This window comes from Conger conger, chromosome 8 (genome assembly GCF_963514075.1).
Source record: "Conger conger chromosome 8, fConCon1.1, whole genome shotgun sequence".
Lineage (NCBI taxonomy): Eukaryota > Metazoa > Chordata > Actinopteri > Anguilliformes > Congridae > Conger > Conger conger.
Window position 1 is genome coordinate 21,897,933 of NC_083767.1, and position 112,180 is coordinate 22,010,112.

A 112,180-nucleotide genomic window follows, 5' to 3' on the forward strand; every position below is an offset into this window, starting at 1 on the left:
GTGTCCATGTCTATGTATACACCCACATTTTGACATACATAATTATATGAGGGGCTATTCTCTGTAAGAAATTAAACTTTTAAAAATGTTCTCACTTAATATCCATTGCAAAAGCAGTCAAAAAGGGTGCTTCTTCAACCTCATGGAAAACCATCAAATCAAAACACCTTCTCTCGTCAGAGACTGCAAATAAATTAAGAATATAAGAGGTAGCTTTCATGGAAATTGAAGGTCTTTACTTTTAAGTCTGTATGTGCAAAGAACATCAAGTTAATATGAATGAAAAGATCATAACAGTCATTCATGACTAACACAACAAAAAACATTTTTTTTGTATCCACACACACAAATACATAAGCAGTCATTTTCACATATACAATTCCATGCATACATTCTAGAACACATTTTATAGTATGCCATTTTACAATATATTCTACAATGTATACATAAAATTACACATATTTAAATAATCTGTTTACAATATATGGAGTACAGCTTTCACATAAATCTGAAATATTTCTTATGTTTTGAATTCTGCATGATAGCAGGTATACTTTATCTTCTAGGAACACAATAGGCAAATTGATTTAGTGTGTTTATAATGAATATCACAGACAGCAGTGCATGTGCAGAGCAGAATGACATCAGCTATGCAACTAAGTCCTTCAGGTTTGGATGACGGCGTACAATTTCTTCATCCGTTAACAATTATCATAAGGCTACCGATAGCATGACAAGCACTTCCATGTAACAGCATGGCAATGTTTAGAGTGGGTATGAGATGGTGAGGAGGTGGGAAAATGAAGCCGCAAACACCAATGGCCATCAATTGCAAAAGAACGGTCAACTGAAAAAGTCAGTGGAAAAATTATATTTACAATGTGAAGATGCTTTCTGCTTTTGGGTGGGTTTATCCCACTGTTCTAATTCAATTATGCAAATGGGAATATGAATCAATTCTTTGGGATTATGACTATGGTACAACTGCACTTTTAAAATATGCACTTCAGCTATGGAATAGGCTTACACTTGGAATTTTGAAAACCTAATTTCTAAGAAAAATTAAAACAAAGTATTGTTTTTTTGTTTTGTTTACTACATTTCAAAATATTACAATTATGCCTAATATTCTTCAAGAGCAACACAGATTCAGTCAATTCACTTGTTCACTTGGTTTGCTATATCTATATTATAAATTCTTGAATTGACCCGACTCTGAGATACAATTTCCTTCCTTTGCTGAAATACACGACACACATTGTTCGGCTTTCAATATAAACAATGTTATTACAACGTTCATATATATATATATATATATATATATATATATATATATATATATATATATATATATGCATTTTGGTGGACTGCAATGGTTTTTTTTTTCCGTCCATGTCAATGTGGGCTAAATGCGTAACTGCTACCCATTTCAAAATCCACCAGACTAATGCTTTCAAAAAGCAACAACGGCAATCTTTACAAGTTGCCCAAACACTTCATTACTGATTGTGCTATGTGTACTTTCATTGCATGGAGCAGGGAAAGCCAGAGGATAGCCACCAGGTGTGAACGGTGAAAGGAACCCATTTTTACTGCTCCAACCACAAAGGGGCTGGCTGGGGTCGCCAGCTCTCACAATCACCAGCCTTGTGACGAAGATGTTGAAACTCAGTCCATGTAATTAACCAAGAAACTTTGTGAACATGATTCATAACCGCACTGAAAAAGAAGCGCTCTTGCTGCATTTATGGGATGCTTTCTGGTCGAAACGTGAACAGCTGTGGTCAAGGTGCGGTCAGGTCACCAGAAATGCGTCCTGGGGCGATGTGCACAGATGACGGCGTGGATTGGAGAGAAGTGAAGGGTTGACGTATTGGACTTTGGCGACATAAGACTTATGATGAGCTGATTGGATGGGGTGGTGAAGATCCAGGAGTATTCTGCCCTTGGCTCCGCCTCTTTCTGGGGGTTCCGGACAGGGTCCCACTGCCGCTACAGGATCTCCAGGTCAACGTGGCGCACCTCAGGATTGCGTTGCTATGGAGAGGGGAGAACAGGAATGACCACAGGAATTACCGGAATGGTCCAACGGCAGGCACCGTGCCACATGGCAGACGTCATAACCGTCAATTAATGCGGGCTGCTACATTCCCAAATTTCACAGCTTTGATAGCCGTGGAATTTCAGGACATTTTACTTATCGATTCACAATACCCATCAGAGTGACTACTGGTGCGGCGGCCATCTTGGGTGGCTTCTTCTAACAAGAGTTTTCACAAGATCTCAACGATTCAAGACAAGTATAGAAGCATCTGAAACCGTTTAGTAATGCACCTACTGTGATAGCTGCTACACAGGAAAGAGTCCATATTATGTCTGATAGGAGTGTCTGAACCAACTTTACAAAAAGCCAAAGTTAACAGGGGTAATGCATTCCAAATAAAAAATGATTCATTCAGGAACCTGAGGCTAAAACTCATTTGAGAAAAAATCTAATGATTACTTGAAAACGAATCAGAGGGTAAGTGTTCAGTAGAATTTCACATCATAAATGGTGGAATTACAGCATGTACAATGTGCTCATCCCAGCAAGCGCTTTCCTTGGGGTTTGTATTCTCACAGTGAGCCATTGGTGCCTGAGAAGCAGAACTGGGACAAATACAAATTTTTTGGGCTTAAAATACTTCTCTTACTTTTACTTGCATCATCGAGGCTCAGTGTGAGGAAGGAGGGGTGTGGTCAGGGTATGAGGTATAATGGAGAGTGAGGCTCAAGGTATTAGGATGTAAAGTAGGTGTGGTTCATGGAAGGAAGAAGTGTAACCAGGTCCGTAGCCCCTTGCTAATATTCTCTCTTTCGGGTTTGGTGAAGAAGGTGCCCCCCCCCCACCCCCACACCTTGAGTTCCTTCTCTAGCCGATCAACCTCTGCTCCGAGCATGTCGATGATGTTTTCCCCGTGCTTGAGCATGAAGTTCTCCAGCTCCTCTGCAGTCTTCACCTGCTGGATCTCCTGGAAAAGTGGAAGGTCATGCAAAACATTACACCTGCAAATCTGAAATGTAACAAAGGCCAGAAGTCCACGTTTTGAGTCACTCATAGATTAGATTTCATATAGGGACAACAAGAATCTTTGGCTGTCATTCATGGACTTCAAGAAATGTCATATGTCAATATCAGAATGTTAGTGCAAATTAATTAAGGCAATAAGTTTGCATGAAAACCCAAACTGTTCCTGTATGTACAGGTGTAGGCGCAGATATATTGCAACAGTGACCTCTAGTTCTTTCAATTACAGTTAATCTGAATTAAACGCAACCATTCCTCAACCTTTTTACACCAAAAATAAATGAAGAAAAATGACATTCCCATACGCCAGCAAAAAAAAGCACAACCATCTGCTGCAGCTGCAAGCCGCAACCAGTCCTCCCTGTACTCACGCTGAGTATTTGATCGATGTCCTGCTTCTCCAAGTAGGACCGTGTCACCACCCTCCCATCAAAGTCTACCTCCGCCTTGAAGCGCACTTTGCTCAAGCCCATGTCCGTAGCTTTGACATCGTGAATCGCCCTGGAAACGGGGGAACGAAACGGAGCGACCTCATTACGTACTCGTATATCATATATACAAAATGCCAGAACAAGAACTTATCCCACAGCACAGTGGGAAATGAGGAAAGCTGCACACTAGAGGCTGAAAGTATGGAAAAACAGGGCAGGTAGAACATGTTGGAGGCTTTTGAACCAATTCTTCCTGACACAACTCAATTTAAAATGTAGAGCAATGCGACTGCTTCCTCTGGAAAAGATACACCTGGGGTATATCCCTGAAATACAACACAGCTCTCTTACGCTTGTGAGAGATATATAAGCAGGAGCTTCTGTGGAACTTTCTGGAAAAGCACTGCAAAACACAAGGAAAAATATATGGGTTGGAAACAAATAACCTGACAGGGCACATTTATTGTTTTGGATTAATTTTTTTTTTTTTTTTTCCAGGTTTCAAATGTGAAACAGTAAAAAAAATAATACATAATTAGAATAATAAAATCAAATACTTTTCTGTGCTTGGCTAATATTGCCTGGTGCAAATAAGCTGACCAAGAGGACCAGAAGGAGGGGCTTGCACTTTCTGAGAGTATTTCAGGGGTCCCAATAAACCAATAAAGCTCAGTAAAGTGTCAAAAAGTATTTGACCCAGGTCAGCAGGGGACGGACGCAAGTTCGCGGGTACTGACCTGACGGCGGGGTCGTTCTCCAGGAACTCTGTGAGCTTCTGCACGTGCTCGGCCTGGATGGAGCGGCCCAGCAGGGCCTCGGTGTTGGTGTAGATGAGGAAGGCGGAGACCGTGCCCAGCAGGGTGCCAACCCCCAGGGAGCCCAGGCAGTCGTAGTGCGGGTTGCCTGAGAACGAGAGCGATGGGCTAACACTGATAAACACACGGCGCACTGTACATATCCTATACAGTCCCCTCCAAAAGTATTGGAACAGCAAGGCCAATTCCTTTGTTCAGAATTCCAGCTTTTATTTCCTGGTATTTACACCTAGATATGTTAAACTACTTAGAACACAGCACCTTTGGTACCAGACCACCCAGGTGAGCAAATGTATTTCAGTAAATTATAGTAAATAACACTTAATATTTGGTTATACCAACGTACAATATGTAAATTCGGACTCCTAAAGGTTAAGAGAGGAATTGCAGCAATAAACGCCCTAAAAGCACAACACTGTTTACCCCACCCCTTCTCTGTGAACGCGCTGACATTGAAAAGGCACTGGCTGCGGCAATTAGAACCAAAGAGATTGAATTATTGTAAGACTATATGATGTTTTGGTACAGAGTGCCGGCCCATCAACTGCATATTTTGAATCCCAAATTTAAAGACACAGGCAGAGGGTGATTCAACATGTCAGTGAGCCCTTTTCAATGATAGGAAGGGATTTGCAATGGTCTTGTAGCAATGTTTTAACACAAAAATCTTACCTACTGAACCTTTAATCTAATTGTTCTACCTCAGTGTGATGGATGAGTCAATAGCTGGGGCATTACAGAAGGGTTTTTCACATGAATAATTATTCCAAAAAAACCCTATGTATATGCTGAAAATGTTCCTATTTCTCCACATAAAATATGCCATAAAATAGAAATGACAACATTTTTAAAACCCTCTAATTCCCCAGCTATGTTAGTTAAGAAGCACCAAGTAAAAATTGGTTGCTGTATCCATAAGTTAAAATGTTTGTCATACAGGAAATATTGTATGTAATTAAGGGAATGGCAATTAAAGGATTTTTTGGTGCTTGGCATACTTGACATCTAAATGAACTGCATTCTGATAATCATTTCATATATTTTTATTAACTACAGGAGTTGTAGGAGTTAATCATAATATCTCAAAATTTACATAAATCCAAAATTGCCCTTTTTTTAAATTTAAATTTAAAAACAAAACAAAAAAAAGCTCCGTAATCCTTCATCTTAGTCAACGGGTGAATGAGCAGTAGTAGTGAAAGCTGTCTTAAAAAAAAAAAGGTCACACACAAGGCTGGGATGGGCCATGTGGGTCACAGCTAGTGATTGGAACAATGGAAAGAAGCCTGTGGGTTGTTACCTGTGAGGGAGGTGAGGCCCATGCAGCTGGCAGCAAGGATGACTCCCAGCACAGCTGCTGCGTCTTCCAGCAGGACCACATTGGTGCTGGGGTCTCGAGACTGCATCACTGGGGGAAAAAAAGAGCAGGACCATGTTAGTTCTGGGGTATCAAGGCTGTTCCCCTGAAACACAATGGAGTTTGTGCAGCTGACCGCATCTTTTGACTTTTCAGAGGTTTCTCGATTCTGAAGTGAAGTGGTCGCTGATATTAAGGCGAAAACAAAAGCTAGCACACCCGGTGGCTCTCCAGGACTAGGAAGAACCAATCAGAAAGCTTTCAAGACATGCTTTCAGATTTGATTGTTCTAGATTAGTGATGCCCGCAATGTGTAGGTTCATTGCAACCCCAATTCTACGCACCCGATTCTACTACAGCTGAAGACGATCTCTAGCTGTTGAATAAGGTGTACTTTGTTAGGGTTGGAGTGAAAACCAACAGGATAGTAGATCCAGGAAAAGTGTTGGACATCCCTGTTGGACATCCCTGTTCTAGATGTAAAAACTGTTATAATAAAATGAATTGTAAATCCCAAATAATTCAAGTTTCCCCTAAACAGATGCACCGTACAGGGCATACGTACCGTACTCATAGAAAGACAACCCTTGGAGACGAGCGCTTTTCTTAATCTCATTGACTGCCACCAGCAGTGTAGCTGAAACGAGAGACCCAAGCAGTGTTTCACCCATGCATGTATGAAACATGACTGGATAGTTTACGTACCATGCTTCAGACTTGGGAGAACTGGAGGTAATGGACAATAACTGAGCAATATGGCTACTCAGTCAAGCTTTCCAAACATCTCCCTCCTTGCAAGTGCTTTTCCCTCCTTGCTGGTCTCCCTCCACCATACCTCTGCAGCTAATCTTAAAGGTCCTATATTGTACACACTTACAGCGTTTTATTTTAGGTCCCGATATCCGAAAGACAACGTTTGTGTGGTTTTAAGTACCAAAAACAATCTCTATCCAGTTTTACATGTCCATTCTCCAGCACCTCACATGAGCTTTTCCAAGAACAGGCTGTTTTAGTGACTGTGTCTTTAAGGCTCATTGATATAAAAGAACCTCTGTTCTGATTGGCTGGCTAACTCCAGTGAACTGAGAACTCAACACCGTCTGTGCCGGGTGCTTGGATTTGTTCTGGCTACAAGGTGGGCCAGGCTGAAGCAAACAAGCATATCGTTATGATGTCATACCTTCACGGTCCAAACGACTTGTTTAAATACACATTTTCTTCATTTGGATTATATGGATTTATTTGGGGACTGTGTGTCTTGATACTTTCACAGCGTTTTTAGAAAACCTTCAACTCCTTTATAATCTACAAATGTAATTTCCCACAATATGGAACCTTAACTTTGCTATTGCAAACAATAACTATATTTCGGTATATCAGCCAAGCCTGCAAAGCCTGTCTATATCGACTTGTGTAAAATTCAAAGCCTCAGGCCTGCTTGTCGGCAGAAGTAACTGCCACAATACAGCTTTAAAAGACCAGATCTGTCATAGCAGCCAGACCCCATTGTTCTGCTGTGTCTGGGGAACTCCTCCAGAACCATTCCAATCTCCCAGCCTCATTAGCCTCTATCTTTTTGGCATATGATTTACGTTTACCATATTAATGACATATGTATAGCCATTAATAATAGATTAGCTAGTCATTTACTTTTTTCGTTTCCAACACTAATTGTGGGGCTTGTTTTCAGCCAACTTCACCCTTACAGAGGGCCTTCTGCACTTGCAAGTTGATTGTCACGACTTCATTCATACTTTTGCGTTTACATTCATGTATTGATGCTCGCATCTTTGATTTGTCCAGTTTGCCCCAGACATTTCAGTCTCTGGTTCATCCGTTTCTAAAAGCCACCATTTCCAGTCACCAGTGCAGATTAGCTCTTGGAACCGTTGCGTGTGGATAGTGGATTAGTGATTACTATGATGGCTTCACCTGATTGACCGTATTTTGTTTGACTTTCGATTCTCACCTAGCCCCTTTTAATTTGTTTGTATTTCGCGCTTGACCATTGCCTCATCCTATTTGATTCTTGCTTTAACCTTTGATTTGCTTGCACCTGTGTATTTCTTGAGATCGACAGCACTTGCTCACCTCAACTTTCGTTTTGCCCTTCTGCTTGGTGTATAGTGACTCTAGCCATATAGGTTAGTTAAGAGCATTTCAAGCAGGATTACACATCCTTCCATTGGGACACTATGATTCTTTTTTGAAGGCGACTCCGTTGGGGGCACGCCGTTCAGACTCTCGGTCATAGGCTGTGTTCCGAAGCACAGTATTCAAAGTTGCCCCCTACCCGCTAATCCTGTGAAGTCTAGCCAGGTTTAGTTAGTTCTGGTTAGGCAGAGACGGCCAGAGTTACTCATCGGTCTGCAGTTTTCACTTCCACTCCCCAATTTCACACTCCATTTCTCCATCCTTTATCCTGTTACAGTCTAACCCTGGACCTGGTCGTAACAGCAATATGTCACTTTTGTTATTCCTGTGGTGTTCTCCACCATTGTAAGTCACAAAGCGTACAAGTGTATGCTAAGAGAGTATAATGTAGTAGCGGTAGTATTGCTGCCAGTTTTTTTTACCTCAAAATAGCGAATTATTCTCATACAGTCTGAGGCCCAGATGGTGTAATATGGGGACAAAAATATTCTATCGGGTGGTGTGTCGCAGCTGTCAATGGGTCTTACCTCCCTCTGAGACCAGAGATCCAGCCAGAATGCAGTAGGCCTGAAGGATCACAAAACACAGAAATAACACTGTTACACAGCGTTTACCATTCATCCTCAGAATGACCAGACTATGGGCTCAATTGACCAAGATTAACTGCTTTGGTCTTATCCAATTAAACTGGCTTCACATACAGTGGGAGCAATAATTATTTGATCCCTTGCTGATTTTGTAGGTTTGCCCACTTACTACAAAGAATGGAACTGTGTAGAATTTTAATCATAGGAACATTTTAACATTGAGAGACAGAATATCACAAAATAATCCACAATAACAACATCATATAGATTTTATAAATTTATTATCGAATTTTTGATCCCCTACCAATCAGCAATAATTCTGGTTCCCACAGACCAGTTAGTTTTCCATTAGGAAGCACTCTCAACTCATTACCCATAACACCTGTGTCAACCCGTTACATCGTTATGTAGCTGTATAAAAGACACCTGTCCACACAATCAATCAGATTCCAATGTTTCCACCATGGGCAAGACAAAGGAGCTGTCTAAGGACATCAGGGACAAAATTGTAGACCTGCACAAGGCTGGGATGGGGTACAAGAAAATAAGCAAGCAGCTTGGTGAGAAGTTAACAACTGTTGGAGCAATTATTAGAAAATGGATCAATCTCCCTCAGTCTGGGGCTCCACGCAAGATCTCGCCTAGTGGAATATCAATGATCATGAGAAAGGTCAGGGATCAGCCCAGTGCTACACAGGAGGAGCTTGTTAATGACCTGAAGGCAATTGGGACCACAGTCACGAAGAGAACCATCAGTAACACACTACACCGTGAAGGATTAAAATCCTGCTGCACGGGCAAGGTTCCTCTGCAGAAGAAGACGCATGTACAGGCCCATTCTCAGCTAAGGGGACAGGATAACTTCACCATATCGAGGGGAGGATGAATGGGGCCATGTACCAGGAAATTTTGGGCGACAACGTCCTTCCCTCAGTGAGAGCACTGAAAATTGGTCGTAGATGGGTCTTCCAACATGACAATGAAACAAAACATACGGCCAAGGCAACAAAGGAGTGGCTCAAAAAGAAGCATATTAAGGTCCTGGAGTGGCCTAGCCAGTCTCCAGACCTAAATCCCATCTCAAATCTGTGGAGGGAGCTGAAGCTTCGAGTTGCCAAGCGACAGCCTCGGAACCTTAAGGATTTGGAGAGGATCTGCAAAGAGGAGTGGACCAAAATCCAACAAAGGTTTCTCCACCAAGTATTAAGTCCTATTGTTCTATGGATCAAATACTTATTTCATGTGAAAATATGATATTAAATTTGTAAAACTTGTATGATGTTATTATGGATTATTTTGTGATATTCGGTCTCTCAATGTTAAAATGTACCTATGATTAAAATTCTACACAGTTCCATTGTTTGTAAGTGGGCACACCTACAAAATCAGGAAGGGATGAAATAATTATTGCTCCCACTGTAATTGTACAGCGTGTTCACTGTCACTGAAATTAACACAATCTTACAGTTGTATGCAACACATTGGCCAGGTACTTGTCACTCAAAGCCAGTAGAGAAAAACAAGGAATAGATTTAAGGACACGATCAAATAAAGGCACAAACTAAAATAAACAGACATATAAACAAGAAAAAACCCCCACAAAAACTGCAAACTATTATTAAATAATTAACAACTAAAAATCACTTGAAATAATTAACTATTTTCAGACAGAATAATATTATCAACGCTTCTTAATTAGCAAGGTAAATTGACAGGCTTATGTTAATAGCAAGGTCTTGCCGACTTTCAGACATTAAATCCCTATCCAAAGCAAGCTTTCTGGCAGTCCATCTACCAAGGGGCTGATTCCAATCGCTTATTTTTACATTTATATTTTCCTTTTTCCTGCACCTAGCTCTACCCATCGGAAGAGGCTAGAGAAAGGCTCAAAAAAGAAGTGAAGATGGGGAAACTGAGAAAACATGAATCAGGCAAATAGAACGTCCTTGCTCCTCAATGGAGCGTCAGCTCAAAGCCACGTCAGTTACAGATGTGGGGGCAAAGGATGCGCTTGCATTTCCTGGCCCGAAGGCAAGATTGGGAGGTTCCTGGCTTCTACTACTAGCTCCTAGATGTAACAATTAACGGGTTGGAATGTCTTTATAGACAGCGGACCTTGATCAATTTCTGCATCAGGAGCAAGGAAGAAGGAAAAAAAAGCTATTAAATAAGCTGGTAAATAAGCTATTTCAATGAGCACTCAAACTGACAGGAAAGCAACCCAGAGCGGCACCCTGGGTAATATCCACTGGGGGTGCACCATCTTAGGCACTGTTCGGCACACTGCTCGACGGCCGCTCTATTTGTTGGCAGGAGTTTCTTATGCCGGAATCATAACCGCCACCGGCGAGCGGCTCACCCAGAGCAGGGACTCCATTGGCTGCGGGTTCATGAGTCCCACGATGCCGTGATACCAGGATAGCCCTGCCCCCATCATGAAGATGCCCACCCCACTAATGAGGGAGGCGATGTAGCGCATGTTGGTGAAGCCATACCTGCAGGGATATTTTGGTATTTTTTACTATAAGGGTTTATTTTCAATGTTATTGACACAAAAACATTGACAATGATACAAAACATATGAACAATGCCTACATGCACAAATAATCAATCTAATCATTAGCTGATGATGTCTTGAGAAGGATCGCTTCTCAATATGCACTCAGTGATCACTTTTAGGTAGACCTGTACCCCAGCTTGTTCAGCTTTTCAGACCAAATGACAGAATGGGGAAAACATGTGATCTAAGTGACTTTGATGGTGGAATGATTGTTGGTGCCAGACAGGGAGGTTTGAGTATCTCAGAAACTGCTGATCTCCTGAGATTTTCACACACAACAGTCTCTACAGTTTGCAGAAAAAAAAGAACATCCAGTGAGCAGTAGTTCTGCAGGCAAAAACACCTTGTTAATGAGAGAGGTTAGAGGAGAAGGGCCAGACTGGTCAAAGCTAACAGAAAGGTGACAGTAATGCAAATAACCACGCATTACAACAGTGGTAGTGTACAACAGAAGAGCATTTCCGAACACAAGTCAAACATCTACAGTGCATCCGAAAAGTATTCACAGCGCTTCACTTTTTCCACATTTTGTTATGTTACAGCCTTATTCTAAAATTGATTAAATTCATTTTTTTCCTCCAAATTCTACACACAATACCCCATAATGACAATGTGAAAAAAGTTTATTTGAGATTTTTGCAAATTTATAAAAAACAAAAAACTAAGAGATCACATGTACATAGGTATTCACAGCCTTTGCCAAGAAGCTCAAAATTGAGCTCAGGTGCATCCTGTTTCCACTGATCAACCATGAGATGTTTCTACAGCTTAATTCAGCTGATTGGACATGATTTGGAAAGGCACACACCTGTCTGTATAAGGTCCCACAGTTGACAGTGCATGTCGGAGCACAAACCAAGCATGAAGTCAAAGGAATTGTCTGTAGACCTCCGAGACAGGATTGTCTCGAGGCACAAATCTGGGGAAGGGTACAGAAAAATGTCTGCTGCTTTGAAGGTCCAAATGAGCACAGTGGCCTCCATCATCCATAAATGGAAGAAATTTGGAACCACCAGGACTCTTCCTAGAGCTGGCCGCCCGTCTAAACTGAGTCAGGGAGGTGACCAAGAACCCAATGGTCACTCTGTCAGAGCTCCAGCGTTCCTCTGCAGCAATCCACCAATCAGGCCTGTATGGTAGAGTGGCCAGACAGAAGCCACTCTACCACTCTAGCTCTACCACTCTAGGCACATGGCAGCCCGCCTGGAGTTTGCCAAAAGGCACCTGAAGGACTCTCAGACCATGAGAAACAAAATTGTCTGGTCTGATGAGACAAAGATTGAACTCTTTGGCGTGAATGCCAGGCGTCATGTTTGGAGGAAACCAGGCACCGCTCATCCATCCATCCATTATCTGAACCTGCTTATCCTGATCAGGGTCACAGGGGGGCTGGAGCCTATCCCAGCATACATTGGGCGAAAGGCAGGAATACACCCAGGACAGGTCGCCAGTCTATCGCAGGGCACACACACCATTCACTCACACACTCATACCTACGGGCAATTTAGACTCTCCAATCAGCCTAACATGCATGTCTTTGGACTGTGGGAGGAAACCGGAGTACCCGGAGGAAACCCACGCAGACACGGGGAGAACATGCAAACTCTGCACAGAGAGGCCCCGGCCGACGGGGATTCGAACCCAGGACCTCCTTGCTGTGAGGCGGCAGTGCTACCCACTGCACCATCCGTGCCGCCCGGCACCGCTCATCACCTGGCCAATACCATCCCTACAGTGAAGCATGGTGGTGGCAGCATCATGCTGTGGGGATGTTTTTCAGCGGCAGGAACTGGGAGACTAGTCAGGATTGTGGGAAAGATGAATGCAGCAATGTACAGAGACATCCTGGATGAAAACCTGCTCCAGAGAGCTCTTGACCTCAGACTGGGGCAACAGTTCATCTTTCAGCAGGACAACGACCCTAAGCACACAGCCAAAATATCAAAGGAGAGGCTTCAGGACAACTCTGGAGAGATCTGAAAATGGCTGTGCACCGACGCTCCCCATCCAACCTGATGGAGCTTGAGAGGTGCTGCAAATAGGAATGGGCGAAACTAGATAGGTGTGCCAAGCTTTTGGCATCATATTCAAAAAGACTTGAGGCTGTAATTGCTGCCAAAGGTGCATCAACAAAGTATTGAGCAAAGGCTGTGAATACTTATGTACATGTGATTTCTTAGTTTTTTATTTTTAATAAATTTGTTAAAATTTCCAAAAAACTTAATTCATGTTGTCATTATGGGGTGTTGTGTGTAGTATTTTGAGGGAAAAAAAAGAATTTATTCCATTTTGGAATAAGGCTGTAACATAACAAAATGTGGGAAAAGTGAAGCGCTGTGAATACTTTCCGGGTGCACTGTAAGTGCATAGACTACAGCAGCAGAAGACTTAAGTCTAAACAAAATAATAAATACCAAATAAAGTGCTCACTGAGTGGCGATCAAGGTGTTCAATTAGGATAATGCATTCATTTGGGCAATAACTGCATTAGTGGAACTGTTAACATGAAACGCAATGTCTGAAATTAATTTTAAGAGCCCTAAATTAAATATAAGACAATAAATGTGAATAAATGTTTCTTACGGGTGCACAGCATCAGGGTTCCTTACTGACTGACTAATGCCCAAAGCCAACAGGGCCTGAGAGAGAGAGAAGAGAGGAGAGAGAGAGAAGAGTGAGAAGAGAGAGATTATTACATCCTCTCAATTGGGGTAAATTACAATGGCATCAATATGAATTAAGGTTATGTTCCACCTAAAACACATCTTTCGTCTTCCAGATCACTTCAGAGATACATACTTAAATTATCATGAGGTATGAACTTGAAAAGCTAAATTCCGACATCTAAATTTACTTTATTCAAGATGGCAAACATTACAAATTCAAACATTTTTGTAGCAGTCTATAATCTGAACCAAGTAAGATGTTGTTATAATTCTTTCAGATTCTAAATAAAACATGCTTGAAGATAAAAAATGAAAATACATTTTTTATCACAAGTACCCAAATAGTCATTTTTCTCAAAATTTCATATTTTTCATGAAGACAAATTATGAAATTTTGGGAACTAATGCTGAACCCTCCCCTAAAGCTTATAAAATAATCGGCTCAAAACACATATGGAGTAAAGGCTTGCAAAGTTTCATGATGATAGGACGACTATGCACCGAGACAAATGGTAATACATGGAGACAAATTGAGTCCTGTAATATCGTCCAAAATCAGGTTGAGAAAATTGACTCCAAAGATAGAAATGGAAATTATACTAATTTCACCATACACATGGTCGTACACATTCAAATGGTGGTATTATCCTGAAAGTTGTATAGTTGAGGGATGATTTGCAGCAGTGAACAGAAAAAGGTCTATTTGACTGAAAATGTGATTTCATCAGTGAAACAGAATCTTAAGCATAATATGCAATATGCACAAAACACACGGGGGCGGGGCTCACTTGGTTGCAGGTGTCGGCTAGTGAGTGGATGGCCTCAGAGAACATGCTGGCTGATCCAGTGTAGACCCAAGCCAAGAGCTTGAAGATGAAATTCAGCCCATTTCTAAAAACGGAGAAGGAAGCACAGCCATTAGCAATCAAAATTTAAACAAAATGGTGAAGAAACGTCCTTAAAGGTTACCCTTTGACCGCACTACTTCCTGGCCTGCTCTCTAAGCATGGGCGTGGCCACGACTCCCAGGCATGCGACCGTAGATGACCATACGTGTCCTCTCATTCAATCACTCTAATTCAATTGACTAACTGAATCAGGCGTGCACCTCATGACCCCGGTCTCATGTATGGCCTGAGTGCTCCCTTTAACTCATTCTGCGCTTGCACATTTTTTACATCGGCCACAGATAGCTTAAGACATAGCCCATGATACCATTCCTTTCATAAAGAAAATTCACAGACTATAAAAATTAATAAAACATCTAAAAAGGCTTCAGAAAATTTTGAGTCAGGCTGAAAAAATGAGAATGAAAATCTAACAAATACTGTAAACAAGACTACTAATGATAAGGCTAATTTTTGTGAATTACATTTCTGCTTCCTTTACACATGAACACAGCATTGTGGTATCCGCCCATACCTGCCATCATCATAGAGTCAATCGAATACTGAGAAGTTTGGCCATTATTATCGAGCATTAATAAATTATGCTCACAGCTTCATAAACTTACATGCACATGGCGACCATCACCACCTTCCCTGGGCCTTGTAAAAACGTGGTCCGCTTACCCGATCGAGGCTGTGTGTAACACAGGAGAGAGTGGGGGAAGGGGGGGCGCATATTACAGGTACAGTTAAAATCCCCAAAAAACACAAAAGTCCAACAATTTACAGTATGCACTCCCCTCACTTTTCTAGTCAATCTAGTGTTATTAAGAAACAATATATAGAGGCTGCCAGCAATGCACATTGTGACTATGGGGTCAAAAAGTCATGAGATGGAAAAAAAGGGGGTCTGCGGGGTTTAGTTGGGAAGAATGGTCAAACAGCAACAAAAACAAAAACCCTGAATCTATCCGACGGTCACACGTTAAGCTCGCACAAAAGACTGGTAAAACCGTTGTGCAATATGCAACATACCATCACCAGCTTAAACCACTCAAGCCTTGTAAAAATCACTGCGGTTCCTGCTAAAAACTAAGCTTAAAGACTGACATGGCTATTAGAACACCGGACAGGCAAACTCACCTTTGTGTTGCCCCAGAAATCTTTGTATTCTTTCAAAAGCTGCTGATTGCGAAATAAATCTGGAAATGCAGGGGAACAGTTTTATGTTTTTTAGAAATCCAAAAAAAACTAAGCATACCAAGTGTATCATGACAAGCCCACAGGTCTCTCTGATAACTTCACAGATGCCTATAGCCAGACCATGTGTATTTGTCTTCAAAAGTTAATATCTACGGTAAATGCATAGACGATGCCAATTGTCAAGTATTTATTAGTCAATTCAGATATAAGTTCAATAAATGCATAGAACTATGAACCTCAGTTACGGACTGACCAGAAAGGTAAGCATTAACCAAAGTATGATGAAATAGATTCACCCAACCAATAGATTACAAATAATACTATATTCAGGTATGTACGGTAAATACATCTATGGTATGGTAAGTAACTCTGTAAGTTAGATTAGCGATTTTGGAGCGTGTTTTGATTTCGAAAATAATCACGCTATATGAATTTCTTTCTTAATATTTCTTAATTGAAGATCGGACATCGTACTTACTTAAAAACTACCAGTTTGTTAGAAGTGTTGTTATGGAATATACATTTCGATCCGTAAGCATTTGCACAGCGGTACAATATCTGGCTCTGTACATCAGCACATTGGATTTTAAATGAAACAATGAATGAGGTTAAAGTGCAGACTGTCACATTTAATGTGAGGGTATTTAGATTCATATTGGGTGACCCATGTAGGAATTACATTCCTTTTTACGCAGAGTCCCCCCCATTTTAGGGGACCAAAAGCAATTGGACAGTTGGCTTCTCAGCCGTTTCTGATTTGTCAGGAGACCTTATTGCAGGAATAAGAAATCTTTCAGCTTTTTAACACTGAAAATAACACCAAAATGTTGGTTAATCGCTCAGCACTAAAAACCAGGCATATCTGCTACTGATTCAGATAGCCACAGGAAGTACATCGGCACTTGCAGGCAAATATAAGTATGAATGGTAAATACACATTTATATGTGGTAAAGGCCTACTTTCTTTATACTCCATCTCCACCTCACTCCTCAGGTTCCTCTCCCTGGCAAGTGCTTCCTGGCTACCCCACACTTCCAGAGCCCTGCAAACCAGAGAGAAGCTTCACGCTCAACCCTCTCAACAGAGCAGCGTGAGAGTTGCGAAATTCACAGGGCAGGTAGAACAGACCCACACGGGTTATATTTAGGACCCGGCTCCTCCTAAATACAGGAAACCACATTATCATTATCTTTATCTTTTTTTTAAATGCCCTCTTCTCTGGCCTGAGAAGAGTGAGCTCTGTGAGCTTTTGTGAGGAGAGACCAGCAGTGCGAAGGGAGCACTTCAAACAATTCATTTATTTGTTTCAGCTGGCTGTTAAATCGGCATTTGAATCCTGCAGATCAAAAGAATCCTCCTCTCCATTCAGAATTCCAGCATGCCAAATGCTGAAGGTAGGCCAAAACCTTACTGGCTCACAAAATATGAACTTTGAACTGGGATTTTTATATACTGGGTCTATGTGAAGCAGAATGTGGGTTGAGGGGTACGAACTTTGACTCCACGTCAGAGCGCAGGAAGACTGTAAACGCTTCGGTGTCATCATGGGGACTGCGTCGACGGATCTTCCGCAGCTGCTCCAGGTCACTATGGGAGTGGATTGTCGGAAGAAAAGGAAAAAAAAAAAAAGGAAAAGGAAAAATGTCACATTGAGAAGAACAGGATCCAGTCACAGACACACCAGTTCAGCCTGCCAGGGGGGAATCCAAACCCATCACCGTTAATGACATAATCAGTGCGGTGCGCTGGCTTGTTAACCCATTTGGAACACTGAATGCTGGGAGCCTTCATCCTAAGTCATGTCAGAGAGCAACAGTTTAGCAAGCAGGCAAAACATTGCAACGCTTTTGGTCAGCGCTACTCAACTCCAGTGTCGGCAGGCATTTGTTTCAACCGTGCACTACACCACCTGATTTCACCAATTAACTTATTATTTGAACCAAGCAGGTAAAATAATTAGTGAAATCAGGAGGTGTAGCACACGGTCGGAGCGAATACTTGCAGACACTGCTGTCTGCAGGATGAGGAGTTGAGTAGCACTGCTTTAGGTGCTGATGGGAAATGTAGTTCAGGAGGTCCCATTAACACAGCTGCATGCCCAGGACTACTTCACTGCCATGGAATAAATCAGGTTTTAAATATATGGTTATGTATGGTTTGAATCACAGAGCCTTTAATAAACTTCAGACCTGACAGGCCAAAGATCCATCAGGAACTTTTACTGGTAAACACAACTCTTACTTGTGGATATGTTGACCCTGCATGTCACCAAACATTACGGAGGAATGAAGATGCTTCAGTTCAATGGCCATATTTCAAATACCCCTCACGAGCATCATTTGAAGTACAAATTAAATTGGAGACCTGAGGTTTAAATCCTTGTCCTGCTGGACACTTATTACACTCTTGGAGAATGGCTTTAACCTACAGTCCCCTCCAAGAGTATTAGAACAGCAAGATTGCTATACACTGAAGACAACTTTGAGATTGAGGTCAAAAGATGAACATGAAATGACAGATCTGAATTTCAACTATTATTTCCCAGTATTTTTACCTAGATTTGTTAAACAGCCAAGTACATATCACCTTTTAGATCAGACCACCCACTTTTTAGGTGAGCAAATTGCCCAGATGTATCCTGGTTAAACAATAAATAGGTCTGAATGTCTACTCTTGGTTTTCGCCTTGGGTTTTCGCCTGTGAAGACTGCTTTTTTGTCCGAAAAGATAAACCAACATGAAGACCATGAGAGCTGTCTTTGGGAGAAAAGCAAGCCATTTTGAAGTGGGGAAATGATTAGAGAAACATTGTGAGAGCTGTGAGGAAAAAGGATCAGGCAGTGACATCTCCTCAGGGCAGGGGTCACGGTATCTCAATCAACCATTCAAGGAAGACATAAAAAGCAGCAATATAGAGGCTATACCACAAGATGCAAAGCACTTGTCAGTAGTAAGAATCGGAAGATGAAATTACAATTTGCAAAAAAGTACAGAAATGAGCCACAAAAGTTCTGGAACAAGGTTTTATGGACTGATGAGACCAAGATGAACCTCAACCAAAGTGATGGAAAGGCCAATGTCAATGTGTGGAGAAAAAAGGGATTTGCTCATGATCCAAAACTTACAAGCTCATCTGTGAAGTACGGTGGAGGCTTGGACTTCAATCGCTGCTTCTGGAGTGGGCTTACTAATCTTTATTGATGATGCAACTCATGATGGTAGCAGCAGGATGAATTCAGAAGTATACAAATACATTCTGTCTGCCACCTTACAGAGAAATGTGTCCAAACTAATTGGGAGGACCTTCATCATGCAGCAAGACAATGACCAAGAACTGGCCAAGTCAATCACCAGACCTTAACCCAATTGAGCATGCATTAGACCTCAGGAAGAGGAGATCAAAAAAAATTACTGAAAGAGGCTGTAGTAAAAGCCTGAAACACATCACAAAAGAAGAATGTAACAGTTTGTTAATCAAAAAATTGGTGGTCTGATACCAAAGGTGCTATGTTAAGTAGTTTAACACATCTAGGTGTAAATACCAGAAAATAAAACCTGAAATTCTTAACTATTGTCTCGTGTTCAAGGAATTGGCCTTGCTGTTCCAATACTTTTGGAGGGGAGTTATGCTAACCACATAAAGAACCATACAGTTATGTTAACGACACAAAATAAAGAAATGAACAGTGCGTCCTACTAGGCCAGTAATTGGACCAGAAATTTCCTCATGGACTGAATGAAGGCATGTTGTAGCATTTAGAGTGCTGGGCTTCTTACCTGGGTTTCAGACAGAACTCGTTCATGGCTCTAACAGCTGTGATGAAGTTATTTTGGGTGTACTTCGCACCATACTCCCTCTTCTTCAGTACAGCCCGCACTGAGGAAAGAACCCCCATTGTGGTAATTACGTAAAGGAAAGTACCCAAAGAGATACCCCAAAGTGACTGTTAAGCAGAGCTGATGAAACAAGCCTTTGGGTTGCACCAGGAGTTAACTTGCAGTGGTTTCGTGGTTCATTTGGCACTTCTGCCTCAGGAGATCTGCCAGACAGCAGGAGATTTTTTTTCCACAGTAAGTACTTGTTGCTTGCATAACCACCACCAGGTGGCATATGTTAGCACACTAATCCACAGTGGTCTTTTTCATTAGGAAAAGCACTCATTATCATGAAAGATCTGAAAAGTCTGTTTGCGGAAGTAACCACAAATTAGTACCATGAAAGTAATGTTTTTTCACCAAAGTACTAGCCCATGACAGTATACAGGTAATTGGTGACGAATTACAATTTTATTCATAAGTATACCTTAATTACCTCTAGGGTCTTTCAGCGAACTTATCCCTGGTTATGGGTATGCACTTTGTTGTACGTCGCTCTGGATAAGAGCGTCTGCCAAATGCCAATAATGTAATGTAATGTAATGTAATTTACTTGTTTTTTCAGCCATCACCCTGAAATGTTTAATTATTTGAAATCTACAGTCATTCAGATCAATAGCGAGCCATAGCTACACGCATTAGCACTTGCGGGGGAGGGGTGGGTGAACACCCCATCACTTTATCCCTCACAAGTTCACAGGCAGAAATGAACAATATCATTGTTTTATGGTCGCTTGTTACATTATATCCCTGTCCGGCTTTGCAAACAAATATCAAGCCCTGCTGCAAAAAAACAGCTTAAGCTAGGTTTTGAAACAGCTGGTAGCTGGTTGACCAGTTAGACCAGCTCCATACTTAATATGGTTTGATCAGCTCAAGCTATGTCTTGAAACAGATAGGTAGCTGGCATCTCAAGCTGGTCATCGCTGGTAAAGAGAGAGGACAGCAAGTCAGCCTATTCTTTTTTTATTTTTATTTTTTTTAACTTGGGCACGGACGTGTTTGGGCTTCTGTCTTCGTCACCTTGCATAAACAAGAACAGGTCTGGGGCTTGTACAGTCCCCTCCAAAAGTATTGGAAGAGAAAAGACAATTCCCTTGTTTTTGCAATACACTGAATACATTTTGGGTTGAGATAAAAGATGAACACGAGACAGAATTCAGAATTCTGAGTTCAGAATTTCAGCCTTTATTTCCTGGTATTTATACCTAGATGTGTTATACTACTTAGAAGATAGCACCTTTGGTATCAGACCACGCAATTTTTATGCGAGAAAAAGTATTGGAACAGAATATTTCAGGAAATGAAAGTAAATAACACTTAATATTTGGTAGCAGATCCCTTGTTTGCAATAACTGCATCAAGCCTGCAACCTATTGACATCACCAAACTGTTGCATTCTTCTTTTGTGATGTTTTTTCAGCATTTTACTGCAGCCTCTTTCAGTTGTTTGGTTTGGGGGGGTTTTTCCTTTCAATCCTCTTCAGGAGGTCTAATGCATGCTCAATTGGGTTAAGGTCTGGTGATTGACTTGGGCAGTCTGAAACCTTCCACTTTTGTTGTGTCCTTTGTTGTGTTGGCAGTGTGGTCAGTCATTGTCTTGCTGCATGATGACTCCCAATTAGTTTGGACACATGCCACCGTAAATTGGCTTACAGAATGTTTTTGTAGACTTCTGAATTCATCCTGCTGCTACCATCAAGAGTTACATCATCAATAAAGATTAGTGAGCAGCCATGCAAGCCCAAGCCATGACAATTCTTCCACCATGCTTCAAAGATGAGCTTGTATGTTTAGGATCATGAAGAGGTCCCTTCTTTCTCCACACATTGGCCTTTCTATTACTTTGGGAGAGTTAATCTTGGTCTCATCAGTCCGTAAAACCTCCAAAACTTTTGTGGCTTATCTCTGTCCTCCTTTGCAAAGTGTAATCTTGCCTTCCGATTCTTACTACTGATGAGTGGTTTGCATCTTGTGGCACACACTCTATATTGCTGTTCTCTATGTCTTCTTCAAATGTTTGATTGCGATACCTGCACCCCTGCCCTGTGGAGATTGTGATATTACTGACTGATGTTTTGGGGTTCACAGCTCTTACAATGTTTCTGTCATCAACTGATGTTGTTTTCCTTGGTCGACCTGTTCAATTTCTGTTGCTCAGTAAGCCAGCAGTTTCTTTCTCTTTCAGGACATTTCAAGTTGTTGTACAAGCTATCCCCAATGATTTTCCCTCTTTTCTAAGCTTAAAAATGGCTTGCTATTCTCCCAGACAGCTGTCTGGCGTTCATGTTGGTTCATCTTTTCTAACACAAATGCAGTCTTTATAGGCAAAAGCCAAGGATAGAACCAAGACTAGACATTCAGCACAATTTATTGTTTAACCAATCAATCTAACAGGACACATCTTTTGCTCAGATTGAGTGGTCTGATAGGTGATATGTTCTAAGTTTTAACAAATCTAGATAAAAATACCAGGAAATAAAAGCTGAAATTTGGATCGGTCATCTCATGTACATCTTTTGACCTCATACTCAATTGTCTTCAGTGTATAGAAAAAGTGTATATAAAAAAAAAGAGGGGGACTGTATAACATGACATGAGTCAATCAACTCAAACATCCAGTCAATGAATCAATGAATCAATGAAACAGTACATAGATATAAAGATAGAGTATAGAATAGTATAGACATTGTATAGGATATCATATCTACATGTCAGTAAATATATATATATATATATATATATATATATATATATATATATAAATAAATAAATATATCATTACAATTTGAAGAAATTAAACATTTTGTTTCATTTTGTGTCTATTATAATTTAGATATTTGACTGATCCACTTTTGAGAAACACATAGGATAGTAAACACACTTGTAGCCGGAATCGCACAATGTATGGACGTGGTGATAACACTTACAAGAAATAAGTGCTAGTGCGACCTTTACTGGTCCCCATATGAGGTTAGTATGGTGCAGCAAGCATAAGCCAATAGCACTAACCCATGCAATTAGCTTTTTAACAGTCGGCTACTTGGTCAGTAGAACAATAAAAACTAAAGCATTCGATTACGGTCAACGGAACTAAAAATGTCTGTTGCACCATCGATAAACAGCAAAAGTACCACTATAGGATCAATTCAAAGGTACAATAGGTAAGATTTTTGTGTTAAAACATTGTTACAAGACTATTGTAAATCCCTTCAAATCACTGAAATGTTGAAATCACTGACATGTTGACTCACCCACTGCCTGTGTTTATATTCCTTAAATTCGGGTTTCAAAATATAAAGCTGATGGCCCGACACTGTGTACCAAAACATTGTATAAATGTACAATAATTCAAGCTCATTGGTTGCAAGCAAATTAGTTCTAATTGCCACAGCCAATGGCGTTTCAACATTAGTGCGTTTACAGAGAAGGGGGAGGGATAAACAGTGTTGTGGTTTGAAGGTGTTTGTTGCTGCTATTCCTCTCTTGACCGTTGGAAGTCCGAAATTACCTATTGTACCATTAAATCTTTAAAGGTTACATGTGAGATGCCAGTGCTAATGAGGTTAAGTGCTGCAGTGGAAGATATACCCTATACCAGGGGTGCACAAGGAGGGCTGATCCGTTTCAGGATTTTTCACCAACTCCCGCTCTTAATTAGTTAATCGGCTCAATTTCACCTCAATCAGATATTTGCATAAGCACCAGCTGACTGCAAGTATCCTAAGGATCTTGCAGTGCTCCAGCCAGCTGTTGTAAAACTAAGTTAATCGGTTGGAACAAAAACCAGCACACAGAATTGCCCTCCAGAACTGGAGTTGTGCACCCCTGCCCTCTACCCGCACATTTGCCACCTGGTGGTTGTTGTGTGAAAAGCAAACCCTAAACCACTATGGATTATGGGCAATCTTGCTACAAATGTCTTTCCTGCATGGGTTTGCTAAAATCGACATTACAAACAGCCCTGCAGTGCCCCAAGTTATAAAACAGAGTATATACTAACCAGATGGTCAACTCTACAAATCCCACCTCAGGTTTTTATCATGGGTCACCATTCCTAGTACAGGTATGCCTCGATTTACGAACGTTCCATTTACAAATTCACATTAAGGAACACAAACATTTTAGGGACTTTTTTTTTAATTTAACGAATGGAATTAGGGCAGCCGCTCTGGATAAGATGCCATTAATGTAATGTAATGAAAGTTCACTTTAGCGAAATTTTACAGAAAAGCAGACACTGACATTGCCCTTTAGTGCTTGAAACGAAGATCCGAGATTTACTACATTTAACAGTTACTCCAGCCAAAAAGTGAGTCAACTTCCATATGAAAATGGAGATTACATTTAAGCATGGAAGAAATTTACAAACCGAACATTAAATCTGCCCGTGTATTGATCAATTAGTTTGCTAGGCAGACTTTCTACTTTTCAGTCGTTACGGTTGCACCGGTCATTTCATTTCTATACAGTGACTGGTGGCTGAGAAGAACATCACATTAGCCTCCATCCATGCACATTGCTGGCCATAGGCACAACGTTGGCAGCCATGTTCTGGTTACGAAATTAAAATGTGTTATTTAAATGGAGTTGCCATTGCAGTTTCTGTCATTACTTTAATTTAATAATGACACTGATGTTCCAATGGTTTGCCAAAGAATGAAAATAGGCCTAAAGATTATTATAATTTTTTTCTTTATCATTATCAACTACGCGGAAAGAATCTCTATTAAATCAATGATAAATACTGTTTGTTTACAAAATTTTGGTTAACAAACAGTTTCTCAGGAACATAACCCCTTCGTAGTATACCTGTACACTAGAAGAGCATCATATGCTATTTCTCAGGACTTAACTAATCAAGTAAAGCAAAAATGTTATCTTAAGAATATTTGCTGAATTTCCTAATGTTATAATGGAGACTCATTATGAATAGTTTTGAAGGGGTGTAGTTGAAGATCATGGAGGGCAACCGTAGCAACACAGAACTGATCAGAACCTGTTACCAACAGGAACTTTTTACAATGACACGATGGAAAAACATTCAAGTTGACAGTCTGGTTAGTTTATAAACTAAGTACTGAAGCACTATTGGCCCCACAGACGGAGACAGAGGATACAAACCACATCTTGCATTACTGTACCTTTCACTTGGATAGACTTGACTGGGCTGTGGATTGTGAGATCTTGTGCTACAAAGGGAAACAGATTGAATCAATAAAAAAACAAACCGGCTGCTGAACTACTTCTCTAGAGCAGCATAAATCTAAGTGCCAAAAAACAAACCGGTAGCCACATCTCATGCTGGTTTGATCGAACACTTACCTGTTTTACTTCCAACTGTGACGCCATGAAAAACATGTGGGGAGGGGAATACATTCAGCCAATTAATAAACTGATAATAAATAATAAATATAACAATCATTTTAACACTACTGCCCTTACGTTACTTTTGTGACTTAAGTCATTGTATACAGAAACCGATGCATATTCAGGAGACGTTTAAAATAAATAAATAAATAAATAAATAAAATATAGAGACGTTGGAAAGTGAAGTAGCCGTTACCGGGCACAGTGGGCTCTGGAGGAGATTCCGCAGTCTTTTCGGCTGTGTCAGTTTTGTCTGGCCCAGACGAGGACCCATCCTTACTGCCGCTAGACGTGGAGTAGTAATGGTTCTGAGCCACCGCTAAAGCTGCCACAGGGCTGTCTGGGAGACTGAACCAGATGCTGTGCACCCCGCCTGCACCCTGCCACCCTGTGGACAACAACGGAAGGGCAACTTGACTCACGGATGCCTGCGCCCTGTTTCTTTAAAAGAAAGTGTCCCAGAAGCCCACGTTCATTACTGTCTATATGTGGGGAGCATACAGTAGCTAACAGCATAGTTAGTTATATCAGCTTATAGAAACAATATATAGGCTACTGTAGACTGGCCGTTTTAACGCATCAGATCCAATCGGAACGGTTACATTGGAAGGCGTAACATTAATCTACTTAGTTCAGGATATAGACAAGATAATAAAATGTTTTTTTTCATGCCTTTTGAGCATTTTTTTTTTTTTGCAAAAAATTGCAAGTACATGTATCATCTTTACAGGTGGAAAAAAATGGCTAATTTCTATTTGGTTAATTACAAGACTGATCAAGTGGCAATCAACAGGGCAGGGAAGTATACTTCTTACACTTTGCTAAATTACAAAAGCACCAAACCGGAGAAAACACCATTATGTATACAGTCCCCCCCAAAAGTATTGGAACAGCAAGGTCAATTCCTTTGTTTTTGCTGTACACTGAATACATCTGGGGTTGAGCTAAAAAGAGGAATATGAAACAAGAGCTTTTATGTCCTGTTACTTACACCTAGATGTGTTAAAACTACTTAGAGCTTAGCACCTTTGGTATTAGACCACCAAATTTTAGGTGAGCAAAAGTATTGGAACAGAGAGAATGAATAGATGCGTTCTCCAGACCTGGCACGATTGCATAAATCGCACAATTGCATATATTGCTCCTATATTTCAGGCTGCTCTGGACTGTCTGCTAAATGAACACAGGGGTATAATGAGTCAAATTCACAACCAAAACACAAATCAACAGGAGGGAATATCATTGTCTATCAACAAAAAACATAGTTAAATCATATCTACAGAATCCTTAATGTTAAATGACACTACAAATATTATAGTATAGGATACAAATATGGGATTAATAAACATAAAACAGCCTTCTCACTACATCAACAATAGATGACTAAATAGTACATTTGAAAATATTGTTAAACTGATGCTTACTATTGCTTAACAATAATTGATCGTTGGGAAGTTCTTGGTGTCACACCAAAATTAGCTACAACCACAAAACATGCCCCCTTGTCGCTGTACTTGCACAAGCACAGCCATTTTGTCACTATCCCAAATCCATGGTGTGAACGGGGTACTTCCACACTGTCCTCCTAAGAGCAAGTACAGCCATTGTTTTTCAGTAGAGGCACATGCAATAAAACACTCAGGCCACAAACTCCAATGGAGTACAGACAGAGGGAATTTATGCAAAAAATAATTGTCTTCATCCTTACCATGTACCTATATTGTCAGCTGCAGAAAACCAACTGGGTTATGGAAGACTGGTTCCAAAGACTATTCTACAAGGCCAAAACAACCACATCGAGCAAGCAAACTCACAAACAAGTTCAATAACTGGCTAACTTTAAGATTGGCTATCCTACTTAGTTGTTCATCATTAGGTGGAACTTTTGGTACTCAGAAATAAAACCGATAATGTAACTTTCTATATGCTTGAAATTGCAAAGGCAGGCTCACAGTCTGACAATTCAGCAATTAACCCCTTAAAATATCACAGCACAAACTGTATTGGGTATATTGAGTAAGATGTACATATGCTGATGAAATTAAGATGTGGTTGTCAGAAAACTGTATCTGTACTAAAATACAGCATGTTTGAAATATGGTGGGGTATTCAACATTTTATGTTTCAGCAGCCTTTTTATGATTTACCCTTATTTGCTTCTGTAAATAACAAGCTGTACTCATGAATCATATGTTACAATGTCAAATATGCAAACTGGCAATTTGATAATATACAACTGCAAATTTTCAACGCTTTAATGCACAGCCTGGTTTGCCTGATTACACATATGACCCAAATAAATCTTCTGTTGTGTTTCCCCTTGCTGCTTACAATGGGATAATACAGTAAATTACATTATATTACAGGCATTTTGCAGACTCCTTTATCCAGAGCGACCTACAATGAAGTGCAAATCAAACCCAGGGACAAGTGTGTTGAGGAGCCTAGAGCCTAGACCCTACATTAACATTAGATGTGAAGACAAGGTTATAACAGTTTCAATGAAACATGTATCCCAAGTTCATAAACAGATGAATTATAGTCACATTACAGTTAGGCATTCGTCAGACAGTTTCTTATCCAGAACAGTTTACACTCGTTATAGATAGAACTATGTACTGAATTCATTAATGTTATGTAGCCAGATGAAGGGTAAAGGTGGCATCGCCATACTTGTAAACCGACCCTACAACCTCCTGAGTTGCAAGACCAATTCCATCACCATTACGCTAACGTTACACACCTACACTGAAACATGCACCTCGCCCAAACAGTTGTACAGAAAGACGCACCTCACCCAACAATGACTTGACAGACTGGGTTTGACGGCAGGAGTTGGACACGGTACTCACACTGACATGGCCGTCCCAGTCTTGGTGCTCTTTGTGACAAGGGGGCTCTCTGTTGCAGGTAAACTCGACAGAAGACATGCCACGGTCTTTGGGCCAGGCCTGGGAACATCCTGGCAGAATTTGGATGGGGGGGGGAGGGGGACAACACTGGAACCTACTGTTCGAACATGAAACGCTGCGGTAAATCCAAGTACCACCAGACTATGGCGAATAAACAGGTTGTTTTCTAAAACAAATCTTCAGTTCGCACCCAAAATAAAATGGTAAAATTACAATCTTTCGAGACAGATCTATGTACCAAGAGTTACTATTGTCTATTGATGGCAGAAGAATGCTTATTCTCGATAACTTCCAATAAACGTTTAATTTAGCTAACGTTAGCTACATAGTTAGCTACATAGCTAGCTTCAACAACCGCCATGAAACGTAATATTAGGCAAGTTAGCTAATGACAGGCAGTTACATACGGTTTAATACTATGCTAGCAAGGCTAGCTATGTACAGTTTAAGACTAGACAATACCTTGTTCGTGTCCAATGTTTTGTTTTTCTTTCTTTTTCAGAATAGTATCAGTATAGCCATACATTAACTTGCTCAGCTAAAGATTGCGGGCTAACTTAATTGCCTGTTCAGATAGTTAGCAATCTTGTTTACTAACCTAGCTATCCCCAATTTCACCAGTCTGATGACGCAGTTCGTCATATTCGCGTTTGATAACATAATGTGGCAGCTAGTTAATGCTAATAATCTAATTTGATTACTAACCCGTTTTTAATAACCAATTCATCAATTCGTTAACTTTAGCTATACCCAACCCGTTTACAACCCACTTTGAATACGAACGAAAGGAAATTAACAGTATCAACCTAACCGGCATTTTGGGGGAAAACAAAACCGCCGAACCCTCACAACCCTAGCAAATCAGAATTACTGATTATGGTTTGACAACTAGCCAAATCGCTCATTACATTATCTCCATTCTTTATCTGACAAGCTAACTTAGCTATCTGGTAAACGAACTAATGTTAACAGTCGATTGGTGAATTGCCATTAGCTGATTCATGACTACCTTAGTCGTTAACTAACTCAGCTAGTTGCGTGCCCAATATCGACAGTTAACTTAGCTGACGTCGTGTGACGCCGACTGAAAAATACACTAAAGCTAGTAATTGAATTTAGCTACCCCGATAGCGTTCTCAATATGATACAAAGGTAGCTAGCTAGCAAGAAGTGCGGTTAAAATGTGACATAGCGGTAATTCTCGTTGGCTCACACGCGAGTTACATTGATAACCAGCTATGTCAAGCGCAAATAACATACGTTTGTGATTGTGTTCATAAAAATGTAGAATAAAAGCTTTGCAGGCAGCAGTCATTTATCCTTACCTGGCTGCAGTAAGTATTGCTCCACATACCTCAATCCATCTCAAATTATAGCCAACTAGCTAACCCCGCTGCCATCATTACCCGACCACTTTGCTCAGACAGAAACTACGGAAATCTCGCGATACAGAACGAACTCCCGTTGATAGTACTTACTCTCGCGAGTGGAATGTAAGCAAGGTCATATCATTCAATTTCGTTTGTATGCTGCATGTTGCTATAGCCTGTGGTACGTATATTAGCATTGAGCAATATATTATAATTGTTACAATGAAAGCGGTCTGTTACTAAATGTTTATCCGACTTCAACAGTCAATATCATTAAAAGTAGCTGGCCCGTACGGGGATCGAACCCGCGACCTTGGCGTTATTAGCACCACGCTCTAACCAACTGAGCTAACCGGCCACATTCACTTTTCTGAGATGTGCTTCTTTCAAACTACACTGTCCATACATTTACAGCTGTATATTATATTATATAGGGAAACCATGTATGTAGCATTGGCACAGCCTTGTTTTCCAACCGAAAGTATGAGCAACGATAAACTAAGGAACTCGCAAGCCCTGAACGGATACCTTTCCAAAGTCAAGTCAGGGGACATATATTCCATTTTTTTGTAATAAGGAGTTATACAATTACTTTTTTGGAAAATTCCACTCAGTTAGGACAGTTATATACAACCTTACAGTGAATATAACTGCGCTCCTTTATTTAGCCTGTGGATAGACGAAACCATTTTGATGACAATAAATGCATTATTACTTCCAGAGAAACATTTATGTGGAGAAAGTCGGAGAACACAAATATATTAAGTAAACTCTTAACCGATGGCCGAGAATAGTAGGTAGAAGTTGATGCCCATTGTTCAGTGGAGAGATTTCCCAGCCAAGTCATTTTCATGACCAATGCTGCCCTCTCGTGGTTACCTGAGGGATTGTCTACTAGAGGCATATTATTGGATTACCGAATGCGCAATCGAGTCCTTGGTAGCACGTTGGCGCGGTTTCACACAACCAGAGGTTTTATTATAGACTTGAGAATGTAACACATTCTGAGGAGTTAGATGTTTCTGGGAGAGGGACTATGGGAATTGGGAAATATGACCAACACGTCAATGAACTGCATGAAGTGATGGCACAATTTTCAATTTTAATGCAATTGACCCAAACCCAGTTGCATCATTGTTTATAGTTTAATAAGCTTTTCTATGTATAAAAAAGCTATTTTCAATGTTTTCTAATTCAATGCTCAATCATTTTTGCATCAGTGATAACGGACCTTGATACCGATGACATACAATTACTTGTGCTACATCCAGTTGAGCTGTCAGTCTGTAACTGAGGGTCATAACACTGAGGTCCTAGTGTATCCAATATATCCATCCCCACCAAAGTGGAATGGAGGTTCACAGCTGTATCAAACACTGAAGAGGTCAAGAAAGATCATGATAGAGGAAAGACAAGTTATTATCTGAGATCACCTCCTACACTTAGAGAAGATCTGCAGGGGAGCTACAGTGCAGTCTGTAAGCATTTGGGTAGTGGTACAATTTCAAATTTGACATGGAAAGGGGCAAAATGGGAATCACAACGTGGAAAGGGGCAAAGTGGCGGAACGGAGGGGTCTTGCTGGTGTATATGCCTTGATAAGCAATTGAAATATATACAGGGCTGATCCCTTAACTGCCTGTTACGCGAGCACCAATGTTTTAAATTCGATGTGTGCCATAACAGGTAGCCAGTGGAGGCTGCTGAGCAGGGGGGTGACATGTGAATGTCTGGGAACATTGAGTACCAGACTGGCTGCGGCATTCTGGATCAGTTGTAGGGGTCTGATGGTAGATGCTGGAAGGCCAGCCTGCAGAGAATTGCAATAGTCTTGCTTGGACAAGGAGCTGAGTGGAGTAGGTGGTGAGGAAGGGTCGGATTCTCTGGATGTTGTACAGGAAAAATCTGCACGCCCGGGCCACCGTAGCGATGTACTCGGAAAAGGACAGTCTGTTGTCCATCACCACTCCAAGGTTTCTTGCACTAGGGGATGAGGTCACTGTGGTAACCCCTAGTGAGATGGAAAAATCTCAGAAGGGAGATGTTAGAGCAGGGATGAAGATTACCTCTGTTTTACCTGGGTTGAGCTTTAGGTGGTGGTTTCCCATCCAGCTCTGGATGTCTCTCAGGCAGGCGGAGATACGGGTAGAGACCTGTGTGTCTGATGGGGGGAAGGAGAAAAAGAGTTGGGTGTCATTGGCATAACAATGATATGAGATGCCATGAGCAGAGATAACAGGGCCAAGGGATCTGGTGTAAATGGAGAAGAGGAGGGGGCCAAGGACTTAGCCCTGGGGGACTCCTGTAACAAGGGGGTGAGGGGTTGACACTCTTCCAGCCCAGGACACCTGGGAAGACTGGTCAGAGAGATAAGATTTAATCCAGTCTAAGGCTGTGCCACATATCATTGTATATGCCGGGGAGGATAGGAGGATGAAGTGGTTGACTGTGTCAAAGGTGGGGTCCAGACTGGTGGAGGTCCAGCAGGTTATTATGCAAGAAGGAGGAAGAGAGTTGGTTGGAGGCAGCAGACACAGAGGAATCAGACAAAAAACCCAGGATAGAGAGTTTCAGTTAACTCTGCGTCAAATGTGTGCAAGCTCACCTGCTGATACCTTTAAAAGGCACTCCAATATCAGCCCCTATACCACTCCACTCAACCGCCCACACAGACCTTCTCTGCAAACCTCTCTGGGTGATCAGAATATGGCTGCTCCTCACAACCTGTTGTCAGTGCCACCTTCCTGTCACCCTCAGAGATTATTTCTGCTTGCTGTGTTGGGATCCAGTGTGAGCTGACAAGCATCTGCAGACAAGAGGAAGGCAATTATTATTATTATTACTATTATTATTAAAGGAGCACACTTGTTTCAGTTGAGCTTATTTGAATTAAATGCTTAAATTATGTTTGTAGGCCTTTTTTAAATCACCGTCAGTGTAGCCATTTCCTCAATATGGGGCAAAACTTCACTGGACGTGTTTGGCTTGAATCTCCAGCCTGCGTTTCCCAGAAAGTAACAGGTGCTCAAACTCCACCCTTGAATGCAGAGACTGATTTATGCATGGCCACCACATGACACTCCCACGAAAATAGCATAATAGCATACAATATCACAGAACCTAACTTGACTAGCCTGAGTGATATGACGGACCGCTCTGACTTTGCCGAGTTAGAGGACGAGCTTTTCGATTTTGACGAAGAAATAGTTAGCTAAATGAGTGTTAGTGTTAACCATAAATTATTTTATCATTCCAATATGAATTGGCATTAACTAGCTAATGTAGCTAGTTGTTAACATTAATTAATGATCTAGCCTAAAAAAACATAAAGTTGTACAGCAACTAACAGTTAGATAACGACTAGCCTACATTAGTTCATGCCAATTCATGTAACCTTATTGTAAAGTGTTACCTAATTATTTTTTTTAAGGTATTTGTAATTGATTGAACAGACTGCACATTCGCACTGAAGCATTAAATTATGGTGAAATGAAGAACCACAGCACCATCGACATTTGTGCATTATAAATCCTTTTTTTTGATTGGTCTTATGTAATATTCTAATATTTTGAGATACTGGATTTTAGATTTTCATGAGCTGTAATCATCCATCCATCCATCCATTATCTTAACCTGCTTATCCTGAACAGGGTCGCAGGGGGGCTGGAGCCTATCCCAGCATACATTGGGGCGAAAGGCAGGAATCCACCCTGGACAGGTCGCCAGTCCATCGCAGGGCACACACACCATTCACTCACACACTCATACCTACGGGCAATTTAGACTCTCCAATCAGCCTAACCTGCATGTCTTTGGACTGTGGGAGGAAACTCACACAAACACAGGGAGAACATGCAAACTCCACACAGAGAGGCCCCGGCTGATCGGGATTTGAACCCAGGACCACCTTGCTGTGAGGCAGCAGTGCTACCCCCCCACTGCACCATCCATGCCTCCCCTTGAAGGCATTTAATTTTACTCAAAAAATCTATTTTGGAGACCATGTTTAGCCTATATTGCTGTGTAGGTATTATCTCAGAAACTATCGTTTTTCATGTCATTTCATAGCCCCTTTTCCATGAGCCTACATTTCGTTGTGAATTAGTGCCTGTATCGCTATGAGTTTATCGCGATTTAAGATTCATCTGAACAGTTTTCCGTTGGTCGCGCGTTAGCTTGATGTAATAATGCTCTGCTGATAGCCATCAATCATACTGAAATCATTACGCTCGTTAACGAGTAACGTCAGAACCCGCTGCTATTCACTTGTATAAATCTAACTTATTCGACCTGATGATACGTTAAACTAGCGAGCTGGTTTATTGCTAAACCACTAACGGTGTATTAACTGTGTCTAATGACTCTGAGTTTGAGACATCCTTTTCTAGGCTCTAAAGTCGTCAAGCTACCTGCCTCACACAAACAGCGGAATTCCGATGAAGAGCGGCTTGTTTCACAGAGAGGCCCCAGCCGATCGGGATTTGAACCCAGGACCACCTTGCTGTGATGCAGCAGTGCTACCCCCCCACTGCACTATCCATGTGTTACAGGTCCCAGGTAAGGGGCGGGGCCTGTTACATGTAGGTTTGTCTGTTTGTTTGGGGAGGTTCCAAGGCCTGATAACATCGGTGATCGGACCGGACCAGACCTGCAGTGTGCAGGGGAGGTCCATAAATGACAACCTGCTCCTCGTGAGGGATCTAATCATCCATTCCGGGGAGCGGAGGTCCCCCTTGTGCCTTCTCAGCCTCGATCAAGAGAAGGCATTTGACCGGGTGAGTCATGTGTGCTTAGAGAGAGTGCTAGAGAAAATGAACATTCCTGGCCCCCTCCTGTGCTGGACAAAAATCTGTCTGACAGACATAACGGGCAGAGTGGTTGTCAATCGGCAGCCCTCTGCCCTGTTCGATGTCAGGTCTGGCGTTAGGCAGGGGTGCCCTCTAGCATCTCTCCTGTATGTCATCTACCTGGAACATTCCTCCAGGCCCTCAGGGCCAATCCAGGGGTGGTGGGCTACCCACTACCTGGAGCCGGGGGGGAACCTGCTAAAGGTGATGGCGTACATGGACGACATTGCCATCGTCGCCACAGATAGTCGTTCTATCGCTTGTGCCACCAAGGTGTTGGACGACTTCTGTGTGGCCACTGGCGCCCTGGTCAACAGGGACAAGAGTGAAATGTTTCTGTCTCCACATTGGAGTGAGGAGCTGACCATTTCCTTCCCTGTGCGTAGGAATACTATCAAGCTCCTGGGGGTGACCTTCCAGGCTGACGGAGGAGGGAGAACCAGCTGGGAGGGAGCCCTCCGCCACGTCCAAAATAAAATCAGGAGCTGGAGTGTACAGCCCTTTACCATGGCGGGTAAGATCCTTGTCCTGAAGGCAATTGTCCTACCCATTCTGCTCTATGTGGGGAGGGTGTTTCCCCCAGACAAAGCCACCGGGAAGTTAATCACCCGGATGGCTTTCCGCTTTGTCTCGGGGAGCACTATGGAAAAATTGAAACGTGTCACCCTCCTCAAGGAGGAGCGGAATGGGGGGCGGGGGGTCCAAGACATTGTCACCATCATTATGGTGCAGGGTCTGGCCACCCTTGTCCAGAACGTAGGGAAGGTGGGTAAGGCCTCTGGTACCTTTGCCAGGTACTATGCCACCCCCTTCCTCAGAGCAATGGGCTTGGGTGTGCTGGACCTCACCATACCCTATAGCTGGGACCCCCTATATGTCTACCGAGCCCTGAAGGACTTTGCCTACAGGACAGGTCTGCCCAGGGCTGGCCTAACCTCGTGGAGCTACAAAATGATCATGGCTCATTTAAGATCTGGCCAAATTGTAACGCTCCCGAGGGGGGGGCCAGACCTGGACCCGCAAGTCATCTGGGCAAATGTAACACATAAGTTTCTAACTAACAAACAAAAAGACATTGCCTGGATGACAGCCTATAGGTGTCTCCCCACAAGAACTTTTATGTACCGCCGGCACTTAGCCCTGACTGAACGCTGCCCCCACGGATGCACTGACTCAGAATACATTCATCATCTTTTCTGGGAGTGCTCCGTGGCCAGGCGGGTCTGGGGCCTTGTTTGTTCCTCTGTCTCCCTAAGCAGGTTCCTGCCAAGGTCCTCCCTGATGGCTGAGGGCATCCTCTACGGTCCGCCGGGGGGATGCAAGACCATCAAGCTCCAGCGTCAGTGGAGGATCATCAACATTGTGAAGCAGGTCCTGTGGGAGGCGAGGAACATCAAGGTCTACCAAAAAACAACTGTAGACCTGATCACTCTCCGGAGGAGGATTCAAAACCTCCTCCAGGACGGCATCATTGTGGACATGCACCGAAACAAAAACCTGGCTAGAGAGAAGTGGGGTGTGGATCATTGGAAGGAATTTATCATATAGTCCACCCCCCAAGGGACACAGAAGCCTCTTGGGACAGTAAACCTGAGCAACATTGACTTCTTCTTTACATTTATGCCCGTTTTGGGATTTCTTAAGTCACCTTTTTTTTTCTTTGTGTGTTGATTTTTCTAAGTTTTGTGAAGTTCTTATTTGTAATCATTTGTTTCAACACTTTTTCTCAAAGTTTGGTTTCATTTAAATTATGTCTTTGTTCTTTAGTTTAAGTGTAGTAAATAATTATTTTGAGTTATCTTTTGAGTGTCTTCTAAAACAAAGAAAAATGCCTTTAAACTGTAAAGAATCTGAAAAGAACCAATAAAACCACATTTTCAAGCCAACCTGAAGAAGTTTGTTTTAACATTACACTCGTGGTTCTCTAGCTTGCATAGCTTTTCAAGATCAACTGTAATCTTAGCGAGCTGTTCCTTAAGAAATACAGCGTGGGGTGTTGCTGTGGTTGAAAAAGCTAAAAAAGCAAAAAGCAATATATTTATTTTTTGTAATTTTACACATTTTTTAAGTTAATTCAATGAACTTTTCATTAGTAATGTACGCCTGTTTGCTAATCACTCAGTAGGCTAATGTATTTGTTACCTAAATGAATATTATACATTTGGAAACCATAGATTAAACTTATTGTTAACCATACATTATTTTTTTCTCATTCCAATATGAATTGGCGATTAACTAGCTAATGTAGGCTATTAGCAACTATTAGCTAGTTGTTAAGATTAATTACTGATGTAGCTTAAAAATACATGAAGAAATTTGAACTGCTTAGATTTTCACTGGTCAGTTAACAACTACCCGACATTACTTCATGCCAGTTCATGTAACCGCATTTTAAAGTGTTACCTATTAACATTAAAAAGTATTGGTAATTTGATTAAACGAACCGCACATTAGCATCTGCACATCGGGCAGCTTTGCATAGCAGTAGGCTACTTCACCGGGCGCCTTGGAAGGAGAAGAGACCGCAGGGGACTGATGCTAAATAACGTGATAACATCTGTCCGTTAACTACGTTTTCCACGAAGACGGGCAAAAGGGGAAATGAAACACGTACAGTATTATTGTAATCAGCTATCAACCGGTTAGTGTAGTGGCGAAGTTTGTGCTGGCGAAAGTCAGGGCTGTGGTTAACGTACTTCCTTAGAGAGTGACGTCGGCGAATGCTTTGGGCTGTGTAGCCATTCAGTGGATTTTTGGAGTGCCTCTGCAGAGAAGGGGTGTCCAAGCGGAGGGTAGCAGCAGTGCCAAGCAAGAACAACAAGCTTTCAGACGCAGTAGGGCGGGGGCGAGAGGACACAGCTGAAAACTTCGGGAGGTGGATCGTATAGTGCGCAACTGTAAACTGGAAGGTTTTTGACAGCCCAGCTGCTCCATCAGGGGACGCGGCGGGTACCACACTTGCTATTATTGTGAAATTCCCGCGCCCCCTGAAATTTCTGACTTGATAACTAGAGATGTCTTTGATAAATATTGAAGATGATCAGAGATGGGTGCCTACGCACGTCCAGGTAACCGTCCTGCGGGGCAGGGGACTGCGGGCAAAGGGTAAGCATGGAACCAGCGACGTTTACACCGTTATTCAAGTGGGGAAAGAGAAATTTACCACGGCTGTGTTTGAAAAGACTACTGCTCCGGAGTGGTCGGAAGAATGCGCCTTCGAGCTGTTACCCGGAGTACTTGAAGCTGGGGGACGGGGCGCCTATCCTCCCGGGAGTAGCGACCTGGCCTTTACAGTGATGCATCGAGCCTTGATCGGACCTGATGTATTTCTAGGACATGTCGTCTTGCCCTTGGATAAAGTCTTCCAAGACAGGATATGTCTGAGGAACGAGTGGGTTGTTTTTCTTTGTTCTGCTGAATGATGTACGCATTGGTATTTTTATTTTTTTGTCATGGACCATCTCCATAATTTGCTGGTCTGTAAGCCAGAGCTAAGGTTCCTTCCCTAGCACATGGTGACTGAATTGCTACCGTTACTCGGCCAGTGATAATACATATCTAGATTGAAGAGCGTAACGTTACTATAACGTTAAACAGACTAAGTTTGTATTTAAACGTGCACATTTTATTTAGCTAGCAACCTAACGCTACCTAATATAACATTTTGAGCTGTCTTCCTACAAACCATTACAGTTAAACCAACAACAATAAGACAGTCACGAATCCTCGCCATTGTCCTGCTTCACAGAAAAAAATATTGCTGTTCGTGGCACAATCAATTTACTAGCTCCAGACAGCATTTTGTCTACGTAATAATTGATACCGTTTTGAAGGGGCTGGAAACGAATAGGCCCCCTGTTACATGAACTAACGTGGTTCATTTGCTATTGGTAACGCGGTGTCGGATGGGGCGGACTGCTCGATTTGAGTTTAAGATAACGACATTACTACTGTTAACGTGTTAATTTGAAGGGATATTTGATGATCTTTGTCGTCTTTAAGCAAAAAATTATGAATTACGTCGAGATTAAAATGTATTTTACATGTTGTGGAAAGAGGCGACTAAAGCGACATCTCAGGGTTTTATGGTAATTAGTACCATGAATCATTTATAGCATGGATTACCTAGCTGTTTAACCTATTTGTTATGAGGGCTGTGAACGAGGACTGAAACAACTTGGGCGACTTAGTTTGCCATCTCCTACCATATTAGGCCTACTAAAACATTACTTGTATATTCACTTGCACAGATGCATATCAAGCAGGGCACCCAGCTTAACTGTCAAGACTCTATACATAAAATATTATAGCCAATAAGCTTCCCAAACCTCAGATTTCAAATCTTCGTCATTTCAAGTAAATGACCCCACCCCATTTTAGGAAAGGTAGGTGATTAGCGTGTGTGTAAAACCAGCACATTCTGTAGGTTATCTGTATGGGTAGAGAGAGACACATTACACCTTTGTTAACCCATTGAGGCCAGTCATATCTGGGCTGTGTCATGTACTGAGGAATTCAGCCACTGTACTTAGTTATACTCTGACTGAGTATAGTTTGGGTTTGTTTGTTAAGTAACAGCTTCAAGTTTAACTATTATTAATTAGATTGGTATGTGTTTTTACAGGTGGCCCACACCTCTATAGGTTGACTATCTATTTAGGAAGATTTTGCCCCTTTGTGACAATGGATCACTTGCTGCCAGTTGTTTTTTTGATGAGAGGTCAGTCAGTAAGGTGATCTAGGGCGGGTTGTTGCTGGGTACGTATAACCCAGAGCTGCTTGAGTGGATGGCAGGTGCATCAGAGGGTGATTGGCTGTGGCAGTTCTAAGATTTTTTCAATGCGGGTCAAACCAGTTAGGGGTGGCCCCTGGGAAATCATACAAGTCTATCAGAAATAAATACAGTGTTGCAAAGTGCCTTACTGTTGTAAGGCATGGAGAGGACAACACAATAATTAGGTGTGCTATGCAAAAGTCTATGGTACTGCTAATACAATCAATAATGTAATGTATTGTGCTTTTTGCAACCCTGCATGCTATAGCCCCCCTCCAGTGCTTTGAACCAAAGGTGTTGGGCATTGTCAGATTGACAACATTGTGGACCAAGAGCATTGGGCCGGGGGCACCAAGGGTGGCCAATCATATTGCGGGGGGAGGTGTTGCCACCCCTTTAGCTCCTGATGATGGGATCACACATCTCTGCTTGCAGCCTCGTGTGAATTGAACGTACTTGTCAAAAAATTGCTGTGTGGCATTTCGTCATTACTTCAGCCTCAGGGAAAGACTGGTAAAAACAGCCCCCTCGTGATGCATCATATGTTTACCCCAGATAATTTCCTTCATCTTGGCTTACCTTACTGGTGCAAACTCTCTATGGGGACCACAGGCATTTCATTGTGCCAGCTACTGTGATTTTTATGCTGTGTGTCCATGATTTTCTGGGACAATTATGGTCATGATTTGCAAGACCTGTTTGTGTCTGTGTTTGTATGTGAAAGTGGAGGTTGTTCTCTGTGCATGTGTGCGCTTTGGTAAGTGGAGTGATGGCATATACAGTCTGTCCCTTATGAAAAAATCATGTTGAAAAACCACATGTGAAAACCTGACGATGTGAAGAGTGCACATGTGAAGTAATTACATTTATAATATGAGAGCAGGAAAAGGTATCCTGTGCTATTTCAAGTTGCCATTTTGTTTTCACGTGTGAAAATTGTGCATGTGAAAATGTCTAGTTCACATGTGACATTTTCTTTTTTCATGTGAATATTTGAATTCATACATGAGCATGTTAAATTCACATCTGAAATTGTGAGGCAAATTTTAGATTTTTTGTAAGGGGTGATTGGATCCACATATGTTATGGCAGTAAATTATGGTCTAATTAAGCCATATTTACAACTTCATCATTTTTTCAAGTTCCACTTCTCAATCTAAACACATTTCTTAAAAATATAATTGTTAAAAGGACAGTTCTTAAAGGAAAAGGTTAAATATGTTTCATAACATTCAAAATTGTCTTGCTGACCATTGCATGTCCTTTTTGTGTTAGCTATTGCACATTCAGACTAGCAGCAGTGGACTATACTCAGATTTTTTAATGTCCAATTGTCATGAAGGGCTGTTTCCATGACAGGGCAGGGATACTGAAATTCGGCCCTCTAGAAACAAATTGTTGTTTTTCTTTTCTACCTGATGGTTAATTGATCAATTAACTTCACTGATTGTCTATAGATTTAGATTTGGGGCGACAGGAGATAAGAGCAGTCGTCTGGCAGTTGGAGGGTTGCCGATTCGATCCTGCCCTGGGTGTGTGGAAAGTGTCCCTGAGCAAGACACCTGACCCCCAATTGCCCCAACAGTGTTTTGGATAAAGGCGCTATATAAATGCAGACATTTACCATTTACTATTTAAATCACCCAGTGTCCCAGGTTGTGAATCTGTCTGCTCCAGCCCATAATGCCCCTGGGAAGTACTCGTCAGGAAACGGCCATAACAGTTTTGGAATAGGCTATTTCTGTGAATTGTCTGTGTTCATGATCCGCAATGTACAGTACATTGTGGTCCTATGATTGTTTGTTAAGAAAAACGCAGATGATGACTAGTGCTTCCCAGGGCCATTATGGGCTGGAGCAGACAGCCCTGTTCCTTGGATTCACTGCCCTCCTTGTTTGCAGTCTGTGAAAATGTGTGATGATTGAGTCTGATTCTTCTTAATGTGGGAGCCGCACAGTAGCCGTTCATGTGACCCAGATTTGATGCAACATGACTGATTTAGAATAACAAGCCACTATCCTTCCTTTCGGCCAGTAAATACTGTGGAGCTTTGCTGGTTGGGGCGGGGGGTATATCAAGATAATTGCTGGCAATTGCAAACTGAGGTTTAATAGTAGGCCCGGGTGATGGGATAAATTGGGTGTACCATGTATCTTGTTAAAAGGGCATCAACAGCGCTAGTTTTGCTTGGCTGAGTGTATCTTCAAAATTATAAGGACCTTGTGATTTCTGAATGTGTTTTTATAATGCTCAATTTCATTGCCTTTTGCTCTACATTTCTTGGTGTGATGACATGACAATGTGCTCTAGCTAACTAGTTAAGGGTTAAGGTTAGGCAGTTTTATGTTTCAAGGGTCTGTGCAACCTTTTTCTTTTCTTTACAATATCTCCTTGCTTCATCTTCATGTTTACAATTTACAATTTAGTCATTTGGTCTTTAGCCAAAGCGAAAATGTGTGTGCCAGCATAAATGAACTGGATGTTTTCAGCCCATCTGTGAATATATTAACAATCAGCTGCCTTTCCACTAACTGCTACTAAAGAGAAGTGCTCTTGTATCCAAACTGTTTAATATTCATGTTTTTCATTTATAATCTGGTTTGTTCTCCTAAAGTGGGCCTGCAGGGTAGTCATTTGAGTATTCTTTATTAAGCTATACAAATGCAAATTAGTATTTCTTAAAAATATGTGTGGCTCTGTCATATTCTGTCCTTTGAACTGATATACTGTGGGACTAAATTAGCAGAGCCTGAATGAATGTAATTTCATAGGATCACATTTGGGGGTGCATTGGCAAAGTCATCAATTTGTAATGAAGCTTTGTTGTTTAAAGGGCTAACTACAGTGTCCACTGTTAAGTGCTCTCTTATACAATGTTGTCAAACTTGAAAAAAGCAAGCCGCACACAATCGACTGCTCACAAAGTGTCTTTTATCTACATGTGTGAGTTATTCCATCCCCATTTTTTACTGAACATCAAGTGCATTGTGGCAATGAGGTAACATATAAAATGTATAGGCTAACTATACAGGGAGGAACACATTTTTGCTCTGGTGGAATGACTAACTGACTTACAGGTAGCTGAGCAACAGCAGGGTGACCAGGGTTTGATGACAAACTCATGCTAACATAGATAGCTAGCTATCTAGAAAGCTAATGCTAGTCACCATTTTGATTTGTCTGACTGATACCATCTGATCTCCGGAGATGGTGTCAGTAATGTTTCCATCACTGCACTTTACTACTTAACTGAATTGGTCCTATCCTACTGATGATTTTGTAGGTTTTGGTGTCACTGATATCGTAGCGGTGTCATTTTCATATAGTTTTTCATCTTCTGCTGGCCAGTTAAGTAAACTAGTGTTGGGAGTCCCTTTAGTCAATCAAAAATCTATTTCTCTATCTCTAAAATAGAATAGAAAAAGAGAATCATGGGGCTTTTATTAGTGAACAGCATGACAACACTTTGTTCATTGTCATTGTGATTAATATCCATTGTAACAATGATGCTTAATATTATACGGATATATATATATAGGGAGTAATGAATTATTAATTCCTGTAGAAATTGATGGATGGGGGTTGTCTCGGTGGCGCAGCCTGTAGAGCACTGACCGCATGCTCATTGCGAGCCGCGACGTCGGCGGTTCGAATCCGACCGTCTGACACTTGTCGCATGTCTTCCCCTCTCTCTCGCTCCCATTCTTCCTGTCTCTCTATACTATACTGTCCAATAAAGCTTAAAAAAGGCCTAAAAAATATCTTTAAGAAATTGATGGATGAAGCGGTCAGCAGCTTTTTTGACAATTTTACTGGGCGCCTTTTTCTTTTTAGACAGTTGTGGTGTCATTATTATGGTGTCATGAACACCATTATGGTGATGCAATCAGATGCTTATGCTTCCTGCACTGAACCTTTTTAACTGAACTCTACAAGAAATAAGCTCAATGCTTGATGTTTCCAACTTAAATTTTATACACTACGGTGATGTAGCCTATGTATTTCATTGGCTCTCATAATTAAGATTCTTTATTTAGTCATGTAGTTTGTTTAATAATGGTTGAATAGGTTCTTGCAAATGTGAGCTGTGGGGTTAAATTTACACTGACAGGACAATATTTAGCTAGACCAAAAATGTTTGTATGACAAGCATTGTGATTTAACAGGGGGGTTGAGTCAAACATGACCGGATGTGAAACTAATAATGCAATCTGCCACACCCTGGACTGGTACTCCAGCTTGTAGTTTGCTGCCATAGTGAGGGGCTTTCTTTTGTGAGGCATCTGGCTTAATATGACTGGCCTGCCATGATCTTCATGGACTCGGAATATAGCCCAAATGCCAATCCTAGTTTGTTGGAATTTGTAGAGGTTGGTTTAGTGGATGACACATCTGTGGACAGGGTGACTGATATGTGTTGACTTGGTTGTTGATGTTTTGTGTTTTAAGGCAAATCTTTAATGTAGTGTACTTGCCCTGAGACTATCAATGAAAGTTATTCTGTGGTTTACTTACTGTAAGCACAATACATGACACGCCATGAATGTATTTTTTCCACTCAGTCATTAACTTACTCATTCACGCACTCACAGACAGCCACACGTATAGACCTATTTCGGGCTTCTACATCCAGAACCTGTTGTTTTCCAGAAGTAAATGATGATATTAAATACAATATGAGAGAGTAGTCATTGAAGAGAACTGTGCAAGGACTATGACACCAATGGCTGCTCCATTTTGGTTGTTTTCACAGTTGTGGACCATTTCCTGTGTCTCCAACCAGTTTAAAATAAAATTGGGATTACCCAGGAAGTAAACCTGCACCACCCTGTCACTGAAAATCCCTGAGGGATATTACATAAAAACAAATAGTTCATGGCTTACCTGTGTTAAATAAGTGGTATACTGGGAAACTTGGCGATTTGTAGAAAAACCCACCGCATCTGCTGAATAGAGCTTGCTCATTTCAATCATATGTGTCAGCACAGAACTAATATTAATAACAAAGGATAATCTGTACAGTGGTTCAACTGTGTAATTGCACATTGTATTCAATTCCTCCAAAGGGAGAAATTAAATAGGGATTTAAAGTGATTGTAAAGGTAAATCCATGAATGGATTCAGACTAAATTGTATGGGGTTATTAAGTTATATATTAAGCATCAGCAAAATTAAAGAAAGTAAATGCATTGCAATATCAATTTGTATCAGTGTAAACATATGTTTGAATTAAATGGAGTTCAATTGTTACCAGACTCTATTGGGTCAGGCTCCTTCATGACATAGAGAATTCCCTGACCATGTTTAGTCTCATTGCATATCTCATCCAGTAATTTCATGAGATTTGTATGCAGTGTTTTTTTACAGAGAGATTTGTAGCATGAGCTGCAATAGCAGCACCACATCGCCTCACAATAGCCAGGTCCTGAATTTTAATCCTGACCAGGGCCTTTCTGTGTTGCGTTTCCAACTTAATTCCTCTCCCATTTTCCCTTCTTCTTCTATACAATTAAGACTCATTCTTTATTTAAAAATTTGGTAATTTTTCAGGTTTTATTTTTCATTTTTAAAGGAATACACCAACATTTCGGTAAATATACCTTTTTGCCCGACTTACCCAGACTTAGATGAGATGTTTGATTTCATTTTTGTGCATTCACTGGTTTGGTTCCCATGTTAGCATAACATGTTAGCTTAGCATGAAGCTAACTTGAAGCCTAAAGGAGTCAGTTGCCTACCAAATCTTCCCCCAAGTGTATTTCAAATACACTTGACACTTCGGAGTTGCTGTAAGGTGTATTTCTTCACTTTGAAGGAGGTAGGCTACTGACTGCTATAGGCTTAAACACTTTATGCTAAGTTAAAATACAGAAATTTAAATGGATTATAATAATGCTAATTTCCTGGATAATTGTAAAAATTGTCTTTTCTTTGAACTGTAGGCGTTGTTAATGGAAGAATGATAGTGTGCATTCCAGGAGATTGGATACTTGCGCCTGCTATTTCAACTGCATATTTAATAACATTGCCATGTGCAAGATATAGGCGTAACATTGCTGTAATAATGAAAAAAAGTAATTCTAATACAAAATACTAAGGAAACTTTAATCCGTTAAGCCGCATGGCCAGAGTGTGTTTATTTCCATTTAATCCTTTTTAACAGTGAAAACAATAAACTAACGGTTCTATTTGTATAAATATTTATTTCTGATATTATTGTTTTAGCAACAGCGGTTCCTTATTTTATAACATGTACGGTGAGAAAACAAGCATGGGGGGACCTATGCATTTTGAACTTCACAGATGACATGAATCAGGCTAAAATTGGATTGTTTTCACAGTGTTGCTTTTTCCTGCTTCTGTCTCTGACCATATTTGGGAGACACAGAGGAACCAAACCATTATTCATTTTCACACCTTTTACTTGTCAGCACCCTCAACTTAGGTGGTTTCTGCTGCAAAAACAAGTAGTCCTGAGGCAATTGCTTCCTTTATAGCATTGAAGAAAATTACATTGACTCCCTTGTACTACCAGCTTTTCTCTGTGACCATGCTACTTTCAAAATTCACACATAACATCCAAAAACTCCACTCATTCACGCCCCATTCCCAACAGTCTCACATACACACACGGACCAATCGGACTACTCAAAGCAGAAACAATGCAACAACCCCCATGATTCCCACTCTTAAAGCAGCATACCCTCATTTACCAACAATGGCAATGGTCTGGAGGACCAAATCCATAATAGAATTTAATTCCAAAAATATTTCAAAGGTGGAGAAACATCAATAATAAAATAAAAAATCTGGGCAAAAATCATTGCATTATCTCAGACCACGCAGGTGTCTCCAACTGTTGCCAATTTTCTTCCCATCAATCACGGCTGAGACAGAGACAGACAGAGAATGAATAGACTGGGGCCCTCTTACACAAATCCTGCCTTTTTTTTTAAACATAGGCTTCTTTTTTTATCGTAGTTGTAAGGGTGGGTGGAGACCAAAAAAAAATGGTGAAAGGAGGGTGGGGGCACTTTGTAATATTCTGTGAAAGAGGAACTGCTAGTAACTGTACTTGTAAATCCAAGCTCAGAACCTGATTTAATGATTGAATCATGGCACTATTATGATAATTGTAAATGTAATTGTTTGAGTGGTTTTAACGTGGTTGTTATAAATCTGACAGATTTATTTATATATTACAATATTACTCTTACATTCTGTCGAAACAAACATAGATGTAGGAGAGAGCCATGTCATGTAAATACCTGCATTAATATTAGCATTACAGATTAGGTTAAAAAACCCTGTCCATGAAAACCATTCAGAAGTAATAGTATTCAAGGGGAAATGGGTTGACCAGCTCAAGCTATGTTTTGAAGCAGCTTGACCAGCTACCAGCTCAGACAACCTACCAGCACTAGCTGGTTGACCAGCTCAATTTTCAAGCTGGATTTTACAGCAGGGTTTTGTGTTGTTTTAGATATAAAAATCACTGATTTCAATATCACAGATGCATGCACCACAACAGTGCATGACATATACAATCTAAGTAATGCTAAACTGATTCATGTCCACAGACACAAGGTATTTTAAAATAGGTGACACTGAAACGGACTGCCTGTCACAGTACGGTACTACCACATGCCCAGAGTGAACGAAGCCCCTTCAGCTGTCAAAATAGAAAAATAAATCACACACAGCTTAGTGGATAAATTATATCGGGGAGGTTGGGGGATTAGTTGGAAAATACCCAGAATCCACTTAATATCCCTTTTTGCCAATTCCTGTTTAAATCCAACTGCATTCCACTACATTCTGGCCTAATCTGTCTGCATTCTTAGATTTTTTTATTTCAGGACATAATTTAGCCTGTATCTCTCATTTCATCATAAGACTGACAAGAACTATTTGGACCTTAGCACCATAGGTATATGGTGGGGTATTTGTGAGAGGAAAAAGAAACTGCATTTGATTAACAGAATTGATTAAAATTGTTTGTATGGATGAATTGCTTTGGATGTTTTGAGGCGAGTGCTTCCAAACAACAGCCATTAGGCTATTAGCCTATAATACGATTTCTCAGTCATCCATGCAAAGAGAAAATGGAAATAGGAAATCTGATGTTACATGAGTCAAAATAAAGATAGCCTGTGTGTGATGCTTGCTTAACCGTGACACGGAAGGAATTATTTTTCTGCAGCAACGGTGTTTGCATTTGTTTTATTTGTGTAGATGATTATTCATCTACAGTATGTAGATGTTTTACGCTGCATCTTCCTGTCCAGTTTATTGAAACTACAATCTCCCATAATGCTGCTCTTTCTCTGATGGCTGCAAAGATGAAAATGGACCAAAGTCCTTTTCCTTGAACAGTATTAAGCCGCTGAGTGCTCAATGCCATTAGTTATAGCCAGGTATATATAGCTATTAGGTAAGACAAGAAATAAAACTATTTTTGCGCACAAAATTGTGTGCTTTTTAATCAACATTAGAAAAATTCTGGATACATATAGCTACTCTTTGTTTTCCACACTCAGACTAATGGTTTTGTGACATCTGTGTTGGTAAGTGGTAGTCACTACGGAATTGAACACTACAAATACCATGTACCCTTTCAAATATCAACTGTGTTACCTGTGTTGTGACGTAATTCAATAGCCACAAAAAACGATAAGACCCACAGACCTGTTCTGATGCAGTTCTGTGGTAATACCAAAGCCTCTCATATCAGGAATAGCCGAACTTATAATGATGTGATGGTAGCTAGCGAATGATGTTTAAAGTTTTGACTGGCTAGCAGGTACTGGGCTGCCAACCTTTGAATACTATGAAGCGTGATATTCAGATATTGCTAGACAATTGAGCGACGGACAGGCGACATTATCAGAAACAAGACCAAACAAGACCAGACGTATCGATGGTTCTGCACTGTGCGGGTGAAAAGATGAACAGAAAATACTCTTAGAACCTGTCGTTTTGGTAGACCACCTGGGTCTAGGGCAAAAAAGCTAAATAGGATGACATCACTGTCCTGATAAAGAAGAGACTTCTGGCATTCCAAAAGCTTGAAACCTGGGTAGCTTCAGGGCCCCCTAAGATTACTTGCATGCTGTATCTGGGCCGAGACCCCCCACCCCCCTGCAGAGGCCACTGTAGCTGATGTAGATCCCTTCTGGCCCTTTCACAATTGTGTCTTTGTGATGAGCTCCCTTGGGAAGTCGCACGTCCCGTTGTGTGGAGCTGGCTTCACAGGGCCTGGTGCCCCAGCTCCTGTCAAACATTATTCATATCAATTTTCATGGTAGCCAGTCATCTAAATCTAATTTGTTTACAGAACTTACAGAATAGGCATGTTTGCACATTATCTATTCATACAGTTCACAATTTCACAGAAGCAATTCAGGTTAAAGTAACTTGCTCAGGGGTACAATAGCAGTCGCCTACCTGGAAGTCAAGCCTGCAGCCTGCCAGATTACAAGCTTAGTTCTTTCACCACAACCCCACTCTGCAAGCCAGCATCTCTTTAAGTTTTGTATTCAGTTAGGACCAGCTCTGCTTAGAATCTTGGAGAGAAAGTGGCTTCATGATCTTCTTTGCTCTCTCTATGTGCAGTGGGTTTTAAATGTATTGATCTGCGACGGCTAGTTTGAAAGTTTGATCCAAGGGCGAGTGTTGACAGGTCAGGACCACTCCTATATTTTATTCCTACCTACAGAAAAAAATCTAAATGTGGAAATCGGTTAATGCAGCAAGTTCTCTTAAATCGTTCGTACGAGCCATTTAAGAACAAATCTGTTCATACAAGTGGTTCTTGCATGATGGTGAAACATGGTGAAACCATGTGTTGTACAGTGGCAAATCAAGACAAAATATATATTTGTCTCAAGGCCTATGGAACACATAAAAACATGCCAAAAACATTAAAAAGTGAATCAGTTTGCAGGCGTGTCCGTACTGCAGTTGGTTAGACTAAGCAGGGGGCTATCCACCCCCCCAGGAGCAATGCAGTGTTAAGGGCCTTGCTCAAGGGTCCAACAGCTGTGCAGATGTTGTCATGGCTTGAACCACCAACCTCACGGCTCCCAGTCATGTACCTTAGCCACTAGGCTACAGACTGCATGACAGAGGGAAGCATTTGGCATGTTGTAGGTGCGGCAAATGCAGAATAACCAGAGAAATCCTTTCCATGATTAGACAAAGACACTTATGCCCCATCACTGCGGGCCCCAACACACCATCAGGCTACAGCGCCCCAACCGAAACCTGAGATTTCTAGGCTGCAGTGCTATGGTGAATGCAATTATAATAATGCTATGAAGACAACAATACATTATAGTAATGTAATGCTATTGTTTTACACTTGCATGCCCCCCAAAGAGTTAAGTGTCCTCTTCAAACCAATGCGGAACCCTGTACCAGGAAGCCTCCCACGTTCCTCCAAAGGGGAGGCAGAGGGCCCTTTTCTAGTTGCAGAATGATGTGCAGTAAGCCATTCCAAATGAGCCAAGCTTCCTGTATGGGAGATTACTTTTCTGACAGCATGGTTTTGCGGCAGTTCTGGAATGTTCAGTGTTTACATATCCCATAAACTCTGCCTGGGTACCCGTGACATTGGCCACACAGTGTAGAGTTCCTGTCCCTCCATAGCCTGCTGTAGTCTCTGTGTAATGTGACACAGGGGAAGTATATTGAGGTTTACAGGGGGCACCACTCAACTTTGCCACGCTGGACAATATGGTCTGCGTAAACATGAGGGTAGCGACCATGTCTGTATTCATAAACATAAATTAGATTTTTAGTAACCCTTATCAGAGGAATCATGGTAAAAATTGATTGCAGATGTTAATGTAGTTATGAATCGTAAGTCTTTTGCGTATGAATATTTGGGCTGTTGAATCTTTTTTGACTTTCTTGTGTTCCTTCTCCCAAGTGTGACTTTGATAGTGTTCCACGGTGAATCTTAGCTCCCCACAAATCAGGAATAGAAAGAGAAATGATTGCGGCACCTATCAGTTCTGTGGTCTGTGGAAATTGAGTTCACATTAGCGGGTCTGCTGACAGAAATCCCCAAAGTGACGCCTCCTTGCTCCAGAAATACCGTTGTGTCTCTCTGTGTTTGACTGACCGTTGGAGGCACGTGACAGGAAATGTCTTGGTATGCAAATGACACTCCCAGATCAAGCCGAACCGGAGAAATCCCTCCACCTCCATGGGGCCCAGTGAGTGAGGCCACGCCCCACATCTGGCTTTAATTCCACCCCCTCCTCACGTTCCCACTGGCCTGAAGCAGTGAAAAGGATGTTGAAGAGCAGTGGTTTGTCTTGGCTCTGGAACACGTGTTCTCCATTGTTCCGTTCTGGTCTGTAGGGGAGTGGGTGGAGGTGGGTGCGTGTTAGTGGGGGGAGGGGGGTTCCGGGCTGTGCCTGCAAAACAAAACAATATCAAGGCTACCCCCAGGTATGGGCCTGTCCCCAAGGAGTCAACATAGCTGTGGCTGTGGAAACAGCACAATATAAAGGGGGGTTTTAGAGCGGAAAACCCACTCCATTCAAAATTAGCTGTTTCCAAGTTCATTTGTTTTCTTCCTTATTGCACACAAGGTGCTGCTGTCAGATTTGCTCAGTCAGCGTAATTCCCAGGTTGCTATCGTGTCGGGGCCCCAGGTTGCTATGGCGTCCAGTGCAGCTGCACATTGAGTGGCTGCCCTGTCACCACCTCCACCTGCTGGACAACATTGTTTTACAATGTCTTCTACAAGGAATATTTTACAAAGAACAGAGTGCAGCTTCCCCATGTTTACCCACAAGTTGGAAAGCCACCAGAAAATGATCTGGCTATCTGTGCTTAGCCTAGTACTTAAACAGGTGCAATGGTTACAATGTGCTTTGAAAGCCAGATTTCAGATATTGCTGAGAATATTTCTTGAATTAATAATAATACTGCACATACTGACATTTTCGCCTGTGGGTACCATGGCTGATTTCTTAGCGATGACACATGTCATACATATTTTGGCTTTTCTTTCTTAATTTGATTTGCAGTTATGAAGATTTGCAACAGGAAATTCATTATGGAAATTGTGTTTAAAGGCTTGAGTACATTTGGTTAAAAAAATCAGACATTAGATTGCCTTCCACCTGTACCAAAAAGGTATCCCAAAATTCATTAAATTTATATTGCTCTCTTTATAATATAATGCCCTTTAAAAAAGAAAAAGGAAAACAAGGATCCATGCAGTAGCTTTAAGAAGCAAATTTGAGGACAGACCCTGTGTACACAAGTGGGACAGAGACATAGCATTGTGGGTTTTAGTTTTAGTTTTAGTTTAGTGCTAAGTTCTGAGTTGAAAAGAAGAAAAAATGTGAACTATGCGGCGAGTCTGACAAAAGAGGCACATTTCCAAACATTTCCCCTCATCACGCATAGCTTTCTAAATTCTGTCTTAAATGACCACTTTAGCTCATATGTTCCCCTCTTCTTTCCACTCCAGAACTCAAATGATGATTAAAGTCTTGGAATTATGGTGCAGTGGTTATGTAATTATATAGAAGCATGAATAACAAGTGTCTACTTAGGCCTATTTATTGTTTAGCTTGTGCTGTGTGCTGTGGCAGCAAGCATAAACGTATTCCAGAAAGCATACCTGCCAACAGGAAAGATTTATCGATATGTTTGTAAATGTAGTAAATTCTGTGGATTTTCAGACCAAAATGGATGTATCATTATAGATCTGTAAGTAGTCATTTTGCAATTTTTCAAAAGAGAATGTACTTGAGTAGACTGGAGTAACCCTTTGAAATAGTATTATAATTATATTATTATTATTATAATTATATTAATTATTATAATAAAACTTTATATAGCAGTGCCAGTATATACATGAAAACTGTAATCCGGTATCAATTTCTCAAGATAGATATAATATAATTATGCCATTCATGTTTTCATTTGGAATCTGCCTATTTTGCCTTACAAGCAGATTGTTAATTTGAAGCATCATCTTTGTCAACCCTGGGCTTTCAGGGTTGCCATACAGGAGCTATCTGTGCCTCTTTAGCTAGAGCTATGGCACAGGTCATTAGCTATAAACTGGATACAGGTTTGTTTTTGACAATTTTGTAATAATATTTGCAATTATGATGGGTTGTGTAGTGGGTTTATTGTTTCTAAACTGTAGTTAAAATGTAAGTTGAAATACTGTAACCTCGTTGTAGCCAATTCATTCAGGGTGCTCATTAATCTGTTACCAGTGTGTTTGTGTTGGTTGGTTGTTCTAGCCCACATATTGAGCCTATAGTATTTGCAAACATATCTGTTAAATCAATTGTAACTACGTACATGTGGCGCATCGGACCACCGCGGCCCTATGGTTAAGGCATCAGACCTTGCTGCAGGCATCAGTTTGATGCAGTTGCGCACGAGGACCAGGGTGTGAGTATGGCTGGGCATGAGTAGACGGAGCAGCATGGGGAGAGGGACTCGGCAGGGAGGATCGCCGCATACAAAAGCGCTCTGATCGCCTCGGAATCACTGTCCGGGGCTCGAGACGATGCAGTTTGAAGAAGGAGTGCAGATCTTCCGGCTGCCAGGGTTGTAGCGGTGTTTTCCTCAATTATCATGGGCGATTGAGATAAACAGCATACAATTGGCAACCAAATTGGGAGCTAAAAGGGGAAAAATCTGAAACAAAAAAAAAACAGTTGTAACTGCCACAATGTAAAATTTTTACATTTAAAAACATTCAATTATTTTCAAATAAATTAAAATATGTACTAAATTAATTTAAAAATACATTCAAATATTGAAATACCGCTGCTGGCAAATGGTCTTCATTTCACTTCACATTATTAAGGCCAGAAAGTTTTGAGATCCTTTTCTTGGCCTTGTTTTTGTTCTCTTTGGTTTGGCTGCCTTTCACAACTAGAATGGAATCCTGCTGCTGTCCCAAGGCATGCTGAGTGAGATTGTAGCAATGGTTCAGTCTAGGAGATTGGCTTTGCAAACTCCTCCATTTTTGGATCTGCTGATTGTTAAACGTGCCCCTTTGTCCTGAAATGGCTCTAGGGCGCGGATGCAATGAATACACTCCCAGAACCTTGATCCCATAAGAACTTTGGGCTTTCTTTTGAGCTACAAAACAATGTCGTATAGATCTGGAATAAATATCAGCCTTGGATGCTCCCTCCAGGAGTAGTCCTGTAAGTGATGTAGCTCTCCAGGATCAGGTTTTGCCTTACCCTGTGGCACTCTTTGCTTTTTGTGAAGTTAGCCCTGGTTTAGTCAGTTAGAGTAATAGAGGAAGAAGCATTAATAATTTAAATACTGAATTAAAATACTCAGAAGACAATGGGTAACCTTGAGCAGCCACCGATGAGCAGGAGAAAATAGTGATGGTGAACTGACAGAAGGACACAGAAAGATGCCAAGAGAGGCCAAATAATCCAAATAAATATAGAAAGTAAACAGGAGCCAAGACGATTGGACCCACGGCTGTTACTTTTATCATTAGACACTTGGACATCTGCTCGCTACACTTTATTTTACACGCACAGTGTTGCGCTTCTTCTAGCAGAACACATCAAGGTCTTAGCCTTCTCTGGACACCACAAACTGCATGCTCAATGAAACTTACATGATGTGGTTACATTATGTTTGAAGGGGAGAATCTGGACAGTCATTTTGGGTTCTTGTAAAGGTCTGTGCAGCAGACTCAGAACTTTTTGTGCTTTCTGATGTGAGAGGAGGATTTCGGCCTTGGTTCGGATCTTTTTGTGTTGATATGACTGATGGAATGGAGGGTTACCTCGATTGCGTACATTCAAATTCAAGTTTGATCAATTTGTTGTACGACAATATTTTATGAAAAACCTTCAACTATGGATCATGCATATTGATGTCTCTGAATCCTAATCTCTATTGTGTATATTCATTCAATAATTCAGCTATGCTGTGTTTTGGTATTTTTTATGCTGTGTAATAGACTGCATCTATGAAACACATTTGTGATACTACTGTTCAAATATAGTACTTTCTAATTGCTTGAAAATTAATTATACATTATTTATTTCCACAAATAATCCAATAGCCAACCATTGCTGGTCAGTGGTCTTCTCTGCATGTGAAAGGCATTTCCCAGGATTCAACATTTCATAGCTGAATCTTAGAAGCTGTTGTCTGAAAATATATGGTTATTGAAGTAAAGAGACCTGGGATTGGTTACTTAAATCCAAGTTTAGCATGTAAAGGCTTTGTGTGAAGACCTTTTTGGAGTGCATACCTTTGTTTTCTTTCAAAAAGTAATTTAGCTGCAAGGGAGATTTTAGAAGAAATTCCGGGTGAGAATGCCAACGTTCACTGAAGCGAAGCCAAGTGCCTTGTGCGGAATGGTCACACAAAGTTCAGACAGCACCACAAGCTCCTTCTTTGCGTCAGTCGGCGGTTTCAACCTACGGTTGCAGAGAAATAACCCAAGCTGTTTTTCGCCTGCTTTGGCCAGCAGGCAAACAGCAGGCGGTTTGGTTTGTTGCCAAGACCATGAAAACGGCTTTGTTTATTTTTTGCTGAAAGCCACGCTAGACAAAGAACAACAGTCAAATTAATAACATGAGTTACTTATGGAGGTGTTTGGTATTGTTTGGTCTATTGTTGATTACATGTTCATCACCAAAAAAATGAGGCAAAGACCAAGAGCTCAAAATAAATGCAAATCAAGATTTTTTGTAGAGCACAGAAATGTAAAGATATAGCAATCTACAATATGCCACAATTGTATCTTATTCCCCACTTCAGCTCTCAGACCTCAAATAAGTTACACATGAAGAGAATTGGTCTTATTGTTCCCAGTAGCCTAACTGTTAGTTTTAGCACTTTTATGGCCATACGAAGATAAGTACTTAAATTTTGCATTCTAGGAAATATTTTTTTTCTTTTGTCAAGGGAATAGTATATGTAAGCAGGAAACTAGCCAACAAATGTATCTGTCCCTACATTACTATCATCATTTTATTATACCTTTCATTTTGGCTAACTTGGCTAACAGGAAGAAACAGAACCTGACTCAGTGGAGGAAGCCATCTGCAGTAATCTAATCTTGAGGAAGCAAAAGCATGGATAGCTTTTCTGCATCATGCAAGGACAGTATTTTCTGATCTGGATGAAAAGTAACACCAAGATCTTTGATAACAGCACTTGAAATGATGGAGGCTTTCAATGTTAGGCTTATAGTCAGATAATTTAGATCTCAGGGACTTGGGCGCCACTACCATTATGGCTGTCTTATCAGAGTTTATCAGAAAAAAGTTGTGGGTCATCCATTCCTTTATTTCTATAAGACAAGCCTCCATCTTCAACAGCTGAACAACTTCCTCAGGTTTGACTGATAGATACAACTGGGCGTCGTCTGCATAGAAGTGGAAGTTAATGCCATGTTTGCAAATAACTTGTCCCAGGGGAAGCATATATGAAGAGAAGAGAAAGGGCCCAAGCACAGATCCTTGTGGTACTCCATATCTAACCTTAGATTGATGAGAGGGGTCATAGTTAAAATGCACAAATTAATAATAGATTTTTATAGGGTCTCATTCCGTGAATGAGGGCATTTCTTTTCCTTGATTGCATAATTATGATCGGTCTTAGCTAATCATTAATGTGTCGGTATCTGTGACTGCAGCAGATTCAGGACATAAGAGCGATTATCTGACAGTTGGAGGCTTGCCAGTTCGATCCCCTGCCCTGGGTGTGTCATAGTGTCCCTGAGCAAAACTCAATGAAAGGCATCAATTGTACAAAAGAGCTATATAAATAATTTACTATGTTTACCACCTCCGTTTCCAGATGGTATAAGCTGCGGTCCAAGTCAGGGAGAAAGGAGAAGGAGCGGGGGGAGCTCCAGGTAACGGTCCAGTTCACCCGGAACAACCTGACTGCCAGTATGTTTGACCTCTCCGTCAAAGACAAGCCGCGGTCTGCCTTCGGCAAGCTCAAGGACCGCATGGCGGGCAAGAAGCGGGGGGACGCCGAGTCAGCCTCCGCCATCGTGCCGGGAGGCTACGCCATCCTGTCGGGCGGGGGGAGGCGCATCTCGGGGGAGGAGGTCACGGACGATGACGACGAGGGTCGGAGGAGTAAGGTGAAGAGCTTCTTCCTGAAGGGCAGGCTGCGGCGGTCGTCGGACGTGCAGTCCAGCACTTCGCTGGCCTCGGAGTGCAGTGGGGCCTCGTCTCCAGGAGGGAGCCTCAGCCCCACTGCTGGGGTCAACATGCTGGTGTCGGACCTCTCCAACTCCCCCAGCGAGGACAGCAACCACCCAGCCGACAGCAGCCACGGTGAGACCAAGCGGCCAAACCTGGGATTCTTTTTGAAGCTCATTTCCTGGTCATGCTGAGAGACGGTGCTCACTAGCGCCACTGTGGGTAGCTCAAGTATACGTAGGTCATTCACACCCGTTTTCAATGTTACTATGCGGTCAATATATACAGTAAAGCATTTTTTCCCACAGGAAAATGTAGTCGCAATCAGTTTTTTAAATTAATCTAATGCCTCCCCATCTGCCAAGGTACAATAGATAATTTCGGACTTCTAATGGCCAAGAGAGGAATTGCAGCAACAAACACACTCAAACCATTACACTGTTTATCCCACCCCTTCTCTGTAAACGCGCTTATGTTGAAACGCCATTGACTGTGGCAGTTAGAACCAATTCAACTCAACCAATGAGTGTGTGTTTTGGTACAGAGTGCCGGCTGTCAACTGCATATTTTGAAAACCAAATTTAAGGATTATAAACACAGGCAGAGAGTGAGTCAACATGTAAGTGAGCCTTTTTCAATGATAGGAAGGGATTAATGGTCTTGTAACAATGTTTGAATGCAATTGTTACGATTACCGATTGACCAATTACATCACTCTCAGACACACTTTGTGGAGGAGCTGCATCGGAGTGGCAGTCTCTGGCTCCAAGTTGTACAACATGGTGCCGCCTGTCAACTTGACTTCCCGGGCTTCAAAACATTTTTCACAAGCCCATGGGCAACGTAACAGGCACTTGGTCCATATTTCTCTACAGTCTATGGGTCAGACACCAGTGGCGGGCCCCCCTCCCTTTCAATAACATTGTCCACACGCATACTTGCAGTGCGCATGCACCAGCAAGCGCACTCAATTTTAAGTATGGATAACTCGCTTAGTCTCTCTTGTCCCATTCTGCGCCTTAAGCATTTCTTGATATTTTTTTAGTTTTGGGAACAAGTGTTTGGCTATGGCTGTGAAATTGAATCAACGCACATTGCACACATTGCCGAAGGCAGTTGTTAGTAAAAAACAACAAACATCCTCACTTTAATGGGATGATGAATGTAGTGAGGACAAATTTGGCTCTGTACTGAAAACCAGTGCTCTGTTCACAACATGCTCCGTAAATCTTAGGACAAATACTTTAAAACTTTTTTTTGATTCTGTACTCAAGAAGTTTAGATTTGTAGACATTTCAGATGTGGCTGAAGTGCAAATGTTCAGCTTTTGTTTCAGGGTATTTTAATATGCTTTGGTTACCGGGTGGCCTGTAGCGTAGTGGTTAAGGTACATGCCTTAGCCCCGCAGTGCTCCAGGGTAGGATTGTCTCCTGCTTAGTCTAATCAACTGTATGTCGCTCTGGATGAGAGCGTCTGCCAAATGCCATTAATGTAATCCCAAACATTATGGAGTTGACTGAATCTGTGCTTCCACTTGCACATTTGTACCTTCCTCTGTCGGAATGGTCCATGCCCTTCTTTATTAATTTTTCCGACCCAAATCTGTCTCTCCTGCTTCCCCCCCCCCCCCCCACAGTGCAATCTGTCCAGGTTCCCCCAAAGCCGATGACCCACAAGAGGGCGTTCAGCGACGAGGTGAGCAGGATCACCGTGGCCCTGCCCAGGCCCCGCGCCGTGGAGACGCTCCGGGCGCAGAACGCGCCCCTCTCCCGCTCCTCTCTCTGCATCAACGGCATCCATGTGTACGGGGCCGAACCGCTGGGGCCCGGCCCCAGCACCCTGCCCGCCACTCTGGGGCTGCTCCAAAAGTGTGCCCCGCTCTCACGCTCCCTCCAGAACCTCGCCCGCCGGGCCGAAGACCCCCGCAGGAGCCCTGGTACCGCACGCCGCTGGTCTTTCGACCGGGACGGGAAGGAGGAGAAGGTGCCCCCCGCCACGGCTCAAGCCGAGTCCTCTGGCCAGCCGTCGGAGGCCACCATGGGGACTGTCGCCACCGTGACAGTGAAGCCGGATTCAGCCAGTGAGGGCAAGAAGCAGAAGAAGAATCTTTTCTCCCATGGGAGGAGTGAGACAGCAGGGAAGGGCTCTGACACGCCCAAGGCAGAGCAGGGGCAGGCTCCGCACCTTCCTGAGGAGAGATATAAGGGATGGTTCAGTGCCAAGGATTCACAGAACAAGCCGAGGTGAGCACGACTGACTCCCGTCTGGAGTCTGGGCTCCAGATTTTCCCCTTTAAGTTCTCCTACAGGACAGGCAGGGCATCGGTGCAGCACTAATCTATTGCTGCACCATCATGATGATTTAATGATTTCATGATTTAAACCAAGGCTGCCCAATCCTGTTTCTGGAGATCTACTGTTTTCATTTCAACCCAATTTGGCATATCTGTTTCTACTAATTAGGAGCTTGAGATCTCTAGTTGTTTAATAAGATGTGCTTTGTTACGGTTGGAGTGAACACCTACAGGATAGTAGATCTCCGGGGATGGGTAGCCCTCATGTAAAATTAGTGTTATTATTATAGTTATCAAAATAAGTGTCATGTTTTATACTGAATAGTAATATTTTATTCATGCAGTGCTCTACATACAGTACAGTCCTCTATAATGGACAAAGACACATTTTTCTTCTTTTTTTTCTACTCATATATATATATATTTTATTCACATTATTTTAGATGACAGCACTTTTTTATACATCGCCCCCCAATTTCAGGCACCATAATGGTTGGGAAAGATTTCTGTCTGATTAGTCAGGTGTGTTCAATAATAAATTCCTTCCTTAGTGCTGGTATCAGAGAGCCTTCATCTAGTCTTGATTATTGGCTTTTGATTGCCTTTGGAGTCTGTTATTGGCATTTGTCAACAACCAGAGCTGAGAAATAAGAAAAAAGTCTGAGACATTTGTTCTTAGTTGAATGCTAAACCTTAGTTGATGACGAAGGACAGCAGATGATTCCAAATAATGAAAATAAACCCCCGAACACCTGTCTGACAGACAAGAAATATTCTTCAGGAGGCAGGCATGGATGTGTCAGTAACTACTCTCAGAAGACATTACAAAGCTGCAAACCACTAGTTAGCTGCAAACTAGCTGCAAACTAGCTGTAAGCTGCAAACCACTAGTTAGCCACAAAAACAGGATGGCCTGGCTTACAGTTTGCTAAGAACTACCTAAAAGAGCCTGTAGAGTTCTGGGAAAAGGTCTTGTGGACAGATGAGACCAAGATTCACTTGTGATGGCAAGAGCAAAGTGTGGAGGCCAAAAAAATAATTGCCCAAGATCCAAAGCACACCCCTTCATCTGGGAAACATGGTGGTGGGGATGTTATGGTTTGGGCATGTTTGGCTGTCACAGGTGCTGGCTCACTTTTTTGATTATGTAATACTGGTAGCAACAGCAGAATGTATAAAAGTGTATAAGAAGTGTATAGAAAACATCTTATTTGCTCAGGTTTAAGCAAATGCTTCATCCTACAGCAAAACAATGATCTGAAACATACTGTTAGAGCTAAAGCTTTTTCAAAGCCAAAAACTGGAAATTCATGACTGGCCAACTATAGACTTTAGTTAACCGTTCTAAATCCAATTGAAAATGCATTTTATATGTTGAAGAGAAAACTTAAGGCAACTAGCCACCGACAAGCAGGAGCTGAAGATGGCTGCAGTACAGGCCTGGCAGAATATCACCAGAGAAAATTCTCAGCACCTGGTGATGTCTATGGGTCACAGACTTCAAGCAGTCATTGCCTGTAAAGCATATGCGGCAAAGTACTAAACATGACATCATTTACATGACATTAATATGTCTGAAACATTAGGGTGCCCTGAAATGGGGGGCTATCTAAAAAGTGCTGTCATTTCTACACAGTGAAACCAAAATGTTTAAAAATACCCTTAAATAAAAGCTGCCATTGTGTTAATTGTTTGATTACAAATCTAAAATCATGCACTGTACAGAACTAAATGAAGTGTAAAAATGTGTCTTTGTCCCAAACATAATGGGACATTATCAGTGTAATATCGTCAGTAGAACTGAATTGATGATCATAAAACAGGACTAAACATGTTCCAGATTAGTACACATCTCTAGATAGTACATCATATTTACTAATGCTGAGGAATTCTGGCCAAAATTGGTTTGCCCTGATAATGCCCAATAAGGGATGATCAGACAGTATAATTTTCCTCTATGACATCCGGTATGAGATTCATCCATTCGTTGTCACAACTGGGAAGGATATGTGAAGCTATTCGCGTTAACTTGCCACCTGACCCAAGACTCATCTCTGAATATGCAACTTAAAAGTGGTCCCAATATTCAGGGGATGCCTGTGGTCATAACCTTGGTTTGTTTAATTGACCCTTTAACTGGCATCAAAAAAAATCTATACAAAAATAAGTAAAAAGTGAATGCATTTATTTGAAAAGCAGAAACCAGTTTTTTCTTCGAAGGACCCCTTCCTTAGGACCCCATAATTAAACTGTGCATCTCACCAGGCACGTTTTAAATATATTGCCATGTTACCATGTTTTTCCATTTTTTTATTTGCACTCAACTGAGTACAATACATACAATATATAAATGGCACTCATCACAATGTATAGTGGATTGGATATTTCCTAAATGAGAAACAACCACATTGAAGTAGCTAAGTACACAACTGATCAGCAGCTTCTGATTCATATATTTGTGTGTATTGCAGAATTATTACCTTTCTGTGCTTAAATCAGATTACAACATTTTAGCTACCATTAAATATGATTGCCTATGGCCTATTTACTACCAGTTAAAATGATCAAGTTCCAGAGGTAGTCATTTTTAGAAAATCTGCTCACTATATAAGAAGGTGAAGTGTACATTTCAGTAAAAGTGGAAATAGCCTGATTTCCTATTATACTAAAGGTTAATGACAGCAAATATGTATTTTTAATGCTCTATATATTCTAAGTAGCCTTAACATAGATTAGTCTGTCATATGCAATATCTGTATGTGTTTGAGTAACATGGGAAGATGATTCTAAAATTCTTCTGGGAGAAAAGGATGAAGTTATATCATATTATATGTTGAGGTTTTATCATCCTATTGTGATTCCAGTATAAATGATAGTTGGAATTCTGATGGATGCATTCCCCTTGAATTTAATTTTCCTATTATTGATACTGCAGTATCTGGTTGGCAAATGTAAATTGCTGCTGTAAGCACTGTTGTAAATTTGCCGTATTTCGTGAACACCTCTTCTTCAAGACAAATAATAAAGAAAAAGAAAACTTCTAAACACAAGGCAAGGAATTTCAAGCAAAGACACCAGCATATTTGTAACATGAACAATGCTTGCAAATATCAAATTGATTTTCAGATAAACTGACTTGAAGTACATTTGATACAATGCAGGTTTTTAGATTTTCTTTACTGTTAATTTCAACTCCCATTGCTTCACTTTTGCTTTCAAATTATTTTCTTAATTTAAATTTTGAATTTTTATTTTGAATGCCTATACTTCTGGCACTAAATTGACACCAAATTGGAGAATACTTTTTCAGCCTTAGGTTTTGGCTGCTTAACAGCACATAAGTTATTGTTATTGATCTTGATAAATTATAATTTCCTTTGAAAGTCCTGTAAAATTATTTTTGTCACAGAACTAACTGTGAGGACCATGTTTGCCTTCCCTCCACAGCCAGGAAGTGTCTCCTATGGTAGAAACCAGCACAGATGCACCCTGTCACCCTTCACTTTGCTCCCCTATTCACTTGCTGCCTTGCCCCTCCCCTGCTTCTGCTTCACCAGGCAGCGGGCATAATGCTAATCCCTTCACCCCCTCCCCTGCAACCCCACCCATATCCCCCTCCAACCCCTTCCTCACCCGTCTGCAGTGCAACCCCTTCTATGAGGAGCTCCTAGCTGACCAGGCAGTAAAATGTTCCCTACCTACTCCACCCCGCCCCTCCAGCTCTCCCCTCTGGCTCTCCACAGCCGCCCCTTCCAGGCCCAATGCCCCTGCTACAACCCTCAACGCAGTGCCTCAGAAACCATTTGTTCCACAAAGGGAGCGGCCCAGGGGTGTATCCCGACAGAGATCTCTTCCTGCCTTACTCTCCAGAACATCTAACTCCTCCCCCAACCCCTTCACCACACGCTCCCTGTCTGAGAGCGGCTGCGAGTGGGACGAGTCGTTCGAAGCCTTTGCGACAAGCAGGCTGAAGTCACCGCGAGGCCTCAGTCACAGAAGAAATGGCGGGACCAAGGAGTGGCCTGTGGATGGGATTGCAGAGGAGACTGTGGTCAATGAGTCATCGGTCCCATCTGGGAAAGTCCCGCCCCTTCCCCCACGCTGGCCTGTGAGGACTCCGGTGAAAGAGTGCCGCAGTGACAGCTGGTTGGACAGGGCCCAGGAGCTAGCAGTGAAGAAGGAGGCATGTCTGCTGTCTCAGACAGACGCGGCCTCCATGCTACACCGCAAGGAGGGGGAACGCAAGAGAAACACCCCTTGCTCATTCCAGGACCTTTCAGAGGAGAAAGGCAAAATGACGGAACCACTCATGAAACCCTCCAACTCTGATCCATCGTCAGGGCATGTGCGTGAATGTCCAGTGAAGAGTTTCTCTCGCAAGTCCTCAGCTTTGCAACAAGCTGGTCTAACAGTATCAGGCTGTGACCTTGAGGGCCTGTCAAGGAACCACAGGTTTCAACAAGGACACACTTCTGTGGAACAAGGGCCCAACAATGAAACAAACCTAAGCAGCACACCTGAGTTCTTTGCCTTAGAAGTGCCTGAAGTATTAGATGAAGTAGGTTTCACAAGCAATACTTTCATAGAAGTGGAAGACAAGCTTCCTTCACTTTTGTCAGAAATATACCGTAATAAATCAGAGACTGATGAGACTGATTCCACTGCCACTGTTCCAACACACAGAGTGTGTACAGCTAATCAGAAGTCCCATGTCACTTCTGCTAATATACTTGAGCCTGTTCCTAATATTACCACTGTCCACCCAAGCACTACTAGCACCAAAATGATGGATTCAGAAGTGAACATGCATATCCCCAATAAAAATGTTTGTGATTCACAGCTTGCTAGTACTAACTCTGCTCTTTCTTGCGATGCCAGGATTGATAATGTCTTTGAGATAAACAACAACACAGACAAAGATTTTGGCCTGTCTCTATCTGTTCCCAGACTCCTCCCTGACAAAGTGCACCTGAATAAATGCCACAGTTTGACATCAAACACCTTCCGAAATCCTGCTACCATGGTGTCAGTGGATTATGGTGATGCAATTAGCTGCATGCCCATTTCTCCTGGTCCAAATGTGGGATCGACATTTGGGATTACCAGAAATGCTGCTGAAGTTTTGGACATGGAATCAGATTTCAATATTTCTACAGAACCAGTGGAAGCTTCTTCATCTGAGGTCAGGCATCCCCTTGGGACTTCTGTGGAAGCAAGTATTTATGGACATTTCTCATCTCTGACTGGAGCACAAACAAACAACACTCACTTTGGAAACACAGACACAGGGAATGCTAACATAAGGGTCATTGGCAAAGAATGCTCGCAGACAGAATTGCCACCTGGAGACCAAAAGACGGTTTCAGTGATGCCCGGAAAGGCCTCGGCTGCAGAAGTGGGCCTAGGTAATACCTTTGAACAGTCTCCAATTGTTTTAGATGCTCAGTCTGGTGACTCACATCTTGGCAACATGTTTCAAGGAAATCTTATGGAAGAACATGATAACTCAAACTTGAAGACATCACACAAAGCTTCTGCAAATCACCTTTACTGCAACAGCCCGTTGATAAGCCATTGTCTAGAAACAAATGAGCTGAGAACTGTTCGTGAACAAGGAGCACTTATCTCCTGTTCTCCTGCTGAAGATAAAACCATTGGGGAAACCACTGAGAATGAACATGTTCTTCATCCTGTGAAAAACACCAGTGAAGTTTCGATGTTTTCGAACACAGAGGCAAAGGATGGGCCTTTGTTCAAGGCTACATGCTCCCAGAATGTTCCTTCTCTCATTGGACTATTACAGCAGGATGAATGTGACAAGCAGGAAGGTAGTGAGCCACCGGCCAAACCCCCCAGACTTTACGAGTCCACAGCAGTAGGTCAACATGTGAATGAGGAATCTAAAGAAAGCCAGGAGCCTGTACATTGCAGGAAGTATGGGTATGTAGAGCCTGTTGTGTTGGAATACCCTCTCTCTAAAAACACGCAGAAGATCAGCTTTGAGGATCTTCATGCCAAAGTGGCTCCAAGCTCCAGAAGTCAGACGCAACCCAGGCTCCCACTGCATGGCTCTGCACCTTGGGCTTCTTCCGCCCCATACCCAGCAGCTAAATCTAATGCTCAGTCTGCCCTCTTACCCCTGCCCGTCCTAATCCCCCCCACTGTGAGGCCAACAGCAGGGACCGCCCAGGCCACTGCTACCCCCTCCTCCACTGCTCCACGTGTGATTGGCTCAGCGCACACAGTTCTGCCCAAGGAGACATGCCGGGCTACAAGCTCCCTGTCCCACCAAGAGAGCAGGTGAGACCACATGCAAATGCCCCACTAAGGGGAGAGCCACCAGCCCCCCTCCCCTCTCCCATTTTAATTTTGCCCAATCCATCTATTTCAGCTATTGCATTCATTATGCATGACAATGAGCCCACCATGCATTGCATTGTCATCTCAAAGTTCATAGTTGTGCTGCACAGGTTATTAACAATTATTGTCTCTTCATATAAAAAAAATACCCAGTTTGGGTATACTGAACTTATTTTATTCTTAGAGTACACATCCCATTACAAGAATTCCAGTATCTTCTGTTTATTTAATATAGGGCCCGATTAAAGATTTGGCTAAAAAGTAGAGCACAAACCAGGTCAAATTAGTGTAACATTTGCAGTTGTTAAAATCTATGACATTTCTTAAAATCAAAATGACTGTTTTATCAGATGTTGAAATTCAATGAAAAACATGCTGTTACTGGGTTTTAACTCCAGCCCAGTTATGCTACCACCAGAATGAATGTTAACTAGGACAATACTACTGTATGTCAATCATATTAACTTCTTGTTTAACCTTCTACCATGGTGGTTATAGCAGATACAACTTAAAGCTCATTTATGCTTCGACAACAAAGTGTCTTGCAACAAAGTCTCTGTTGAGAGAACTTTGTCCGTTGATGTTTGACAGTAAACTTTGTTACCATAGGAACCAGCTTCTCCTCACAACCGTCCATTTTGCTAGCTAGTCATGTAAATAAAGCATCTGCTTTGGTGGCCTTGCCATAGCCAGCAATTTTGAACTTACCAGACACCACTTGTGCTGCTACCTCAGTGTCAACCATCAGGGAAAAAAGCATTGAGCAAGGGAAATCTTGAAAAACACGTTTGAAAAAAAAGAAAGAAATTTAAAATGATTTATAATGAATTGCATGCATTAATCTGATCAAAAACTAAATGCATTATCCTTTTCAAATTCTGTACTTCACCTTGGATGAAAGCATCTGCTAAATAAAATGTAATGTAATGTAAAAAATAATAACATACATTAACAGTAATTTTGACAGCCTTAATTATTTTTTTATATTCTGATATTTCTATATATAATTACACCAATTTGACAATTAATATTTGTCAAATACATTGAATATTGTTTTGGATACATGACAGTTCAGCACAGGTCAGTTTTGGTGGGAAAAGAAACAGGTATTCTAATTAAATGTAAGTCTAAACCAGGGACAGAGGACACAATTTTATTGCAATATCACAATCACATAAAATGTAATGTAGTGCATTCTGTCCTTTTCTCATGTGAATCATGTTCACTTTTCTCATGAATTATATTCACATACTTCCAGGACCATATTCCATATATTTATTCCATTGTTGCATTTTCAATGGGATGTGCATTTGGGTACATTATCTCACATCCTCGTGTGACATTGATGTTTATGTAAATTGGGTGTGTGCAGCATGTCTAAATTTCTAAGTCACTTCCTGTCCTTCCACTTCCTGTTTATGCTGTTGAATTGTAGAGGTGTTTGTTGAACTCTGCTGGTGAGGTGAGAGTCGGTGAATGATTGCCCACCACTGGCTTCCCATTGCAGTGTGTTTCCCGTGTCTTTGTTCTAGCCAATGCCAACTCACTGATGTGTCCATAGAGATAAGGGGTCATTCTAGAATCGAAAATGGAAGGATTGGAAGGATCAGTCTTTGGCTTTCTAACTGGCAATCTTGATACTTGGGCGAACAGTCTGACATAAATTAATTGCATCAAGAGAACATTGTGCGCTATTTAACACATGTAGAAAATGGCCCTCCTTGTTTCATGGTTTTAGCTACTGGTTGAATCTCATCAGGGTCCCCCTAAACACCTGTTGGGGTTGGGCTACAAGAACACAGATCAGCATGAAGGGCTTAAGGTTTTTAGTTCTTTAGTTTATCACATCTAAAATAAACTTCCCCTGAAAGGTTTTTCATGACTCATGACTCCTGATTCTGATCCTGAATTTTCAAAGTGGTGTATTGATCCCTGGTTTCTTGCCACATGGAGCATGAGATGGAAAATGTGCATGACTGTCATTCAAAAGTGGGCCTCTCACTTTCCTCAGGATCTTTCCACCTGATATCCACTGGCTGCTTTTCTAACAACCTGCTTTTCTTATCACCTAGTTTACTCTGCCCTACTCTCTGATTCGTCAGCATATGTTAGTAGAACTATGCACTTCTGCAAGGATGAACCTGTTGTCAGACAAATGACAGGGGGGGGCTATTTGCCCAGGAGGTTTTTAACTGATGTCTGGGGCACTCCTAAAATCATTGATTGAGCATTACCAGTCTGTAAGCCCATTTTAACCACACCCCAAAACTGATTTGTATATGCCATAGTGGAACACAATATTCCATGCCAAGGGAGTTGCTGTCTATCAAGTGGCTTAAAACAATTGCTCATATTGAACTTTTCTGCTAGCAGTATTCACTGTTCAATCCAATACATCAAACCTGTGTTCTTCAGAATGAAGTTTTGACCTTCACTCTGAGCTGAGCTTGGATGAGGTCATGGTAAGGTATTTCCCAAACTTAACTTCAGTGATTCCCTCTCCACCCCTTTACCTGTTTTATCTTCAGCCCCCACCCAGTGAAGCCACTGACCACTTCAGCCCTCCAGGGAGAAAAGAAGCCAGAGGGCCGCTCAGTACTGGTCAGTGGTTTGGAGAAGTTCAAGTCCACCATGAAACCAGGGCGAGTATCCCAGACAGTCGAGCCTGAGGATGACAGTACTAAGGTAGGCATTGGAGTTTCTTCTGACATTTTGGCTGAAGTGTTTTCAATCATTTCATCATGCAGAAGGACAATGATCCAAAACATACAGCCAAAGCAACCAATGAGTTTTTTTCAGGCCAAAAAGTGGAATGTTCTTGACTGACCAGGACTGGCAGAGCATCACCAGGACAGATACCCAGCATCTGGTGATGTCTTTTGGTTATAGACTTCAATCAGTCATTTATTGCAAGGATTTTGCAACAAAATATTGTCCCCTAAAACTGGGGGGGACTACTGGGGGGTTGAAATTCCTACATGGCTCACCCAATATGGATGTAAAAAACTTAAAACCTGACAATGGGGGCGACATGGCTCAGGCAGTTAGCGCAGTCGTCTGGCAGTCGGAGGGTTAGTCTAATTTCAACTGTTTTTTGAATGGCAGGGAGGAAAACTGTTATTTCCATTACATTATATTACATTAATGGCATTTGGCAGACGCTCTTATCCAGAGCAACTTACAGTTGATTTTAGACTAAGCAGGAGACAATCCTCCCCTGGAGCAATGCAGGTTTAAGGGCCCAACGGCTGTGCGGATCTTATTGTGGCTACACTGGGGATTGAACCAGTGACCTTGCGGGTCCCAGGCATGTACCTTAACCACTACGCTACAGGCCACCGTATGTAATGTAAGGTAATGTAATGTAGCGTAATTATGTAATGTCAAAAACTGTTATTTTCATAGTATTCAGCCTTCTTGGAGAAAGAAGGAGACATCCTCCTGGGAGACATCAATACACATGTTGACTTGGAGGGGTGTGATTGTAAGGAATGGCCTCTCTGATTTGAACCCAACAGTGTTATGTTATTGGTGCTCATCATGGCTTGTCTGTAGCAAGTGTACCAGAACAACTTAGACCTAAAGTCAATGATAGACTTTGTAGTTGTTTCAGCAGATGTGTGGTTATATTCTTTGGACACTCAGAGGACCTGAGCTGTCAACTGATCACCATCTGCTGGTGAATTGGATCAGATGGTGGGGGAAGCTGCGAGACAGACGAGATAGGCCCAAATGTGTAGTGAGGCCTTGCTGGGAATGCCTGGCAGAAGGATTTCAAGTCTCACCTCTGAGAGAGCTCCTTTATATCCCAGAGGAGGTTGGTGACATGGAGCCTGAATAGACTCAATTCAAATGTAAATGGAATTTTTTTTAAGTCAGTTCATCCCTTGCTAAGGCCACCCTTAAACAAGGGATGAGCCTGTTGAAGAGATCATGAAATTATCACATATATTTTTGAATTACCCACAGAATGAGTGGTGGGAACCGTTGGATTTAAATTGAGTTATTTTTGTGCAAGAAAGTATGTTGTGCTATTTTTAGGGTATCCGTAAAGCAGAAATGGTGCAATGTAGCAATGCCAATATCAGTATTTGGCGAGATCGTTGCCATTGTAGTAGACCTGCAAAATCACATTGAGATTGGTTTTGAAACAGGTGAGATGTTGAGGTTAAAGGTTTTGAATAGAAGTGTCAACCAACGCAAAAATATAGTGAGCAGTTTTCACATCACTGTGGAGGAATTTTAGCCCACTCTTCTTTGCCGAACTGCGGTTTTCAAGCATGCACTGCTTGTTTCAGGCCCTCCCACAGCATCTCTGTTGGGTTCTGCGTTGGCTTTTGTGTTTTGGATCATTTTCTTGCTGCGCATAACCCAATTATGCTTCAGCTAAATCTCACGGAAAGATGTTTGGAACAAAGATCCATCATTTATTTATTTGCCTTTGTATGCCAGAATTTCAGATTTATAATATAAAAACACATGTGCTTAAAGTGCACATTGTCAGATTTTAATAAAGGGTCTTTGGTTTCACCATGTAGAAATTTATACATGGTCCTCCAATTTCAGGGCACCGTAAAGTTTGGAACACTGCAATGGTATGTAGGTGACAGTAGTCATTTTTGGTATTTTGTGCCATATCCTTTACATGCCATTCCTGTTTGTGATCTATTAGCATCAGTGTCTGGATGTCTTATTTTCAGGTTGTCCTACAAGGGATACTAAAGCTTGGGGGGGGATTCAGCTGTAAATTATGCTGATAGAGTGTAGAACACTTGTATTGGCTAAATGGCTTTATGTCATTTCCAGGAAGTCATGGCATGCAAAGAATATGCAACAAAATGCAAAATATGACTACTTTCTTTCACACAACATTGCTGTGTCCCAATGGTGCCTTGAAATTAGGGGACTACGTACACACACTGCTGTCATTTCTACAAGGTGAAACAAAAATGTATTAAAATAACCTTTATTAAAATGTGCACTTTAACCACACATGATTTTTTTTCATTACAAACCTCAAATTTTAGAGTACAGAAGCAAATAAATAAATGATGGGTTTTTGTCCCAAACATTATGTGCTTTGTGTGCACTGTATGTTTCCACTTACCCAAAGTTCTATGTATCCATCCAGATACAGTTTTGCTGGGATGTTTCTAGATTTTACTACTTTTTTTATAATGGACCTCAATTGACCTTTTTAGTTCTAGTATTAAAATGTATTAAAATTATCCATCTAGATAGTTTCACTGATGTGACGAAACTCTACTTTTTTAGATGCAGCATCATGGTTGAATGTACCTCTACGTCTCTTTCCAAATGTAATGCTACTGTTACTCACGAACATCAACAGAGCTCAAAAATGCAAATTTTAATCCAGAACTATTTCTTCTATTGCCGGACTCACTAACTGTGTCAAGCAGAAGCTTACGGCAAAGCACACTAGTATTCTGGAGATAAATGCCCCAGAATACTGGTCTGCTTTGGCAGAAACTTCTGACTCTAGAAAATTCATCACATCTTTCCAAAAGTATTTGGAAGGATCGATAGTATGGGTAAGTGGGAACACCTTCATTTCTTTCTGGGTGAACAGACCCTTTAATAACTTGTTCACAGGTCTGAATTTTGATTACAAAAATGTAATGCTTCTTTCAGAGAAGTAAATGTGAAGGAGAACATCTTTACACATCTCTCAATTTCTCCTGAACAGTCTCTTTCAGAGAGAGCAGCCCAGTATGACCACCTAACCAATAACGAAATCATTGCCCTGTTACTGCAACGAGAGGCAGAGCTGGAGAAGAAGGGGGCAGAGATGGCGAAGCAGGGGGCGTTGCTGGAGAAGAGGGAAGTAGAGATAAAGAAGATGAAGGTACAGGTGCGGGATCTGGAGGACTACATCGACCGGCTGTTGGTGCGCATCATGGAGCAGACACCCACAATTCTGCAGGTGCGCTCCAGATATAAGTGAAGGTCCAGCCCCATCAGCTTGGGGGGAGTTCAAACTCCACCCAAAACCACACCCACTACCCTAGTGACCCCATTTTACTATACTGCCCTTTCAATATGGACTCAGGATAGGAAAGCTGGGGTTGCATGTTTACCTCCTTGGTTTTCATTATTTATTAAGGATAAAGATATATAGGAGGTAGTGTTAGGAATGAGGTGGGGTGATTTGAATGGTTCATATGAACATGATTAGCGTGGATTAAAAAGAGCCAGCCTCAGTCGTGGTAACCATACCCACATAGTGCAATATGATAAAGCAGGTGACTTCTCTCTTAACAAATAAGACTCATTACTTTCCTGGCCCCCTGAAGTGTTTGGCCACTATGTGCTCTTGAAAGTTATATCTGTAATAAGCCAAAATATGGGACGAGAACTAGAGAATCCAAAGTCTCAAAGTTCAGACAACATTCTTTGATTTCAACTCATGGGAAGTGCACATGATATGAAGCCTGTCACTCAAGGCTGTTTCTCTATCATTACGCCTTATTATTGCTTTATTTTTGCTTAAAAAAAATGTGGAGTATGATGCAAACTCTGGCATCCACTCACATTGGGATGCAGAGATGTCCACTGCAGCTTCTCTAAAACTAGAGTGTAGAACTGAGTCCTGTGGTACTTTCTCTGTGCTTTTGGCACAGCTTTCGTATAATTGCAGCAAAACGCCTCAGACCTGGCTTTGACTGGCTCCCTCCCTCTTCAACACACCTCCTTCCTGCACGTTTGCCGCTTACCTTGCTTTCAAGTGTGCTAAAAGGAAGGGAGAATTTTAGTACCACGTATGCCATACGAACCTGCCAAATGCTGCCTTATTTTATATATGTTGTTGGTGTTGATTTGTGTTCATTTATATTTTAGCATTTGATGCAATAGTTTGTGATTGAAAGAATATGTGACTGAGCCTGTAAATTAAGCTGTACTTTGAATATCCAATGTGCTTCCAAAACATCATTTAAGTTCTGTGAATGGTAATGAGTGTTTTTTTGTTTGTTTGGGGTTTTTTTACTTAACAGTTTTTCTTTATGCATTTTATTTTATATGCATTCAACGTAAAAATGTCTAGAAATGAATAATAAAAATTTTTTGTTGTTTGTTTTTTGCTGACTACCTCCCTTCCTAGCTTCCACTGAGAGAACAACACAATTAAACATGCATTGTAAACTATCCTTCTCTGTAAAATGTGTAGCTTCAACTCTGGAGTATATATAGTATATATAATCCTGGAAATTGACACAGTAATAATGCTTGTTCAAACAAAACCCATGCCAAGATGCTAATGTTATTTATCAATATCACCCCTGATTGCGCTTTGCAATAAATGCAGCACAGGCCAAATTCAATCGCAGTAGGTTTGTCAGAATATCATTGTGTTGATATTTTGTACAATTTTAACACAGTAAGGTGCTTAAAAGAGTTTTAACGCCCGGCTACTAACCAGTTTTAACCAACTGATTGCATTGGCGTTTCCTCTTTATGATGTAGACAAAACAAACTTAAGTCTACAGTTATACCATGCAATTTCTTTTGTCAATCTTTCATGGGGTCCAAGGAGTTCTTTTAGGATGTGGAACAAGGGGATGAACAAGGGTATATAAATGTTAATGTGATATATGCTTTGCATTTCATTCTCTTCACATCAGTTCATTATACATTTTCTTGAAATTCTCAAAAGCACTTTAACACTAATAATTAGATGTTAATTTTTTTTATCAGATTTTTTATTTGACTTGGTTTGGGGTGCAGTTACGTTGTACTGCTCTACATTACCCATTGCACCAACACAGCACTAGTTATTTTAGTATAGGTCTCTCTTACTTGATTTATTATTGTATGCCGGCAGATTGAAGAGCTTTTCTGATGCACATTTTGATGTTGGTTGCTTGTCCTGTTGGATTCCATCTGTGTGTATCATTTGGTTTCCTGATACTCTGGGGCTTGTGACTAATGCTGCAAATGTAAGGTAACATCAACACGCATTGCTGTTAGTCCATGCATGGCTTCTTTGTGACATACTCAACAATTCAGTATTGTTGACAACTGTGAAACCATGCCTAGCTTTTGTTTTAGTTTTGTTATTGTGTCATTATTTCCTGGTTTGGATACTTGATTGGACAATTTGTAGAGGTGTTCTGTTGGAGTTGATATGACAAGTTTAACACATGTTCAAGTCGGCCATATGTCATTTTTTAAGTATCAGTCATCTTCAATGTCCTGGAGCATACCTTACATAAATGAAGGACGGAAATTAATTCAGCTAAAGAGTATTTGTCTCCTTATAATCGTTGTTTGACTGTTTTTTCTGCATTTTGTGTACCAAGAATACCATGTGTTCAGTGTTCATTTTTCCCCAAGTTGGTTGTATATGACATTTCAAGCATAAGGTTCTCGTATACAAAAATATGCGATTTTGGCACTGTGGTGTGAAATAAAGACCTGCTTTTCACCATTAAGTGTGTGGTACTTCCTTGGATGTTATCAATATCTCTGAAGTGAATGTGCAGATGGATTGAACATACTGTGTGTGATGACGGAAACCAAACTACAAAAAATATATATCTGTGGAAAATTGCTGCAATGTCGCAAATGCCCAAAATTGCTAAAGGTACCAAAGTATACAGTATAACGATCAAGTTTCAATCAAAATCTCTGATCTTTATCAAAAGACTTTTGTCAATTATACGTGTTTTATTAGTTGTATTTAACGCTTGTCTTCATGTCATGCAAAGGTTGCCTTAAGCAACTGAGCAAGGCCCAACTGAGCAAGGCCCAAATTATTTTAGTTCAGTTTTGCATTCTCATTCAAACCACAAGAGGGCTCTGATGACTTCAAAATGATATTGTATTGCTTGAGACACCATACTACAAATGATTGATTCAGTTTTTAAGTAATAATTTCCACCAGAATGAAGCAGATGTCATTCATTCTCTGTATTAAATGTGTGTTACTTTAACACGACAAGTAACTGTTGCTATTGTTCCAACTTCAATAAATCAGTAAACACCACTTCTATAAGTACCCATGCACATTATACATACGTAATCACAAATAGGGTATATTAGACAATACTGTGAACTATTCTATAAAGTTCTTCTGGCAGTTCTACTGGGTTTCTTTGTTCATGAAAATATTTGATCTGTCCTAGAATACATGAGCAGGAAATAAGGTGCCTCTGTCTTGATCTAGGTTATGTAATGCCATTTAACAGGACAGGTTAAAAAAAAAATGTTTAACTGATAACTGGTTTTATGTACATTCCTCAGCAATCAGTATAAATAATTGTTTTAAAACCCTGTCACAGGCAAATGCCTTCGTATTTCCACTGGTATCAGTTGATTGACTTGCAAATGATGTGCAAGGGTTAGAAGAGGTTGTCTCAGACAAACAAGATGGAGACACTTTGAATGTTTAATATGTGGATTGCACTTCAATTTATGTTTCTAGCCTCGTTCACTGTGGGGAAAAAGTGTTCTGTTTCCCAGTATTCCTATATTAATCTTACCTCATTACTGGCTGCAACCTGTCCAAACTCGTTTCTATACCCACGTAAATTATTAACATTGAACAAACAATGACCGACATTCTTGGTGTCTTGTCAGAGGTAGCTATAATGGTAGGACTGCAAAATTAACGTAATTTGCCAATTTACCTGCAAGGCAAATGGTATTTTATTTGGTTTCACTGTTAGTCTCATATATTCCTGAATATGTAGTCTATTTCTAAATATCTATCTCTGGATTTTCCAGCTTCTCGTCCTGTATGGATTGTCACTTTCAAGTTCTGTCAGCTTTACTGCTGGGACAAATATTTTATAATTCAGAAGGAACATACTCCCAATTCAATGCAAACTTTGGAGACAAATCTAGCACCCACCAGGCTGACACTGAATTCTGCAGCGACTTCCCCTTTCAAACGTGCTCAACGTGTGTCTCTGACAGTAACACGGCAATAAACTTCATTTCCCATAACTCACTGCAATTCAACGCTCCACTAGTTTCGCAACGGAGCAGTGAGAGTACTTCGCTCTTCTTTAACATTCTGTTTTGTAATTCACTTCATTAATAAATAATACTTAGCCTACTCGCTGTCATGGCGGAATCTACAGCTTGCCCCGCATTCCAATTGGGGATACCTCGTTATGATCAGGTGAAACACATTTTCGGATATTTTGTTTGTTTCCCTACGAAGTGGATGATTTCTGAGTTTAGAGATGGTGCTGCAAACATTACATGATTGATATTGAAAGCTGTTGGGGTTAGTCGTGGTGTCCACTGATCCGAGCGCATCAGCGAAAGTTGCTTCTGAATGTAGTATTATTGGCAGCAAATTTGGTTATTTTTTCAATTATTATTATTATGAATAATAATACGCATTTCATTAGACTTTCTCCTCTGTATTACAACAGTTTTCGGACAGTCTAGTGCGAGGCTACATCCCGGTTGTTCTGCATTAAGGCTGCATTCTGTAGTAGGCTATAACTTTGAACGAGGACGCTCTTGTACATATAGGGCGCAAACATGAAGAATTTTTTTTTGTTTTTACTTTAGGAGTGAAACTTGAAATTCGGTTTCTTTCGGTTACGGGCCACCAATCGCCTATAAATCGTTATTCATTTTGTGGTTGTCAATTTTGTCTATTGTCAACGCGTTATTGCAATCTTTCGTGATTTTTGATCATTTAAATGTGTGTAGTCAAAAGTGAAAAAATGAATTTGTAAGTTTAAGAAATACTAAGTGTCAGTTTGCGGTTGAATGCCTACATGACAGAAGAGCTGTTTATTATAAATACCAAACAGCTTTAACATCGGTCTTGTGATGTAATTTATCCAGGAGCAAAAGCGCTTCTCACCTTAAAGCGTGACCTAATTCTTCGCAAGTTAAAAAATATACAGTCCCCTCAGTATATTGTTTTCGCAATATACTGAATACATGTGGGGTTGAGATATAAAGACGAACACGAGACAAGAGTTCAGAATTTCAGCTTTTATTTCCTGGTATTTACATTTAGATGAGTTAAACTACTTAGAACATAGCACCTTTGGTATAACATAACATAACATAACATAACATAACATAACATAACATAACATAACACGGCATTTAGCAGATGCTCTTATCATGGTATATGGTATCAGACCACCCAGAGAGACATCACCATACTGTTGCATTATTCTTTTGTGATGCTTTTCCAGGCTTTTACTTTTACTTTCAGTTGTAGTTTGTTTCAAGGATTTTTTCCCTTTAATCTTAATTCAGGAGGTGAATCGCATGCTCAATTGGGTTAAGGTCTGGTGATTGACTTGGCAAGTCAAAAACATTCGCCTTTTTTCACTAATGAAGTCCTTTGTTGCGTTGGCAGTGTGTTTTGGGTTGCTGCACGATGTTTGTGATGTCACGGACTGATGTTTTTCAAATTGTCTTCACAGCTTTCACAACGTTTTTGTCATCAACTGCTGTTGTTTTCCTTGGTCGACCTGTTCGATGTCTGTTGCTCAGTATGCCAGCGGTTTCTTTCTTTTTCAGGACATTCCAAGTTGGTGTACAAGTTGTGCAATGGCTATGATGGATTTCCCCTCTTTTATAAGCTTCAGATTGTTTGCTTTTCCTCAAAAGACAGCTCCCTGGTCTTCATGTTGGTTTATCTTTTCTAACACAAATGCAGTCATCACAGGCAAAACCCAAGGCTAAAACCAACAGTTGACATTGAGAACTATTTATTGTTTAACCAATCAATTTAACAGGACACATCTGGGCAACAAGAAACACCTGTCAGTCAAAATGTTCCAATACTTTTGGAGTAAAAAAGGTGGTATTTTCTCAGATGTAAAAAAAAAAAAGTAGATACAAATACCAGGAAATAAAAGATGAAATTCAGATCTATCACCTCGTGTCCTGATAATGCAGAGTTTTTTTGGAATCATATCACAGCAACTCTGTCGGAGACTGTGCTCATGTTTTTCTTTCATTAGCTGACGTCTATGCTCATCCACTTCTTCCACTGTGGAAACTTGATTGCAGTTCATTTTTGAGCTGTAATGTAACACACAGAGGTGTCGGTATTGACCAGTATTCCTCAAAAATGTTTTTGGCCCCATAATGTCTGTATCTTACATCGATAAAGGGCTTTAGCTGGTATTTTACATTACATTACATTACATGTCATTTGGCTGACGCTTTTATCCAAAGCGACTTACAATTGATTAGTCTAAGCAGGAGACAATCCTCCCCTGGAGCAATGTAGGGTTAAGGGCCTTGCTCAAGGGCCCAACGGCTGTGCGGATCTTATTGTGGCTACACAGGGGATCTACGCAAAAGGCCGCCCTATTTTAGATGGTGCATCAGGGAAATCCACTGAGACATTTTTAGGTGCATTTGCTGGTTCAGTATCAACAGATGCACATGGAACTTGTTGAGGGGTTTGACTGCTACATACATTTTGTGCATTGTTACTGAGTGCAGTGAAGTGGTATTAACAGGCTGTTCTCTCTTCTAGAGCCGCTTTTATGGCAGGTTGAGACACTTTCTGGATGTGATCGACCCCCGCACCCTTTTTGTGTCAGAGGTACACGTCTGCACTCTCCAGGGCACCTGAATTCCCTGCACTTTTGGACTTAACTACCTTTAACTGTGTGACTGGGATACTCTGTTCTGGTCCTCAGGGCCAGTAGTAGCCTACTGCTGGTTTTCATATCTCCCCTTTAATCAGAGATTGATTTAAACTTGGCTCACCAGGTGAGTGCAATCTCTGGCCAATCAATGACATGATTGGACTATGGACTATAAGGCAGAATAGAAAACCAGCAGTACACTGAGGGCGAGATTTCAGTATACCTGCTGTATGAACGTCTTTAACCCAACTGTCATTGTTTTACCTTCTGGTTTACAACTGGGAAATATTTTATCTGTTTATCTGTCATACAGTAAACCCAGAATCGAGGAAAGTTACAAGTTAATTTCTTGGAAAATCAACTAGAGAACCCCAATCAGCCAAATTATTTTCACAATTTGTTGTGTTAGTTCAAATTACTGTTGACTTTCAGTAGCAATGGCAGAGAAATGGCAATTATCATGTGTCATCTGTGACAGCCTGATTTTAACAAATCATGGTGTTTGCTCTGGAGAATGGAGTATTTTCATTATTTTGTCCCAGCCTGTGACCGCATACAGTAAAGTCACATGAAGCCCATATTCTTCCATCACCCATTATTTGGCTGAAGCCTTTTTTTACATAAAGAATTTGAAATATAGATACAAATTTACTGTGTTTTTTCCCTTCTAAAAACAATAGTGAATTGTTCCATCATTTAAATGCTGTCTACCATATTTTTTTACTTTAAGTGTACAGGTTTCTTGTTTTGTTAGCCATTTTCTAAATATCTGGTAGCTCTTCTGGAGCAATGTAACTCTGGAAAAGTCTAAAATATATTTACTGATATAATGCCTGTTCTTAAGGATGTTACAGTGGTGTGAAAAAGTGTTTGCCCCCTTCCTGATTTCTTATTTGTTTGCATGTTTGTCATACTTAAATGTTTCAGATCAAACAAATTTAAATATTATTCAAAGACAGCAAAAGTAAACACAAAATGCAGTTTTTAAATGAAGGTTTTTATTATTAAGGGAGAAAAAAAATACAAACCTACATGGCCCTGTGTGAAAAAGTGATTGCCCCTTAAACCTAATAACTGGTTGGGTCACCCTTAGCAGCAACAACTGCAATCAAGCGTTTGCGATAACTTGCAATGAGTCTCTTACAGCGCTGTGGAGGAATTTTGGCCCACTCATCTTCGCAGAATTGTTGTAATTCAGCCACATTGGAGGGTTTTCGAGCATGAACCGCCTTTTTAAGGTCATGCTACAGCATCTCAATAGGACTCAGGTCAGGACTTTGACTAGGCCACTCCAAAGCCTTCATTTTGTTTTTCTTCAGTCATTCAGAGGTGGACTTGCTGGTGTGTTTTGGATCATTGTCCTGCTGCAGAACCCAAGTTTGTTTCAGCTTGAGGTCACGTACAGATGGCCGGACATTCTCCTTCAGGTTTTTTTGGTAGACAGCAGAATTCATGGTTCCATTTATCACAGCAAGTCTTCCAGGTCCTGAAGCAGCAAAACAGCCCCAGACCATCACACTACCACCGCCATATTTCTGAAATGCGGTGTTACTTTTACGCCAGATGTAATGGGACACACACCTTCCAAAAAGTTCAACTTTTGTCTCGTCAGACCACAGAGTATTTTCCCAAAAGTCTTGGGGATCATCAAGATGTTTTCTGGCAAAATTGAGACGAGCCTTAATGTTCTTTTTGCTCAGCAGTGGTTTTCGTCTTGGAACTCTGCCATGCAGGCCATTTTTGCCCAGTCTCCTTCTTATGGTGGAGTCATGAACACTGACCTTAACTGAGGCAAGTGAGGCCTGCAGTTCTTTGGATGTTGTTGTGGGGTCTTTTGTGACCTCTTGGATGAGTCGTCGCTGCACTTTTGGGGTAATTTTGGTCGGCCGGCCACTCCTGGGAAGGTTCACCACTGTTCCATGTTTTCGCCATTTGTGGATAATGGCTCTCACTGTGGTTCGCTGGAGTCCCAAAGCTTTAGAAATGGCTTTATAACCTTTTCCAGACTGATAGATCTCAATTACTTTCTTTCTCATTTGTTCCTGAATTTCTTTAGATCTTGGCATGATGTCTAGCTTTTGAGGATCATTTGGTCTACTTCACTTTGTCAGGCAGGTCCTATTTAAGTGATTTCTTGATTGAGAACAGGTGTGGCAGTAATCAGGCCTGGATGTGGCTAGAGAAATTGAACTCAGCTTTGATAAACCACAGTTAAGTTATGTTTTAACAGGGGGGGAAATCACTTTTTCACACAGGGCCATTTTTTCTCCCTTAATAATAAAAACCTTCATTTAAAAACTGCATTTTGTGTTTACTTGTGTTGTCTTTGACTAATATTTAAATTTGTTTGATGATCTGAAACATTTAAGTGTGACAAACATGCAAAAATCAGGAACACTTTTTCACACCACTGTATATAATTTTGTTATTATCACTACTAACAGGTGTTAAACTAGTATCAGTGATGACATTCAGTAATCAGCCTTCTTACTTTGTGTGCAGTTTCTTAAATATATTTTTCAGTCTTTTGGCATCTGTCATTCTCTTTAACATAAATTGTTCAATGCAAATTTAGTTGTTAAACTCATATGAGCAAAATATATTTATTTTAGTAGATTTTTAGATGTATTCTTCTTTCTTTAGTCGATTCCTTAATCAGTTCAGAGATCCAGAAACCATTTAAATAAACTATCACTTGCTGCTTTGTGTGTTGTAATTGGAATTAATGAGGCATACTATTTTTAGCATGTCTCTGTTTTATGCGTATTAGTCATGTTTTAAATATAATGAAATACCATATAATAGAATATTCAGATCTTCACTCTCCCATTTCCTACCAGAATTGTTACCCAATAACTGGTACATTCTCACAGTGTTTTTGCAATCAGGTGAAGAAAATGAGAAACATGTTGCTTTTCAAATAAAAAAAATATAAAAACCATGTAGGACCAAATAACCCTCCCTCCCGGCTCAACCTAAAATTTGTTAGATCAGAATAAAACTGTGAAATAAAGTGAAACACTTGTCTGTCAGATTTTACAGCAGTGTTGTAGCAAGGCTGGGTGTTCAGATAGTGTGTGTCTACATTTCCTTCCCTCTGTTAGAGTCGTCTTAATGAGTGTATGAAACTTCTGGATGATTTTAAACATGGGACACTTCCACCTGGAGTGACAAATGGGCAGGTAAGGGTAGAAATGGTAGAAATCTACATAATGATGCACAAGTCATACACTCACACACTCACAGATTCACACACACAACATAGACACCTATCAAGTCTTGATATCTTTGGATCCTTTGTATGTGTTGTTCTATCCAGATAAGTGGTTAAAGAAGAATGCCAGTCCTAGGTGTTGCATTTCCATGGGAAATAAAATAATAATAATACACATTATCATTAAATATATGTAAATGATATCAAAGCATTACATCTTTGCTGATAGTGATTCAAAATCTAAGCTTTTATTTAGAAATTTTTACTGTTTTTAGAACGTTTCCACATATTAGTTATCTGTGATAGTGTCTTATCCAGTGAACTTGTGTGAAAAATTATTGAACATGCTAATAGATTTTCTTACTTTTTCACCATTAAACTGGTGGTCATGGTCATGCTTTAACCAGTAAGGAGAAAGACCCAAACCTTTGCTTCTTGTGGAATAATCTACTTAACTCAAATGGCACCATTCTGTTGCAGCTTTGGGATGCTCAGAAAATCAAGCAGGTAAGATCTTTGGCCTTTTCTTTGCCAAAAGTTGGCTGATTATATTGCTATCAAGAATACTTTCAGCCAGTGCTGCCAGAATTGTGGAATCATCTCTTGACTAAGTTGACACTACAATAGGTTAGACCACATGCCCCCAATCTGCACTGATTTCCTCTGGGTAACTGATTCTTCTGACTGACTGCACTGTTTAAGCCGCCCATCCACATACCGTACTGTACCGTGGACCTACACAGATGCACGGTAGAATCTGAGTGACAATTGCAGCAATTGAACCAAATGTATGCCATTCTCTATTGACTGAAACAAAGCATTTTATGGTTGGGACCTGCCTTCAAAAGTTCTGAATGTCATGCAGTAACCATATGAGAACTGTGTCAAATATGTAATTGTTTTGGACTCAAATACTTTTCTGTGCTTGATTGATCTTGCCTGGTGCTATTGAGCCAACCAAGAGGGTTGCAGTTCGCAGTTTTTGAGAGTAGTTCATAGGTTCCAATACACCAGATGCCCAGTAAATCATAGAAAAGGATTTGAATCCAAAACAATTACATAATTCACCCAGGTCTGGGCCATATGCAGTTATTGCAGATCACAATATTTTCCTACACTGCATTAGGACAGAGACCTTTTTGGAAGTGGACAATACCTGTGGCCTTTTTTTTGTACTTATTGTCCATGCAACTGTGACAATAAATAGATAATGTATTCAATAAACCACAGTTGTAATTTCAGGCCATCATTCACCCTGATACAGGGGAGAAGATCTTCATGCCATTTCGGATGTCAGGTACAACCAGCTTGTGACTCACCATGTCCTCACAGCTCCTGGAGCAGTGAACATTGCGACCCAGCAGGACACCCACGGCCCAGAACCTTTTCACAGCACTAGGCTGTGACTTCAGCTGGGCTTCTAGGAGGAAGGCTCTGCATGATTTATGAGCAAGATGTCATGGCTCGCTGACAAATCACTTGATAAAATGTGAATTGCAGGGTTTCACAGACATTGGAATTGATCTGAATTTTAAAATTAACCCTTATGGACAGGAAAGGAACATTCAGTGTCTATTCAAATACAGTATAGTGTAGAATACCATGGACATACGTTTATATTTTGATGTGTTTTCTTCGTTCAAATATGTAGAAGGAATGCATGAAATGCAGCGGGTGTTTTGCAACACAAGGACTTATACTTTGATGTGATTATGCCTGTCAATCAGGGTTAGCCTAGTACTGGTAGGAATATCTCACTGCTGACCTCAACAAGCATTGGTTTTGTTATCTAACATTATTGTCCATTTATGTATTCCAGCAAAATAAATTGTTTGCTAATTATTTGGTTTTGGACTTCACAGGTTATGTCCCGTTTGGAACACCAATAGTAAGCATTTAATATCATTTAAGATCAAATTAGAAAATAGGCCATTAGATTTCCTAGTAGTAGGGGAGGAAGGAAAATTTTTGTTCTTTGGGAGAAATATAACTATGGATATGTATTATCCTGTCTTGCTAGAGCCATTTACTGTATTGTGGCTTAAAATGTCCTGTAATCAATTTCCTTGATTTTAAAGTGTGTGGAGACAATGCTATCTCTCGCAAACCCCGCTAAGGCACCACTGTAGTAACCAGTCCATACATGTCTCCTCTTGCTCTCCTCCTCCTTCTATTGGACACATGCTTTTCAGAAACCGAGAAACGTCCCAAGCGGTTTTTAGAATAATAAATACAGGTAGACAAGCGAGGTATTGGGCAGAAGTGAACACAGACACAGGTTTGTAGTGTATTGCAGTAATGACTGAACATGTTTGTTGTTGGAATAGGTGAAAATCCTGCACAGTATGCCTTTAAATAGTACAAATATTTTGTCTTGCTGGCTCAATCATGTAGTTAGTTTTGTTTGTTATCATTAATTATATAACAATCAGACATAGCAGCCTCAAGTTAGAGTATAGATATTCTATTACAATGACCAGATATTCAGATATTTAGTGCTACCTATACCCATGTGCATTATGGAGTACGCTAAATGGAGCTGGCTATCTCGTCAGTATATAGACTGACCTGTGACAATTGTACATTGATCTAACCCAACCTGGCTGTCATTTCCTTTTATTATATTTTTTCCTGTTTGATCCCTTCCAGGTAGTGGGCCTCCTCCTTCCTAATCAAACTCTCGGATCAACAGTGTTCTGGCAGGTAGGATACCCTTTATCCCACAGTCCTTTAAATCATGTCGTGATCCCTATGCCCTGTTTCACTGCATGCATGATTTCCCTGAATGCTCAACACATTTGCTGCCCTTGATTTTAACCTGTGATTAGGCAATAAACCATATGGCCATGTACCATATGGCTGCCATGTAGCATGTTTCTTCATCCTGGTTCAAATTCTGTATAATTTGTGCTTCAGAAGACAGCAGAAGACTGCCACACAGATTGTTTTTGATGGTGTCACATTTACCATACACATTTTTTACTGGGTGACTGGATGTACTATTCTGGGTGACATGTTTCTCTCCCCCTCCAGTGGCTGAACCAGAGTCACAACGCTTGCGTTAACTTCTCCAACCGCAATGCCACGAAGGTATGTGCTGAGGCCCAGTCATATGGAAGAATGATACCCTTAAGCATCTACCATCTGCTGATGGTCAAAGACCTATTTTTAATTCAAACCCTTAGTCGGTCACTCGTTTTTGTGATGGGTTGTCTTTGCAAGCCTCCATCGTGTTTCATTAAAGCTGGTTTGTTTTGGGGGACCCTACTTGGTGTGTCCATCAGAGGGATTTGCTCCCACTGCTGTGATGCACTCAGCTTACACTCTGGGAAAAAAAGGGCTCTTTGGCTTTTTTCTATAGAGGAACCCTCTTTAGTTCTTTATGGAACCGTCTACCACAGGTGTGCGGGTGACATTGGTTCAGGAGGTAAGAGCAATCATTTGGCAGTCAGAGGGTTGCCAGTTCAATCCCTCTCTGGGTGTGTTGAAGTGTCCCCTGAGCAAGACACCTAACCCAGAATTGCTCCTGACAGCTGATTGGTGCCTTGCATGGCAGGCAATTGGCATTAGTGTGTGTGAATGGGTGAATGAGAAACATTAATTGTACAACACTTTGGATAAAGGCACTATATAAATGCCCGGAGTGAAGTGTGAAGTGTGAAAGCTCCTAGACAAATAACCATTTTGCAAGACAAAAACCCTTAAAAATTACCACCATTTTGTAAACTGCACACTGAAAAAGGGAAAAATAAAAATAAAGTTCAGCTATAGCATCGTCAGCATCGCTCATTATAGTGTATATCATTGTTTTTTGGGAATGCAAGATCAGTCCGTTTTTACTAGCTGTTATCTACTATACGCAGGCTGTTGTGAAACCAATGTAGATACATTTTTTTTTTAAAGAGATCCACCTTACAGCTCTTTTGGTTATTTATTTCAAAATGATAGCTAAAAATAGAGTCCCTGAGCCATTCCATGCCAAATCCAGGAGGTTCATACTCATCCACAGCATCTTGACTTTTTATCATTTTCTGTATGATTTTAGACAGTAGATATAAAATATTTGAAAGCGTGAGCTTCATACTCCATTTCGTTTTCCTGGTAGAGCTGGGTGTCACAATGAAAAATGTGTTGTGGCACAAAATGTGAGGTCCATTACTTTGTAAGGAAAAACTAAATTATATGTAAAGATATTTTTCATGTAGTATTCCTATCTCACCTCAGAAAACCTTGAGATCTTTGGCCCTAAACATGCACTTTTTTTTTACCAGGGACCAATGTTTTTTGGGGGTGGTCATATCTCCAAAACTAAATATACTTTTATTATCACATGTAAATGAGAGTCATCTGAGAACACTTTTCCATTGTGTAAAGATAAACACAATTAGCTGAGATATGACCCCTTAGAATATTCAATTTGGCCATTTTTGGCACATTTATACCCACCCGGAAACCAGTGTCAGAAATTTCACCAAACCTTCTTCTTCGAATATGTTGAAGATATATTGGTAATCAACTTTGCTGGAAATAATTAGCTTTGGTAATCCGTTTCTACATACAAAGTTATCTCTAGATACAAATTTAAAAATATATTTTTCATTGCAACACTTAGCAGACTTTAAATGGCTCTACCAGGAAAACAAAATGGAATATGAAGCTCAAGAGAAAAAAACGAGGTGCTGTGGTGCAACCTCCTTGAGTTGGCATGGAAAAGCTCCCCTTTAAAAATGATGGCAATAGAGAAGTAACTGTAGTAATGTGACCGTTTCAATAAATGATTAGAATGAATATTGGTGTATTTTAACTGACTTTCAAAGTTAAAAACATTTCAAAGTTAAAAACTTGTTCAGAACATTTTGGGAGTTATATATCTCTGTGATCATACTGATATACAGCATCTCTCTGTGTCTGTTCTTCTTGCCTGCTCTGTTTCTCTCCCTCTCATACCACCCCTCCCCCACCATTATAATATCCATGATATTGCATCTGGTGATAGCAGTGAGAGGAGAAGTTTACTCTTTGTCACATCACCCTCAGCCAACGCCGGCCTCCAGGTTCGTCCAGGGCTACCTGGGTGCAGTGACGAGTGCGGTCTCCATCGCAGTGAGTATGCCCCAAACCAGAGGTCTTCAGTCCTGGTCCTGGAGAGCCGCAGGGTGTGCTGGTTTTTGTTTTAGCCTTAATATAACCAATTCACACTCAAGAAACCAGGCGAGGTGAGTTATCTGTGTAATTAACTGCTTTAATTCAATTAATTGCAGGGTCACAACAAAAGCCGGCACACCCTGTATTTACAATCTAATTATTATTTATGTATATGTTTTGACTTACATGACATTTTACATAACTGTCATTTAGCAGACGCTCTTATTCGGAGCGACTTACAGTACTCAACTTTTAAGCACTTTAAAAAAATGTTATTCAAAAAATGTTATTATACAACGCTGCCACCCCATGTTTTTTCTGTCTCTGGGCAAATGTGGGATGTGTGTGCAAGACTAAGGGATACGGGATAAAACCTTTTAAAAGGGAAATAACAAAATCACTTAAAGTATGTCTTGCCGCAGATTAACTTTTCTGAATATATTGTATCAAACCGGGATTAGGGTAGGTATATAATATGCCGTAAACAAGTCACAAGTTTAATTGCTTCTTTGTGTTTTTTATGGGAAGCGGTGTTGTTCACAGTGACGATTAAAGCAAGGCTGTGTTTCATGTGTGCCGTGTAAAAGAATGTAGCAAATGTAGCAAATAAGGCACTCCAACCATGACAAGCCTGTTTGTGCGGTTTACAGCCACTCAAATGGCAAATGCTGGCAAAAACTAGACTTGTTTCCAGGGCCAGGTTTTCCTTTTTTTGTGATTGGTGTAACGTAGGCCTTGCTTTCCTGCTGCCTTCCGTTGCCATTACAACGCGCTGTCGGCTTGCCAAGGCAGGCTGGAACCATCCTGGGGGCTGAATGTGAGGGGCCTCGGACTGAAGCCCTGTCTTCCTGTCTGTCGATTGCACGAACTGCAGAAACTACACCCGGAACATTCCAAGGTCTCGGGTTACAGAGCTCTTGTCTCAGCAAAAGCTTATGTTTCCTGAGCTCTTCTTCTGACATAATCGCTTATTCAGCAATAGCTTCCATTTGTTTTATGAAAGACAAGAATACAGGCTATTCTACATATGGTAAAATATGCTTCATAAATTAAAAATACATCAATTATTGACATAAAAAATAATCAAAAAGTATTTTTATAATTTGCAATAATATTTGCATATAATTTGCTTTATTTTGGTTGGTGGGTATGCTCTGTGTTTGCTGTCAACTGCAGTCAGTGCAGTTTGTATATGATATGATATGTGTACTGTATTATGTGGTAGATGTTCAAATATTACTTTGTACCATAAAAAATACAAATTAAATCTTGGCCTGTTCTTGTAAAAATCTGTAAAATTAGAAAGCACATAGTAACTTACATAAAATGTAGGTCATCTGGCCATTACATCATCTGGGCAGGTTCTAAATCCAGTGTTAATGCCTAAAGGCAGACTATGCCGAATTTCTCGCTAATGATACGAAGCCTGCGGAGCTAGTTTTGGCAGACAATTCGAGAAACGTTGCCCCCGTACATCCTTACATCTTATGGGATGGGCTATATAAACCACCAACCTTACCTGTTCAGGCGCATGCTCATTTTGCACTGCTCTGGGAATCATGCAAAAGCTGCCCTGCTGCCTGGCTCATTCTGCATTCTAAAGCCATAGCGCTGCCTGGCTCTTTCTGCTGCATTGCTTGTACAATGCCCTCTCTCATAAATGCCATTGTTCATATTGCTCGCTATTGCTGCATTTTCTTGCTGTATTTGCTCTAAATATCATGCCTATTCCTTAATTGTGCAGTTTTTTGTGCTCCCACCACCATCCCAGCATCCACCTGTGAGTTAGCCACCAGTGGATTTCAGTCTGCTGTACCTGCACTATTCTGTAACATAAGCACGCATACTCACAAAGGCATCAATTCATTCATTTTTATCCGACATCTGAAGTCTTTTGAAAGTCTGGGAGTCTTTTGGATTTAGGCATGAGCTCCCTGCCCAGGAGAGGAAATACGCTGGTAGAATCTCCCGAAAATAAGCAGTTACGTCAGTACTGTGTAGTGGGACTCCGCTATCATGGCGAGCCAGCTGACACCGCTTTGTTTTTTAATAAGTTAGCTTATAACACGGCAGCTAATTAATGTTACTGAAAGCTGGCCAGCCTCTTGATTAATGGTTAGTCACCACCACTGTAGTAGCCAATTGTTTCCTCTTGGGCACTTTTACATTCATTTTCATCCAAAGTAGACAAGTTAAGTAAATAGGGTTTCTTAAAATGTTAAATCCTCAGAATATAGAAGCCATTCTGTGCCTTTTAATGTAATTCACATTTGTATATTCAGGTCTCTTGGCAGAAAGGGGTATATCATTTTTGTCAATTTTACAAAGCAATCCTCCCCAATATTGTCTATGAGGTAATTTAAGATAATGGACTGCTTGACAAAAATATGAGTGGCTCAGTTCTCAGGCATGTGCATGGTGCTATAAAAAATATCTGATTTAGAGTTACAAGACGCATTGACAATGTGTGCTTGATACATTCAACAGAAAATGTGTTTTATAAGCTACCTATAGATAAATTGAATGATAACTATGAGATAAACTGCTTCTACTTAGTCAGGGAACAGTCACAGTACCCCCACTTGGATGAAAAATCTATTCAGTTCTGCATCTGTGGAAGAACATCAAACTTATAAAAAAAGGATACATATACATAAAAAATATAACACTGGCTTAAAGGTACAATAGATTTTTGTGTTACAACATTGTTACATTGTAAATCCCTTCCTGTCATTGAAAAAGGCTCACTGACATATTGACTCACCCACTGTCTGTGTTTATAGTCCTCAAATTCGGGTTTCAAAATATGCAGTTGACAGGCCAGCACCAAAACATCATATAGCTGTACAATATTTCAAGCCCATTGGTTGAAAATTGGTTCTAATTGCAACAGCCAATGACATTTCAATGTCACCGTGTTCACAGAGAAGAGGTGGGATAAACAGTGTTATGGTTTGAAGGTGTTTGTTTCTGCAATTCCACTCTTGGCCGTTAACAGTCAAAAATTACCTATTGTACCTTTAACTAATGTAATTTGCCACTGTACAATTCTGTGGCTTCTTGTGTCAATGTACAGTGGGCTCTAGAATGATTAGCACCCTTGATAAATATGCACACAAATGCTGTGACCTCAAAAATAATACAGGTATTGGCCTAAGCTTTATTTTCCAACATGTGTAAAGTTGTGCGCTTTATTAATGATTCAGTGGAATCAACCAATGTTTCAAATTTTAAAAAATTCCACAAAAAACAGGTTCCTCAATTATTGGCACCCCTGGTTTAATACATGCAAATACCCCTGGCAAAGATGACAAAGAGTCCTTTCCTATAATTTGCTTAGAGATATAAAATTAGAGAACACATTTGGGATTCTTGGCCATTCCTCCATGCAGAACTATTCAGACTGATTGATATCCTTGGGATATCCCCCTCTTCAGTTCAGATCACTGGCTTTTCATGAAATTTGGCCTTTGCCGAACATGATTGTTATTTTTAATGAACTATTTCTGAGTGGATTTTGATGTATGCCTCATTGCCTGCTGGACAATCTGTTGATTGTTGTGGCAGCCTGTAGCGTAGTGGTTAAGGTACATTGGTTAGTGGTTCGATCCCCGGTGTAGCCACAATAAGATCTGCACAGCCTTTGGGCCCTTGAGCAAGGCCCTTAACCCTGCATTGCTTCAGGGGGATTGTCTCCTGCTTAGTCTAATCAACTGTATGTCACTCTGGATAAGAGCATCTGCCAAATGCCATTATTGTAATGGATTGTTAAATTGATTGTGCCATTGATCTTAAATAGTGCCCTTGCAGCAAAACATCTCCAAAACATCAATGAACCACTGCAGTATTTGACAGTAGGTATGAGGTGCTTCTCCTTGTATGCATTCCATTTCCATGTTGATGGTGTCTTTGATCAAAATGTTCAATTTTGGTCTCATCTGCTAGTTTTTTTTAAAATACTGTGCTCAGGAGGGCTGTCTTTCTGCCACCCTTCTAAAGAGTTTGCTGGTATGGAGGTGCCATTTTATGTTGTTTTTTTACATGGTGACCCCAAGACCCAGCCAATTTCTGCTATTCTTAAACTGCGATCCTTGGGTTACTTATGGCCTCCCTCACATCTTCCTTACCATCCGTGGGGATAATGCACTTGCTTCTGCTTCCTGGCAAGTTTGCAACCATTCCGTTTGTTTTAAGCCTTTTATTATTGCCCTTACAGTACTAAGTGGCATGTTTAACCATTTGTGTATTTTTGTACCCATTACTCTTCTTGTGATGGTCAATTACCATCTGTGTCTTCTGAATTGATCTTTTTTTGGCTTTTCCCATGCTGATGGTTGACAAAGGGATTTTGTATGCTTGCTACCTAATTTTTTATATTCTAGTGAAACAGGAAGTGATAGAATGATACAATATAGTTAATTGAGACTGAATAACTAAACTGAAGTAAAATTGTATTGTTAATTTCACTTTGTTTGACTTTATCTAAAATAATTATTTGGGGTGCCAATCATTTTGGCACCTGTGGTTTTCAGAATAAATAAGATCACAAAATAAAAACATTGAAACATGTGAGTAAATGTATTGAAATAAAAGTATACATATTCCCGTATGTTTGAAAATAAAACATAGAACATTATCCAAGTTGTTCATTATATGCAGCTTTTTTTTTGGTCCATTTTTATTAAGGGTGCCAATAATTCTGGAGCCCACTGTATATGTACTGTAAATTTGTTTATATTTTTTTTAGGTGGGGCTGAATGTTATGATCCAGAAAGCCCAGAGGTTCAGTCCGGCGACTCGTCTACTGGTACAGAGGTTCATTCCCTTTCCAGCTGTCGGTATGTACTATATCTGAGTCTCCAGCAGCCCAGCACCAAGGCATGCCAAACACAGTCCATCATTACATTACATCACATCCAAAGCGACGTACCAATGGCCATTGTAACAACTACAGAACATAGGCAGGTAAGCTACAATTTGCATGAAGGATCAGTTGTGTAGAACCATTAAATATCATATTTAGTTCACATGGTAAATATAGGCTTAGTCATTAGGTATAGAATGTCAGACTAGAAGCAACACATGATACAATAGATGTGGTAAACAAGAAGCACCAAGATGGATACAAATTAAATGTAACCAGGATAGATGAAGACAGAAAGTACAACAAGATAGGGAAAAAGCATACATTGCAGTCTGTTTATATTTGGACAGTACAATTTCTGTTCTTTCGGCTCTGCAGTCCAGCACATTCGATTTGAAATGAAACAATATGTGGTTAAAGTAGGGTATTTACATCCATATCTGATGATGTGTGTAGGAATAACATCCTTTTTTATGCATTGTCCAACCCCTATTTTAGGAGACCAAAAGTAATTGGACGGTTGGTTTCTCAGCTGCATCTAAATAATCAGGTGTATTCAATTGCTTCCTTTGTGCAGGTATAAAAATGCTTTCAGTATCTAGTCTTGATTCTAGGCTTTTGATTGCCCAGAGTTGCGCTAATGACAGTCAAGGAAGGCATTATGAGGCTGTGAAATAAGAAAACAGAGAGATAGGCTAAGCAATAGGGTTTTCAAAATAAACTCTTTGGAACATCATTAATGGTAAGCTCAGTATTTGCAAAGAGCCTGGTAAGCTAAGGAAGACCTCTGCAGTTGATGACCGAAGAATAACGACAGATCAGAATCACTCTTCAAGAGAGATGCGTGGATGTGTCAGTGACTACTCTGCAGAAGGCTTCACAAACAGATTTACAGAGGCTATACTGCAAGATGCAAATCACTAGTAAGTTGTATAAACAGGATGGCCATGTGACAGCTTGCTAAAAAGTACCTCAAAGAGTCTGCAGAGTTCTGGAAAAAGGTCTTGTGACAGATGAGACCCAGATTGACTTGTGTCAGAGTGATGGCAAGAGAAAAGTTTGGAGGTTAAAATTAACTGCCCAAGAACCAAAGCACCCCCCTCATCTGTTAAACATGGTGGTGGGGGTGTTACAGTGTGGGCATGTATGTCTGCCACAGGTGCTGATTCACTTGCCTTCATTTATTGCCTGCTAATAGCAGCAGCGGAATGAATTCTGAAGTCAAATGTTCAAGTTCAATAAAATGCCCCCAAACTCATTGGACGGTGCTTCATCCTACAGCAAGGCAACGCTCCCAAACATCCACCAGTGCTCTCTTTCTTCTCTTTTTAATGATGTTCCAAACAGTTTGTTTTGGTAAGCCTATTGCTCGACCTATGTTTCTGACTGTTTTCAATGTCTCTGACTTTCTTATTTCTCAGCTTTATAATGGCTTCCTTGACTGTCATTGGCACACCTCCGGTCCTCATGTTCACAAACACAAGTAACAGACTCCAAAGGGAACAAACCTCACATTTATTGTTTAATTTCAAATCCAATGTGCTGGATGACAGAGCCAAGAATTTGTAACAAGAACATGAATTGTACCAACTGTCCAAATACATACAGACAGCACTGTAAAGAAGTAGTAGATTACTCATACTTGATTTGGGTACTTCTGCAGAGCAGTAGTGTTACAGCTGGTCATGGTATTGTCTGAAGAGATGTGTCTGAGGAAATGAGGCTTCAGTCTGTGATGGAAAATCGGCAGTGACGGTGAAGTTCTAAGAGGAATGGGGAGCTCACTCTGAGACATCCCCAGTATTACCATTTCCCCTGTCTGTCTTTTTCAGGGTGGCAGAGGCTGGTTTGAATAGACCCAACAATTTATATTGCTCTTTCAGTGTCTGCGACATTGAACTGCCTTGATCTGTGAGAATCCCTTTCGGGATTCCCACTTGGGAGAAAAAATCAAACCACACCTTCGCAATAGTTTTAGCAGATATATTGTGGAGGGGGTCTGCCTCCGGATATCATGTTGCATAATCTACTTTTTTTGAGTTGAGCACTCTCTTCTGGTGGCCCTCTGGCTTCCCACCCATTTCAAGATGTGGGAATGGGTGAGGGTGACATAATCAGCCAACATGTACTGGCCGGTATATTTTGTGCAGCTAACTTTGCCTCCCCCGAGAGCAAGGGTAGGAGGTGTAGCGCCCACTCTTCCCACAGGCTACTTGGACAAATGCCTCCAGGTTGACCTCTGGCTCCATCTTCTGTAATTTGACGTGGGCTAGGAGAGGGGTCGGGGTGGGACCAGATGTTTGCTCCTTCAGCAGCTCCGTCAGGACAGCTTGATCTGCAGCCTGACAGAGCCAGCTTTGCCTGGTGTTGGTTTTCCTGCAAGCGGAGAGCTTAATGTTGAGCTTCCCGCATTTTCGCCAGCTGCTTCACCATCTGCAGCAGTGGAGAGGTTTCCTCTTCTGAGAACTGTCTGTCCTGAGCTTCGGCACCAAAACTCCACACGTCGTGACACACCCCTGGGAGGACAGAAGAGCAGGACACAGGGAGATATGAAAATTCCGGATTCCACCAGCGTTTTATTACATTGGTGGAGCAGGGAGGACAGAAAAATAAACAAAATGTCTTCGCCTGCCCTCATGGGTTCTGGGCAAACATAATAAACTAAAATAAGAAAGGCAACATGAATAAAAACCCGAACGGTAGCTTTTCATCTTCACTTTTCATCTTGGATTTAATCTGGCTCCACGCACACAGCTCTGTCTCGTGATGTGACGGTACCCCGGTTTCAGCCACCTACTGTAGAAAAAAGCACACTTTAACCAGGAGGCGTGGTCCTTGGATTGCCCTGCTTCCTTCCCGCAAACCAACCCCAGCTGTCATGTTTTAGTTTCTTTAATTTAACTCATATCATATTTCTGTTGGACTATACATTGTGTCCATTAATTCCTCTGAAAGCTAAGGCCAATGCATGTGGAGAGCTGAGTTGACAAGGCAGATTTTTAAAATATTGCACATTGTGAACACCCTGTGTAATACATTTGTCTAGTTTTTAAACACTAAGATAAAAGGGCACTGCTACCCATGATTGGGTTGCAACATTGCGATGTCACTCCAAGGTTGTGCTTTTTTAATTGTGTAGCTTTGCTACCATATTATGTCATAGTGAATCTCTGAACCCAGATCTTGTCTTTACTCAGCTGGTGCCAACATCTGCAATGTGGGCCTTATGAGGCACAATGAGCTGGCAGAGGGCATTGATGTGCTGGATGGCAATGGCAACGTGGTGGGCTCCTCCAAGATCGCTGCCAAGCACGTGAGTGGCACTGGGGAGGGCCCAGCAGGCCAAGAGAGGGTCACCCCAGAATCTTCAGATGAGATTCTCTGCTTCTTAACTACAGGATGTTCTGGTTGGTAACAGGAGTTTGATGGTGTATTACAGTCCAGAGCAGTATTGTATTTGGCCATAGCCATATTTCAGAAACAGAAATTTGAACATTTCAGGTTCAACAGTTGGGATAGAGAACTTTCAATGTGAAAAATGTATTGCTGAGAAAAATGTAATACTAAGTATTATTGGCCACTGTTGGCTTGAACTCTTCAGGTTCCAGAGGTCTTGTGAGTGGATTATGTGCGGATTCTCATTGGCCAATCTGTAGGTGGTTCCGTGTATGATGTTTTTCTGATCTGGTGGGGACCGCGTAGTCTGTGTCATCATCAGATCGGTTGTCACAATCTGACCCCGTAAAGTGTAAAAGGGCATCCAGCTCCCAACATCATAACCCGTGAGAAAAAAAACGTACACCTGCCCTAAGGGGTGCAACTTCTAGATCAGGACAGGTTTCTAAAGCGCTACTGCCACAGCACCTTTAATGATTCAAATGTTTGGGCCAAAGCCATGCACATAACAAACCATGCTTACTACAATGGCACAGTTATTGACTTTTACCATTTATATTCAACAGGTTAACCTGACTTGTCTATGTTTGTTTCTCTTTTTAGGCACTTATAGAGACAGCTCTGACTCGAGTGGTGCTACCCATGCCAATTATGGTGTTCCCTCCCATGATAATGGCTTTCCTGGAAAAGTATGTTACATCCTCCGCATGTTTTTGTGTTGTTGACATGGATTAGTCCTGGTGCATCATTGTGACCCACACTGGGATTGAATCCTAACCCTGCCAGTGTCAACTGTAGTGGACACCAACCTGTGTCAGATACGTAACTGCTTAGGATTCCAATATTTTTCTCCACTTTACTTCATTCGGACCTATGAAATACTCTCAATAATTGCAAACCCCGCCGTCTTGTTTCTTCATGCTCCTAATTAGTCTGATTTGAGAGAGTGATATTTCAGATGTTCGGTGCCATCCAGGTATTTCACTTTGCTTCTGAAATGGTCAATGTAGAGGTTGTAGACATGGTAAAAATATTTGACTCATCTGGTCAGTTAGGCCTAAACACCAACAAAGTGAGTTCACAAGGCTAGCCAGCTAGCTCCTAACTACACAATAAAATGGCAGTGACAGTGTTAATGCCAGCTAGTTAACTAGCTAGCTAGCCTATAGTTAGGATTTTAAAAGTAGTTATACTTTGCTAGGTAGCTATGGGATATTTCTCATTAACATTACACATGAGAGCATACAATCTCGCTAGGAAAGGTAACTTAAAATGCAAATACCGTGTTGATGGCAGACAGATGACATTTGACTGAAAAAATTACATTACATTACAAGCATTTAGCGGACGCTCTTATCCAGAGCAATGTACAACGAAGTGCAGATCGAACACAGGGACAAGTGTGAAGAGGACCCTAGAGGACAGTACAGTTCCGACTCCTAACCCTTGAAGAATACATGAACTTATGAACTAGCATACCATGGTTAGCAGCTAGAATACCCTGAGTATATTTATGTATATTTATTTTATACTTTATTGCAGGATCTGTCAATTAATCAGACTAGTTTAAAAATTGTATGCTGTGTACCAACAGTTTGTGTGCAAGCTGTGTTGAAAGACTGATACAAGATACGTGGTCCCAAAGAGGACACATTCAACATGTGTTCGACAATAAATCATGCCAATACACTATACGGTGCACTACTCTAAGATTATGAATTCTTTGAGAGGTTTGAATCTCTGTCCAGCAAGGAGCACATGTTGTTTGATGTAGAGTAGACATTGTACATGTCTGTAGCATGTTGTCAGAGATCTGTGCTGATACCTTGATGGAGAGCAGGCTGATGCTAGCTTTAGGGCTGATCAATCTTTTGAGGCTTTCTGCAAATGCAAACATTTCAAGTTTTTTGTGATTAATTTATAGGTAGTGTAACACCCCCCTGCATTGAAGTATTTGTATGCCTGTGGCTCCTCCTGCAGGTGCAGCCAATCAGCCAATTGACAAAAATGTATAAAGCTGGTCGCCTCTTCAGTGCTGAGAGGAGACTTTGTGAAGATTCACATTTTAAAGGCTTTTTAAGACCTGTGTGTTTGAGACCTCTGTGTTTTATAGTTTTAAGTGTTTGGGGGCATGTTTAGTTTTTTTGTTTCGGTTGCAGTCTATTGTGTTGCCCAAATAATGTGGGAGAGGATAGGCCATAACAAATGGGGGCTCATCCGGGATTTTAACTCCCTGCGATGTGCGCAGACTCCCTGCGACTGCCTGATTCTGTATCCACGGTTTTGCGGTTTATTTTACCATATGCCACCAGAGTCATTTTTGTTTTGTTATGGTAGCCATTTTTAATCTTGCCTGTTTAATGAAAAAGAAAGAATGTACCTGATGGTTTTGTCTTTTTTTTGGGGTCTTTGAAGTGGGGGTGTTACATCTCCCTGTATTGGCGTGTGCCTGTGGCTGCCTCCTGCAGGTGCAGCTAATTAGCCAATTTACTGATTGCCAATTATGTGTAGCTGATTTCACCTGGCCGCAAATGAATAAAGCTGGTCTGCAGTGCTGAGAGGAGTCTTTGTGAAGACGTGTGTTTTTCAGACCTCAGTATTTTATAGTTTTAGTTTTTTTTTTTTTGGTGGCATTTTTTTTTGTTACAGTCCATTTTGTGGCAAAATAATTTGGCAGAGGTTGGTCTCATGGCAATACATACCTCTGAGCACTTTTTTGCGGAGCAAAGATTATGTTCTCACAGGTACACCTTTGCTGCAGTTTTGAGATCAGATGTTCACTGAGGATGCTAAAGGGGAGTTTCGACTTTAACGGAGGGCACGTTGCTCAGGGGAAGAGGTTGACAATTCCGCTGATTTGGCATCGTGGTTGAATTTATAATATAATGTGTGTGTGAGTGAGAGGGAGGGCATTCAAAAGTGGTTGAAGTGAACCGTCCTTTCCGATTACATCTGTACAGACGTGAGTTGTGTTCATGTTTGACAATTCAATTGCTCGGTGATTCGATTTCATGAGCACAATCAAGAATAATGTTTAAATATTTCTTAAAACAACAGGAAACTATATTCCTGGAAAATGCTTGTGAGGTTGTGACTGGGGCCTCTGTTTCCATATGTGAAAGCACAGTTTCATCCTCATTTGTAAACAGCTGCGGCCGTCTTTGTCTTTACCATCAGCACACTTCTCCCTGCACCCCAAGTATCTGTGCAGAAACAAGTGGCTATGCACTTTGTTGTACGTCGCTCTGGATAAGAGCGTCTGCCAAATGCCAATAATGTAATGTAATGTAATATTGCATTTCCATTTCATTGCGGTCATTGATTATATTTGAATATTTGAATTTTCCAAATGTTCTCTATGACTGGAAAACTAGTCTTTAAATTACCAGCACTGCCCCCAAACACCACACCCCCTGGAATCTAACCCTCTCCCCAGGAAATGAATGAAAGAGAGGTACAAAAAGAGGGAAGATGGGGTCAGGCCAGCCCTCTTTGGATTTGCCAGAAACTCTCCACAAGTAAGATGTTGTCTATAGCAACTGTTGCCATGTCAGTGGCGGAAACATTCCAAAGTCTTTTAAGGCTTGGGGTAGCTCGGTGGTAGATTTGGCAGAGTCTCAGTGACTGCACTGTGTGATTTTAATGAAGGTACCTTCTTTTCAGTGAGCTGTGGTTCCGGTCCTAGGGACATTGTATATCTCTATGCTTTCTGTTGATATGCTGACATTTATGGCTCAGGGAAATTGTTGCAGGGCAGCTTTGCCCTATAACAGTACCAGTTAAAAGGCCACGTACCAGTTACCTTATACACCGTATCTACAGATAATATATTTGGCACCTGACCATGTGACTCAGCAACTTCCTCTCTATTTGTGCTGGCAGCAACCAGGCCTTTGCACTTGCACATGCTCACCCATAAATACTGTACCCTGCTGTAAAATCCAGCTATGACCAATTTGAAATTACCAGCTACCAGCTGGTCAAACCATGTTGAGCAGGGAGCTGGTCTGAACTGGTAAACCAGCTAACCTAAACCTAGCTTGGGCTTTTTCAGCAGGATACAGCCTGACCCACCACACATATTCTTATTTACATACACATGCAACACATGATGATGGTGAGACCTGCTTTCACTCTTCTTTATTTCACTCACTTTTGTGGGCATTTCACTTTTCACATTATGCACATTGTACAAAAAGAGAAGGCATCCCAATTAAAGAACAGTGGCAGCACACATTAATTATCTTGCTCGTTATGTTAGCTCCTCATTATGTTCTGGCAGTGGTGTTGGTGACTTACATTGGAGCAAGCATTAGCTCAATCTGGGCCCAGGTGCGGGGAGGCATTCTAAAATTGTACATAGATGCTATGCTGTGCACAGAAGCAGCAGTACTGGAGTGTGGTTGTGGGTTGAATTGAGCTCAAAGGAAATCAATGGATTTGTAAGGTTTGTTCTCCACCCACATTCTGAATCCCAGACTCATTGCATTGCAGGAATTTGTTGTTTGAGGAAATCCAACGTAGGTACTTTACTGGTAGTTGGTATTTGGTTGAGACTGGAAAGACAAAGTGTTAGTGTCACTCTCTTGCTCATTTCAATGCTGTGGAGGGTCCAACGCGTCTCACGTGCACACATTTCCTGTCCATGGGTCAATGGACAGCTTTCTCCTAGTTTGGACTGTGAAAGCTGCACTGGTTTCAGTTTATTTTATGTTTCATACACACATTTATTGTTTCGGTAGCCACACCTAAACTGTACACATCTTGGGGTCTGAAGAGGTGGTTATAATCATACCATGAAATAAGCAACAATAGGGGGATCTCCAGAAGTATTCGTAACTAAATTGTGCTATTTTTGTTTGTTACAAATGTTACTCTCATGTGAATTCCCCTTTATTTTAAGGACTTTTTATACATAATGCTTCCTTGTTCAGATAAAATTGTTACTATCCCCTGCAGTTGTCCTTTGCAGAAAGTCTTAACTTTTGCCAAATCATAGTTGCAATGTGTTTATTTATGGTTATTCAACACTAATAAATGTTACTAAAGAAGCCAAGGAGGCCAGGTTGGCCATACCCCACACTAGATTACAATACTGTATCATGTCAATGGGAGTACTTATAGTGTAGTAAGATTGCTGCTTGTCCCTGGAAAAATGATTCTGGAAACCATTGCTATTATCATGGTTAACATATTTACCAATCTTGACTCATCACCAACAATGTATTTTGTAATGATTTATAATGCAGTTATTGCAGTGCAGCGTTCTCTTCCTGGTTTTAATATCTGAAACGTCCACAAAACATTCACAAAGGAAAGGGAGAGTAAAGTACTAACTTCTGTAATTTAGAAGATCAACAGGGTTCTCAAAAAGTGTCGAAAGCCTTTTCGCTTGGTCTCAAAGAGGCAGATTACGTGGGCTCAGAGTTTTATATTTAGCAACGTCATCCAATAATAATGCAAAAAGATACTCATGGAGCACTTTATTAGGAACACCTGTACATCTACTTATTCATGTGATTATCTAATCAGCCAATCATGTGGCAGCAGTGCAATGCATAAAATCATGCAGATATGGGTCAGGAGCTTCAGGTAATGTTCACATCAAAATGGGGAAAAGATGTGATCTAAGTGACTTTAGATCACATGGGATGATTGTTGGTGCCAGACAGGGTGGTTTGAGTATCTCAGAAACTGCTGATCTCCTGGGATTTTCACACACAACAGTCTCTAGAGTTTGCTGAGAATGGTGTGAACTTAAAACATCTAGTGAGCAGCAGTTCTGCAAGCAGAAATGCCTTGTTAATGTGAGAGGTGAGAGGAGAATGGCTGGAATGGTTAAAGCTGATGGGAAGGTGACATTAACGTGAATAACCACACATTACAACAGTGATATGCAGAAGAGCATCTCTGAACACACAATGCATCAAACCTTTAAGTGCTTACAGCAGCATAAAACTTGATAAGTCTAAGTCTAACTTTTAAAAAAACCTCATAAATAAGTTGAATAAATACACTCAGTGAGCACTTTATTAAGTATGTCATGTCATGTGGGAAATCGATTTACAAACAGCTCGGAAAATATAGTTTGATTCTAAAATATGCATACTTCAACCAAAGTTGCAATTTTTTTTACTTGAATCCGTATGGAACACAAACCGAAAGCTCAAGGCTGATATGAAAAGCTCAAAAACACGAAAAATATTTGTGTGGGCCTTTAACCATGTATAATAAAGCACTAATAATTGCAATAAACATCATAACAAAAAATATTGTTGGTGATTATGTATAATGCTGTTATTAGTGCCTATTAGTGCCGTTATTAGTAACATTGCTGTAGTAACTATTTTCTCTGTATGTTCCAGACTCCCTCTCCTGCAGACCCACAGGAGGCTGGTTCTGCCCGTACACAGTCTTGTGTGTCTGGTAGCGTTTGGCCTGTCTTTGCCTGTGGCCATCAGCCTCTTCCCGCAGATGTCCCAGGTAATAGGAGTTCTCCTCTTCCCTTACATACAACCTTACTGTGCTTTGGGTTTTATTTCTGTAAAAGGCCCACATTAATGAAGGAAGAACCATGATGGTCATTTGCTGGACCTGTTGGATTTAGACATATGCTAAAACAAATTAGGAAATTATTACGAACCATGTGATATGACTTGATTCGTTTTGAGCAGAATGCTGTTGATTCCTATTGAAAGCACTTCCCGTGTGTAATGTTGTGGTCCCTATGGAATTGAAATCCAGCAGACTTGCCTGTGTTGTCTATTCCTCTCTGCTTGTGAGTGAGATTGATGGTGACTTTGGTCCTGTCACCCTCCTGGCAGGCTGAAGTGCCTGAGGGACTGATTGGAGACTGCACTTCTTGGTACAGGAGCAGCCATCTTAGCTCCATATGTCTTTCCTGGTATCACAGTAACATTTTAAGACATGGTTGTTCAAATCACTTTTTCTCATGAATACTGCTGGTTGAGTATGTAAAGATTGTATCATCCACTTGCGCTGTATTAGCACAAAATGGAAAACTGATGAAGCTCTCATCCAGACCAACTTAAATAAATTATGTTTTTAATATAAATAAACCCCTCCAAGGAATCGCCACCTTAACGTGGTGGAGGGGTTTGTGTGTCCCGGTGATCCTGGGAGCTAGGTTGTCGGGGGCACTGTTAGCCCCCAGTAGGGTCTCCCAAGGCAAATTGGTCCCGGGGGAGGGGCCGGACTAAGAGCGATTCAAAGACTCCCATGATGCCACACAACGACCCAGTTACCTCACCCGGAAAAGGGAAACCGGGGCCCCCTGCTAGAGCCAGACCCGGGAGGGGAGCTCATTGGCGAGCGTCTGGTGGCTGGGCCTTATCCCATGGGGCCCGGCCGGGCACAGCCCGAACAGGTCACGTGGGGTCGCCACCCTGTGGGCTCACCACCTGCAGGGGTCGGCATCGGAGTCGGGTGCTTTGCCCAACGGGCAGTAGGCAAAGGCGGGGATCCGGGCGTGCTGATCCTCGGTGTCGCAGACTGGTTCTGGGGACGTGGAACGTCACCTCTCTGGTGGGGAAGGAACCGGAGCTAGTGCGGGAGGCGGAGCGGTACCAACTAGATATAGTTGGGCTCACCTCCACGCACAGTACTGGTTCCGGAACCAAACTCCTGGAGAGGGGCTGGACTCTGTTCTTTTCTGGAGTTGCTCAAGGTGAGAGGCGCCGGGCGGGTGTGGGGATACTCACTTATGCACCAAACGGCAGTTCAGAGTATCCGGCCTTCTTGGAGTCACTGGGCGGCATCCTGGAAAGGGTGCCACCCGGAGACTCCATAGTTCTGCTGGACGACTTCAACACTTACGTGGGCAATGACGGAGAAACCTGGAGGGGGGTGATTGGGAGGAATGGTCTGCCTGATCTGAACCCAAGCGGTGTTTTGTTATTGGACTTCTGTGCTGGTCATGGATTGTCGATAACAAACACCATGTTCGAGCATAGGGTAGCTCATAAGTGTATTTGGTACCAGAGCACCTTAGGCCAAAGATCGATGATCGACTTTGTGGTCGTATCATCAGACCTGCAGCCGTATGTCTTGGACACTCGGGTGAAGAGAGGAGCAGAGCTGTCAACTGATCACCACCTGGTGGTGAGTTGGATCAAGTGGTCGGGGAGGCTGCCGGACAAACCCGGTAAACCCAAAAGTGTAGTGAGGGTGAACTGGGAACGTCTGGCGGAGGCCCCTATTCGCGAGGTCTTCAACTCCCACCTCCGGAGGAACTTCTCACGCATCCCGGGGGAAGCTGGGGACATGGAGTCTGAGTGGGCCATGTTCAAAGCCTCCATTGCAGAGGCGGCAAGCAGGAGCTGTGGCCAGAAGGTCATCGGTGCCTGTCGGGGTGGCAACCCAAGAACCCGCTGGTGGACACCAGCGGTGAGGGAGGCCGTCAAGCTGAAGAAGGAGGCCTTTCGGGCTTGGCTGGCCCGGGGGTCCCCTGAAGCAGCAGACAGGTACCGGGTGGCCAGAAGGGCTGCGGCTTCGGCAGTCACTGAAGCAAAAACCCGGGTATGGGAGGAGTTCGGGGAGGCTATGGAGAAGGACTTTCGGTTGGCCTCGAGGAAGTTCTGGCAAACCATCCGACGACTCAGAAAGGGAAAGCAGGGCTCAGGCTGTTTTCAGCAGGGGAGGAGAACTGCTGACCCGGACTGGGGATATTGTCAGGCGGTGGAAAGAGCACTTTGAGGAGCTCCTGAACCCGAACAACACGTCCTCTGTGGAAGAGGCAGAGCCCGAGGACTCGGGGGAATCTGCACCTATATCCCTGGCAGAAGTTGCTGAGGTAGTCAAAAAGCTCCTCAGTGGCAAGTCGCCGGGTGTAGATGAGATTCGCCCTGAGATGCTGAAGGCTCTGGACATTGTTGGGCTGTCTTAGCTGACACGCCTCTTCAGTGTCGCGTGGAGGTCGGGGACAGTACCTGTAGAGTGGCAGACCGGGGTGGTGGTCCCCATTTTCAAGAAGGGGGACCGGAGGGTGTGCTCCAATTACCGGGGTATCGCACTCCTCAGCCTCCCTGGGAAAGCTTACTCTAGGGTGCTGGAAAGGAGGCTCCGACCGACGGTCGAACCTCGGATTCAGGAGGAGCAATGTGGCTTCCGTCCTGGTCGTGGAACAGTGGACCAGCTCTTTACATTGGCAGGGTTGCTGGCGGGGTCATGGGAGTTTGCCCATCCAGTCCACATGTGCTTTGTGGACTTGGAGAAGGCTTTCGACCGTGTCCCCTGGGGAACCCTGTGGGGTATACTGCGGGAGTATGGGGTACCGGGGCCGTTGTTACGAGCCATCAGGTCCCTGTATAACCAAAGTGAGAGCTGTGTCCGCATTCTCGGCACAAAGTCAAACACGTTTCCTGTGGGTGTTGGACTCCGCCAAGGTTGCCCCTTGTCACCGGTCCTGTTTGTGGTTTTCATGAACAGGATCTCAAGGATCGCAGCCGAGGTGAGGAGAGTGTCCGGGTTGGTGACCTCAGAATCGCATCTCTGCTTTTTGCGGATGATGTGGTTCTGCTGGCTTCATCGGACCGTGACCTTCAGCACACACTGGAGCGGTTTGCAGCCGAGTGTGAAGCGGCCGGGATGAGAGTCAGCACCTCCAAGTCCGAGGCCATGGTTCTCTGCCGGAAAACGGTGGATTGCTCCCTCCGGGTTGGGAACGAGTCTTTGCCCCAAGCGAAGGAGTTCAAGTATCTCGGGGTCTTGTTCACGAGTGAGGGTAGAAGGGAGCGTGAGATCGACAGGCGGATCGGTGCAGCGTCAGCAGTAATGCAGGCGTTGCACCGGACCGTTGTGGTGAAGAGGGAGCTGAGCCGGAAGGCGAAGCTCTCGATTTACTGGTCGATCTACGTCCCAACCCTCACCTATGGTCACGAGCTTTGGGTAGTGACCGAAAGAACGAGATCGCGTATACAAGCGGCTGAAATGAGCTTCCTCCGTCCGGTGGCCAGACTCAGCCTTAGAGATAGGGTGAGGAGCTCGGACATCCGGAGGGAGCTCGGAGTAGAGCCGCTGCTCCTTCGCGTCGAAAGAAGCCAATTGAGGTGGTTCAGGCATCTGATCAGGATGCCTCCCGGGCGCCTCCCTTTGGAGGTTTTCCGGGCTCGTCCAACTGGGCGGAGACCCCGAGGGAGACCCAGAGCCTGCTGGAGAGATTATATATCTCTCCTGGCCAGAGAACGCCTCGGGATCCCCCAGGAGGAGCTAGAATGCGTTGCTGGGGAGAGGGACGCCTGGAATACCCGGCTTTGCCTACTGCCACCGCCACCCGACTCCGGATAAGCGGGTGATGATGGATGGATGGATGGAATATAAATAAAGATAGTGTCCAACTGTCCATTCATACAGCTGGGTACTGTATAAATCTAGGTTCAGAACCTTGCTCAAAGTACAGAATTGTCCAACCTGAGAATTGAACCTGCAACCTGGAGGTCCAGAGCCCTAATTATATATTATATTATATTCCAGGCTTATTATACTACAACTATAATATATGGCCATTACATCCCTGATTTTAGTACCAATAAAATTTAATTTAAAGTAGCTGATTCAGTTCAGTGTAGATTAACTGTACCAAAATGCTTATGTTATTTCTATTCTTCTAATTTGGAACACAAGGTAAAACTGTCTTTATTACTGATACCGTATGTTGCAGTCTTCATCACTGTCATTTGTGTCAGTTGTATTTGTTAAATAATTTCCAAATAGAAGATAAATACAGAGTTGGTTGCTTGATTTCACAGACTGTTGTCTCTCTCACTCTGTCTTGGTGCACCACAAGAACTGAACCTAACAGATGTAGTTGAATTGGTGTGTTTTTAGTCTGCAGAGTCTGGGGAATAACACATGACCCAGATAACTGAGGAGGTTTAAGAGAGACTTTCAACCCCTCCCCCAGCCCTTCCTGTTAAATATTTCACCCAGTTCAGCCGCCTTCTACCTGTCTGTCACTCCTCCATGCTCCATGTTTCTTTGCCCCTCCAAACTATACCCCCCCATTTCTCCTCTCCCTGCCTCCAACCATTTTCCACCTTCTTCTCCTCCCCTTTTTAATTATACATTGTTAAATTCCCCTGAAAGATCTGTTTCAAACGTGTATATGTCATATCGTGGAAGCTAGTGTTGTTCTGTTTCAGCTTGTCTTTAAGTCAGAAAAACAAATTTAAAGACCATAGCAGTTGAGCACCACTTGAACAGATAAAGTTGCACTGTCCAAATGTTTAAGGGAATCAGTTTCCTCAAACCATTTGACAATTATTCCCATGTTGTACAGTGGGGTGCAAAAATGTGAGGTTTAAATGTCTATTACAATGAATCTGTGCATGATCAAAAGCAAACCTGACCTTAAGTTAAACATGGGCTTTTAACTTTTTTATTCTGTTTATAAATTATTAAAAAGGCCCTGCACAAAAGTTTGGTAACCATTTTGGATTATTCTTTGTTACTTTTTAAAAGATAATTACTAAGGGTCAGACCCTTGGTGATTTACTTGTTAGGGCTTTGATAATTGAGGTGAGTATAATTCCAGGGCTGAACTTTTCATTCTGAAGTAACTCCATGCCTTCTAAAATATCCAACTGCAGTGGCTGTTCTGTCTGGTGTTAACAACCATGGGTTCCACTAAACAGTTGTCCAAGGATTTCAGAATGAGGATGGTTAATTTCCTCAAGGAGCAGAAGGCTACAAAAAACTCTCAATGTTTCAAACTACCTATTTCCACTGTCAGAAGAATTATTAGAAAATGTAAGATAAATGGAACAGTTGAAGTCAAGGTAAGGTCTGGAATACCAAAAAAGATTTCAGATAGAATGGCCGAGACCTGGTGAGAAATTCTCAGAAGAAACCACACATCACTGAAAAGGAGCTGCAAAAAGGAGTAGCAGGCACAGGTCTAGCTGTTCAAAGGACAACAATACAACATACTTTGAACAACAAAGACATGCATGACAGAGTTGCAAGAAAGACCTCTTGCAACCTCAGCACAAAATTAAGTGTCAAAAGAAAAAAAAAAGAACATTCAGAAGCCTGAAGCCTTTTGGAACAATGTGCTTTGGACTGACAAAACCTAAATTTAACTTTTTGGGCACCACCAAAGGTATACTTGGAGAAAAAATGTTGAAGCCTTTGTAGAGGATAACACCTTGCGAACTGTTAAGCATGGAGCTGGATCCTTTATACTTTGCGGTTGTGTGGCAGCTGAGGGCACAGGAAATATTGTGCGAGTGGAAGGAAGAATGGATTCCACCAAATATCAAGAAATTCTAGAGGTTAATGTTCAAGGGTCAGTCCAGACCTTGACATTGAGGAGAGATTGGGTATTCCAGGAAGACAATGATCCAAAGCATACCTCAAAATCAGCCATGAAGTACCTCCAGAAAGATGGATGAAGGTTTTAGAATCCCCAGACTTGAATATTATTGAAAAATGCCGTACATGCAAGGAGGCCAATTAATATTTCTGAGCTAGAGGTGTTCTCCCAGGAAGAATCAATCAATTGTCCAAAACCGAGAATTGAAAGACCCAGCTGGCTACCGGAGGAGTTTACAAGCTGTTATAGTTGCCCAAGGAGGAGTTTGGGAACCTGACAGGGTTCCCAAACTTTTGCATAGGGCCTTTCCTTTTTTTATTATTTTGAAATTAAAAAAACGAAAATAAAAAATAATCTTGCTTTTAAATTTGAAGAAATGTTTAATGTTTAATGTTGTACCTATTAGAGGTCAGGTTCACTTCTGTTCACTCATTGGAAAAGGCTTTTTGACCAGGGGTGCCCAATGTTTTTCACATCACTCTATCATTATATTTTGTCCCTGTGCATGCAGTTGAAATATTTTTTAATAGTTTTAGACTGAGCAGTAGGTGTATATTTGTGTTTGTTTGTGCATTGGAGGGGCATGGGTTGGTGGTGGCATGGGGGTAGAGATTTGCACTATTACTTAAACAAGCAGGAGATCATAACTGTGCACTATGATCCACTCAACACACACGCTGGACAAACACAAGGCATTATGGCAAAAACAGAGAGAATGTGGTAAATAGTAAAATCCAACAAGGTGCTCTTTGGAACAAGGGTGATGAGAATGATGAGAAAAGGATGGTGACCATGGCACTCTTGATATGGATGCATTAAAAAGCCTTTATTATATGGCTAATGTATAGGCAAGAAATTAAAAACACATACCTACGCGTTATGGCACTCAGTCCTTCATCAGGGTGAATAAGCAGAGGTGAGGCACAGTCAGGTGTATTTGTTCACCCGTGACACTTTAGCTCATTACCATAAATAGCGCCGATATCCAATGCACAGGGGAAGCCCAACATACTCATATACATCTTACATAAAACATGAGACAAAGAGAAAAGTGTAGCATGGGAAAATCGTCTAACATAAATGAAAATCAATCAAATACAAAATCTCTTGTCCCCGTCAACAGAGCCAATCAAAATACAAAAAAGTGGAGTAATCTGTTTCCTCATTAAGCCCTGGAAATACTGTAGCTTTCAGCTGAAAAATCCATAAAGTTTCCCGTCATACAAGACGTTTCAGACGGTCTCTTCCCCTCTGAGAGGTGCGGACCTCTTCAATGGCCATGGCTTTCAATGAATCAGGGCTGCAGTGGCCAGCCATTAGCCTTATAATAAAGGCTTTTTAACGCATCCATATCAATGTGCCTTGGTCGCCATCCTTTTCTCATCACAAGGCATTATGGTATTGAGTATTAAGTAATTGAGAGATAACAGGAAAATTGTTGCTTGTCAGTGCCAAGCTGAGTCATATGAAATCTTCACTGTGTCTAGGAGGTCGACAGGGGTAATGGATAACTCTGGAAGGGGAGGGGAATTTCTGAGATGTCAGACTGATTTATGCAGAAACTAGGATAAGTTCCAATTTTGTGAGTCAACCAAGCTTTAAAATGGTGCTCAGACCTTTTATTCCCATTTAGCTGCAATGCCAGTGACTATGAGCAAAAATGGGGAAGAAATGCATCTGTGTAGTTGAATTTCGGTGAAAATGTTTTGTGTCTTTGACTATGATTGTTTTGGTGGTTGTTTTATGTGTTTTCTATGGAATGTAAAGTTCACAGCCATCTATAAAACCAGCACTGTACTCTGAAGACAATTGGACTGAATTCAATTAAAATTTTACTTTTGCCTACAAATCTGTGGTCCTGGTTGCAGGACCAAGGGTTTAGAGCAAATAAAATCAACTGTCTTGTCATTTAAAAGCGATGAATCCCTGATTTTACTTTTGAATACACAACAATTACATCCATAAAATGCTTAAAATGACAACGCGTCTTTTTTTTTCAACAGATTGAGGTGTCCCAGCTAGAGCCAGAGATCGCCAAGGCAACAGACAGCAAGGTTGTCACCTACAACAAGGGTCTGTAGCCAATGGCAGCGGAGACATGAAAGGAGGATGCGAAACATGAGGGAATCTTGCACTTTTGTTATGCAGTCAAGGTCTTCCCATCAGCTACCACCAGGTGGCGATACTCCCAACATGATCCTTTTTTAATGTAGCATAGACACAGAAAGGCAGATACCGTAGAGTTTATGACAGTGTTATCTGGTGTTGTGTGAAGTGGGCAAAACCACTGAGGAGGAATAATCAACAATGGAATAAGTCCTATGATTTTGCATTTGGGGGAAGCCCTGGTGTATTAGTGTGGGGAAACAGTAACAGTTTCAATCAGCTGGGCATAGACCACTGAGGGATGTAACTGACCAAGTGTTAACAGTCGCACTCTAAAGAATGCTTACAGTAAGTAACTGGACTGTAACACATTAATAACTTTTGTTAGTATTTTCCTTTAGTGATTGGCAGAAATGCTCCTGAGTTTGTCTTCCCATCATTAACTTTCCTTTTATTTCAGCTCATGCTGAAATCAGTGTTTTTAAGTTATTGCATGCCATGTGGTGTCCAGGGGTCAAGAAAGCTTGGATCTTACACATAAGACTCCTGTTCAAATCCATGCAAACCATTTTCCCTATCCCTGATTGTGAACCCTGATTGTGCAAGCCTCACGCAAATGCACACATGCTCTCACATTCTTACATGAATGCACACTCCCTTAAATTCACGTGCTGACAATCAGACACATTTAAATACACACTAAATCACGTGAACAAAATCGCCACCTTTACGTGTGTACACACTGTAAAGGTCAACACCCCTACCCAAACAATTTTACCGCAACACTCGTTTGACATAACTATGCAAAAACCATACAGTTCTGCTCACCAGAAGTGCCCCTAGGCTAACACTGCCAACTGCTCCAGGCTCCAAAACTGAGCCCTGAATGAAGCTTGCTATGTCATATTTTTTATTTGCAACAATAATTTCACATGGCTGCACATAACTAATTTACTGTACGAGGTACAGATACAGAAATCCCACCAAAATAGTTTGGAAAATACCTACAGTTGTGTTCAAAATAATAGCAGTCCAACATGACTTACCAGATCAATCACTGTTTTTGGTAGAAAATATATTACTACATGGCAAATAATTTACCAGTTGGTGTAGTAGAGTCATAGAAAACAAACAGACCCAACATTCATGATACACATGCTCCTGAGTCTGTGTAATTGAATAATTAATTGAAAGAGGCGTGTTCAAAATAATAGCAGTGTGGAGTTCAATTAGTGAGGTCATTCATTCTGTGAAAAAACAGGTGTGAATCAGGTGGCCCTTATTTAAGGATGAAGCCAGCACGTTTGCATGCATTTCTCTCTGAGAACCTGAAAATGGGTCGTTCCAGACATTGGTCAAAAGAACAGCGTACTTTGATTAAAACGTTGATTGGAGAGGGAGAAACGTATAAAGAAGTGGAGAAAATAATAGGCTGCTCGGCTAAAATGATCTCCAATGCTTTAAAATGGAAAGCAAAACCAGAGAGACGTGGAAGAAAACGAAAGACTACCATTCGAATGGATCGAAGAATAGCCAGAATGGCAAAGACTCAGCCAATGATCAGCTCCAGGGTGATCAAAGACAGTCTGAAGTTACCGGTGAGTACTGTGACAATTAGAAGATGCCTGTGTGAAGCTAATCTATCGGCAAGAAGCCACCGCAAAGTCCCACTGTTAAAAAAAAAAAAAAAGACACGTGCTGAAGAGGATACAATTTGCCAAAGAACACATCAACTGGCCTAAAGAGAAATGGAGAAACATTTTGTGGACTGATGAAAGTAAGATTGTTCTTTTTGGGTCCAAGGGACGCAGGCAGTTTGTCAGACGACCACCAAACACTGAATTCAAGCCACAGTACACTCTGAAGACAGTGAAGCATGGTGGTGCAAGCATCATGATATGGGGATGTTTCTCTTACTATGGTGTCAGGCCTATTTATCGCATACAAGGGATCATGGATCAGTTTGCCTATATCAAAATACTTGAAGAGGTCATGTTGCCTTATGCCGAAGAGGAAATGCCCTTGAAATGGGTGTTTCAACAAGACAACGACCCCAAACACACCAGTAAGCGAGCAGCATCTTGGTTCCAGACCAACAAAATTAAAGTTATGGAGTGGCCAGCCCAATCCCCGGACCTTAATCCGATTGAAAACTTGTGGGGTGACATCAAAAATGCTGTTTCTGAGGCAAAACCAAGAAATGCAGAGGAATTGTGGAATGTTGTCAAATCATCCTGGGCTGAAATACCTGTTCATAGGTGCCAGAAGTTGGTCGATTCAACACAGATGTGAAGCAGTTCTCAGAAACCGTGGTTATACAACTAAATATTAGTTTAGTGATTCACAGGAATGCTAAATCCTGAAGATTTTTCAGTTTATACAGTAAATATTTGAGTTTGTAAAGAAAAATGCAGACACTGCAATTTTTTTGAACAGCCCAATATTCATTTTTCTTCATTTTCTGTAAAGTAATTAAAAAATGGACACATTTTTCTTCATGTTTTGATTTAGGATATAATGTGCAGTGTTCCCAATGCATCGAAATAAAAACTATTATAAGGATTTTGAGCTTTACTCACATTTTTAAACACACTGCTATTATTTTGAACACAACTGTACAAATGTGACTTTAATATTAAATAGAATTAAATATCTGCTGATATGAACATAACATTTTTTTAATATTAACTATAGTGTGATAATGTTCAGTATATGATTTGTCAGACACATTATGAAATGTCCTGATTTCATTCTGTTGAACTGAGTCAACGTTTCTTGCTTTCTCATTTAATATCAAAAGTGGACGTGCACTTTGTGTTTAAACAAACTTCTCTTCCTGCATTAAAGATATTTGATATGAATTAACATATGGACTGAATGCTTAAAAATGTTGAATAATAATATATTTATACACAGTTTTCCAGTGTGTCATTGACGTCATTTAGGTCTTGTATGCTGAAACGTGAAAATGGCTCTACATTTCTGTACTTATATGTGCAATTTCAAGAGAATACAATTGCCGTAGTGACAGTTCAACAGCTTATTCATTTTTGCAGATGCACCATCTTGGCCTTTCTGAAACTTACTGTCTTCTAGGAAGATGAAATCTGTTGCTGCATGAGCATGATTTTCTCTGTGTACCTACTCAAATACATATATAAAATAATAGAATAATGCAAGAATAGAAAAGTAAAACAGACTGCTTAAACTGTGAGGAATTTGTACTCAGGATTGTGCATGTGTTTGTGCCTACATATACACTGTTCCAACATATTGAAAAAACACTGACAGTTGTGTTACTGTCATATCATGCCTGCAGTTGTCTCAGTAAAATCAGTCATATAGGAGCACTGACCAATTAACGTGTGGACAAAGGTTATGAACAGTTTGTGTACCAAATACTGAGGCAAGAAGCTAATGAAGAAAAACCCCAAACATCTGTCCGATAGAGCGGAAACACTCTTCAGGAGGCAGGGGTGGATGTGTCAGTGACTAATGTCCTTCAACGACTTAAACAAATTTATAGAGGCTACATTGCAAGATGCAAACCACTAGTTGGCAGCAACACAGGGTGGCCAGGTTACAGTTTGCTAAGAAGTACCTAAAAGTTCCTGCAGCGTTCTGGAATAAGATCTTGTGGACAGAAGAGATCAAAATCCACTTGTATCAGGGTAATGGCAAGAGCAAAGTGCAAACTATATTAATGTGAATAGAGAAGTATCTGATATAATTTCTTTATTCAGTTCATAGCAGGTCAGTCAGGCAATGGTCAGATATGAGCAGACGGGAATATCACAG

At 41.3% G+C, this 112,180-nt stretch overlaps 3 protein-coding genes and 1 non-coding gene across 9 annotated transcripts; 2 read left to right on the top strand and 2 right to left on the bottom strand.

Moving 5' to 3' along the window:
* Positions 1-214: 214 nt before the first annotated feature.
* slc30a9 (solute carrier family 30 member 9) lies at positions 215-29,348 on the bottom strand. 3 transcript variants are annotated; one of them, XM_061252561.1, is made up of 20 exons: positions 29,211-29,348; positions 27,826-27,982; positions 25,170-25,361; positions 24,929-24,943; positions 24,748-24,795; positions 19,505-19,604; positions 17,223-17,315; positions 16,688-16,770; positions 15,668-15,726; positions 15,151-15,218; positions 14,426-14,528; positions 13,555-13,610; positions 10,771-10,906; positions 8,352-8,391; positions 6,236-6,307; positions 5,614-5,721; positions 4,236-4,401; positions 3,439-3,568; positions 2,898-3,011; positions 215-2,037 (listed from the first exon to the last, which is right to left on the bottom strand). In XM_061252561.1, exons 2-20 carry the CDS (start codon positions 27,932-27,934, stop codon positions 1,993-1,995), a joined length of 1,737 nt encoding a protein of 578 aa, XP_061108545.1. In that variant the 5' UTR covers positions 27,935-27,982; positions 29,211-29,348; the 3' UTR covers positions 215-1,992. The 3 variants fall into 3 exon arrangements, with proteins under 3 accessions (XP_061108545.1, XP_061108546.1, XP_061108547.1); XM_061252562.1 differs by having other exon boundaries at positions 27,826-27,935; positions 29,211-29,319; XM_061252563.1 differs by lacking the exon at positions 24,929-24,943.
* A 191-nt stretch (positions 29,349-29,539) lies between these two features.
* On the bottom strand, positions 29,540-29,613 carry trnai-aau (transfer RNA isoleucine (anticodon AAU)). Its single transcript has one exon. It is a non-coding gene; the product is annotated as a tRNA-Ile (tRNA).
* Positions 29,614-36,982: 7,369 nt separating this feature from the next.
* On the top strand, positions 36,983-73,171 carry rab11fip5b (RAB11 family interacting protein 5b (class I)). 2 transcript variants are annotated; one of them, XM_061252281.1, is made up of 6 exons: positions 36,983-37,493; positions 55,713-56,203; positions 57,705-58,311; positions 61,809-64,661; positions 67,250-67,406; positions 70,429-73,171. In XM_061252281.1, the coding sequence occupies exons 1-6, from the start codon at positions 37,117-37,119 to the stop codon at positions 70,684-70,686; spliced, it is 4,743 nt and encodes a 1,580-aa protein (XP_061108265.1). In that variant the 5' UTR covers positions 36,983-37,116; the 3' UTR covers positions 70,687-73,171. The 2 variants fall into 2 exon arrangements, with proteins under 2 accessions (XP_061108265.1, XP_061108266.1); XM_061252282.1 differs by lacking the exon at positions 61,809-64,661.
* A 1,543-nt stretch (positions 73,172-74,714) lies between these two features.
* Positions 74,715-111,300, top strand: sfxn5b (sideroflexin 5b). Of its 3 annotated transcripts, none has more exons than XM_061252606.1 (14): positions 74,715-74,865; positions 77,212-77,280; positions 80,431-80,508; positions 81,021-81,047; positions 81,783-81,837; positions 82,403-82,428; positions 83,190-83,243; positions 83,574-83,630; positions 85,578-85,643; positions 90,433-90,523; positions 93,747-93,956; positions 94,549-94,634; positions 100,311-100,428; positions 108,280-111,300. In XM_061252606.1, exons 1-14 carry the CDS (start codon positions 74,809-74,811, stop codon positions 108,282-108,284), a joined length of 999 nt encoding a protein of 332 aa, XP_061108590.1. In that variant the 5' UTR covers positions 74,715-74,808; the 3' UTR covers positions 108,285-111,300. The 3 variants fall into 3 exon arrangements, with proteins under 3 accessions (XP_061108590.1, XP_061108591.1, XP_061108592.1); XM_061252607.1 differs by having other exon boundaries at positions 93,747-93,862; XM_061252608.1 differs by lacking the exon at positions 93,747-93,956.
* Positions 111,301-112,180: the final 880 nt, after the last annotated feature.

What these genes read in the sequence shown, in the direction of transcription:
- rab11fip5b (XM_061252281.1), top strand. Translation starts at nt 37,117, where the DNA reads ATGTCTTTGATAAATATTGAAGATGATCAGAGATGGGTGCCTACGCAC. An exon ending in AGGATATGTCTGAGGAACGA is followed by an intron (nt 37,494 to 55,712) that starts GTGGGTTGTTTT and finishes CTCCGTTTCCAG; the next exon opens with ATGGTATAAGCTGCGGTCCA. An exon ending in GATTCACAGAACAAGCCGAG is followed by an intron (nt 58,312 to 61,808) that starts GTGAGCACGACT and finishes TTCCCTCCACAG; the next exon opens with CCAGGAAGTGTCTCCTATGG.
- slc30a9 (XM_061252561.1), bottom strand. Translation starts at nt 27,934, where the DNA reads ATGTTCCCAGGCCTGGCCCAAAGACCGTGGCATGTCTTCTGTCGAGTT. An exon ending in CAAGTCTATCCAAGTGAAAG is followed by an intron (nt 19,605 to 24,747) that starts GTACAGTAATGC and finishes TTCTTTCCTCAG; the next exon opens with TGCGGGCTGTACTGAAGAAG. An exon ending in ACATCGATCAAATACTCAGC is followed by an intron (nt 3,012 to 3,438) that starts GTGAGTACAGGG and finishes CCACTTTTCCAG; the next exon opens with GAGATCCAGCAGGTGAAGAC.
- sfxn5b (XM_061252606.1), top strand. Translation starts at nt 74,809, where the DNA reads ATGGCGGAATCTACAGCTTGCCCCGCATTCCAATTGGGGATACCTCGT. An exon ending in TCCCGTTTGGAACACCAATA is followed by an intron (nt 82,429 to 83,189) that starts GTAAGCATTTAA and finishes GATCCCTTCCAG; the next exon opens with GTAGTGGGCCTCCTCCTTCC. An exon ending in CCAACCGCAATGCCACGAAG is followed by an intron (nt 83,631 to 85,577) that starts GTATGTGCTGAG and finishes CATCACCCTCAG; the next exon opens with CCAACGCCGGCCTCCAGGTT.